The sequence below is a fragment of the Glandiceps talaboti genome, chromosome 14 (genome assembly GCF_964340395.1).
Source record: "Glandiceps talaboti chromosome 14, keGlaTala1.1, whole genome shotgun sequence".
NCBI classification, from domain to species: domain Eukaryota; kingdom Metazoa; phylum Hemichordata; class Enteropneusta; family Spengelidae; genus Glandiceps; species Glandiceps talaboti.
Window position 1 is genome coordinate 15,153,612 of NC_135562.1, and position 126,933 is coordinate 15,280,544.

The 126,933-nt window shown below is 36.7% G+C and overlaps 1 protein-coding gene across 2 annotated transcripts; it reads left to right on the top strand.

Annotated features, from left to right (window-relative positions):
• Window positions 1-11,272: 11,272 nt before the first annotated feature.
• On the top strand, window positions 11,273-97,950 carry LOC144445440 (transcription factor AP-2-epsilon-like). Of its 2 annotated transcripts, XM_078134985.1 has the most exons (8): window positions 11,273-11,749; window positions 12,487-12,981; window positions 26,326-26,412; window positions 27,460-27,520; window positions 44,859-45,063; window positions 72,099-72,217; window positions 92,972-93,113; window positions 93,989-97,950. In XM_078134985.1, exons 1-8 carry the CDS (start codon window positions 11,741-11,743, stop codon window positions 94,311-94,313), a joined length of 1,443 nt encoding a protein of 480 aa, XP_077991111.1. In that variant the 5' UTR covers window positions 11,273-11,740; the 3' UTR covers window positions 94,314-97,950. The 2 variants fall into 2 exon arrangements, with proteins under 2 accessions (XP_077991111.1, XP_077991112.1); XM_078134986.1 differs by lacking the exon at window positions 26,326-26,412.
• The last annotated feature ends 28,983 nt before the right edge of the window (window positions 97,951-126,933 follow it).

Consider the following 126,933-nt stretch of genomic DNA (forward strand, 5'->3'; position numbering starts at 1 on the left):
TATTATTGTAAATGTTATCAACAGGGTATAGGGGTCAGGCTGAAATGGGGCATTAGTACATAGTAAAACATACATCACTCTGCTGTTGTAGTAATGAACTGTAATATACATAGTATCCATTATGAACAACGATTGTAAATTACGAGCAACAAGTCAGGGGTCAACTGCAATATACATACTGTCTACTATAAGACATTTAAACTACCTATCGAATGATATAAGACCCTTCCTTGATGAAATGTAAACATCGCTTATGTGCTCATAAATATGATATAGTCGTATTAGTTATAATAACGGGTCTTATTCTTCCAACCGTCAAAATGATTTGAGTGCTGGGTACACAGCTTTGAAATCACGTCAACGAAAACGCCGATGTGCGAGAGCTAAGTTCCCCCGTGTGTTCCTACTCCATTTCTGTATCCGAGTACAGTACGTTGCTACTACCACCACGGGATGTGAAATGGCAGGGGTTTAAAAAAAATCACACAATTTTAACGTTTTAATTTGTAGCGGGCACATCACTGAAGTGTTGGATAACAGTTGACAGAAATGTAGGAATGTGGAGAGGGTTGTTTCTTTTCTGTATCAGAGACGTTTGAAGTATTCACTGTGAATAGCTAAATTGGCGATTTACCTTGAATGGAAACCAATACATAACTGTTTCTCTCAGTTTATTCTGAATCAGGCGACTTTGTCATGGAAAAAAAGACAAGCTATTTCGACGAGAGACAATAAAGGTGTGATTACGTCGAGGACAAAAACAACCACAGAGTCGTTAATAGGGGTCTTCGGAGACTACAAGGAATAAATAATGACAACGTAACAATAAGACACGTTTGGTGAATCTTGATCAAGTCTCAACTAAACATGTAGAATTAGGTTAAATTCATGTTTACGCATCATTGTTAGGATACGGTAGTTTGTAACCGAAACATGATAAGGATTCGTGACTACTAGTCTTTTAGATCGATAAGGAAGTTTTAATGTCCAAAAAATTTCATAAAAACTTGACATTTGTTCCAATGCTTTCGGCGGCAAAAAATGTCTTCGGTGCTGACGACAGTTTGTATCCGTCAAAATGAAAAAGACGACAAGTCCGATTATAAAATCTGCTTCAACCCATGCCATACAACCATCCGTACCATGATACAATTTTCAGGTAAAAAAAATTCTCTGGGGTCACCAAACGTAGAATTTGAACGACAAAAGTACTGGATATATCATAATAGAACAACCAAGAATGTTGTCCACAAAAGTATCGAAGCGAGTACTGTGATTTCGGATACCACCTACATTGATGTAGTGAACTTTCAACTCTCATGTTCACACAAGTCTCGTGACCAAGTTCTTGTGTCCAACATTTCGAAAGTATGAGAGGAAAACTGTAGCTAAAAAATTAGGGAGCAGGAGGCAGGATAGGACGAACCCTACACGTGTCTTGACCTGCTAATAAATCCACCGACTAATGCTTGCAGAGGACTTTCAAAGTTTCTCTATCTCTCCCGCTGTTTTTACAAGACAGACTACAGAGTGCAGATTTTATTGGCGTAGTTGTTTACTCTAACCACAAAAAACCATAGTGTTCAGTTGCTGAATCTATTTGTCGTGTTAAATATCCCCTAATTACATTGTAATTTTGTGCTAATTTGAACGCACCGAGGTGTTATTTGTTTTCGGGCAATGAGGAGTGGCCGAGACACACACATAGAGTAATGAATACATACAACGGCGTCTTTTGACCATTTTTCCCTACCAAACTACCAGCGATCGTTGACATAGCGTTCTCCAATGCTAAAAGTCAACAAAAACAACAGGACTGGGTCGTTTTCGCCACTTTTGATGTTTTGTAGAAGTAATTAGAAACTTTGGTCAAAAGTTTGGAGACCCGCGGAAGCTAGTATTACTGTCTCTGTGCTCGCTATTGAATAAGCCTTTGTCACAGTTTTTATTGATTAGCTGTTCTTCCCTTTCACTCGTAAACCGTGGACAACTCTTCAATTAAGTTTCCAAAGTATCTAATGACCAATTCGTCCAATTAAGATCACGTGATTTCGTGTCGCTTTCAAATGGATAAAAAAGAGTTCACTTAGTTAAACAAAAACCGGCTTCAGACACGTATTCACTTGGGTGTAGCACCTTGCAATTGAAGTATTGAAGTTGGGACAACTCGTTAGCACTGTGCAGAACAAACCCATTGCATAAATTTCGCCACTGTCTTTGTTCTCAAGAGTCACTTCCTCAGAAACCGTAAGAAAAGGGGATATTTGCATCATTAAAAAAAACAGTTTTCATGTTTGAAGACATGTAACCAATTAACCGCGTCTAGATCGAGTTCACAAATTTTCAACTGAAATAATCCGAATAAAAAATTGTCGTCTTTTTAGTAATTTTTTGTGCGGATCAACTTTATTTTAGATAAGATTAGGAAACAATATATTAAAAATAATAAATAATGCAAAAACAAATTCAAAATGTGAAGTAGTCATATAACTTCAGGGGGTGGGTGTCAAAATATACTCTAGGGATTACTAATACATAGTGCAAACTCGAATCTAACAGAACACGTTTCCTTTATCATCAACCCTGTGAAGTTTCTCTCCTAATGCATTACTTTCCCTCACAGCCAGAGACAGACATATTTTATGGCTTTTTCGAATGAAATTGTCAGCATTTCAAAACCTAGCGTGTCTTATTTGCGTTGATTCATGACACAATATATAAAGTACAAGGTCAAAGGTCAGCGGGGCACAAACTGCCACATAAGTCATACTAATAAAACGAAAGAATCGGCAAACCAACAACAAACTAAGACAGATCACGTCTGTCTCTTCGATCGCCTGCTAGAAAACTCATCAATTCTGCTTAGACCGAACAATCCATCCTTTTCCTTCGAATTTCCAAACCAATTTTGGCAAACAAAAATGTTATTTACATTCTGTATACCCCCTAGGCAAGTCGGGTTCGCTGTGCGTAGACAGCATTCTCGATTCCCAACAAATCTAGTCAAGTTTATCGTTTATTTTTTAGGAAATTCGCGCGAAATGAAATAATGAGAAATCATCTTGGTATCTGAGACAAGTTATGGTGTCTTAATTCTTTTAACACACAATTTTTGAAAGACGAGTATTTCAAATAAAGAAATCTGAATCGCACAGTTATAAGTTTGCCAAACAAATTTCAATCTTTGAAGTAAAACACATTCCAACAAAATCAAATTATTTTTGAAAAGACCAAAATTAAGATGTATGTCTAAATTTATCAAAGAATATGAAGATAACAGTACAAATCATATATATATATATATATATATATATATATATATATATATATATATATATATATATATATATATATATATATATATATATATATATGACTTTTAAAAAAACGAGCACCCAAACACAAATATATGCATACATACACACACACATATATATATGTATATATATATATATACACTCATATTAGTGTCTCACTGGAGAGAACAATGCTCGATGCATCAAACAGAACTGTATAGATTATTATATTATATATATATATATTATACATGTATATATATTTGTGTTTTGGTGCTCGTATTTTTTTAAAAATAAAAATCATATTTTTTCGCTTCTTGTGGCATGTTACGAATTTGTATCAAGTTGTACAATTGTTTGATCTCTCCATTCAGAATAATAGACCTTAATTTGCATATATATTGAAAAGGAATTTAATTTTTAAAAACCAAGATAATTAAATCTTGACAGAATCACATTTATTATATATGACAGAGAAAAGTTGTTGTTGTTGAGTGTGTTTTTTTTTGTACCTGATAACGTCCAAGTACTTCACAGCTTAATGTCGCGTATCACGGTCTGTGTGAAGTGTTCTTGATTAAGAGCTATGTCTTTTATGTTTTAATCAAGAACGGCTGCGAGGTTTACAGGGAATTATGATAACAGGGGGAAGATCGTAACCACTTTGAAAGTTGGCGGCAAATATAAAAATTGTTCACATTGTTTTCGGTAATCATCAAAAGACTCTAAGCCGCTGTTCTTTTTCCCCGATTTACCGGTTCATGAAGTTCCACCGTTCGTCCAATACCTCGCAGGAAAACTGAAATACGATCATAATTCAAAATTAATGATGGTGGTGTGACGGTATGTTATTCAGCTATGGATAGTCATTCATTCTCCTACCCTGACTCACTCCCCGCCGTGACTTTTGACCCACATAATACCAAGCTGCATTTTCCCTCCAAAATCGTCGAAGCAAAAATTGTTATTTTGTCAAATTTTGGCATAAATGAATTTCAATTTAGACTGCAATGACAAACAAAGCACTTCCCTCCAAATATGTTCGAGTAAAATAGTTGTTTTTTCTGTGATTTTTTAGCAAATCTCAGTTTCATTTTAACATGATTAGAGATCAATCATGATATTCCCTCCAAACTTTACGAGCAAAATTGCAAAATTTTCTGTGATTTCTTGGCAACTCACAGTCTCATTTTAGACTAACATTACAGATCTAGACCAACTAACTAATTTCCCTCTAAATTTGAGCAAAGTTCTTGTTTTATTGTAAAATGTTGGCAAATCGTAACCTTATTTTAGACGGACTGTACAGATATAAGCTTTTCTAATGGCTGGCCTAAACATTTCAACGTTTAAACTTTCTATCCGAACTAATTTTATCAAAATCGTTGTTTCCTGCATACTTTTGGGTTATTTTAGCTTCACTTTAAGATGGTATCATAGAAACAGGCCTTAGTAATGAACGTGTGTCAAAATTGGCCTGTAAATTGACCGCAAGTATCAAAAATATTTTCAAAATTGAGGTCTGACATAGTTTACATCTCTGGTAGGGATATATGCAAAGTTCTACAAATGATTCGATTATCGTCTTTCATTGTATATATGGAGGCGAGATCACCGACTGTAAAAACCAAAACTAAATGTTGAAATAATCTGGGATAGGTTGAAATAATCTGGGATAGGTTTTGTTTTCCCAGTGGTTTGTAGTCGCTCCTCTGTCTTTCTCGACATGAGCTCGTTTTCCACATGCGTGTGGTCTGCTCAGAACGCTTTTCGGCAACCTTTGAAATCCATCCTGCATCTCGTCCAACATCATACAGCTAGATTCATCTCACATCAACATGATATAGTTCTCTTCCAAGTCTTCGTTTCTTTATACGATTACACCCCCACACCTCCCCCTCCTACTTCTTCTAACACAACATAACTCTATAGTATTACACCCCCCCCCCCAAACAAAAAAAAGTCGTCATGTTCACTGGCTCCGCAGCTTAATGTTCTTAAATTCGTAATTCAATCCAGCCGCTTGGATTTTTCAATGTTTAATTTCAATTACCATAATTCCTGGCCTATAATGAATTGCCATTGTCTTGACCATAATCTCTACCATGGTACAAACTAAGCTGCATGGTGTTCGTTTAAACATGTCCAGTTATCCCCCCCCCCTCCACCTTCCACAACATTCCTTATCAACCAAACAGCTGTGACAATGTTACGTACACGTTCAAAAAATATTACACGAACCCCCAGCCTTGAATCAGAACACTAAACAATCGATTTATACAATTTGACCATAATTCGACCAAAAACTCACTCCGTTCAATCAACATTGAACAACATCGGTGCTATACACATCTGATATAAATATGGCGGATTCCATTAGAAAAATATTTTGTTTATTTCATATTTTTTTCTCAAATTTAGTCACAATTAAACCGAAATTTTGATACAAATATGTAACTAAGGAAAGTATATTTGATTCCAATCTAAAATGGAGTTATGGTTTTCCAAACATTTACATAAAATATTTTTTTTTATCAAAACAGAAATTTTAGGTGATGGTGTCCAGGAGTGTACATGATTACCGTGTTGCCAAGTTATAATGACACTAGTGAAACCATAAATGTGAAATTTAAAAATGTTAAAACTAACTTTAATAAAGAATAAATTGTAAGACATTAAGTTAATTTTCAAAACTGTTGTGTGTGTTTATACATTTTGTACATCCGACTCGTGTTTAGTTTTGTCAGAGTTTTCCACTTGAGCATCATTTTGGTTGATTCTCTGAGCTTAACTTCTCGCCTTGTCTTCTACTATATAGAGTGTCCCTCACACCAACAACAATGCAAAAAAAAAAGTTGTCCTTTCATGAGAGATTTGAAAGGGGTCTGAAGATTTCTACACTGTCCAGTTTAGCGGTTCTGACAGCACCGCTGTAGAGATTCAATGACTAAGGTCACTTCGAATAATCCGTTAAAAGCCTCCCAGTTGTACACTCTCCTGTTCTATGGTAGCGCTAGTGATACTATTCTGTGTGCAGCATTACACCCATACACCACAATCCTTCAAACAAAGCCGCTCTAAATGATACGACTTTCTCTGTGACGATATCAATTTTAACTCCCCTCTCGTTATGGTCTCGAAAACAAATAAATCATAAACTTAAAAAAAGCTGATATTGGGGAAGGAATTGATATTTATAATCTTTCCAATTTATATATGAGAATTGTTTTTATTAACAAACTCATCTTGTCAAATAAGGAGATTTTTTTAGTTTCTTTCTATACACGTGTCCATGTGATATATTTTTCACGTGTGTTCACCAGGTACGCTGTGGGTTTTTTTTCATTCGGAACTTATCAAGAAAAAATGTTAGAACTGATATTATGCGTTTTGGAAGACGGTTTTATCTGTGAAAGTACAAATTTAAAATAGAAATTGTTAACTCTTTCTAGTATTATTGAGCACAATGTACTACTAATGGCAAACTTTAGCTATATACATATGTATGTATGTATATATGTATGTATGTATATATGTATGTATGTATATATGTATGTATGTATGTATGTATGTATGTATGTATGTATGTATGTATGTATGTATGTATGTATGTATGTATGTATGTATGTATGTATGTATGTATGTATGTATGTATGTATGTATGTATGTATGTATGTATGTCTGTGTGTGTATGTATGTATGTATGTATGTATGTATGTATGTATGTATGTATGTATGTATGTATGTATGTATGTATGTATGTATGTATGTATGTATGTATGTATGTATGTATGTATGTCTGTGTGTGTATGTATGTATGTATGTATGTATGTATGTATGTATGTATGTATGTATGTATGTATGTATGTATGTATGTATGTATGTATGTGTATGTATGTATGTGTGTGTATGTATGTATGTATGTATGTATGTATGTATGTATGTATGTATGTATGTATGTATGTGTGTGTATGTATGTATGTATGTATGTATGTATGTATGTATGTATGTATGTATGCATGTATGCATGCATGCATGTATGTATGTATGTATGTATGTATGTATGTATGTATGTATGTATGTATGTATGTATGTATGTATGCATATGTGAGTGTGTATGTGTGTGTGTGTGTTTACATATATATATATATATACTATTGTCTCCTTTATAAAAATTTCAGACAAGTTAAATAATTTTTTTTTCAAGTTTTCGTGACATACTAAACTGATAGTGATACCGTATGAAGAGCACAGTGGATTTATACAATCGAATATTGGACGGGAAATTATTTTTTTAAAAGACTGAAAACAAATTTATGACTTATTTTCGAGTGTTCGTTGTGACGATTCGTTGGATAGTGTGTCTAGACAACTAGGAACGCCTCAAGGTATTCTATTCCGGAAATCAGGCATTTGACCAGACCCTTTGTTTTTATGTTTATGTGGACAACTTATTCACTTTGTGGCAAATGTTTACCACTTTGCATAGAAACTAGAGCGAATCGCTTGATGAGTCTCATCCGGACCTTAGAAATAGTCTTACAAAAGTTTCAGCCACCCTACCGTTTCTTAAGTTTAAGGGAAGACTTTTACAAGTACGCGACCTACACCCACCAAAATCCTCTTTTAAAAATTCAACTTGTAATTAAAAGACGAGTGAAAGGATCTGATTGTCGTGTGTGAAGTAACTGTTAGCCTTGATAATTAGTGGATTACAGTACAGAAACATAGAAACAATGACTGCTTATTTGCGATTGGAGGAGGGCGGGATATAGTTTCTTTACGTGCCCATATGGTTCCTTCGGATTATCCGGAAATACATTGATCACAGTAAGAACAATAGGTAGCAAGTGAAGTGTCGACAAATTTGTTTTTTGTGCTGATGTGTACTGATTCCTTTGTTTGGGATATTAGAAACTTTCGTCCATGGAAAAACTTGTAGAACTGTTTGAGTTTACTTTACGTAATCTCTACAATCAAGCACATGAATTTCAGAGAGAGAGAGAGAGAGAGAGAGAGAGAGAGAGAGAGAGAGAGAGAGAGAGAGAGAGAGAGAGAGAGAGAGAGAGAGAGAGAGAGAGAGAGAGATAGAGAGAGAAGGGGGAGAGGGTGAGTGAGTGAGTGAGTGAGTGAGTGAGTGAGTGGGTGAGTGAGTGAGTGAGTGAGTGAGTGAGTGAGTGAGTGAGTGAGTGAGTGAGTGAGTGAGTGAGTGAGTGAGTGAGTGAGTGAGTGAGTGAGTGAGTGAGTGAGTGAGTGAGTGAGACAGAAAGTTACAGACTACGAGAGAGACTTCCAGAAACACATAGAATGAAAAAGACGGGGGGAGCAACAGACATAAAACAAAAAATATATTGATGAAGAGAGGGGTGTGGGGAGGTGAGAGGGGAGGGGAAGTAGGAAGGGGAATAGGTTAATAAGGATAGAGAGAGGACAGAGATACATAGAGTAGGAATGAGATAAGTAATACTCAACGCTTCGATAAAAATGTTTATTCATATTTTTTTTTTAATTTAAACTTGAGATTCGGATTCAAAATTCCTGCCTAATATAACAGTTAAATGTTTACGATAAAAGAAAGTCGGGTAACTTTGACTTGGTCAACAATTATTGGTTGATGACGTGTGAAGTGGCATACATTATACAGTGTATACAGTGACAGTGGCAACAACTAGAGTCAGAATTTTCAAGCGATACAAAATACTCCAAAATAAACTCTGAACCAAGATTTCATCTCGTACACAAATAATCAATCACCAACCATGAGCTTGTCTGTATACTAACCTCACCCAATACACTTTGTAAAACTGCGTAACTGTTTCTTTTGAATCTGTCTAAAAGCCGACCGCTGTCTCCTCCCCAATAATTTAGCGTCCAAACATTCGACGGGTTAAGTTACAAATATCTACCGTAGTAAGAGGCTCTCAATGGTATAACCTCGGCTGATCAAAGAAACAACTCAGCACTCACTCCCGAAGACTGACGGGACGGGGCGGAGAAACGCGATGATGCGAAAACTATTAACGGAGACGGTATTCGAAGAAAGCGCACTCACTGATGGCTAGGCGCTTTCGCTTCGGTACCCTGTTAAAGGTAGATGACACGACTTTAATATGTTGCCCCCACAGTCTCTACCACTTAGCATTCGGTTGGGTTTTTTTAATATTGAAGGCAGTACAGGTACACGTGAAAACGGTTCACTCTTCACATCTTATAGTATATGTACACACAGTACACCAGTAATCCGTTTCTTAGACTTAGTAGATACACATACTTATCGCATATGAGATTAGTTAACTGGGTATCTATTACACACACACACATATACACACAGACAGACAGACAGACAGACACACACACACACACACTGTTTTAAAATTCCGACTTCGCTAATTATCAGTAAATTGTAAAATGATTAGCAACAAAAAATCAATATTTGAGGATAGAACAATGATTCCATCCCAGAGTCGTTTCCATGGCAACTAATAAGTCCAATCGTATCTAGAAGCATAGAAAATAACCATCTATTCAGATCGAGCAGTTTGTAACAATAGTAACAGTCCAGCATTTACGCAATAGGTTTACTACAATACTCAAGATGTTCACGCCGACTTAACTTGGAAAAAAAAAAGATGCGCAGCTAAGTCTTGCGCATTGTAGGGGATCTGAGTTTTCTTAATCAAAACTAAAAGCCACCAAAAAGCGATTACACGGCATACAAGCACACTGCGTTGTGATTTTCATCGCCGGGTGTTACAGGCGGAGAGTTTTGTGTCGCGTTTACTGCTCAAAACCTACATGTGAGTGTGTATACATCTATAAACTCTTCATCCTCCACAGATATATGATAGTGCTTCGGTTTCGACTCGACACCGCGTCTTGATGCAAGCAAAATTAGTTACGGCAAATACAGTAATAGGAGAATGCGGATAATTATTTAAAACAGACATAGCTACTGTATCGCAATTAGTCGACCTGTAATTGCAGCAACGCTGACAATTTATACGTATTTTTCTGGTAAAGAAAATCCGCAATATGAGACGCCATCGGTCTCTCTGTCGATCGAGAGGCCGAAACCACCGCCGCGCCCTGTACACGTGTCTGTATGCAAACGTCCGGTAGTTTGACTACACTGGAGAAGTTGAGAAGCCCCAGACCCCGGAAGTTGTTCATTTCATCAAAGTAAATCCATAAGTCACCCTAAGTGGACAGTATGGTTTACTCCTCACTACTTCACACCTTGTTGTCAAACATCAGCAGTCAACAAAACTCGTTTAGTTTGTAATTTGGCCCGACGCTACGGGTATTAATGTGGCCAGCAACACCTAATTATCGCCTGTGTCTTTAACAATCGGATTTGATCTCGGAACTAGAGATATCCCGACCCTCGGAGAGTGTTACAAACATATAGATTGTTACTCGCGGCTCGGTCAAGCCATACGTGTTGTTCAAGTGACCCCTTCGGAAGTCCCAGACACTTTAAAGCTTAAGCGAGTCACCGCCACAAAAAAGGCGCTGTGCTGTTGAGGTACAAGAAGTCGCGGTTGATAGCCAAGGGGTGCAAGTACTGTCGATATGTAGTGTTCAGCTTCCATCCACAGACAACGAGTTTGACTTTCTACACGTCGGCTTACGGCACGCCCTCTCGGATAATAACACTTGGCCGCGACAAGACTACCGCATTCATCTTTCTATCAAGTGCCCCACCCCACTATTTATTGAAAGCAAGCTATTGGTGTAGAATGGGCAAATGGAAGAGGATTTGTTAAGTGGTTGGTGTCAATCAAAGTAAATGCATCTAATTTATTTACACTTTGTTTGTTTGTTAAATACTCTACTGTTGATGACAACCAATGGGAGACCGTGCCTAATTGCGGAATGATTTAGTACGCGCGACACTTAGTTAATTAAAATATGTCTCGGCTTGCATTCACGACATAGTCGCGTAGTAAAAGGCCTCCGCAGAAGGGGGCTGGGCTATCGGCATCACAAACATAGAGTATATCGCTAGAGGACTTTCACTCTTAGCAATACGTTGCATGCATAAGCTAAGTGGTAACATCGTAGTGGTGTGTGTGTGTGAGTTACCCTGTGGCACAAAGCAAGCGAGCTCTGAACCCGGCGTCTCCTTTCTAGTGCTATTATATCTGTTCTTCGCCTTAAGGCACTATACTGATTCCGATAGGACCCGATTCGTTGCCGTCTCTTCATTTTCAATCAATCGACTCCAACGAACAAGATTTGACCTCCAGTGTGCCAGTTCATTCTCCACTGTGCGTTGTGTTTATGTTCAGTAGCGTGACTCCTATCAACTACCAGCCTGGTCCAGTGGACGGAATCTTACCTCACCCATGTACCACCTTAAATGACCAAAATCGGGTTTGCTAGAACCCGTCAAGCGGCATCTCCAGCAGACGACTGAGGGGTGCAAAGAACCGGCATATATTATGGCCCAGGTAGGCCTATTAGAGAGAGCTCCCTCCATCAACGTCTATAGCCAATAAGCAAGCATATAAACCTATGCGAGTCGGCGGCGCTCAACCACAGACGTACAGTCAACCAAACTATACACTACTATCCAACTCTCCCGGCGGCATGCCCTCGGTGCACGGTTTGATTGACTCAAGCTACGGCTCGGAGGTGCTTCGAATTTTGCAACAATAATCCTCTAGTTCTATTTATCAGCTCTCGCCATTCTATGGCATTCATTTAGCAGTGTGTAGGGAAAAAAGGAGCGCTGGTTTGGGGGTAGTTGGATGTTGACAAACTGTTATGGTCCTCACAGCCTTGTAAATGTATAGTTGTGCTATAAGTACGCCTGTGCAACGTAATAGTATAAATATACTGTGGTATTTTTGTACTCTTGTGTTGTTCGGAGTTCTGAAGACACGCAAATGTATGCATGGAGGGATTTTACGGTCTTTTTTAGTCAGCGAGTGCACAAATAGATATTCCATTGTTTTGTTTATGTAGTCTTGTACAGGAAGAAAAAAAAACATCTTTAATTTGATATCATTCATTTGATTCAGAAAATATGATTACTAAAGTATATCATGTTAGCATCAACTTTAAAACGGTTTTTGTTGTCACCAAAACACTGGGCTTGCTAGTGCTGATTTTGATACCATACAGTCGAAGAGTTTGCTAACATGTACAATGCTATAATACATGCTTTCTATCTTTCTGTTTTCAGGAGCGGACGGATCTTGTAACGGGCCATCGCTCTGGTTTCACTGCAGGAAGCGTCGGAAATTCTTCTTCTTCGTTTAGCTCGGCTCCCAGGCTGTCTCACACCCCCACCACGGATTTCCAACCTCCATACTTCCCGCCGCCCTACAATATCCCACAGCAACCATCTCAATTGGACTTTCACCATCATGTCAACACAGATCCTTATTCCCACCTTAATACCCTACACCAACCACAGCAACATTATCACCAACTACAGGCACAACATCGACCCCAACATGTGCTTCGGCATAGGGATGATAGCGATCCTTTGCACCTTCAAACGAATATGCACCCAGGCATGCCACAGCTTTCGGCTTTGGACGGGAGACGTGATTACGGAGGAGTTCGTCGCCCCGACGTTTTAGTACACGGTGGACACCACGGACTAGGCAACCCAGACACCGATCTATTACTCCACAGCTCCGGACTAACTCATGGACTTGACTCCGAAACTCAGGTAGGACGAACATTTTTAGAAGGGGGAGGAGTCGGTTTTATTTGTAGGTCACTATAAGCATTAACGTCTGCCAGTAGCGCAGTTGTTTTTATTTTGTTGCATATAACTTCTCATCTAGGCCGCTGTGTCTGTGTAAAAAAAAAAAATACCTAAGCAACACCAAAAACTGAGATAAACATTCTGGATTCAGTACCCTTTTATATAGAAGATATTTCCTGTTAATCCAGGTGATAGATTTTCGACTGAAACTGCACCAAATGCTTTCCGTGTTACTGTTAGTAAACTTTCATTGGCCCAAACATGTATAGGTTTAATCTAACAACAGCGATAGATCTGGTCGTCCACACACACAAAAAATAGACTCGGAGTGTCAAAAGTGAATGGTATATTTAGTGTGTAATTTGGACAACTACCCGTACCTTTATACCGACTCATTCATCAACAAAACACGATTTGATGAGTAACAAGCTTAGAGAGATGAAATCTTGACGTACTGTTGTCATTTTTGTAATCGCTAGCTATCGACCCTAACCACTGTAGTATCGCGGTTCTATTCAGTTATCGCAACTGTAACCGGACCACTTTTTTCTAAAAACCGATTATAGCTCGAATGTAGAGGTTGGGTATGTATAATAGTTTAAATAAGACCCAGTTTGTTGGTAAATTGTTATCGACCGTGTGCTTAACTTGACAAAACTCTAAAAACAAGTCTCCACTGAAGTGGAAATTGATGATAGATCGAAATAGTGAAGGCATTTACATAGTATACAGTGTCACTGTACACCGGCCATTTTCGTTGTAAGCTGTCGGTGGGTTAATACTCACGTTCAAGTTTATATAATACAGTATACACACACCACCCTGGTAGGAACGATTTAAGTTCAAGAGCTTTTAATTCATAGCATGACGTTAATAAGAGTTCTATGTCTGAAGGGCCAAGTAAAAATACTGTTGTCTGTAAACGTGTCAAGACAAACGACTCAAAATTACATAAATCGGCGATGACGAAATAACAAGTATTAAGACATATTCACCGTCTTCTGTTCGAGGGTCATATGGGACTGTTTGTTAACGTAAGTGTACTACACGATTTTCAGTGAGATTTCTACCGAGATTATCGATAATTCTTTTGGCTTTCCATACTCTGTTCCATCGACCCCAAAGTTCTTTAGGTTGACTGGGAGTAGGGATAATTTGATTTCGACTAGTGCCCTTGTATTTTTCAAGAGTATCTCCCCGTAATCAGAGACTTGCTTTCCTACCAACGATAGTGTTCCCTGGCGGTATGATACACTCTGGCCGCAGTAGGTTACCACATCAACGTCGACATACTACGGGGTGATATTATTGATCGCAGCCTGATACGTGAATTACTTCGCCACAACCGGGCGACGACTGGGCTGCAGTGAAATGCCACCTCACATCTTTCAAAATTTGACAACATTCATCGGAAACTGCGCAGTCGACAAAAACAACTTTAATCCACATTAACCGGTGTTACCACTTCCAAGTCTACAGTTGATGAGTGACCGCTGGGGAGTGATTTGAGACCGTGTGTATGTACCAAACAACTTATAAAACATAGACAAACATACCGTTTTACACCTAGTAAAATATCTTACACACCTACCATCTTAATAATGTATCATTAAATTTTACCATTGAGGGAAAGTACTGATACTCTTCGCGCAGATGTTTGCCCGAGTAACCACCTTCCAAAGTATCAAATAGAAACAGACTCTGGTAACACCAGTTTTGTACATAGAACCGAATGCATCTTGTATCAATTATCAAAATACATCTTGTAATATCGACTCATTTTCCTAAATTTCACTTCGTTCTGACGTCCACGTTTATGTATGATTATTCACCTTTAATAAATACCTGGCAATAGTAATCGGCGAAATTCTATCTTATTAATAGATACACACACACTTAGTGGGTATATTCGTATTTTTAAATTTTACATTCCAGGCTTTCAAGTCTCCATGTAAACCGACAGCCGTCGAAATGTTCATTGTTTATTTTCTTTTTTATCGGAGAGTGAATTTCAACATGTCGTCAGACGTATGTTTAGGTTAAAAGAAACTTTGGGGTTTTTATTCACTCGCACTATCGTTTTAGTCCAAGTATGCTCCCATAGTGCGTCTGAGTAAACATTATAGAATTACCAGACAAAGTATCCCTTATGAAGTTGTATTTGCGGTGTCGTGAATTAGGTAGATAACGAGAGAAACTGTTCTATGGAGTACATTGGATCTATCAGACATTGGTGTTGGCTGGGTTAGGGGTACAGTCATGGAGTAAAACGCAGATTGAATATGCATGGTCATTGAGAACAGTTATCACTTCTAAAAAGCGATCTCTCCTTTTCAAATCCGACCACTACCGACTCTAAAGAGAATATAGGAAAAAACAATGGTGTTTGTCTTGTTAGCCTGTTCAATTCTCCTCGAACAAAGTACCAAATGAGAATGGCAATTGGAGTGAAAAACTCGAACATGTCCATTCACAATGTCTATGCATTTACCCCACACTTTATTTAAGTATTCCATAATCAACACAGCTACGTCACTGCGTTTTGACAACTTCCACTGATGGCCCAATTTTTGGGCATTTCTACCCGTAGTAGACCCTATTACCTGACTCTGTGGTTAAAGTCTGTCCAAAACAGCACCAAATAGTCTATTCTCTCAATTTTTTCTTCACATTTTCATAAATTTCTGTAACTGCAGTGACCGCCATTTTTTTTTTCAAATTGTTTCCGGGTGACTGTTATGACCGAGATTTTCGATGTTATACTTGCAGTATTATACTCGAACACTAAGAAATAAGTCTAACTGTTTCTAAATTTCGTATTATTTCGATTGGTGACAATATGATTTAGAAACTGAAAGCAAACTTTTAAATGGTGGAACTTGACTTAGAATGACAAGGCGAACTTAAAATAAACAGAAATCAGTGTCCGGTAGAAACTTAAATTCACAACGCTTTTTGAGGAGAAAGGGGTTTTATCGTTGGTTCAACTTCCGTTTAGTTTTGGACGGTCTCTGTATAGCAAACTATCTTTGCAAATTATTTTGTATCTATTCAAGTCTTTAGGGTTTCTTTGAAGCAGTAAGTATACAAGAAACCCTCTTAGTTCGTTTGTTCAACACAATGCAAAACAGTAAAACAACATACAAATACAGAACGCTCTCTGAGGTGTGTGTGTGTGAAAAGATAGGTCTGAACAAAAACACGGTCCCAGGCAGCTTCAAACTAATCTCCGGGGTTTTTTTTTCAGTCTTAAAGTTTGTCGAAAGGAACGATAAAAGTGGCAAACACGCATACTGTACGGACAATGAAACTAAAGGGGTGTCGACCCAATGAATCTGTAGACAGGTAATTAGGAGAAAAACGTCGACAAGTTAAAGAGAAAGTTTAGGATGATGTTTTGATTCGTAGTGATGTCCATGTTTTAGTTGAAGGTAGCGATAAACCGAGTGTTGTGTAGTTTTGGCATTTGGTCAAAAATAACAATTACGTGAGCACCTTCATGAGAATACCTTTACTTAAAAAGTAATTGAACTTGAAGTTAAACTAATTCACAGGTCCTTGAATAGAGAATAAACACAGGCGTTAAATTCATCAGCTTTTTTGCTTGTAAGTTAATCAAAATGCATAAGAAAACAGGCCCATTTCACATGCTTAATTTGCTGGTTTGTCAACGCTAACAGAACCAACCCTCGACTTCCAACCCAGACCAAAACACCCGTATTCTTCCATAGCAAACCGGACGAGGTCAGCTCCTCCCTCCGGGGAGAAGAAGGCGCTGAGGGAGGGGTTCCCCTTTGTCCCCGGAAGTGATGCTGGTTGTTAGAAAACGGTCAATGAATGGGGTGGTCAGACAAAAGAGTTCTGAGTTATGGGGGGTTGGTGAAAGCCAGCAGTCTGGCCACTGCATTCAGTTTAAGTATGCTTGGTTGATCGTAGTGAACAGTACGGGGTGACACCGAATCACAGACTACTCTCTGATTGATACAAACATACTCAATACCGACTATTAAATGTTTTTTATAGTGAATTTACACCTCGTTTCAACCTCAAGTTGATGAATTCTTTGTAAACTATTACATTGTGGAGAGCATCACATAACTAACATTTTAGTCTCATAGCAATACCAAGGGAACGTATACACCACAAAACAACAGTGCGTCGACGACCCCATGCTCCCAAACTCCCTCTCAACACCATCATTGTATATATCGACGCACTTTAAACACACTTAACGGGAATTGTAAAAACCATGAACTATATTTCTATATTTTACTATCTGCTAATGGAGTAAAATTCGTTCAGTCCGATTGGTTGTCGAGCGCCGACTCCGATACATGTTTATCATGCATATACGTCATACCTAAGCCTCTCTGATTAATAATAATATTAATATTAATTCCGCATCTAAAAGTCCCAGACTTTGTAACAACCATCTTATAATAGGGGTCAATTAATTGAACGTTTACTGGGCACCTTTGTGGGTTTTTTTATTTTCAGACCAAAAGAAAAAACAACAACCATTTACGCTTCAATAAAAAGAGACCAGAACATTTTGTTTTGACTCTGTTTGTATCGTGCTGTACATGGCGACCCGACGGCCTTCAACTGCGTTTGTTTGTTTGTTCGTTTGTTTACAACTCTTAGACAAGATAGGAAACCCATTGCGTGGAAAATTGTAATGGCGGACTACAGGTAGCGATAGTCTCGACACAGAGACATAGAGACACTTCTTTTTCAAACTAGTAACTTTTTGACATTGCTCAAAAAATTTTTGTGCCATTTGATTCAGAAGGAGTCATTAGTGTATATAGTATCAATATTTTGGCATTATTTTGGCAAAAATTCTGATTTTCTCCTAAAATGTTTCACTTCTGAGTTGAAAGACATTTTACTGATCAGACTATTTTGTTTGATGGTTGGCAACTGTTTTGGGTACTGACATCGAAACCAATTATAAGTTATGGTACTAGCGATTTTAATCGGCAATGTATTAACAGAAATAAAATCATTTTTGAGTATCCCCCTAAAACATCAAACTTTAATCCACGAAAATTACATACATCTGCAATCTCACTAAATGTTAGGCCAATGTTTATAAAATGCTTGTAATGTTTTTTTTTAAAGTTTGGTCATACAGTTGGTAACCACGAAGTTCTAATTGTATTGTCTGCTTCAAACGTGGACGTCGTTTTCGGCTGCTTAGATTACAATAGCGATATTCTCCTTTAAAAAGATGGCTTTCAAAATGCATTGCTCTTTTATTAATATCAATACTATTTGTAATCATCACCTCAAAGCCAAGGGATAATCTATACACTAGTAGTCACGTGGTCACCATCAAAAACTCTCTATTGATACCGAGATCGAGAAACTAACTTTTATTTTGATTTTTCTCCCCATAAATCCCAGATTTATTTTTTGACCGCTTTGAAGAAAAAGAAAAAAGAAACGCTTCGTTTACAAGGATAGTCGTGTGACTATATCAAATTGTCATTTTATGTTTATTGCACTTTACATGTTGTTATTAGTAATAAGATTTTTTTTTATGTTATTTATCAATTTTACAGAACTCGCCAGATTTTTTTTTAGATTTGCTAGTTTGTCAATGCATATGGAGTTCAGAATTACAATATACATGGCCAGTTGTGGGGCAATCGGCCAACCGACGAGCAAGTTGGGTACATCTAAGACTCCGTGTCAATGTCGTTTGATGGAACTCATAAAAAAATCCCACTTTCGAGACAGAATCGTAACAGCTGTGCATTCATCATGTCGTTCAAAATATGAGAACTTAGACAGCGCTTTTAACATTCACCAGAATTAGCCAATATTAGCCCCAATTCTTAGCGAGTGAGTGCGAAGCCATGAGGAGTAGAAAAGGTTACACGAGGTGAACCGCTCGATTTTACCTCACAGCTCGCTGGGGAACGTTATAGCGACGTTACGTTAAAACCCCCAACAAGCAGTCGTTTTGTTAATTGACGAAGATAATAAAATCAGCGACAAAATAACATTTTGCGACAGTCCGTTGAGCATATCCCCAAAAAAACGCGCGACGTTTGTGGAGCTCGAAACACTCCTCGGAGCCGTTAGCGACGACAACAAACAAGACTAGTCGTGTTACTGTCAGATTGTTACCTCCTTCCAGATTTTTTTTCTCGCTATCCATTGAAATGGTATATAGCGTCGGTAATGGCTATAAAGATATTTGATTATATCTAATATACTAGAAATCTAAAATTGGCATAATTTGGTAGATATTCCACTTTTTTCAAGGATTGATGATCAAAGGCAGCCAGACACGATGACTTACCAAGCGTAGCCGCTTCAAGCATTCATTTCGAGACTCTCAACCCAAATCAAACAGACGACACTGACATAACTGTCAATATAGAAATTACACCCGCCAAAATATTTGCAGACGACATGTGTGAATAGTAGGATAATTTTTTTCTGAATAGATCAAAGCCTTTTTGTCCCTTTGACAGTAAAGCCATGACATATTTTCACACATTTTTTGAAAAATATGTGAATGCATTTTTCTTCCCTGATTTGCTATGCAACGATTATAGTGTTAGGCAAGCTTTCTACTCCATAAAGGGTCTATTGAACGTAGGAATTATAAGCACACAGCAATTATAACGCTAAGAGGTGTTGCCAATATTGACACATCTTCGCTTTCCGAGTTTCCAGCATATTGCGCAGATTTTTCGACAATTTTCGCTGGCGTTCACTTCCGTGGAAATATTATACCAGTGCTGTCATGCCCGTATAGAAGGTTGCCATGAACAACGAAAGGTCACTGCAAAAACCTACACAATCTATAGTAACGTTGATCCGTAATCGCCCTTTACAAGGAGGTCGTACAAAGATACATATATAAATTATTGTGTTGAATTTTATTTACCCACAAAAGGTTTAGGCATTACTGAGTCTTAATAGCGAGTACACGATTCTTATGCCAACTTTATTTAAAGGTTTTTTTTTTTGAAACACGAATGTGCGAACTGTGAAAACAGTGATGTCATCCTGACATGCACCGCCATTGAAAATGTTCACTGAAACAACAGACTTAAAAATAACAAAATAATACCCCTTGTGTTTTTTTCTTTTCTTTTTGTTGTTGTTTAATTTCGTGGGTGGTAAGGCAAGACAAGATAGAACTCGTCGAATCCTATTGTTATGTATGTATGTATGTATGTATGTATGTATGTATGTATGTATGTATGTATGTATGTATGTATGTATGTATGTACATGTATGTGTGTGTATGTATGTATGTATGTATGTATGTATGTATGTATGTATGTATGTATGTATGTATGTATGTATGTATGTATGTACATGTATGTATGTGTGTATGTATGTATGTATGTATGTATGTATGTATGTATGTATGTATGTGTGTATGTATGTATGTATGTATGTATGTATGTATGTATGTATGTATGTATGTATGTATGTATGTATGTATGTGTGTGTATGTATGTATGTATGTATGTATGTATGTATGTATGTATGTATGTGTGTGTGTGTGTGTGTGTGTTTATGTATGTATGTATTTATTTATTTATTTATTACCCATAACAAGCTGAGACGCTGAAAAAACAATTTGATACCGGTGAAGCGATTCCAAACGCATTTTCAATCTCGTCTGTATCAGTATTATTAGATTTTCAAAATCTGAACGCTAAATCGTCGGTGAGTAAAGGTCATGTCAGCCTTCTCACATAGTTGGGGTAATTTCCTTGCTGCATGGATTACAAACTAACGTCTGACGAGTTCTGAGTGCTGGGGAATAAAAGGCGACGTTTACAGCTGCCTTCATCCTTTAAACGCATCAATGTCAACCCCAAAAAACGTTATAGCCCAACACACTTAACTACTTCTCACATCCCCCCTCACCTTATAGTCCTTCTATACGCATTTGAGATTTGTTTTTTAAAAAACGCCGAGAATCTCTCCGAAAGTAGAACGTTCGATAGTGTAATGTAAAAAAATGGCTGCTACAAAAGATTGTATGAATGGAAAGGTTCGAAGTACAAATGACCTAAGCTTGTGAAAGAATATCGCAGCCTTTTATAGGTAATTGTATGAATTTGAAATATGTGTATGTTCATTTCACCACCGATATCAGTTATGTAGATTTCAAAGCTTTTGTTAGGGTCAATTTCTAGTTCGAAGCCTGGAATACATATATGTGTCAGCGATATTTTTTTTTAAAGAGCGGACCATATACCAATGATTTTTATTTTGTCTGCAGTATGTTGATATCTGAGAGAGAAAAATCTAAGTAATCATTAGTGGATATCGACGGATGTTACTTTTTATATGTGTGATTTAAGGGTTTAGAGTAGACTCCTCTGTGTAAGCAAATTCTTTAGTAATATTTATCAAATTGTCGACCTGATAAAGCCTTCAATTCGAATGTGGACGATGTGTAGGGATTATCCCTCGTTTTGTTATTAATCGTTAAGATTAACAAACCACACGACACTACTGTAAATCCATAACTAAATATTCCTCTAATACAAAAGGCGATTTCTTAAATAGAAAACACACAAAAACGAGAAAACCCTGAAATCTATAATATTGTCTGTTTCAATGAAATGTACACATGGCATGGATACTTAGTACTGTGCTTTCATACTGAATGCGTTTTTTTTTTCATGCTGTTAAGAAACAAAATCAGTTATTTAGCAATTCAAAGTGGAGTAACGTGGTTCCAACTGGGTAGATTGCAGAGAACGCTTGTTAGCTCAATCGTAGTGCTGGGAAGTTGATTTCTCGGATAAATAGAATCCTATTCCAGAAACAAAAATATTCCGTAAATAATTTGGTTTAGGTTCTCAAAGACACGGACAAGAAACCGCCAATTTTGGTATCATTCTAAACGGTTCGTTTAAAATTCTAGATTGAAAGTTGGTACGCTTGATTGATGCACAGATTTAGAATTAGAATTTATATTTTAAGTTCTTGCCAAGGTCTGGTGTTAATTTTTATATTTTCCTAATCTCAATAGACTCCGAAGGTTGGAAGCGCCCATTTCTGAATTATACATTTTTTAGTATATTTCCGTAGTAATTATGTTAGTACAATTGTGTTAGAACGCGGGGGAAAACTCTAATTCTATCTCGTTGTCACTGCTTTGCCGTCGACGATAAACACTAGCAATTTCAGCGGGGAAAATAAGCTTGGGTAATTTTACACGCTTGGCAGTGAATGAGTTTAAATGATTTTTGCACGTAGTTCAAACTAACTGTCATTTTTGAGTGAAGTACTTACGGATGAAATTGCGTTGTCTTTAACGGTAGTTTTGTCGGGCAGTCCTCGGGGAGGACTGACTTGTCCCACTGTAAAAATACCTTAATCCAAACTCGTCTTAAAAACGGCGGATTACCTTCGTAATTTAACAGATTAATAATGCATTTTTCTCCTCATCTGAGCTACTTAAGTGTTAACTCGGTGAAGTGGAGTGAAGACTTCTCTCACTACATTCGCATTCACATTTTATCATCTCAACGCTGTCAGTCTTCATAAAGAGCATAACAAGCTGCCACGTGCGTCTAAAAATACCGTTCCTGGTTTTTGGTTCGACTACTTTTCAATTGCCCAAGCCAACACTAAAAAAAAGACGCTGGTCTGTAAGAGCATTTGCTAGCTGTGATTGGGGCAGATAATGCTGGTAGCAACGTCCAGGAAAAACGAAACACATAGAGAACCTGGCTGTGCTATACCGTATCATGACTAACGAGTACTAACAGAGGGAGTGCCTCTTAGGGCCCAGCCACGATTTTAATTGTATCCCCCATTGGTTTTTTTGTATGGAGACGGGATAAGTGACCAATGTCCCCGTCCCCAGCAGTGCCCAATAAGACGTGTGATATCTATCACAGTCTTGCACTTAGCGTGTCTGTCCAGCAGCGCCAGTTGGTTCGAACCTGCTGTGGAACAAAAATTCCGCTGTCCAAAATTGTATATCACTGCAGTCTCATTTACGTTCATATTTTCTGCTTCAAATTATATAGCCATTGGTTTTATGCTATGTGTAGAACGCCTTGGACCGGTCTGATCGTTAGAGAAACTCTATAGGCGCAGATTCTGTACATTTCATGCATTGTTCAAACGTTGTCGTATTGTGGCTGCAAATTCATTTCGACCATTCAGTTCCCTTCGAAATAACACTGTTGTAATTTCATGAAATCCGAAATTAAATTTAGCGTAAGTGGCCATGCTTATTAAGATAAGTTAAGTAGCACATGGGGATGTCTTGTAAAACGTCCATTTGGTTGTTTTCACGCAGTTCGTCATGTCCCCTGCTTTTCACATCCAGCACGTGTTCTCCATGACTGTCTTAACATATACCAAGGCTATTTTCAAGAACATTTTTCTCTCAAAACAACGAATTTTCATACATTTATTTTTGACATGTGAAATTTACTTCACTCGAGCACAAAAAGAATTTTGAGGAATTTTTGAAATGAAATGTACATCACTTATGCATGGAATCCTACGGTGTTTGACACTAACCAGACATCTGAAATCGATCGTTGATATCGACATTGGGAAAATTGCCGTTTGGTTTCAAAACGGAAGTTTTGTGGCAAAGAGCTGTCTAACCACTGTTGAGGCTTTTTTGTTTTCTCTACCTACCTACCTCCATCCAGATTTTCACAATACACCGTGATATAGTAACTGTAAACAAGCCAATCTTGTGGCGCGCAGTGTCCCTAATAAACTCATATTTCTTGTCGTTAATGGAAAGCGATATTGTAGTTATATTGTTGCCCGATTAAAAAGACGGTTTTTAGTTTCACTCAATGTTTTAATTTCTAGCGGGGTGGTACCTGTGCGTCTTGTCAAAACAATTTGAATCGGTGTATGGAAAAGCTGTATCTGGACTCGACAATGTCACTTAGGATTTCTGTCAGGTATTATATATATATATATATCAGTGCTACAAAAACGAAGAACGGAGCAATCACCAATTGAAGACAAACCATTTTATACATTAGTTGAAAGAGCTTAAAGTAGAATCCTCATTTTCAAAATATATAGAGAGAAAAAAAACCGACAGATTAGCTTTCTTGTATAGAAATGTCTTCTTATCCCTCCACCAGCTTAGGTTATTAGCTAACCAATACATGATAGAAAGGCTGGCCTGGAATAGTATGTAGTATATACACAATCGAGAGTAATTGACGGTTGACGGCTACTGAGCAAAATATTTTGTCTTACAGAATAGGCACAATCACGACACAGTGATGAATGAATGATGTATTGACCGAAAAACGTAAGGGTAGCTCACCAAATTAACACCTATGCCATAAATCAAAAAAATAACTCGTGTATTTGAAGAGAAAAAAAACACGAAAACAAATATGAAATTGGCTTTTATTTATAGACACGAAAGTGATTCCAATATATTTATATTGCATGGGATATGTATTTGATGAACAGTGTTGGGCAAGGGTGCCTGTGAGTCATGCATTTATTTTTAGAATTTGACAAAAACAGCAATGATTGTTACAATACTGAACACTTTATTCATCGATTTGTGTTAGTAGTTTTGCTGCAGCAAAATTATTTTGAATTTGAGATGGCTCTAGGAAATCTGACAGTGATCTCTCCTCCCTCCTCCCCCCTCCCCCTTTCTTTTGCTCTTTTAAAGTCACTTCATTGCATTACTCTAACAGCTACCCTGTCTGTTACAATTTAAACATAAAGGCTATTTCTTATATCCAATCACACAGATAAAAATCGTCCATGTTGAGCGTACTCTTCGATTGTCAGAGTGTTCCCGAGTCCATAATTACATACTATGATACTAGGCAAAAACCTCTTTGTCAAGTCTTGTTTAGAATGAGGCCTCTTTTGAATCGCTCCTTTGCTTCCAAATTTCTGATAATTGTGGCTTACTTATCACTCGTTTGGAGTAATTGCTTCAAAGTCAACTGCCCTGTGTCAACGTTCTTTTTGTTGGAGTTTTATTTTCTCCAATATTTCTCCGATTTACAATGTGTTGAAGGGAAACAAAAACAGACCTTTTTTTAGGAGGGTGTATACAATCTTTTGGATTTCTCTCTCCCTCTCTCTCTCTCTTTTTGAAATCTATCGTTCTGTCAATACCTGTCTTTTTGAAAAACGTCAACGGGTTTAGTAGTATTTTATGCAGCATTCACAATATAACTTCCTGTCAGTAATCTTGTAGGTCTTGTGAAGGCTGTACACATGGTATAGCATTCCCTCACAAAACAACGATGAATAGACTAGGTCCTCTTTGTTGTTGCGCAGACGATCTGTTGTTCGACTGCTTCTATACGCTGCTGCCTATCTAGTTCGGACGTTTGATTTCTTAAGTAAACAATTAAACTGTTCTTTACATCGTCAAATGGAGAGTGAGATAGCACTTAACGCTACTTGAGGCGACTTTCGAGGGTGGATTTTTTCTTCTTTAAGTGTAGTTCCACCAATAGTAACTTATTCTTTCTGTAAGGGGAAATTGTCGTTGGGTCTCCTCGTGTTCAGAACGCAAGTTATGTTCACCAATATGATGCTTGTTGTCCAGACATTACACCTTCTGTATTCAATAAGAGACTTTCCTTTGAGGTGACCAGTACAAAACTGTCGAGTCGATGTCAGTGGGGGTTTTCTTTAATTTTGTAGCTTCTAAATATAGTCACGGGAATAAAGCCAGTCCTTAGACTTTTTTTGTTTGCTCCATCATAAAAGAGAATTAACCGAGTTAAGATATTAATTCACCACGCTGTTATATTCGAACAAACGAACAATATACATATTTGTTTAATATTTTATAATATCTGGTAATACTGATTTACTTCAAACTATGTTATTCAATGGGTAGTGCTCGCGATGAAAACCGTTGACGCGTCAAAACAAAGACGAAGCCAGTTTCGAAGGTTGAATTTGCATAAACAACAAAACAGAACTTTTTTAAATTTTTTCACTTTTTACCATTTTTTTCTCGGAATCATAGCGGTGCACTTTCAGCTCGAGATACAATCGAAGGTCCAATATGATTTTTATCGTCAAAAGTTTTCGAACAATTTCGGAAATTGAATATACAACACAGTCGATATGAGATCCTACGAAAATTTGCATATTCCTCAAAAGAGACTAAAATGTTATATATTTTTTTCAAAATCTTTTCGGAATAGCTGGTGCACTTTCAGATCGAGATAAAAACCAACAATTCAATTTTGTCCAAATTTTGTTGTGAAAGTTTTAGAATAGTCAGCAAAAGCCATTAAACTGACAAAGTTTTACCTAACATTGTTTACACAGACGAGCAACGACAGTTGGCTGAAATGGAAAGGACAGTACAGCTATTACGATGCAGCCGTCCAGTGGATGCGCTACGGAGACCATAATGTTAGTACTGTAAGACTCAATTAACCCGTTTACCACCACACATTTAAGAAAAAACTATCAAAAAGTCCATTTTCCTTGAAAATGTGACCCCTTTTACACAAAATGTTGACAATTATGATGAATAAAAGATTAATTGTATCGTTTCAGTCGAAAATGTAGGTATTTTTTACAAAAAGGTACAGAAAGACAAGAATTTTTATTCAAAAAAGATTTGGCGGGAAATAGCTTTGTATTGAAAAGGTTAAGTACCCCCTGCTTCCGAGGATTATTTGACATCATTTTAGGTAGACTGTGATTTCTGACGACAGTCTTTTCACATATTTGATATAGATAAGTCAGTGTGATGCGTTCTCGTCTGCCCACTATCTTTTTTCCCCATAACTTGCACATAGTAGAACTTTTCTAGAACAGTTGAACCATATTTTGGCTACAAAATTTCGTTGTTTTTTCTGCTAATTTTTGGTGATATTTAGTTGAATGTCCAATTCGTTCTCCGCCATGGGCCAGCAAAGAAACGTTAATGTGTTCCCCGGTGCATGACGCTTCAATACTTAAATCATTATGTTATTCATATAACTGTATTTACATGTAACATAAAAATTACTTGTAATTACGGTCGAAAATTAAGTCAAAATCGGTCAGTTTTATTGGCTTTGTGCGCTTTTCTGTGTGATTTTTTTCTAAGGCTGTATTTCATATAAGCTGTGATTGCCTGTTCTAATCGTGAACTGAGATACTCTCTATGAAAAAAATGTTGTTTTGGTTGATTGTGGTTGAAAAATAAACGGCTCTAACGCGGGCCAATGAAAGCAGACGACAATAAGTGTAGTAAAGGTACTTAGTAATAAACGTATAAAATCAATATGAAAACACAGACACAGCGGAAACTCTCCCATTCTTTTGTTGCTTTCCTACCTCTCTCTCTTATTAACCTCCCAGCCTGCGCACTAGTAATTCTCAAAATTGTCACCGCCTTTGGCTGTTTCCTTGAAACTTGAGTCCAGTCATATCTGACAAACGCTATCTTTCTGTTTTCATTTTCTGCAGCAAGCGGGTGACGAAACAGGTACTTTTATTCCTGGCGAGCACAACTCAGTTATCCGAAAAGGTAAGTTCGATTTTTTGTGGGAATAAATTTTTCAGTTATGTTGTATCCTTAACTTATTAGCCTGTTATGATCTTAACTGATTTTTTTTTTCGCAATCTGTTTTTCTCAATCCGTCCATGGTGTAGGATTTCGCGTGTTATGTGCATATTGAAACCAATCCCTGGTTACCCACCCTAAGCGCTTGTAATGTTGCTTTTTCATGTATTCCTAGTACAAATAATTCATGTTTGTGAACGTTTGTGAGCAATCCCAATGGTGTCTCAAATTCGTGTGATACATAGAACTCCTCACGCGTGTTACATGAGGGTTTAGTGCGAGTTACAGTCAGGCTGTTACCATATATTGTTAGTTTTGCTTAATCCCTAAAATATATACAGGGGCATACTCATAGTTCACGTTCTGCACTAACAGGACATCCCAACACATTGCAACCTGTTAACCTGGTCTGTAAGCTTATCGTCTGCTAGTCTCAAACGGTCAAATTTCACAACTCCTCTGAAACATTGTCGTCAAAATTTTAGACAGAAATTATTTTTGAAGATTTTAATTCCTTAATCGGTCTAAAATTGAAAAAAAATCTTCAAAAAAGTTTATTACAAAACAAGATTTTCATGACATCTTACACATTGTTGTCAAAATTTATTCTCCTACTACTACTGGACTTCCACATTGATCTAAAATCGATGAGATGTCCAAAAATTCGCGAGCAGAAATTTTTGTGACAAAATTTCGGGCGCGAAAATGAATCATGGGTCCTAACAAGAACGCATTTCATTCAAATGACAGGACTGTTATCAGTGTGCGTTCGGTAAAAGTTTAATACATAGCAAAAAGGCTTTCATTAGATACTCGGTAATCTGATATGGCAGTCATTTGCACGAACCAACGTCTTCCCATAACAACGCAATCTCCCCTCCTTAGATCAGCCGACGAATAATTCGCTATGGATTTTTACATTATAGCGTAAGCATATGCAATTATCGCCAACTATAGCCAACTATATATGCATTAAATATAAACGGTCTAGAATTGGAAATGGGTTTTGATTTCAGAAACAATTTAGATCCGTTGACTTGCCTGTAAGTTTGACGGTGTTTCTTGAGAAGGGTCGGTGAGTGATTTACTACGGTAACCGAATTTTTTTTCGGCCTTACACGTTTTGTCTGAAGATTTGTTTCCACCTTCTTCTATTCTCCACGGGGGAGAAGAGACATGTATGAATGCAAATTGCAGGAGAGTGGAGGGGTGTCTGCCAAGGTGCAGTAGTTCGGCGCTATGAATGAAACAGGGTTCCTCCACTACTGTGATCCGGAGCATTTTGCAAAAAGACAGAAGTATAGTATACATGGCAGGGTCGTTGCATTTACCTCCTGTTTATACTCGCCAACAATGGAAGAAAGGTATACAAAATAAAAATGAGACCAGTTAATGAATAAACGAGCAACTGCTCACTCTTGTATTTGGGAGAAAAACGTTAAGAAATGGCTCATTGACAATCCAACAATACGGGCTTTGTAATATCCTATGTGGCCTTATGAATTACTGTGTACACGAACACGCTGTGAAGGACTTTACCACGTATAAATGGAAAAGGAGAAAAAAAATCTGGATGAAATGTTGGAACTTTGATGATGCAGTGAGTCGGCGAGGGGAGGGTTCGTAGAGATTTACCTTTTCATAATTGGTAAAAGAGGAGTAGAAAGGTGTCCATGGCAACCGGATCAAGAATGGGGAGAATGACATGTTGTTTTTTCTAGAAATCACTGAAACTACTTTTTGTGCTTGTGATGGTGCTGTTTTATAACTCTATCTAGCGAGTCAGCCGTGCGAATTCCTATTCGCAAAGTGATAGCGAAAACAAGCAAATCAACAAATTCTTCAGACGGGAACGAAATTTCAACTCCACTGCGCAAGCAAAATAATACGGGGAAACTTTTGTGTGTCGTCTCTGCTCTGTTGTTAAACAAATTCGAGTTGACATGGGGACTTGATTGTGTAAAGGAAAGTATATATGTGTTGTCGATAGGCAGCAATAAAAAGCAGTGGCAAAGCACTTCTGACGAAAAGATGTCTAAAAAAGCCGCCAAACAAAATATCACATAAGAAATTCATATAGCACATTTAATATTCATAGCACTCTTGAAGACTACCCGAAACATACTCGACAGAGCTTAACTGCTTTAATTTTCCAGGTCAGGCTCGTTCTCAGTCAGATTCCCTGATTCCCTGTCAATACTTATTAAGCAAGACAATACAACGACAAGATTTTTCCTTGCCAAAAAGAATTATGTACACTCTGTTATCAATAGTCAGGGACAAACAAAAATACTAATTTTCCATTTTCGAATGTTCTTTTGCTGATTCTTAAGAGGGGTCAACTCCAGGAGATGTCAATATCTTTGCAAATTATATATGAGGGGTAACAAACCGGTAGTCCACGGGGACCTGGCAACCCATTCGACGAATTTAAATTTTCAAAAAAATATGATCAAGCGGAGAGAGCAAAAAAGTTGATCCGGAAAACTTAATTTGTTTGATGTGTGATCCATGTTGAAATGCGTTTGTTGGTTGCGCACATCAAGCCACTGAGCAGCATTTAATGATTTAGTTTTGGTCACGATTTTAAGAGAATTTTCTTTTTTAAAAAGTGGAATTTTAAGAAGAAGAAAAATGTGCTCACGCTGACGACAGTAGTTTGATATCTCGTTAATGTATTAACCAGGGAGGACCTAGATTTGGAATTGTGGTTAAAAAGGGTCATATTTGGTGAGAATTGTACCACTACTTTAGCTTGATCTCAGACTACAAAGTGCCTCCTTATCTGTTATTACTTTTTATCGACTGCATATTGTGATCTAAATTTGTTTTCAAGTCAATGTTTAAAAGGGGCCGGGGAATAAAAAAAGTTCTGCATCTCCAAAACTTTGAATTACGTTTATAGAACATAGTATCTCAAAATCTGACACCAATTTATACGGACTGGATTAATACACATTATAACAAATCTGTGGTTGACGTCGGAAGTAAAAGTTGTCATTCGAGGTCAGAGGTCATATTTTAGAGATAATATACTGTAATGAAGATTTGGAAACGTTGTTTCTTTTAATGGTTGATTTTATTGGGGGAATATGAGACGAATAATTTTATTGTTTTGAAATGTTTTATGCCACGACTTAACAGAGATTCATAAAAAAAAGAATAGTTTATGTGATTTTGGTCCGGAAATAATCTGATCTTTGCATATCACGATATTACACGAATTAGCAACAAAGTGCCGCGTGGTATGTTTGCTGTGGAAATATCGAATATTAGCTATGGTAGCATACAGGCCCAGACCGCGGCCAAATGGAAAGTACGCAGACAGACAGACAGACAATTAGGTTAAGACGGAGAGTGGGGAAAGGAGTGTGAGATAAACACAGAGACGCGCAGAGACAGACAGACAGACAGACAGACAGACAGACAGGCAAGCAGGCAGGCAGGCAGACAGACAGACAGACAGACAGACAGACAGACAGACAGACAGACAGACAGACAGACAGACAGACAGACAGACAGACAGACAGACAGACAGACATGGAATCGAGGCTTGAAGGCAGACTGGTAGACAGGTGGAGAGAGGGGTGGACAGACAGACAGACAGACAGACAGACAGACAGACAGACAGAGAGAGAGAGAGGGAGGGAGGGAGGGAGGGAGGGAGAGACAGAGAGAGAGTCGAGGCTGGAAAGCAGACAGAGGCAGACAAAGATAGTATACAACACGTGCAAACAGATTTCATTTACGACGACAGACTGCATAAAGATCTGCAGACGAAAGGAAAATGAAATGATGAATTAGCTAATCTAAGATCCGCTTTGATTGTTTGCGATTAAAAATGTTAGCAAAGCGTTCGTGATAATAAATCGCGTCTGTTTGCGTAAGATAATAAATAATAGATTTACTTATACCCTGTCCTTGTCACACACACACACTATAAAACTGTTCTCTCAACAAAGTTACCATGTATGACATCACAAAAACTTCAACATCAATTTGTCCAAATAGATAAGTGGTCGCCAAATGAATCAAGGTAGAAGATATTAGACCATTCGTACTCATAAAAACACACACACATGATTTGACAATCTCAAAAATACGAATTTATTCTGACCATACGTATGTAGTAAATGTATTTGCTCAAATAGAATAGAAATACAAATTAGTACGTTCAATTTACTAGAAGCTGGTCAACACGTAATCGCTGAGGTTAAAAAACGGGAGAAATTTCATACGTTTCCCTAATACAAAATGCAAACTTAATGCAAATTTTGACGATATTTCATTTTACAATGTCTATACCATTTTCCAGAAATTAGGCACAAAATATGGTGAGCCAACTGTTTTGAATAAATTTGCATAATGATGATGGAACGGAAATTGAATTTGGGTGAATTAGGAAGCGTGCAAAATTTCTGAAAATTGCACCGAATGAAATTTGGACTCCGTAGATGTCGTTTTGCAGAAGGTTAAATAAGGATGAGACACTTGTAAATATATGTTAAGACTCAACACTTTAGGGCTCTATTACAGATAAATGAGGGAATACATTAAATACCAGAGTTCTATGAATTATCTGCTGACTCGCTTTTTGAAGAACTTTTTGTAACTGTCATCACGTTTGAACCAGAAATTCTCACAAAAACAAATTATTCAATATTATTTTTCACACTTTTGTCTAAAATTGTGTTGATATTTGACTGAAATTTATAGGCGCGCGACAATTTTGTTACAATAATTTTGATCTATCATCTCTGTTCGACCAGGAATTCTTACAAGTATAAGGTACTCAAGATTATTTTTTTTTTTAGTTTCGTCTAAATTTGAGTTGATATCTGAAAGAAAGTTATTGACGAACGGCAATTTTGTTCCAGTAATTTTCATATAATTGTAATCACTTTTCATCCAAAAAAAAATTACATGGAAGAAATAATTTGTCGGCCTTACTTTTCTCAACGTAGTCTAAAATTGTGCTGATATTTGCTAAAATTTATAGAAAAAATGACATTTTTCCAATAATTTTGACATGCTTGCCGTCCTGTCATTTCTTTTCAACCAGGAATTCTTACAAGAACAAATTACTCAACGTTATTTTTTTTTACTTTAGTCTAAAATTGTGTTGATATTCGGCAAAACATTATGTACAAACGACAATTTTTGTTCCAATAATTTGTTTGCCTCTCATTACCTTTCAATCAGAAAGTTTTTTGAAGAATGAATTGGTCAACCTCATTTTTTCTGACGTTACTCTAAAATTGCGTTGATATTTGACAAAAAGCCATATACTGAGACCAACGACAATTTTATTCCAATATTTTTTTTATGTATACTGTCACCATTTTCAACCTAGAATTCTTATAAGAATTGATTGCTTAGCCTTATTATCCTGAATTTAGTCCAAAACTATGTTGATATTTGCCAATAATTTATCGACAGACGATAATTTTGAACCAATAAATTTCATGACAAAATGAAGACGTATTGAAGAATGTTATTATGAAGACTCGCGTTTTTAGTTTGTGAACTATTTTGAACTACTGTAACAATTGTAACATACATGGATAAGACTTCGTTACCTCGATTTTGCAGTTAAAAATAGCTTGGTTTATTTTTTTTCGAAATTGAAGATTAAATTTTAATCCAAGATAATTGGGTTGTTTTTTTCATTAGTTACTTGTGATCGTTACTTTAATTCTAGTTAACAACCATGCTTAAATTTCCCATATTTTGAATTTGTTGCAATAATTTTGGCGGGAAACACCAGCAGAAAGAAATCTAAACTGAACCGTTCTGCTATCTTTATTGATAATGACAAGTGGTGTCAACGTCACTTTAGTTTTTGAATTATGATCCAATTCGTATCTCAACTGCGCTTTTCAAATTTAATGGCACTTTTCCAGCCTTTCTCTTCTTTTTTTTCTATTTTCTATTTTTTTATGCTTCAAAGTCTAAATTCTTAGCTTATAGTTGTCTTTGACAGTTAACGAGTTTGTATGCGTTTAGTGTGTGTGTGTGTTTGTTATTTGTGTCCAATGCTTGAATTTCACATTGTGCAAGTTGCCGTCGTGTGGTACTCACGTTAATCATACTTGCAGAAAAAAAGTCAACTCGAAACGTCGGTAATTTTAATTATTTTTAGGGGTAATATTTTACTATGTATAACTTTTACACCTCTGAGTATGTGTTTAATGTGTCTAAATTTCGTCAGGTAGTTGAACTGTCATTATTTCAAGGTCCTTCACATTTGATGCGCATGCCCAGAAACAAAAACTAACAAGTTAAAGTCCAGAGAAAAGAAACTTGTCACTTTTTAATGTTTTGGGCGGTTTTTGTTATTGTTGTAAATTCCTCCTTTTTTTCAAAGCACATCATGAATACGTTTGTATTCAATTAACAAGCGCGGTATCTTCAACTTCAAAAAAGAAACTGCACTTGTTTTTCGAAAGGAAGAAAGAAACGGAAGCAAAGATGTTCCCATGGTTACATTAGTACAGATTTGAGGTTTAATTTGCAACATTTAAGGATGTATGTCACTTTTAATGACACCGGTTCCTCTTCACGGAACAGAAAACATCACTTTATTCCAAGCTTCGTCTTCGTCGCCACGGTTCTTTTTTTTTCGCTTCCTGTAATCACTAGGGGAGTTTCCATATGGATTATATTCAGCTTTGGAGCTAGACTCGTTTCGGTAATATGCTTACACGAGTTTTTAAGTCTTTAATAAGTTTTAGGAAGATGTGAGCTATCAATAGGCATCACTCAATACGACTTACACGACCAAATCCACTTTTTGTATTGACCGAGATTGATACAAGAAAACCAAACTTACACGGCGTGTACCTGAGCAGTTTATTGTAGCAACTATTGGTCTTATTGCTGTAATTAAGCTTCTTTTTTATCAATTTCTGAACGCCTCTATACCAACCTAATGGTTGTCGTCTGCTTCGTTAAGTCCATCGTCGCCTAGCAACGTTTAATTTCATGCATAAGCACAATTTTGTGTGTTTTTGGTTCTTATTTGAAAGTGGAATCATTTTGGCGATGATTTTAGGCTGTGATTTTTTTTTCTCTTTAAGCAACAGGTGATATGTGATAATCGTCTTCTACTTTCCCGCGCTTCATGAATGATACTTTTTTCGTTCTTTTACTTTTTTTAATGGCCCTATTGACCAATGAGATAGCGTTATAACGGATTTCTGGGTGAAGTTGAAATCCAAAAGGGTAGTGTTCGAAATAATTATAGTATATCGAGTGTCTAATTCAAACTACTGAGCGGACGCAGAATGTGGCGTGGACTCTCATTGTTCGCGCTGCCAACACGTATATCCCACAGACCGCTACACCCCAAAGCAACGAGCACTGAAAAATGCCGCCCGTGCGATGGGCTACACTTGGTGTACTTCACACGAGGGGCCGCTGTCGGATTAAGCAACGGTTCTCGCTTTAAGTTTTGCCGCCTTTTCATGCTAATTCTAGAATTCAGCTTGCTGAGGCGCACACATTGTTACCGAGGTATTAAGCAAAGCTCGACTAACGAACGCGAAGCAAGACTGGGGGAAGATAAAAGGCCCAGTATTATCCCCATTCACAACAAATCTAATGTGCCTTTTTAACACGCTAGGTTCCGAACACGGCTTTGGGGGCATCCACTTCTATTACGGGATTGCAACTTTTTATTAATTACTTATTAATAAAAAACTATGTCTCAAAGAAGCCACGCCGCTCCATTCACGATGTAAAGACTTCTTTTCATGCACTTAATGTTACCAATTTAACTCGGGCAGCGACGCGGTAAATGCGAAGTGCTGGCCGACTAAGATCTCGCCCGATAGTTGTTTACATGTTTTGTTGTACTTTATACACCAACTATTTGGATCAATATCACGTGGCCTTGAAGCTCTTCTTTCATAGATAAATTCCCGCCAAAAAAAGTTCCAACAGACGACAGTGGACGGACAATGTTGTCCTGTTTGAATTTTCAGTCAGATTTCAATTAAAAATACATTAATTAACGAGATGATTTCTACATTGTCAAGTTTTAATTAAATTAAACGAATCCAAATTAGAAATTAAAACATTTTAGTTGTATGTACACATTAAAAAGTGTTGTAGGTCGTAGGTCAATATGAACCAATCAACGCTTTGCTGAGAGAAGGAGTGAATTTGGTAGAGACACATGTCACGAAATGGTGTCATATCATATCATTTATAAATAATATAGAATCTATTGAATGCTTTTCTCCACGTATCTATTGAAGAGTTATTCATTTGAGTTTGGGACAGGACGTTGAGCAGTTTTCAATTAATTGTCAACAGATGATAGACTAGTACCTGCATATCACCCATGTTGGAACAATTACCTATACACCACTCTTCAATTATTTACCCAAATAGAGAAAAAAATACCTTTCTATTCATAGACCAAATAAGAAAAATGTGCGGGATAATTTACCGTGTACACCAAAACACGGAAGTCATAGTTTTTACATATTATTTACGCTACATGTAGAAATTACTACACTACACCTACGTTCCCCCCCCCCCCAAAAAAAGAGATACATTTTACTTCTTTATTCCAAATTTAGAAATAATGCCAGTTGTTCAACCATGTTTGCCCAAATAAGGGAATCCTGTCCATATAAGGAAACGTTGCTCATATAAGGAAACGCTGCCCTTATCTAGTCGTACCAAATATTTTAAAAATTGCTATTATTTACCCCTGGGCCATATTTGCCCAAATGTGGAAGAAAATAAATTTTCTTTCTTGGCACAAGTATAAAAAGTCCCCCAAAAAATCAACGATTCATCCTCAAATGTATCTTTTTAAATCGTAATGAAAACAGAAGGAGGGTATACATGCTCCATATGTTTCTATCAAAATTTACCACGCCAAAATTCTAGCCAAAAATTTCCCGCCTTTTTAAAAAAAGTAATGGTTTGTACATGATGTGTTGAAGTAGGCAAGTTTACATCCTAAATGACAAGGAACTGGGACAATTGAGACGTATTATTAGTGCTTTAACTCCTTGTGGAGCAGTTTATATTTTTGACGCCTTAACAAGAATACAAATATTCCATAATTCATCAATTATGAACGCCATAAGTCAGAGATATATTTTAGACATGTCATCAAGCGATTCATTTAATTTAAAAACGAGAATCGTGAGCAAATCTCAATTTATCTTGATTAGTTTCTCTCGTTCTGTCTTTCTTCTGATGAAAATTCCTTCTTCTTCTTTTTTAGAACATTTTGTCATGGAACTAACTTTTTTAATGAAATTCGAATGCTTCACAGAGCTCTGTCAGCATTGGTTCATTAAAACAGTGCCAACACATGTTCAAATATCTAGATCATTCTAAATAACTGAATATTCTTGAATTCAGAGCTATTTATTTTTCGGTTTTTGTGTCTTCGCATATAAAACCAAAAACGATTTTATTTTCGCACTTTTGATGTGAAATATTGTAAATCAATTTTATATTGTAGCACATTCAAAGGACTTGTGTGTTTAATCCAATTTTTTACGTATATTTTTTATGAATGAAAGAATTAAATTAAGATAAATATTGGATGTTCGTGCACTTTTGTGGGAGCTATACTTTTTACATTCATTCAAGTAAGCATATGCGTCAATATTGTATTGATAGCTACATCCAGTGAGCAAAAAAAATGACATTTTGGAGAAATAATCATGATAAAAACATAAAATGTTATTATTGCACTACTCAATTTGTTTGGAATGTAATGAGTGTGACATTTACGATGTGTTAAGTTTTGTATTTCATTTTGTCACCGTCTATTCTTGAACGATGAAAATCCAGTAAAACCAAAGGATAATACCTAGCCAGATTTCGACGCTATCAGTTACTTTCCTAAAGTTGACTAGTTTTTTTTTTGAGGGAACCATAAATTCATGCCCTTAGGATTCGTAGATATAACAATCATTTTTATGCTCTCCTTCTGTCGCCTGTTATAAGCCGAGTTTACTGTGCTCGTACACGGTGGACGTTTGTGTAATGAAGAACCCAACAATCAAACCATACATCAATTAAAATTGATAGATATAGCTTAACAACACAGGCTCTAATTTCTAACCGTAACTGCAGCACAAGTGCTAAAATAATAATTTGTGTTTGTCCCAAGACAGCCATGACCAAGAGATAGTAAAACCCAACGTGATAAATTACTGTTTATACTCTCCCAGGTCCACACGATCGTGTCGCTCTAATTTTTATAAATCCAGTCATCAAACATGACAACTTTCATTAAGATCGCGATGTGCAATTAATATCATCAGAGTATCTGAATAAAAAGACTGATAAAATAACACAGGGGGACTATAGTGTGGTTTTTATCTTTACTGTTTTTGCGATAACCCGGACAGTTTTACTACTTTCCAAAAGTTCAGTATCTCTATATCCATGTTAATATATCACAGTGACATATCGTATCACGATTTTTGTTGGAAAGTCTAACCCGGTATATATTTACTGTATCGTTGTGTGTGTGAAAATACAGCTGGGGGTCAAATGGACACCCACTCGAAGACAGACCTCTGTGTTATTGATTGGTTTGGGAAGTTATTGTCGCAGAAGTCGGGTCTTTTAATGCCTTTTTTCTTTGTTTGTGACTTGAGCCTCCGGGGTATAGTCGTACGACTTCTCGGTCTTTTTCGTTCCCACCTCTCGCATTGTGCCTTTTCAGTCTCACCGGACTGCAAATGTCTTTAGTTGTTCATAGTCTCGTGCGAGCCTCGTCCTGTCAGGACAATCTTAAAGTTATCCTTGGAAACATCATATTGTTGTTGTTTGTTTGTTTCATTTTCAAAACACTTTCCTCAAAAGTGTGATTTGTTTGCGGACAGCACCGTCGAAGGTATAGGTAACACTATTTAGGCAGTAATAGTGTGCTTAACATAATGGCTTTTCGATAGAGTAACCCATCGAGATTCACGTCTTGAGCCATTATCCCATAAAGTATCGAATGGTTCACAAAACAAATGCAGAGCTCGGCCACTAACAGGTGTGATGGGAGATGTAAGGGCTCTTTATTCTCGACAATTGTGATGGGCCTAGATGATTTGTGGGTCGTTTCTACACGTGACAATTTCAACTACCCTTGCTTTCATTTAATTATGCAATTTGTCCCGGGTCTCAGTTCGCCATCATAAGCGCCGAAGATTACCATTGGTTTTGGGTATCCGTTTAGTTTGTTGATGTGTTGGACTACTATACACGCATCGATGCACTGAAACCAATGTCAATAAGTATTTGGTAGCGATAGTCCTATTCGCTTTAAGGCATATTGAGATTACGACACAAACTCTGATCACCAGTGGGGTCTCCCAGGACAACGATCGTACACCAATATATCGTCGTTCTCGTTCAATCGCGGTTACTCAGGGACGATCAGAAGCTGTGAGGGTGACGATATGATGTGAGACCACACCAGTGAATGAAATAAACCCGATCCGACTTTCCTGCATGCTTAAATCAACAGCGTTTAAAACGTTTAAAGCCAAGATATTCCAACGTCTCTGTGTTCTGTTTTTACTCGTGACTTCTCTCGGAGTGCCACAAATAGCCAGAAGCAATGCGACAATTTGCTAAATTGTATTTATTTGTTTTTGGCGGAAACATGAGTTCAGCAATTCCAGTTACGTATCAACACTTAATTAATTCTATCAAAGTTTTTTTTATTTCCAAAAGAACTCTCGGATCAAACCCATTCACTTCGTATTTTGTAAACTTATGCAGCGGTGGAATTTCTTTTGTTCTCATTTGAAAAAAAAATTTCATACAAACTTTTTAGGGTCTCTTAAACGATTTCATAATCATTGTGGTTATTTGATATTTTGATAAAAATATAGCAGTTATATTGATATTGATATATGGTTATTATTTTTTTTTTAAATCAATCAAAATGATAAGTTTCATTCTCGTTCTTTTTTTTTCCTGTATGCAACGAATATCTGACCCAAAACGTGTACTGTATTCGCGCATGCGCGTCTGTGTTTTTTTTTTTCGGGCGCAAAGTAATATACTCCGAGTACCTGACGAACGAAATTAGAGAAAGAACTATTACCATCGTAGCGCAATGTTGCTACATTATACCTAATGGGTGAAACCTTAGATAGTGTTACCTCACCAAAATTACCTGTACTTTCAACGCAAAGAAATAGTTTGCCGACTGTTTGTTACTTCCACTTAACTTGAATCGATTTCTAGTTTTGTTTTATGTATAATCAAAGTAACTGCAATCACGTGATGTTTGATTCAGCCATCGTACGTCAGTGTGAAATCACTTGTAAACGTCAACACCATTCCTTTCCGATGTCGGAGATCGTCTAGAGACACAGTTCGATGTACTTTTTTTCCCTCTCGGTCTTCCTATTAATGACACAATATGAGCAGACGACAAAATGTGTTGGTTTTTTTTCTTTACATGTCCTCCAAGAACACTAATTGTCTTTTGAAATTCTCAAGTTTTGGCATTGCCGAGAGTTTTTTTTTTAAACGTAGAATATGGATACGAACAAGGTAAATATTTGGTGAAAGATGTGTGTTTTGTTTACGTAGTTAAAGGAAACCAGGATTCCCATCACAATGAAATTAATAGCATATTGAAAAAGAAGAACCCGTTTCCCTGGCAACCGTTTGTCAAATGTTTACTTTTAAGTGTTCAAAATAGATGAGTCCACTTTGTTGGAATTCCCGCCGTTATTACTGAAAAGTTGCAATTTTGACGACAAATAGAATATATGAAATGTGTCGTCTGGTGTATATTTCCCGCCAAGTTTGACATAAGCTTCCATTTTAAAAGGTGAGCTATACCCACATATTGTGAAATTATTAATAGGGTATCGCATGCTGTATTTATACGCCCAAAATAGACTATATTAGCAGGTTTTGACAAAATTAGTCGTTTATTTGAACACTTGTCTAGATAAGTGTCATATAAAGACGGGTTTTTCTTTTGCCACACAAAAGTAATCCCCAATTTTCGATAGCATTTATTTAATCATTTAGTTTCATTTTCACCTGCTAGAATTCTTTCGGGGGGCCTTATCTTCAAATAGACGCTCGTCGGCTCTTTTTGAAGCCGAGAGATTTGCAGACCTCATCCACACAATCTCGGCATTTTGCGCCAATGTAATCCCATACGCTCTGAGAAAACTTTTTCTTAAGTGGGGGAAACTGTTAAAAACTGCCGTAGGACAAAAGTACGGGAAAGATAGCTTGATGTAATCTGTATCTTGATATGCGCAGAGGTAAATAAATTGAAAACATGTGAGACACTCCTTATGGAACGAATAATTTTTTTTTTCATTTATTGTTTCTCCTCTCAGGTGGGTGAAAATTTACCCAGATTTTTGTTTACACCTTAACTACAAGGGTTTGTTCGATTATTTTAAGTTTCACAGTAAAAAACCCATGTTGATTTCATCACAATGAAATCAACATAGGACTTATCACTTTCACTCGAGAGAACAACCAGTATCTTGAACGGTTGACAGAGCACAAAAATTTGGTTTACAGCTAATCGGAACAAAAGGCTGCACTGATTTGTTGATTAAAAATTGCTTTTGCACCTGGTTTAACGAGGTCTGCCGACAAGATAGACACACACACACACACACACACATGCACTAGCCATCATCATCTTAATTTCCGAACGTGTTTGGTAACTGATTAGTTTTTGTTCCGACTTTTTTGCAGCTTCGCACACATCGCTATTGGCGATTGAGGAGCTTTGTCACTGAAGCCAGTGAAACAAAACAAATTTTGTCATGACAATTAGAAGTTAAGGCCATCTTGACTTCAGCAAAAAGCTGTGGTCCGTCCACGTTTCCGGGGTACTGTACCCTATTCCGAACAACGTCATTAAAACTCTTAATGTGCCTCCAATTCTATCGGCAGGCCTTTGAAGTTGTGACGTCACACATCACCTCTATGTATGAATCCCCAGTATCTGTCAAGCATCTTCCCACTCTTTATTTATGCCAAAACTTAATGATACTAACCAGACCGCGCTGTTTCACGATATTTCTCCTCTCTTTTCGGTTGGCATTTTTTTCTTTGTCATTATCCACTTCAAAATTGATTTTATTTCCCTTTGCTCGCTACCAGATCAGTTTCCATTATCGGGCCTTATATCTCCCTCTCCGTTGATTTCCGGCGCTGACAAGCAGTGAGCGAGAACCTCCCGTTATGTCGGTATTGGATGTATGTATCACAGTTCTACATCTAAGTTAGCTTTCAAGGCCCATAGAGACACGGCTTCCCTTTTCATTCCATAACTACAACTCATTTGGACTTTCATCAGGGAATCCCTTTCTCAACTGTGATTGGAACGGCATGCTTTTAATAAGGTAGATCGCAGTCAGGGCTCAAATGAAGAAGAACGCACTGATCCTGAGAAGCGAACAGAGATTTTAGAAATCACACCTTTATTCCAATATAACCTCGTCGATTCTTTGCACACATATGATATCACTCAAGCGAGGGGTTTTTTTGTCTCTTTTTTTCTTTTTCAATCACTTGTTTCAACGATATCACATTGAAAGATCAATGCAAGAAATATCGAGAGAAAAAAATTATCAAAAAAGCAAAGATTGTGTACCTCTGAGACAGGGTTTTCATTTATTTTTAACTCTTTGCGGACGACTAAAAAAAGAAAGATTTGCTCTTTTTTCTCTCTCTCTCTAAAAACCACGCTCAGTAGAAAGTTCGGAAGCGAATTAGAAGTCCTCAGCGGAAGATGTTACTGGAGGGCAAAATAGAGTTAAGCCATTGAGCAACCAGACTGTGTGTATTGTATTGACTCAACGCATTCTCTATCACTTTTCCGATCGTGAAGATCCGAACAAAATTTCAATTGTGGATATGTTGTACATTTGATAGACAATACACAGTAAACGCGATGACACTTTGCACGGTATGCTAATCAATTTCCTGCTAGTTCGCCAACCCTTACTGGAGATAAGACCAAAGTTATCGTTTGCAAACAACGCAACGGAAATAGTTGCCTCTTCTTTCGCACAAAAAAATTCCTACGTCTGTTGTTACTCGTACATCTCACATCAATCGTGTCCATTTCCTGCAAACTCAATATAGCGACGTATGTTTTCGTAGCAACGGTTGTCAAGCAGCGGGCTTAGGACGTACATTAGCAAATCTATGCACTCCGTCACCCAACTTTTCCATCATAAAAAAAAGCGATGACTGGATTCCCGATAAAAATAATAGACGTTTGACAGCTATTATAAAATTAGATAGAGACTATGAAAAAGTAACAGCGTCGAGTAAAAATTACAAAGCGAACACAAATAACTGCCGATCAGGTTTTTATGTTTATTACGTTTGATTGATGTTATTGTTCATTTCAATAACGTCATCCCTTATATAGTATGTCAACATTTCGATTTGTGTTTTCTCGCTAAAGTCGAACGCTATATGCCTTGCGTCAGAAGTAGACCTAACAGAGCATATTTGAGGTAATCTAAGACTTCGAGTTGAAAGCCAAGGGATTCGAGTTATTGAAAATTGAAAATTTAATAGCCTGTTTGGAGTGAAATTGAGACGTTTTTGGAGATTTCGTTAATGATAACCTGTAAGAGAAGTCCATAGTCGAAGTTGCGATATAGAAAAACCTCATTTTATGATGAATTTACATAGAACTCAAAAATCCACCAGTCAAGAACTCGGAATATGCTAATATTAGATTTATAAATCAGAATCGTGCAAACATCTGAAAATTGCACCTTTGAATACTCGATACTTAATTCTTTTGTCTTCGAGCTTTGAATCAACTTTATAAACGGGGTATAATATACAAGAAATTTCAGCATATATCTTAAAATTTTGAATTGATTTGCATCAACAATTTTTTCATTCTGAAAAAAAAATGTGAGTTTTTTTTTATCTTCATTTTGTCCATCCGTATTGCTCGGAGCTTAAGATGGTACCGAAAGGTGATCGAATTCACACTGCGCTAGAACAATGAAAATTGGTTTGGTAATAGTCGCGTGTATACTGGTTACATATATGTCGTATTTTCGGCATCTTCCCACGCGAAATGATTAGGGGAGAGCAGAGAGCTTCGCGTGTGTGTTCCAGAGGATAAGCCCCTAGTTCACTCTCACACGATAAGTTAGTCCGCGATTGGAATTTTCGCCGTTTCTGATTTGCTCAGCCCGATAAAGCGCCTCTGGCATGCTTACTACACCAAGCATACACCGCATCACATACGTTCGGATCCCTTTGTGATCGTCTTCGCCGCGAAGTTTAGAATCGCCATTAAAAACGATCCCAGGTTTGGGAGTTTAAAATGCAAGACAGAAAAAAAAGCGGGCTGTATTTTCGTACGTACTATGAGTTTTTGTAATAAAGTCTAATTTTCAAACTCCCTAATAAAGTGTAATAGGATTCTAAGTTCGTATTAACCGCGATTCGAAGCGTGTGAAAAAGTAACTCTCCCTGTGTTGTTTTGAATACTGAAAAACAAAGGAAAGGTTAAATACATGCTAAATCTACATTACACGACGCCGTTTCAATCATTCTCTAATTTTCACCACTTTTCGTCTTAAACCGCCATATTATAGTTACTGTGTACAATATTTTGTCATTTTGAGTCTAATATTCGTGGAGTTTTTACAAAATAAGAAAACAACATGTAATTGTATCTCAACGAGTATTATTCGTGCACCATGACAACAGAGTTCATAATGATTACTCGAAATCTCTTCAAATGTGTATTTATTAAAAAATACGCAAACTCAAAACGATACAAATACATCAGTCGAATACATAGAAATAATGTATTCCTGTATTCTGTAAGTTGAAATACTCTTCGCTTTGTTTTGTTAATTTTTTCGTTTCATTTTCAAAAGCGAGTCATTTTACTTCGTTGTGTGTCAAGTTATATGGAAGTCTAGAGGCCAGATTTGACAATATGGCTTCCCCCTAGTCACACCCAGCTTGTATTACAATCGGTTTCACACAGAACTCAGTATCAATTTCCTTCAAATCATTTTTGAAAGTCGTATAAACTAATAACATTTTGTACCAGTGTTACGTTTAGCAAGGCACTTCGATAGCATGATTTCCATTGCTAGTATCTAATGGACCGCCATTTTTTCTCTGTACTGATTCCATTCAAATATGTTCTTTTTCATCTGATATCGTATGATGAAATTCCAATCGCTCGTAATATGAATCTAATATTGATATCATTTTAATATTCCATGTCTTTTTTTTCGTTTTTATGACGTGTATATTTGTCTGTCTTCTGTTGTAGCTGGAATAAGGCCAAAGAATGACAACAGCAAGGATGGTTTGGTATCGGGTCTAGCGTCCCCCACAGATGTATTCTGTTCGGTACCAGGTCGTCTTTCTCTGCTTAGTTCAACGTCAAAATATAAAGTTACGGTAGCAGAAGTCCAACGCCGCCTATCGCCACCAGAATGTCTGAACGCATCCCTTCTTGGAGGTGTACTCAGAAGGTAAGGCTCTACACCATATGCCTTTTCTTAGCTTCCGAAATTAGGTATTAAAGAGAACAGTTGTGTGTGTGTCCATAGCTGTGTAACATTGGCGAAAATATTTTTATGTATTTTCATACATTCAAACTCTTTGCGATATCAACGTCCATCAATGTCAATCACTGTATAAGAAGCTCAATTGAATCAGAAAAACGGACACGATGAACTGCCAAAAACAATGATACACAAAAAAATCTATGACACTCTGTTTACTAAGATTATAGTTTCGTTTCTTACGTGATAAAAATGCGAATGTTTTTACAAATTTCGTTCAAAATTACCCAAAAGCATGTATCAAAACATTGCAAGAAACGTCTATTTTATCAACAATGTAAAATTGTTTAAATGTAGCAAATTCTGTTGTTCCATTTTGGCGGGATTTTTCCTCTTGTGTGTGTGTGTGTGAGTGTGTCGTCAAAACGAGTGTTGAACATGAACGTATTGTTTTGAGATCTATCACTTTTCAAACCAGTCATCCATCTGGTCTCAAATGTCACATATTCCATGGATTGTATTTTAATATACTTTCCTCTCTTTTGTATAATAATTATTATGAGTTTATACAACTTTCGCTTTGTCCATGTTTTGCTAGTTTCATTGTTTTGTCCCTCCAATAAGTACTGTTCGTGACACTAAAAAACTCGCTCTTCCTAGTATTGTTTGGTTGAATTGCACCCGTATTGTCTTTGAGATAATGTTCTTAGTTGTGTATGTATTCTCGAAGTATCACGTGCTTCATGTGGTATCACTTTAATATCCAAATTAAAACGAACCGGTATCTTGACTAAGAATGGCGAAGACACCATATTGGTATTTTGCTGTCGCACAGTTTATCCCCATGTGCGACGCGTGTTGTCAACTTCCAGTCGTTCTGGCGGTCCCATTTCAAACATTTCAGCAATATTTGGAATTTTAGCGGGTCAAAGTTACAAATATTGCAGTAAAAAAATAAGAATTTAAACAATTTTTTTGTGGGGATTAAGAACTTGTTATGTTCCTTTGTTCTAAAGCGAGAACAGAACGTTTATTAGTGAGCTACGATCGAAGTCGAAGCCGGCGGCGATTTTCTATCTTATGCGCGTCCACCCAAGCTGATATTAAGTCTTCCCTGATCGGGTCATATGCACTGAAAGGTCATGCCCTTTGACCTTTGTGTACTATGTTCCTCTTTTGTAGTGAAATCGAAGTCAATGTTGTAAACTATGGGTAAATAATTCAAATTCTGTATCTGGACCCATCCATGCATGTTACTTGTCTGAATTTTGTTGTTCGGGTTTTTTTTGTTTTGTTTTTAGAGTTCGACGTTCGTCAGCAATGTGCAAAACATTCAATTTTCGTCCATACCCTCAAAAAAAATAAGCTTATTGTTGAATATTTTCTCTCGAGTACTTTTACTCGAAAGTGATATTAGTGGACTTGTTTTATTTTGACAGTTTCATGTTTAGTCGATGTAATGTGACTGTCATTACGCATTGCAACAGGTCAGGCTATTTCATGAGATTCCGGTGTCTCTGTCGTTTTACTTTGAACAATTCGTCTAACACAGACTGTTTTACGTAAATTACATCAATTTCCCGTATTGCATTAACTCAAGAGCGTTCGGGGTCTCAGAACTATCTCGCTGCTTTAACTTCGAGTAGGTAGGCAAGTCCTTTGAACACTTCTCGTTCAGCGTTCTCGAGAAGTTCGAGATTTACCTCAACGATTAATCTTCGCACAATTCTCTAAATTTCAGTTAAATGTGTTAACAGTTATAAATAAAAACCATGTTTACTAATACCTTGTCTTTTAAAACCTTCTAAATTCTAAGCTTGACTTAAGCTGATACAAGTATTATCGTATTTTTAGCACCATAAATTTATTGTAAATAATTGGCAACAATTTTGGCAACAACATTATTTAGAATAAAATGGTTGTTTGGCTGCAACTTTTTAGCTAAATCAAAGATTATTTTAGACAGGAATTACATAAATCGTCTCCCTTTGTAAAATTCTGCTAAAAATATTGGTTTTAAAGTAGCGAGATTCACACGGAATAAACACATAAAGTTTAGATTCCTGGTCTTCGAGATTTCCAAGTTTTTCCCTCCCCTGATACATACAGTGATGTTTGTGATCTGATAGATAGGGTGAATCGGCTGCGGCTAAAGATGAAAGTGGTCCTTTCATTGTTTCGCTCTTTTTACTACACCGTAAGTAACTCTTGCAGTTTATTTTATTGAATTTCTGTGGGACTGTACAAAAAGTTATGCTCAATTTGACAGCAATGGCGCTCGTGTTACTGATTGCATGTAAGGACAATGGAATACCGAGCGTTGCCAAGCCACCTCTATCTCATCGCAACCAGACCAAAGTAACGTAGTTCTCAGTCTGAGCCCACTACATTTCTTCCGGACCACTAAGTCCTATGAAGTTGAAAGAAAAGACCTCCAAATTTCACTACAACATCTGCATAGGTCGGTATAGAAATGTTTAGTGGGAGCGAACAATCCCACCCTCCACGGACCACTGCCCTCCTATAAAAGCAACAGTGACAAAGTTGGCATAGTTTGACCAAAGTCTTTGTGCGGTACATTTTAACCGACTGAAAGACCAAGCCCGCGTCAGTTTATTATGAAATAGACCAACGATAATGGAGGCTTTTATTTTCAAATTATAAATACCCACTTTCATGGAACTTAGTTTTAGGCACAGCCATTATACTGAGAATGGTGCTACAGAGTTCAAAAGCAGAGGTAGTTATTGATATAATTCCTCTACAAGGTTTTGCGGTCCGAGGTGTTTTTCCTCTTTCAATGTCGACTAATCTTTCACCTTGGATGTAGACGACGCTAAGACTGGAGGTCTTAAAATATAAAGCGCGGTTCATCTGGGTCGTGCAGACAGACAGACAGGATAGAAAGACAAAAAATAAACCAATTCTGAAACCAGTACCGTGACGTTGCAAAGAAAATGGCGTAATAACTAGAGATACAAACTGAGACTACACTAGAAAGGGTGTTTATGTTGATTTCTTTACAAAACAATGTCCCGCCATTATGTTTTCAACACAATTTGTTGTTTGCAGTAAATTCTTGGCGGATGTTGTTTTTATTTTGGACCAGAACTAAAGATAGTATACCCCTACTTTTAGATTTGATACTAGTACCAAAATTTTGGTTTGGAAGTAATAAGTAGCAAACAAACAAATAAAACATTATGAACGCTATGAATTTTGTGCCTATTTAATGCTTATTTTAGACTGGAATCGTAATAATTAGCCATATTTGTGGGTTTATGTCAAAATTTTAGTTCAAAAGTGGCCATATCGACAAAAAGGGGAGAAATAGACTTGTGGTACTTTCTCTCGTGTCTGATTGTAGTCTGAGGGGTAAGGAGGGCTAAACAACTTGAATTGAACAACAACGATGTTGTTGTTGTTGTTGTTGTTGTTGTTGTTGTTGTTGTTGTTGTTTTATAGTCAGGGCGATAGATTAAACCAAACTCCAGTCTCGCTATAAATAGTATAATGAAATGAGACGTCATTCATGTAAATAACTATACAAACATTGGTAATAAGTCCGAATTTTGCTAATGTAATCATAGTACGTTGACCGCCATTTTTGTGTCAAAACTTCTTGCATTTATAGGCAGTCACACAGTACAATATACCCAACCAAAGAGAATTTATCGCTATGTCATCCACGCTGTCAAAAATCGTTTAAACAGATTACAGGCATTGAAACTCCTAATCCAATTTTATTTCGACAAATATCAAGGCATCAGAAGTCCTTAAATGATTTGGTTATTGTCAAGTACTTGACAATACGATTGCAATTGCTGCTGTTGTTGTTCCTGTTGTTACCGTTGTTATTTTTATTATTGCTATTTTGTCAATGATAACATTTTTCAAAAGTCAAACAGCTGACTTCTTCAAAATACCACTTTTAAGTCTACTCTGGTATGATAACTTCAATAGTCGTGTTCGTTAGCTTTTTAATAACGTTATTTTCATTAAGCATAAAATAAAAAACCACCTTTTCAAAGTTGGTTGGATCATTTTTTTTAAAACAAAGACATGGTAATTTATTCCTTTTGGGACATGTTTATTTCATGAATGATCACAGGTTGGAATTGGTACATGTTTGTATTATTGGGGTAGGGGTGACGGAAGGGAGTATTTCAAGTAAATTTCGATAAATTTGTTCGGCGAATGTTCCATCACATCGCACTTTACATAACTCCTGACACATCTGTGTTGAGAGTACGATTCTCCCATCAACAACGTCTTTGTGCCTCCACGTAGTACGGTCGTATGCAAATGTTGTATGCGACACTATGTTTTGAATTCAATCGTATTAAACACGTAGCAAATCGCTATATAAGATCGCTGGTATTCATATTATTTCAATAGTGTTGCCATTCATCTGAATATTATGTTTTGTTTATACGTCTTTTTGGATGCTTTAAAGCCAATTTTAGCACCAGACTAAATGGGGATCCAGCATACGGTAATCCTGATGCCATATGTCGTAGACTATGTCCGTGCAAACAATACGATACGGTCCATAAGCTGCCTAAACATTCAGAGACGTCAGCGTCCGTTCCAAACTCATCCGGTGCTGTTCAATACACATACACCAAACACGACAAATCACAACAGTTTAGCCGTTTGCAAATATGGCCTCCATTTATGAATACAATTAATTTATGATCACATAAAGTCGCCTTGCCAGATTTCCTCCAAAATCGGTTTAGCTAAATTCTAAGAACCCCCACATCTTTCCTCTAAATCAACTCCTCACACAACATGTCTCCCACCTATCCCTAAAGTTTTAAACTTACCCCCACCCCTCCCAAAAAAACAAACAAAAAACACCAAAAAACACACCAAATAAAACCATATTAATCTATACAAAGTCGTCAAATTTGAATATCATGGCATGTCTTAAATGTTGTGGGGGGTTTTTTGTGTTTGATATTAAAGTTTTTTGTAATAATAATAATAATAATAACATATATATATATATATATATATATATATATATATATATATATATATATATATATATATATATATATATATATATATATATATATATATATATATATGAAATTGATGCAAATCAATACATCTATCAATGAAATCAATTATTGGTCTTAAAGGAATGTATACCCGATATTGGTATGGACATACCATGATATAGCTAGAGATGTTTTGTGAAAAGATCAGAGAACAAAGATGGCTTAGTTCACAGGATGACAAAAGTAGTCCAAAAGATTCAAGATATCAGATTTATAGAACATGCATGGTTATATATGTATATATATATATATATATATATATATATATATATATATATATATATATATATATATATATATATATATATATATATATATATATATATATATATATATATATATATAACCTAGTGTATAGGTTTAGAAGTCTTTTGGTAATGCGATTATTTTGATTTTTTTGTGTAAATGGGGGCACGTAAAATACTTGAAGTTACTTTTTCATTCGTTTATTCGTTTTATCCCGGATGTTATCTAGCTGTTATCGAATTTGGGGGATTTCCGGTTAGCAGGATATAGAATTTATGTAAAGACTTAAATCCCCCCCCCCCTCAGTCCTCCTCCGATCCAACTACAAGTTATACACGTTAAAATAAATAACATTTACATCACATTAGCAAATGGAACAGTTTATTGGTTTTGAAGTGTAAACAAGTTAGTACTATCAAACACACAAACATTACCTATGTATGCTCGGAACTCAATACTCAGAAATTTGATTAGGTATCTAAAAAAATAAATGAATGAATAACTAACCAAAAGTAACTAAAACAGGACAAAAGTAACTTGAGATAGTCTAAGATTTCATTAGTTTTATCACGTGGTTTGTTTTTACATACGTTAACCTCTCTCCATTGTTGTGGTTTTTTGGGGGGAAAGTCACTGAAAACAAAACTGGTTTTAAATGTGAATTTCAGGGGTTTATTTTAGCTATGGTTCATTTCAGAGAGTCGCTGAAATCAACATCTGATGCGAATGTTTATGAAATGGACATAAAGTGTAGGAAATAAGAGGGGGGGTGTATATGTTGCTGATTTTATAATACGAGGACATGATGGATTAAAGTTGTCGCGGCGATGCATTCATTCTTACAATAGACCAACGGTTTGTTTTACTTCTCTATTTTGCCCCTATTGAAAACGAGAATCTGGAAATTCTCTGCACCTGTCGAGGTCGACAGAATTACCAGCCTCGTTTTCTTGCCAACCCCCTGTTACATTCTCGTCATTGAGAAACTGGGCGAGTACACGTCAATTGATGCATATCGGCTTGGTGATTTTTGTCCCGCTTGTCTTTGTCCACTGGCCACGGTAGAAGCGCTACCCCAATACCGGGCTGTCACAACCCAATGGTATAATTAAAATTCGAAGTCGAATGACAGATTAGGCATACGACACCGTGCAAAATCGTTGAACCAATGACGGTTTTTTTCTCTTTCGTACCGCGCCACAACTCTGTTTGTCATCTTATTTGTTATAGCGAAGGTGTCTGCACAAACGTAGACTTGTCACATATCAACACCCGTATTTAAATAAACTCTCTCTAAATTTTTTATGGCTCTGTTGATTTCAGATGAAGTAACTGCTTTAGTCCTGTCACTGACGCTTTGCTATAATTACACCAACAAACAACTCCAAACTGTTGATCAGCTCAGACGGAAACGTCGTCTGATGCAGTTTCTATAGCTATCCGTATTGCCGTTCCACGTTTTGGTTTTAAAATAACAGTGAAAAAAAACACACACACAAGATGAATGTCTTGTGTGGTTGCGTAAAAAGCACAAACACTTTTCTGGAATTGAATAATTGAAAGTTTTTTAGAATTTCATCACGAGACAATTTGGGTCAATATGCGCTGTGCCCAGTCATGCGACTTTTTGGCTTTGTCACACTGTATGTCTCGAGTCTCTCATTTGAATGTTTCTTCGACGGTGTAAAAAAAGACAGATACAAAGGAAGCATTTGTTTAACCATAAATTTCAACGATTCAAAACCACATGAGAGAATTTCTCATCATGGAGTCGACTCACTTTGACATGTTCAATCATTCAATGAAAGAAACCTTCCTGGGTCGTAATCAGTACAAAAATGGTTTTTGTTTGGAACAAAATTTTGACATTAGACATCTAGAGAATCGCATACGCAGTTGTCTGGTGCATATGTAAGGCGGTGTACTATTTTCAAAACCATGAACCACGAATGAACCCCCTCCCCTTCCAAGTCGTTTGTTTTTTTGTAAACGGGAGCAGTGGGGATGTCCTAACCACCTTACGAGTAAAACCACTGAATAGACAGCAACCGTCTCTTAAGCCGAAAGCTTTGAATATGTGCAATCATTAAAAAAGTAGCCATTTAGCCGAACTATTCTATACCATATATGCTGACCAGGTATACTCTTCCAACTGAGTGAGTCACTAAGAACGCCGAACCAAAAACCTTCTTTTTAACGGCTTTGTAAGGAGGACATTCGAATTCAACCCCCCGCTTTTTGGCATGTGCAACCACCGGAATAATAAACCAGTATGTGCCTTAATATTCTTGTAAGAGGAAAGTATGCCTACAAACGGGCTCTATGCACATCATGAATATAAAGGTCAGCAGACCCGATAGTATGTATTCGAGTTTAACAATTCTAACGCGACCCGTTGTCAACTGGGGCAGATTTTTTAGCTTTGCCGTTTCCCTTTACGTCGCACCGCACTCCTTTGATTCCATTAAGTTTTGACATGTTCTCATCTTACGTTTGCACAGACACACAGAGTCGGCCACTTGGAATATTATTGCCGGCAATTCTTTTATGAAAATCAGAAAGAAAATTTACAAGCGCAATATAATGGATTTTATAATATTTCTCTCTTCCCCAAACCCCCACCCCCTTCCCTCCCTCCCTCCCTCCCTCCCTGCATGTATAGACAAGCTTACAATTCTCAACTGCAAGTATGCCAGCTTACGTGCGAGGGCGAGTTTGCACCTGTCTATGAAACATAAATCATTGGCGGCTTATCCTTGTTTTAGTTGACAGCTCAAATACCAGGTAGAAGGCTTGAGGTGTCATCACATCGACCCGGTCCAGGGTTACCTGGGGTTGGCTTCCGTACCTTACAGGCGTCTTTCTTTGTTAATATATCTGCCCTCGTCAGTACACTCGTATGTGTATTGTTGTCTTCCATAACCCTATCGTGTGTAAGTTGTTTAGTATGTTCTATCTTAATAAAAGAATTGTATCGAAATATATTTTTTAAACAAATACGTGTACCCGTAAGCTTGAAATACGGCTCTGTAAACTTTTTTTTTCCGGATTAACAGCGCGTAAAAATGTCTATAGAAATAGTCTTCTCCTTGAAATTAATACCTGTGTAAATACTTTTAAATGAAGGTGATTGTGTACTTGAACTTACGGTCACGTGGTACTCTCACGTGGATGTGGAAACGATCGCTGTCAATTTGTCCGTTAATCAAGTGAAATCATACATGATGTCTGTGTATATATATATAGATAAATGACTTTATTCCCAGATATCATAAAATATTACAAGTCCGTAAAGAGAGTATGCATACATAAATATAGGGGAAGAGAATCGAAAAATAGTTGTCTGCCAACTTATATAGTCCAACCTCGCCGATACATGTAATAATAATCAGAATACAAATATTATCTGGGCATTTTCACCGTTCCTTTGGATTTCTTCCTTATTCAAAACGTCTACAAATAAAGAAAGGGGAAAAAACAAACCAAACTGTATACATAAAGATTTCGACTATGTGTCACATTTGGGGATGAGGGTCAAAAGGACAAAATTGGGAGGGTGTGAGATACACAGACATGAGATCCATACAGAGACGACTTGAGGGGGGGGGGTATGCGGCGAGCAGTGAAGGAATACGCACTTTAAAGTTTACGTAGTTACAGGAAGTGTATCAATGGTTCGTTAAAGAGATTGGTAAATAAACGGGAGGAGTTAGGGTAGGGACAGAGAGGGAAAGGGGAGGTGGGGGAGGAAGAGATGAAGAGGAGAGATAAAGATGGAAGGTAAATGAGACATGAGACCGAGAGACGGTGAATTTAAAAGAGGAGGTGTGGCGAGGAAAGGATGAGAGAGGGGGAGAGGTAAACGAAACAAGAAACTGACATACGTTGAACTTAAAAATGAGACATGGGAACGAGGACGTTACTGGTAACATCACACGTGTCTCTAACTTAGAAGTATGTTTATACAGGGAAAGGGAAACAGATAAAAGGTATACGCATTGTCAGTATCAATATAGTAATGCAATAACCTTGTAAACAAGTCGTACTTTGTCGTTCAGTAGTCAGGGGAATAAGAGATATTTTGAAATCGTTCCGTTCAGCCAACAAGTAAAAACCATTCATCGTTTATTTACGATCTTCAAGTAGGCAAGTGGTTCAGTGTTCTTACCGGCCCACCTGTTCGATTGTCTGTGCAACACTCCTCGATCAAATTTCAACATCTCCACATCTCAAAGCCGCCGAAGTATGCTAAGCTATTCATCAAATGGAGTAGATATTAAGTATATGCTGAGGTTACATTTCGTACAATTAATAGTAAGAAAAGGTGTTCTTTTACTGACGTGCAAAGAGATCGTTCACCCGCCAAAACATTTCAACAAAATATTCGCTTTTTTTACAGATTTTCGGCAAATTTTGTTTTTATTTTGGATAGAAATGACGGGTATGGTCTTTATGGATGTATGTATGTCAAAGAAAAGTTAGAAAAATTTCACTTTTTCACAAAATTCCATACATTGCAAGCCTTTTTGAAATAGTGAAAAAAATGTCGAAAAGTGACACTTCTTACAAAATCATTAAAATTCTTGTATTTTGATACGATATACTTGACAAGTAAGATACAATAGATCTTCATTAATACTGTACCAAAAGTGGTGTCGCCAGAATCACCAAAATCGACCCCAAATGTTCTTCTGGTCATACACATATAAATCACAGATGATTTTCGATATTTGTTCTTTACATGCAATAAAGTACTGAACGAGTTGCGGAACGTTGCCAATCCGCCCTGGGGTCTAGATACAAAAAAAACGCAACCGGCAGCGACTGAACTATCAGTTTTATAAGATTAAACATTTGATTAAAGGAGAGAAAAAAAAAGATTAATGGTTTTCTTTGAACCCGTCAGTCTTTAGCGTTTCACTCATTTTCTATTGGTTTTTGTCAGATACCAGGCTCTTTGTCATTAATAAATATACACTCCAGCTGAAACCGACAACATTTAACAGTTTCCTGGTTATATAGACAACCATGTGTACACCCCTGACACTACGGGCAATACACAGAGATCAAACCCATTTGTTCATAACTTAGCAACAAAATGATGTAACGTTTAACTTGGGGGTAGTTCTTTGAAAGGTCGTGGCACCTTGCGATATGGTGAGAGATTTATAGTTTTCGGTGCACCCCACGAGGAACACGGACGTATGAAGGATATTCCCAGTCTAGGCATAAGCTACAACACTTGTCGTGTTTCCCGGGAGTTCCGTGGCAAAATATACATTATTCTGTCAAGCCCGTATTGTAGGTTTAAGTTTCATTCATAAAATCGCAATAAACCCTTATTTCAATATATAATCAAATTGTCTTTGCCGTCGGGGATGTAGGAGTCGTAAGTTAGTCTGTGTCATGTTGTTCCCGTGGTTTCAGTACCATGACACCGGATAGCTATTAACGTGGACTGGATAGGTAGCATGGCAACACGACATTTATGAATCGATCATTTTACCGTTTGACATCCCCCATTCATTCAACAAACATACAGTAGCGTATGCCGATGAGAGCCACATTGGTTGCAAAGACAGTCGGCTAAAAATCAACCCGTTCATTCTATCAATACTGTCACGCGAGCTTTAATCATGAATATTCAACAAAAAAACTGGCTTTTTATTCCAAGCCAGAACTAGCAAAGCAAGCAGTCAAAAACAATCGTATATTTAACGCAAGCACTAAATATTTACCATTTGTTAAGCAGTATTCTAATACTGAACAGCATTCTGGGAAGATCACAAAAAAATCTGTGTTTGGTTCGAGTCGTGACTGCTACCATTATTTTTAGATAATTACATCCATTCGTCTTCACTGAAAACATACACCGCTCACCGAGTCATTTCTGTTGCATTTTTATTGTTACTTATCGTCTTCGATGTGATTGCTTACTTTCTCCAGCGTCTCAATTTCCTAAATTTCTCTAGCTGTACATCGTGACCTCTGTCAGATCTAAGCAAACCAGCCCGGGGCGAAAAAAAAGTCGTAATGGTCTAACTTGAGCTACAATAAACGTAGATATATGAACCTCATAAAGAATCCGTCGATATATAGTTCAACTGAGAAGAAAAAAAAGTACCGTCTCACGTATGAAACAAATCTCGTCGTTTGACATCACTTGTGTAAGATCAAAAAACCTGCACCCCTCGCTCCATCATCATCACACAGTCCTATCGGATTGGGAGATATATTTACATACACACAAAAATCACTTTAACACCGAGGGCTTGTAAAGCAACGCATATTACCAGTGCCTTTTAATTGGTTAAATCAATCACGGTTGTTAGCGTGATTTCTGGTCTGACGTCTGACAAAATTAGCCCAATATCAAATTGCTATTTGGCCAAGCAATTTCCAGAATCGTTTAAGAAAGCACAGAGTAATTAGTTATCACGGCTACCTTGTATATGCTATATGATTGCTAAACCGTCAAAATATCGCCTACTTCGCACGGGGATGATTGTGACCATACATCATCGTGATGTATCTATGCAAATTTGAAATGTTACCATGTCTTGCGGCCATTGATCAATCTTAGCGCGAGCCTGAGCTTCTCTTTAGCGCCAAAAAAATACTATTTCCATAAATTTTGTGACGTCACGGAACTTTGATCAAGATTTATCACCGTTCTTGTGAACGACAGAAAAGCGCTTCTCCAATTGGTCAAAGTTTTTTAGTCGCAACCGGCCCCCGGATGTGACTGACAAAAGGAAAGGTTCCCGGATGTCGGTGTTATCGTTCATCTAAATGTGAGACTGCGCAGTGAAAGGGTGAATGTGATGAACGAGTGTGATTAAGATAGCCATTTCATTTTTGCACGTTTTCAACACTTCACGTAATAACCATAGGGGGAATGTTGAATTTAAACAAACATAACTGACCCCTCGTGTAAAGATACAAAAAATGGAACACGGGAGTTCGAAAATTATTCGGGTTACACTTGTACAGCTTTAGGAAATGAACGGTTGAAATACTAGAATTTCTTACTTTCGAATAAAGGTAATTTTTTATATATTTTATCGGGCTTCATATATATCTTTTTTTCGCGGACTTGCCAATCTGATACGTAATTGCTTTGTAGCTATGGTTACAAAGATTTTTATGATCATTGTAATTTCATTTTTTTATATATATAAATAAATCCAGTCGTCGAGTGAAAGAAAACGCTAAAAGCGATCTCAGCTAGCTTCTGCGTTATCATCAATCTCTGACCCTCGTGAAATTTAGCTTGCCACTATTACAAATGGCCGATCATTTTGGATGATTTATAAGTTGAAATTTACTCTGTACAATCACCCCTACTGTGTGTACCGAGACATCGAGAAATCGGTGAGAGTCTGCAACGTGTAGTCAGCTGGGTGAGGGCTGACTAAGTCTCCATTATTCTCAGATGATTTTCGGAAAAAAAAGTGTCAGTTTGTAAAATGTCGTCTGGTGACCAAAGGATGCCTTTAGCGCCAAAATGTTAAAAATAGGATTTCTATTTTTTTTAGTAGTTTAGTTTTGTCCGGTCTCTTTAATTTTGAATGGAGGAGGGGAAGTTCAAGTAGAAAAGAGGGGAAGGGGGAGGAGGAAATCAAAATTTTATATTCCGGGACTTAAATAGTATCAAATTCGGTTTAATTAATAACCTAACCCATCGGCCTCGACATTCTCTGCCATCTTGATTGATTGATCAATTTTTGTCCAAATTTTCCCCCAAATTGATAAAACATAGATTTTACGCACTATTGCTGACAAAAAATACACTCAATCTGATGCGTTCAAATTTTGCACCCAGGCAGGCTTGCCCCCGGCGGAGTGATACACGCTGGACACCTGCGGCGAATCGACTCCTCGACAGTTTTTTTAGTTGTGCACGTATGATGAATGTTATAATAAAGGAGATATCTAGAGGAGTGATTTGTCAAGGAGAACTAACAGAGGAACTGCTCTATCACCGCTCACTCTCATCGTTTCTATTGTGCCTCAGCATACAGATATTTGGTTTATGTAAATAGATGCTAAACGTAACAATTACAAGTGTTCTGTCCTATTTGTCAACGTCACCCAAATCGATCATTTTTCTCTGTCTAAATATCCCAGTCTGTATCCTCTTCGACAACTTCCTACCATTTAAATACTGTCTCAGCGTTCAGTGTTTCAAACCCCGGCCATTTTTACTCCATGACAAGGTGCGTACCCTGAACTGCGATTTAACCCAAACTTGTACACCTGACTCGGCAGTTACACCCTCATCAACTTTACAATACAACGCTTAAAAGGTCTCTACTTTGTGAAGAAGAAGAAGATGAAGATGACAAAAAAAGAACTCAAATGTTACCAACTAGAGCAGTATATACGGACCGGCCAAGTAAATTACGTTGCCTGCCAGTTTGTTGAAATAATATGGGCCATTTTCCGATATTACATTTCTTCGCCTTGGGCGAGGTATTCGTCTTAGTTGGAGGTGACGCAACAATAGAGAAGTCGCTCCTTGGGGAACAGGGTAGCAAATCTCACCTAACGTTATGAGCAGGCAAATGAAACGAAACCAATCTTAGAAATCTATCACTTTTAGGGCAATTAAATCAACGATGTGTGAGAAAAGTATCCCTTTGTATGGTCTGTCAGTTATCCATTCTTTGTTGTTAATTTCGATTTGTAATTGGAAAATCTGGGGAATAAATTGATACTACGAACAATAGATTTCAAATCATATCAAACCCACGACAAGTGTGGTATTGTGTTTGTCTATTTGTCGAAACTGTTGCGTTTTTTTTGTTCCCTAAATGTTCGTTTACTCAGGTTGAACCATCAATGCGACCTACTTGCAGTGGTAATGGTGTTTTCTTATCAAAACAACGTTCCAAGGATGTTGTAAATTGAAGAAGAAAAATGGAAAAACCAGTGTTGAATTTTATATGTATGATCTATATAAAACGTTCGTAAATTAATATAAATATTTACAAATCAATACATATTGGCACTTCGTTGATATACGTCCGTATACCTTTGAAAAAATTTACAAATATATTTGTTTCAAATCTTTCCCAAGTTCATACTAATTATACGGCGTGTTTCATGCCATAATGCTGTATTTACTTCGCGTGTACTGTTTGTCGTGTATTTTCTTCGTTTGCATCCTATGTCAAGGACAAGACAATCCTAAAAACGAATAATGACAGTACTTATGGTAAATTGAAGTATTTTAGGTTTTGATATTGACAGGACAATTGGCTTGCTGTATTTATACCAAGCTGATGTGTTTTTACACTGCTAATTGGATGTTTTCAACTTTGACGTAGACTGCTCCTCGGAAATACATTATTTAAACTTTGTAGTTACTTTCAATTGATAAAGAAAACCCCAATCTATTCTCAGTTAAAATCAATTAAAAAAATGCGGGGTCGCAGTACAATAATTTCGAAATAGAGGTCAGAAGGATATCAACATTTAGTCATTTGAAAATCCAATATGGCCGCCGAATACTGTGTTAAGTCTATAGGAAAATAAAGAGTGGCAATTTCCTTGAAAACGAGATGGTGAAACCCCAAATTTCTTTTATTATTTCAAAAGACCCAGGCACAAGCTTTCATATGGAAAAGTTTGGAGAGAATTGAAGAACTTTGATTTTCTGGGAGATCTGTCCCCGAGGAACGTTCTACCTTAAAGTCACGTGACATACTCTGTAACCGAGGAGTCATTTTGACGACAGTCAAAAAATTGCAATTTGTTACAAAACACATTAAAACTTATTCAGAAATAAATCCTAGTTGACACAATTGAGTTAACGGTAGTTTAGTGAGCACAAAAAGGTTGTGAAACCTAACATGTCGCGTTTGTAGAGTTTATTGGCATCCCCTAAAATTTGTCATAATGCTATTTATAGGACAAAATTCTTTGTGGCCACTAAGGTGCGAAACTGATCAATGACTCAATCTGTTTTGTATTGATTTACTTATTAACGACTGATCTATAGAATATATGAACTTCTGTGAGATGCTATACCAGCTTTTAGACTTGATCAACATCTTTTAGCTATTGGAATATTATAAAGACCGTAAAGCTGCAGATTTTATTAATTTAAAGTAACCACCAAAATCTGTAAAAGTTACCAACTCTACCCTTTAAAGCAGCCACCACAGACTGCACAGTTACCGACTGTGTCCCTTTAAAGTAACCACCACAGATTGTCAGGTTACCGACTGTGTCCCTTTAAAGTAACCACTACAGACTCCCTTTAACAGAAATTTTAATGAGTGACAATCTTTAACCAGTGATGAGACTCCGCAAAAAAAAAAGTTTCAAAACAGGGTCAGAAATTTGAGTGATAAACAGCGAATTCGGAAATGACGCTCTCGCGCGAACATTTTTTATCGCCTATTAGTCACCAAGTTTACTATTGATGTGTTGCTTGTGGAGACATTTTTGAAGGACTGACATTTTCGTGTGAAAATTTGTGAACATGTCTAAACAAAATGATATGTGGGCCCTGTGACTGTCCCTTCAATTTATGTGGTAAGGGTTTTCTTTTCAAGCCGATAGTGCCCTAATGTATAGGTGTATAAGAAGTACTAACTCGAAAAAAAGAGCATTTTATGATGCCCGGATATATAAATCAGACAAAGGTGAGACGAAACAGTAGAAGAAGCAACGTTGTGTTGTTGTTTTTCAGAGTAAAGTGTTAATACTTTTTTTAGGCGGGAAGCATACACGCAGACGATCACGATCACTAGCGTTACGTCAGACAGACATGTAGCCGGGGGAAATAACCAATGGTTTTGATTCATCACTTCTGTTTAGCATTATTATGGGTTCGAAGACAAATAGCCAATTATCATTTTGAGCATACCGATCTAAAAATAAGCGAGACGAGATAGAAAATTTCTAGACATTGGCAATTATTTTGGTGGACCAAAGATTCCGAAACTATCTCTTACAAAATGCTGAATTATCCTTAAACAATATGTCTAGAAGTGTTGGTATTTCATCACTTTTGTTTACACCATGAGTGACAAGACAATTGTTTCTATCGCAAACAGTACCAAACACCTTGCAACCCGATCCTTCACCCCCCCCCCCCCTCCCCTCAATTCCCCATCTAACATCTCCACTAGAGTAATTTCAATATACAGTTGTATTGATTTATAACAGTTTCACTCCAGATGAAATAGAACGCATGCAAAGTTGATATAACAAATATATTCAAAAAAATCAAATTAAAAGAGAACACATAATTCAGAGCAGATATGAAAATGATAATTCCATTGTCCCAGATCAAAACAGAACGCCAAGTAATTACAAATTCGTATCCCAAAAATATTTTGACTTTTATTAAGATATGCATTTAACACGAAATCTTTGTTGCGGTACATAAGGAAATGATATTACCATATTGTTCGAAAGTTTGACTGGGAAAGGTTTGGGTGTTTTGTTTTGTTGGGGTTTGCTTTTGTTTTGTTTTTGGGGTTTTTTTTGTTATCTTTTTTTGGGGGGAGGGGGTGAAATTGATCTCCGACCACTATAATAGTGGTCTAAGAATTGATGGAACGGATGAGCTTCTTTGTTGGAAAGATGAGACGAGATAATATTTTAACTAAACTGAAAGGAACGAAAAGTGTTCGTAATTGTAGCGATATTGGAATTTTGACGAAATATTCATGGAAAACTTATCCAAATATTTAAATATAGTAAAAAAATTCAGTTGAGAAATATTTAACGGGACTAAGATGTTTAAGTGAAATGTTGAGACTAAGTCGATTGTAAGTTTAAGAAAACTGTTGTTTAATGCAAACCGCTTCTCCTTTGAAAACTTTCCTCATCGCTGTACAACTTCCGCCTTGTACACTTCAATTAAACTTGTCAGTCCCACGTGGATGTTAATGTCGTAGAAATTTGCACAAAATGCAATCATAAATATCGTTTTCGCTTTAGTATGCGTCGGACATGTTTGTTCTAATGGCAAGTAATGTACAACTCCGCCAGCCTTCTCAATATAGCCTGATATCCGAAACTCTGACGTGATGGCTTTGTTGAACATGCGATGACGGTCGAAACCCACTAAATCACTTCCAAGCGTCGCGTACTGTCTGACTTTTTACATGTGTCTGCGCACGTCCCTGACTCGACAGACAACAAGAGCAGTAAACCTTCTTCTCCAGCTCTCTCAGACCACAACTTACGAAAAGTTTTCCCCTCGCACGATTCTGAACGGAACAATTTAATTATGATTCTGATGAGGCATGGTGATTAATCTGGTATCTCGCAAGTGAGCTCATCTTTAGGCCCGAAAAGTGTTAGTCATAATACACTCACACAGCCTACTCCAATATTGCTTATAATTGGCTTGTACATGTCGTTAAGTTGTCTGTCCAGTCATCTGTAAAGAAGCTAAGGCCGTAAATTTTTTACTGTCAATGTCGCTCGTACAGTAAAGAGATCTCAAATCTCAGATTTGAACGAGTGCTTTAAGTAAAGATATTGAAGAAGAATGAGCAGATTAATAAATATAGGTAACAGGGAATTTGAAGTTCGAGTTTTTTTGTTTTTAAAATTGTGGCTAGAATGAAATATGATTCATGTAGCCATTATTCGTCATCCTCAAACTATCAGAGTCTCAATTTATTTACTTTAGTGCGTCGTCGTCGTCGTCGTCGTCGTCGTCGTCGTCGTTGTTGTTGTTGTTGTTGTTGTTGTTGTTGTTGTTGTTTGATGTTGTTGCTGCTGCTGTTGCTGCTGCTGGTGGTGGTGGTGGTGGTGGTGGTGGTGGTGATGATGATGATGATGATGATGATGGTGATTTGTTGCATATCTTTATCTTGTCACGTTATTCAATATCGTTGCTATGGTGATAACTTTCTACAGTTCAAAAATTCCAAATTCAATGTAACAATCTATACTTCAACGATTTTTTCGAATTGGGTCTCTATCCTTCGAAACCCGGAAGTAAATGTCACCCAATCATAAAACACTAAACAGACACATCGTGTGACAACTTACATCAACATGAAACGAAACACGGTATGTTTACACTTTAAACTTTGCAATCTCCGAACAGTGGATGTATTTTGAAGTAGCGATGCATTTTCCAGCCATTATTCATCAAGCGACTGCCCCACCTAGTCCGACAAGCCTTGCTAATAGTGTACTTGTTTTCTTAAGAAACTGTATCCAACCCCTAAATGGCCTTCAGAACCCATAATGTACACGGCGTGTTGAAATATACAACAAGTGAAATGGACAAGCAATGATTTTTATCTAGAGTGAGACACGTCTCTCGGTCAATGCCACTGTTTGTTTCCGGGACGTTATCAACGTCTGTTCATTTGTATTTCGGAAATCCGACAAATTGAAAAAAACCCGAATAAGACTGTGGTGATTGTTCAGTAACAACTGCATTTAAAGTTTTTTAAAACGTTATCGCAAGTTATCTCTTCAGATTTGAACTTAATGTAAGATGACTGAATTGTTAAAGTTTGCGTTAAAGGGGCATAAACGGACTTTGTCAGCATATAGCTCAAATATATTGTTAATGTTGATGCATGCATTTCTATAACATTGCAGTTGTCTTTTGGCAATGTTATAACAGTTAATTGCCATAGTTAGGATTTCCTGAACATTTTTTGATACGTATGAGAAATTACGTCATCGGTTCGTTCATAAATTTTATATTGATACCAAGTTTGAATTCAGTCAAATAGCGAGTAGTGGTTAAATGTGCTTCAGTAAGTACAATACTGCGAGTACCTTTTTAAATATGCAGCAAAACCTACGCCCAAATATGCATGAACTCGGCTTGTGGCAATTTACACTTGAACTTCTTCAGATTGTAACGAAGAATTCAATATCTAAGTTCAGATCACGAGAAGCCTTATATAGTGCTAAATGAAACGGAAGTTTACGAGTATTTTCCCCTTGATGTTGTGTGAAATGAAAGGTATTAGATCGGCGTCTAGGGCCTCAATAATGAGTTTGACTTCGGGCTAAAGACGATTTCACCGACAGTGTCATCAACGCACCAATGTCCTCTCTGAGTTTGTTGGTCGGGGTGAAAGTATGACGCGATCATCGTTTATTGTTTTGCAGCAGTCAGTGATGAGCGAGAGAGCCAGAGGAGCTAGCTATGTGTATGTGTGAATCTGGAGACGCCTCTTGGGCAACTCGAGTGTCGAATTGTAAAAATATACAAACATTGAAATGCCTCAACTCCGTTCCTGACGACTGAAATAACATAGTATATAAACCAGATTTCAATTTGAAGGCACGTCGTTCAATTTTCCCACCGACTGGCACTACTTAAAACAACACACAGGCTTAAAGCCTGATATAACACGTGGTATGTGTAAATGCTACGATAAGCAGAGTTACGACATGTGCTGACCGTCATGTGTTGACAGGTCAATGTAATGAATGATGGGTAACACAATCAAACGAGCTGGTCTACATTGGTCTACAGAATGAGTTCAGACTAACCGCAGAACAATGAACACAAACAGAAACGTAACAGACAGACAGACAGACAGACAGACAGACAGACAGACAGACAGACAGACAGACAGACAGATAGCTAGACAGACAGACAGACAGACAGACAGACAGACAGACAGACAGACAGACAGACACAGACAGGCAGGCAGACAGACAGACAGACAGACAGACAGACAGACAGACAGACAGACAGACAGACAGACAGACAGACAGACAGACAGACAGACAGACAGACAGACTAAACTGTCACCATCACATGGTGTATTACCTTCAGACCAAGCTGAAAACCATTGTCTCACCAAGTATTCTAAGAGTTCAAAACGTTGACTTTTTTCAATGCGAATTGATACGTCAGCGTTCAGCAGCATTGTCAACTATAGTTTTCCTCAGAGGGTCTTTGACTTTGAAATGGATTTGATATATATGAACAATAATATCTGGAAATTCAACCTTTTTTGTGGTAAATGTAATATTTAACCCGATAATCAATAACTTGTCCTGCGTAATAGGGGACTCCTCATCAATAGCATAGATAACTTCTGCTGGGAAAATATTTTTTTGTTACAGTGCAAAAAATGTGTCATTTTATTTGGTAATAGTGTCTCTCTTTTGAGTAAAAATGTGTGTTTTCAAGTAGATATATCCCTGTGTTTGTGGCTTATTCGATTTAGAAGTGGGAGACACGATACAGATTTCCCCGAGTGATAACACGAAAGACAGAACGAAAACCCGTAGGTTACCACGCACTACATTGTATGCTGAGATACACATCTTCATGCATATTCAGTTTAGAAAATCCATTTTTAAGTCATAGAACTCGGAAAAAAAAGTACAGTATCGGCGTCGAAGTGAGTGGGTGTCCAGAACGTCTTAATTATGGGAGAACTCGTAACCGTAGGCGTGTGTTTATACAAACCAATCCCGTGGAAAGTCACATCTTCGTAAGGGGGTATTGATCATTGGCATTGTAACAGAGAAGCGGCGAGTGTGGTGTTTAAAAGGAATATATGAATTGCACATGTTACAGAGCTCTTTCGGCATCGTGTGTTGAGGGAGAACGATACCTCTCACATCGCTCTCAGAGCATCTTATAAGCACCATCTAATTTACAGACAGAAACCCAATTACAGGGGGAAAATTGGCGGTAACGGAATCGATCGAATGTGCGGGTTTCACCAACGCTGTTTCCGTCGGAAGATGAAACCGAACGAAAAAACTCACACGTGACTCAGGGTGATTGTTGCTAATTGAGAATGAATTAGAGGGTTTTTCACATGTTTCCCGCCATATCATAAATGTCGTCAACGTGATCAAGTAATAGCCGCTCAACTGTGTGTATACAGAGCGACTTGGGCATAACGCACAGATCAATATGCTTGGTTTGAAACCGTGTATGTAATGGGTACACGACAACGTAATTGCGCCTGGGCTTGCCTTTCCTTTTCTCACGGACATGGACTCTAGTCTCTCAGACCGCCGACACCGATAACTCATTTTGACTGCATGATCAAAATTGCAAGCAATTTAAAGCGAAAACTGGTCACCTTTTGTGGGTCTGGATGTCTTTAATAGCACTTTCTCCTTGTTTGTTGATCGCTGTCAGGTGTGTTTTCAAAAGTGTTAATTTATTAGAGTTGAGTTTGACGATTAAGTTTAAGATGGGTGTTGAAAGCAGAAATTACCAGTATATTAGACCACACATTGGAAGTAATTGAAGTGCAAGCCACTGTTCTCCATGTCTCGCCAATTAGTGTGAAAGAAAGCAAGAAAGAGCGACAAATGCATGCAAAACAGTGGGAGTTAATATCGAGAATGTTTAGTCAGATCAGGTGTGAAATGATCAACGAACGGAACACGGGGAAATGAATAAGAAGACGGGTATATCTCTAATATCAATGTTGGTGTCGGTTGCACGCAAAGGATGTTCAAAAGTGACGTCATCACGCCAAATTCCTGACAAATCACACCTAGAAGTCTTTGATCCACTGTGTTGTTCTAGATCATCCGACATCTCTCTCCTACTACGGCAGTGTTTTTAACCATGCCGCAATATCCAAAACACATTTTAATTATGGTAAGATCTGGTGAATTTCCACCATATTAAGCGTATTAGGCGGTCGTCCATAGCGGTGAGTCTTCCTCCACAAAGGAGTTGACGATCGGGGGCCCGACCTCTGCCTCCCTGGGAGGCCAACGAAAAATGCCGAAACCAATGTAGCGTAAGAGATACTTTCCTCGATTTTTGATGAAGCACGGGCCCGTGAGGGATGCGATGTGGCCCGGAAAAATCGAAACGAACCTGTTGAAAAGGCGTTGGTGTTGTTATCGCGACCTTTGACTTGTGATCACTTTCCCCACGCTATTTAAGCCTCGAAGTGATGATCTTCAAAGGGAATATAGAATCACCGCTATGGCCACGTGCATCGCTCTATCAGCTCTATCATAGTTTTCGTCATCAGTTTCCGTTATCATCATCGTCAGTTAACAACACTTCGGCCAACTTCGTGCTTAATACCAGAGTGTCATTACTTTCCTCTATTGTCAGAGAGTCTTTACATGTTTCTTTATACGTTTGCTTTTCGTGTATCCTTTTGTAGTCCGGACGTGATGCCACCATTTCCGCACCATAAGAAATTAAGTGCATCGCTTGTTATATCCCCCAGTAGACGAACGTGTATTTACCACCCTCCGTACGTACTCTTCCAACCGTTCAACACACACAATGTCTGCAAGGGGAAGTACATCGAGATAGCTTCTCTACCGTATCATTAAGCATCTTCATTTTGAAAAGAAAACGCATTTAGAGGTGTAGTAAAATGTGAATTCTAACCGCTAAGAGTAGTACAAGCGACGAAGAATACTTTTTTAGTGTGATCTGGTTATGAGTGATTCAACACTTCTTCACGAAATGAAGAATACGGAGGCTCTTGTTTGTCAAATTTGATCAAATTATATCAATTTTATACCAAAATATTAACATTTTTCAACTATACACGGCTTTTGTTATGATCGCGGTCTAAAAGTTAAGACATGCCACATGAATTTTACTGAAAAACTATTTTTTATTTTTAAAAATTGACATAATTTTTGGAGGGAAAATGTTTGGTGGACGATAGTGTATATCTATAAAACCGCCATAGTTATTAATTTTAGGTTAGAATCCATTGTTGTTCATAATCAGGTTTTGCTGTAATTTTATGCTTGACAAGGATATTTTGCCCTCTTATTGCAGCGTTGAGACTGCTAAGCCCATTAAGCCATTGGACGATAGGGTTTCTACCTCTTTTTGCGGTGCTACTCGCCGACAATGTCATTTTCTCGCTCAATTTGGTTTTGCTGCTTTGTTCTCGATATTAAACCTAATGCTGTTATCTGAAAGTATATTAAAAATCTTAGTCGCTTCTCGCATAGCTGCGTATATCACCAATCGACTATATTTGGCGGAAATATGAGCTAGATGAAAAAATTTCATATTCCAGAGAAGTTGTGTGTAATTTTGGAAAATATCGTTTACCAAGTGCTGAAAAATGAACAGAAAACAAGAAGTCTTTCAAATAAGCCAAATTTGAGCTTAGTTTGATTTAATAATAGCTGTTTTTGGATTATCGTAGAAATGGCACACTCTGTATGTCGGCAGACGACACTCTCACTCTTCAAAGTTAAGGTTTTTTGTCTCCTGTCACGGTTAAACATCTTTGTCTCGTCCCCACACCATCAGTTATCGCGAAAAGGGCAAAGGTCAGCCTACAGACAAGACCAGAGATATTTTCACCCTTCGAGCGTAGATTGTGCCTACCCCTATCCATCTCAAAAGACAGTCATGTCATATTTGATTTGTGAAATGGTAGTAATACATATTGACAAAGAAAGGGCAATTTTTTATCATATAAATTTGATTTTACGTGGAATTTTTTGGCTGACTGAATATTAACTAGTAAAATCACGATACTCGACTTTTCTCTCGTAAGTCTAAAAATACTCCAGGAACACGATAATTCATACTTCCTCAATTTCGAAGCCCAAAGATAACTTTTTTGGGGGAATAAAAACCAATACTGTACTAAGCTGTGAGTTGCAGATTGATCGAGCACTGTCACGTGAGCAAGCATTATCTTCCAGTTTCAGCGGTTATATTATAAATAAAACCTCCACCGAAAGGAAATATTAAAAAGAAATATCTTTGAAAATAATGCATTTGTTCAACAATACGTTTTCATTTTGCGGATTTTCTCCGCGACATTTCGTCAGAAATTCCATCACGATAGAACCACGGTTGTTATCAACATTTGTTACCAAATGACAAAATAGTTTGTTTTTAAATTAGTTATATCGGTATTTCATAAATTCATTTGTTGTAGTTTAGTAGATCAATGTTTTAGTAGATCAAATATTGTTACCTAACTAAAATATGAACAAAAAATTATAAATATTATCAATATCAATCAAAATTTTGATTTAAATTTGTTCGTGCAGACATTTTATAATGCTTGAAGCCGAAAATATAGGACAAGATAATTTGCATATTATTTTCTTGTACTAAAGATATATTTCAGTGTTAAATTTCTTACGTTTTCCAACCATCCGTTTTTCTGGACCTCTGTCGTCAGAGTTGTGGTTAGATTAAAGTTACACTTGCTGTAATTAGAGTATTATTTATTTCGATCAGACAACCACAACATTTTCCATGAAAATAGTTAAAATACCGATAATTAGGTATTCTGTATGTTAATTAGAAGTAGATTGTGTCCATATATAGTACAGTAATGGGTTGAAATCACGACCACGTTGGGGGCGCTGATTTAAGGGTGCGAACCCAAAAATCAATTTGATTGGAGTTGTTCCATATTGTGCGTACACTGAGCTACACAGATTCGTCCCCCTCACGTGATGAACTATTGTTCAGGGTGGATGATATTACGAGTACCTTATTACATCTAAAAGAAACAGTTTCGAAAAAAAATCCAGTTGCAGCTAGTCCAGCTTGCAGCGAATTAATTTCTGCTTGAGATTTGTGAAAATAGAATGGCGCCTCGGTTTATCAAGTGACATTCTAAAGAAACTTTTTGTTTTAATTTTTCAACATAAAATTCAGAGACTTACAAAAAAAGGTTCAGTTTATTGAAAAATGACATTTTTTATATAAATTTATCATTTTGAACCAAAATTTTGAGATAAGTTCTAAATTTAAGATTTTTGTGGTACTTTCAGTTTAAATATAAACTCGATACTTGCCATAAATTATCGGGGAGACGACAATTTTGTTCATATATTTTGGCGGGAACCTATAATGGGTACTGAAAGGGTAATCAGATCATAAATGAGTTAGAAATGGGAATCCCATAACGGTAACCAAAGCCACGCCATACTTTGTAAAACTATGGTGCATTATTGTTGAGCATATCAACGGTAAATTTACCTTGTCTCCAGTAAATTGTCCGTCTGAATGCTTGGTGGTACATTGTGTGGCTTTCCCGTCATGCCTCACTGACATTGCCGGGGCAACGCCACTACTACGCTGGTAATCGCTCCCATGATTGTTTTGCTAGTAAATGTACTGACTGGTAAAGCATCAGTACTCATCAGTAATCCACACAACAATGTTTTATGGGTGAAAAGAGTTTCCGAGGAGTTCGGATGCAACAATTTTAGAAGTGGGGGATATAGGGGGGCCTTTGTGTAAAGAAGCCGAGTCTGGGGTGTGACCTTTTACCTTTTGTCCATGTAAATTTGACGTTAGGTAAACATAGTAGTCGGCCCCCGTAACCAGAAGGTGAAATAGAACATACTCAATTTCTTTTAATTAAAAACTTTTGCCAAGATTTTAATCGGCAGATGTCGGGGAACCCGATACCCAAAAATCGTGCAAGTTGACCCTTCGATTCGCCGTAAACAAGTAAGACAATAGGATAAGCGAGGAGAAGATTTATAGCAGCTATGTTTGTGAGTCAGATGTTGCTACTGGAATTCATTCATCTGGACGCTTCCGACACTGTGGCGACACTGATGCCGTGTGTCGTCACATTATTGTCATGCAAACACGTGTCAGCCGAACTGCTCCGAAACAGTAACCGATCACTGGGCATATGGTTCGAAGCTAACAGTTGGTAAACGTTTGCAAAGCGACCATATTCATGGTCGTAACACGGAAATACAGAAACCCCCCATAGTCTCTCTTTTCATATAACTACCGTGTATCCCGAATGAGACACGTGTCTTTCAAACGTACAATGAGTATTCAAAACTCGACGACGCAACAGTCGACTCTTAAACGCCAAGAGGTGTACACAGAAAGACGGTGCTGCACGTACACGTGAATGAGATTTTATGTGCTTCACACGTGCTTTCATCTATACTTGCGATAACAAGAAATCACTGTTTTGCTCATTTTCATCTGTCAGACATATTTTCGTCTGTCGGACATATTTGAAAATTAGTGACATTGTAATTTTATGGGTATTTTCTCTAAAATGATATCATTTCAAACCAGTGTCTGGCTGTCACTTTAAAAAATAATATATGGTACAATGATTCCGGTCCAAAATAAAGTTATTCTTCGAAAAAAAAGGTTACTCAAATTTATTCCGGGAATGATTGGTGGGAATATTTTTTACTACAGAATTTACTACAATGTGTGTTTTTGCCAATATTGAAAAGTTCCAGTCTATGGCAAAATAGATAACGGACTAGTCACGAGTTTTCGAGTCTATGGCGCACGCACATTTTTTTTCAAGAATAACATTATTTTTCAAGACGTTGAGTTACTAGCAGTTCTACCTTAACGACAACGTGGTTAGAGGTCATAATTATAATGGAATAAAAGGAACTAAAGGGTGTAGCAATTCATATAAAATTCACTCAAGTCATCCCCCGGCCTAATTTTTCACCTAGTATATAGGGTTTATTTTTTCACCGATCTGTCTGTCTGTCTGTCTGTCTGTCTGTCTGTCTGTCTGTCTGTCTGTCAGTCAGTCAGTCAGTCAGTCAGTCAGTCAGTCAGTCAGTCTGTCTGTCTGTCTGTCTGTCTGTCTGTCTGTCTGTCTGTCTGTATGTCTGTCCATTCATGCATTATATGTTTTACTTGTGCATTTTGATATTATAGTCAGTAGTTGTCATGACGACATGACTAGATGTATCTCGACTGACTTTCCATCCTTTTCCTTTTTGTACCTCCAGGGCAAAGTCCAAGAACGGTGGGCGAATCTTACGAGAAAAATTAGAGAAAATCGGTCTAAGTCTGCCGGCAGGACGTCGAAAGACCGCTACCGTCACACTCTTTACGTCTCTAGTTGAAGGTAAGTGTTTCTTTTTTCTTCTATCGTGTTTTATCCTTGTTGTACTATTTCTACTGAGAAGTGTGGAGTGCAAGGAAATCGAAAACAGCACAGCTTGATTGGAACATGGAATGAGAAGTGATTGAAAATGTACGGGTCATGATGTATTGAGTAGTTTGGTGATCTTAACACGTAAGCCGGTTGTAGAGTTGTCTGTAGGCACTTAGTACTATTCACTAACTTTGTTTGTTTGTTTGTTTGTTTGTTTGTTTGTTTGTTTGTTTGTTTGTTTGTTTGTTTGACAATCCTATTGATGAGTGAGTGGATAGATGGATGGATGGATGGATTGATTGATGAATGAATGAATGAATGAATGAATGAATGAATGAATGAATGAATGAATGAATGAATGAATGAATGAATGGAAGGATGGATGGATGGATGGATGGATGGATGGACGGTGGGTGGGTGGGTGGGTGAGTGAGTGAGTGAGTGAGTGAGTGAGTGAGTGAGTTAGTGAGTGAGTGAGTGAGTAAGAGAGAGAGATAGATAGATAGATAGATAGATAGATAGATAGATAGATAGATAGATAGATAGATAGATAGATAGATAGATAGATAGATAAGTGCACTGATTGATTGATGATGAATTTAAACTATTTTAAACAATGCAATCAGAGAGGAGCAAAAGTGAGATAAATAAAGGATGCTTTGGTATAAGAAAGATGACATACATATAGATGACATTTATACGCCGAGATACAATATCGGTACATTTGTTTAAATGAGAGGGCATACTGTGAAGTCTGAATTTCAAAATCTTATTATTATTGACATGTGTCAGGAAAAGAGCTGGTCGTTTGTAATATTCCAATCGGCAAAGCAGTGAGTATTACTTTAAAAACTAGGTAATTACACGTCCAAATAACAGCGAGGGAGCGCGCTATCCGACATAGCCAATTTTCGTCTCTGTAGTCGGGACAGTAGCACGCCAATTAGTAAGTCACAGCCTGAGAGTGTAACGAAACTGAGTTCCCGCAGTGAAATGAACAACTACTGAAATACACTTGCAAAGCACAAATATCTCTCTCTAACAGAAGCCGTGATTCCTCAGGGGTGTCAACTGGATAAAATGGAAAAAAAATAAAAGTGGAAATGTACGTCTCCTGTTGTATGTAATGTGCTTGTATGGCCAATATATAAAAACGCCATGTGTGTATATTTCCTAAGAAGCTCCTGGCGGGGGTTTACGTCACTTTGCTGTAAGACGTATACATGGAAATGGAATTTGGAAATCATTTTAGCAGGCCGATGAGCTGATTTCACCGTTGGGTCTATTTCACACGGTGGAACGAAATTGAATATGCCAGCGGCTAAGACGATTCCCTGATTGACTCACGCGGTTTACATTATTTATTGTTTTTTATCCTAAATCCTTAGAACCCGAAACTTTCTTGTTAATTCCTTTATCGCTAAGCAATAACGAAAATGATTTTAGTCAATATATAATGTGCTTGATAAATGAGATTTTTTTTTTTTATAAATGCAGATATTAAAGTCGTAAGATGATTATGCTATTCAAAGCCCTTCTTGACTTGCGTTTATCAAAATTGTTTCCGTTATCTCTAAAAGCGAATTATTTAAAGATTACTAAAGAGTTGTGTATCAGTCCTCAAGCTACTCTACATGATGGTATAATTAAAATAACCAAGCAATGGATGGACTTCTTAATTGTCAAATAACAACAGTTCATACTCCTTCTCCCCCCCCCCCTCCCATCTAAAGTCCTCAGGCGTAGACAATTATTCCATCTGGGAGAACCATTGTCCACTTAGCGTTGATTTCAAAAGATAAAAAACGCACATTTTCAATTATAACTTCCATGGGCACTTTTCAGCACAACGTAACGAAACGGCACTCGAGTAACGCGAACTGTTTAAAAATTAATTGAAAACCCTTTACACTCCGCCCAGTGTCCTTGCTGTAGGTTGTGTCTCCGGATAGACAGTAGATGTTGTAGCCATTGGCACTTGTGAATTTCTCCACGATTAATAGGGTATAGAAGAGGGTCTAATTTCGTCTGAAGAGTAGGACATGGTGTCCTAAAAGGCGTGTATCATATCTGTCAATTTCAACTGAAATCAACATGGCATTGTGATCGCTCGGAGTCCCGCCAAGGCCGTTATTACGTACACTGATGTCTGATTGCGAATTCTTTAAATTGGCCTGTAAATAGCGACTGTATTGTACTTTCCCGGGCACACTTGGTGAGAAAATTACTTTTGATGGGGCCAATTTAGACACTCTGTGTAGTCGCAGATATGGCGTTTTCAAGTTTGTTTCTTTCGCTGTCGGATTTCAAGCAATTTCACTGTCGGATTTCAAACAGTTTCACTGTCGATTTCAAACAGTGTGCTTAACTTTCTAAGTGTATATTGATAATTAACTTTGACATCTAGGCTTTAGCTACGACTCTGTAATTCTAATGTTTAGATACTAACATTAGACAATAAGATTTTCAGTATTTATTTAACAGTTCACAGACCCATTAAGTGACTGAATACCCTCATAAGGTTAGCATCCCTGCGTATCAAGATACAAAATAAATAAGTGTTAAAATTTACACTTTTGAACTTGAAGTTTGTTGATTGAAAGTGTCAATATCATTAACACAAACATCAAATACTGTGAGTTTACACAACGCGAAACAGGTGGTTGTTAATAGCCTTAAGTAAAATATGGACGTTTCCTAGGGTTTTACCATACACGTATTAAGGAGGGTCTACGCAAAAAATACAAAACTATGCTGAATTCCAGTAGGAATTAAACATGACGTGTTACCATGGTGACCAGAAGGTAATATGTTAGTATGAATTTGGGTTGGGGTATCAAGAACTGATTAGACACACAATCAGGCTCAGAAAGAGTGAAAATGCTGAATTGGCAGTTAGATCAATGCCGTCGTGTATCTTCAAGAAAGTGTTTTTTTCTTAATTAAGACGCTTGTCACCAGATACAGATGCATTTGTACTTTTATATCCGTTGCTCTTTTAAGTGTACGAATTTCAAGAATTGATAAACGTTGCAGATTATTTGGCCTGTGTATGATATTGGTTTGCAAACTGTTCGCGTAAATATATGTAAGCGTATATTCAGAACAGATAAATAAGTTCTATTTCACCAAGTCAACTGTTATTTCAGTGAAATTTCATAAAATACAAAAAAAGAGTGATAGTGTGATATTACTGGAAATATTATTGGAGGAATGGAGATATATAATGTCGGTCGATCACCGACATACTCTTGTATTTGTTATGAATACCTGGGTTGCTGATTAGTTTGTGCATCTGTTTGTTTATTTGTTTGTTTGTTTGCATGCATACCTGTTTGGTTTGTTTTACTTCTCTTACCACCAAGCGTACATTCTAATATCGATTGGTATGTTTGCTGCCATATCAAAGGAAGTACTGAAGCATAAAACAAAGAACATTTAGCTTGAGGGGTGGTTTTTTTTATCTAGACCAAGGGTCGGGAATATCGTCATTCGCAGACCTGCTAGAACATTTATGGGCCCATAGATGTCAGGAAAAGACATAAACGTGTCAGAGGTCACAATAAATATTTTCTCCTTTGTGAAAAATCGAAGGCGGTTTATCTCGTTCGTGTGTTTCGCCACGTTTTTTTTTCTTCTTCTAAACGCCAGGTATATCATTGACATCGTACACCTGACGGTTAACTCGTAGTCAGTACGTCAATTTAAATCCGTGAATCACAAACATTCCCCCGAGGGCCTAAGCAGTCCGCAAGAAAATTGTCCGCCCCGAGCAGTATGGGCAATATGAGTTGAGTCCATTGTGATATGTAGTTACAATCTCAGAGTTGCCCGGTGACTTGAATTGTGTATGTAAAAAGAAAAGGCGAAGAATCATTTAAAAGTTTCATTCATTTGATAGCGAAATCTATTCACTACGAAGATACTCTGGTGGTGTCGTGCTGTGTGGGCCCGGCCTTCGGGCATTGTGACGGGGGAAAGTTACCAAGAGGCATCGGACCAATTACTTAATAGACGAATCTGTAATTTCTTATACATAGACGAGTCTTTTCATCAAACATGGTGTGCAAAAAACACTCTGTTGCTAATGGTGCGACGATCCTTATCACCCAGAAAGTGTGCATTTTTACACATCGTAAGATTTGTAACTTTTTGATGGCTCTACGCCCCGCGGCCAGCTCCATTGCTCACCCGCCCATCTCACTACAATCGGAAACCAGTATCGGTCTACCCTTCAAGAAAGCAATCACCGCGACACGCGAACGTTGTACTTCAAAAGGCTCGGTCGTTCTCAAAATGGCGATCGTTGAGCGGAAACCGTAGAAGGCTGGAGGGCTTCCAGGTTGGATCGTGTTGATTACACACAGTCACTTCGTGTCAAGAGTCAATACGTTCTATGTTAACACGTCGTATCGATGCGGCATCTTCAGTGGACTTGAAGTAAGAACAAAAAAAGTCGACAATTTCACCATAATTCCGTCTGGTCTAACCCCCGAGTCATTTTAATTCCCAAACGGTACAAATCACAAGAACTACGCCAAGTTCGATTCAAAGTCGTAAGACCTTCGAAGATATCGTCTAGAGACGATCAAAGAAATGGCGATGAACCAAAAAAAATGATAGGTTTCGAACAACGTATTATAAGTCATCTTGAGATCTCTTGCGCATCAACTTGGTAGTCCATAAAGTAGGTAGCGGAGAATCACCTATTAAATGACAGAGTCAAAATGGCGTTACACGGTACGCTAAAATGTTACCTTTGCCTATGATATTTTACTAATATAAAACGTAGTAGCTTTCTTGACCCCGGGGGGAACTTTCTATTGAGATTTCACAGTTTTACTGTCCGATAGTCTAAATTCAACAGGACTTCCATTGTCCCTTTGGTCAGAAAGAACGAGAGAGCTCTTTCGACGGATAGCTTTGACCCTCGATCTTTTTACGATCATTTAGCATTTGATGTGCATTTTAAGGCAAAGCAAAAGAACTGGTCAGGTGCTGGCGATTTCTTTTTTCTTTCGCTATTCATGTGGCAGGGGCTTTTGTTGGTGTAGTCTCCATGTTGGAGGGTCCCTAGAGACTCGGTCCAAACCACGACTTTATGTAGCAGTTGTATTGCCATTCAGTTAGCGTTTACGGACCCGGCATCTGTTTCTTCTCTCGGTTTCAACCTCCGTCACGCTTTTGACTATGAAAAAAAGATTTTTTTTCAAAAACGTCCAGATAAAAATCTTCGTTTTTCGACACCGGTCGTCTTTCATGGCCTTGTCCAGGACCTATTTGCCAACAAATACGCTACACTTTGAATATTAAGTTTTAACAAACCTATCTAAATTTTTTTTGTCGGGAATTTTGGTATTCGGTTAATAGCCATAAACTCTATTCATTCGGAGTGTTTTGTTGAGAATGATATGCTGCTTGCTACAAGATAGATTTGCGCCACTTAGTGTATATAATTTATTATCTCAAGTAGCGCCCGGTGACCTCTGACCTAGCGCCTGTTTTTAACAGCCTTGGTCCATTGTTTGCCAGCGTATTCAGAAATAGTGTAAACAGACGTAAATACTCTCTCCCTTGTTGAAGACGCGATTTGAACGGTGTGAGCTTCATTATAGGTGATTCCAGTCTTTCAGTTCAGTAATCAACTGATATTACAATAAGAGAACTGGCAGCGAAACAAGGAGGATTGGTATATAAAGTAGTTGTAACACGTCACCAGTCATTTGTATGCCTGGGGGGCTATACCTCTAAGCGGGCATTGGTGACTGACTAGCCAACCAATCTCAACACCTATGAAACTAACATTATTAATTCCATGTCAATTTCATCAAAATGAGCGTGAATTTCACTTCCCAGAAATTTGAACTGCGCGAAACAACAGTTGGACTAAAAAAAAAACTCGCTGTAAATTTCAACGGTGTGTGTAAAACAGCTGAAAGCCGTATCCATTGTGAGTGGCTGGTATTGGTGAACGTCAGACTGAGAATAAATTATGACCCCCCTGTGTAACTTTAAGTGAGAAAAAACCAACAGATTGGTTGTATTGCCAGGAGGAGCTCAAAGCCTCGGTACTTGATGTTATGAAAAGTTATTGACAAAAGAGAGTTTTTGTTGACACACTGAAATTGACATGATTCTGAGGGCGTCGAAGACACTTTTGATGTTCATTGCGATGTTCATATCAATCGCGTCGTTACGGCCCAGAAACTTACATATGCGAGAAGGACATATCTAGCCCTAAAGCGGTGACATTAGCACGATTGCTTCACACTACCACGTACACTGATTAAAGGCAAATTCTATCCCCGTACAGCCTACAGTCGTGATCAACTGTCCATCTCTCTCGGGATATACCTGCTCATACTCCGTGGATTGCCAACTTATACCCCGTACTCACAACGCAAATAAGTCGGTCATCGTCACACAGAAAAGTAAAAACAACAACAAAATTAAAGAACTCCATACCCAGCATTTCTATGTCACTGGTTGTTTTCGTTCAAGGTTTTTTTTTTAAGTTAACAAATTCATTACGTTTCTTATATTAACACTATGGTAGTTTGACGAATTTTACATTTCGATGCGTTTTTTTTATTTGTCATTAAGGTCACCTAACCATTGTTGTGGCCTTGCGGCCCAAGCAGGTGTTATCGCCAAGATGGTCGCGTTTTTGCATACACCCAAACAAACTGACCAAATATCGTTTTGACCCAAAACGAGGCTTCCTACGTTAATGTTCTATTTGATTTCATGACAAGAAATACAATTTTTGGGAAAAGCTTACACATTTATCAGGGTTTTTTTTTCTTTCTTTCAAAAACTATCAAACTTGTCGAAGAATTACAACACGTGCCGAAATGTTTAAACAGTGGCGCTGTATATAATATCCGTGCCCTGTCGTCTAGTTGGTTGTTTTCCATGTTTTGATAGCCCGTTACACTTCAATGACGTTCGAAGTTTTTTCTTACATTAACGAGCAGTCTTTAAATGTAATTAACATACAGATGAGACGGGCAAAGAACATAAAGAGATCTTTACTTCATACCATGGGTGTACTGGTGTCTAACCAATATGAAAAATTGCAACGTCACGGAAGATTAACTGACTGGGTGCAGCAAAACACTGAGGAAAAAACAAAAACAAAAAAAGTCGTTTGTAAGAGTATAAAAGGAAACTCTAGACATTACATTTTATGGTTTTTTTAGTTTGAAATATCGCAACGCTCATCCTTACAAATAGCTAGTATGTATACAGTTCGATTCCCCCCCCTCCCCCTCGACCTTAGAGATCACCATTTTTTCAGCGTTCACATCGCGTGAGTATTTTTCTTTACGTGTTTTGTCAGAAATGGTTATTGTGAAGATTTATTTAGCCAGGAGAACTAGGTAAAGTCAAGTCATGGTACAGCTTCCAAACGAGAGAAAGGTACGGTCAAAACATTAGAATGAATGTCCACCAACGACATCGAGAAACAAACACATCGTGGCAGCTCACCGTGACAAAACCCCCTAAGTTACTAAGAAATCGATTCACTCAATGGATATGATTTGATTAGTTGTCAACGGGTATGGTTTTTCTGGTAATTGAGGAAATTAACTCGGACGGTTTGATAGGTGGCCAATTTATTCGTTCTCCTTGTTCTTTTCACGTACAGAGAGATAGCTTTTCGATGCTGAAGTGTCTTGTCACGCAACCTTGTCATCGAGGTTATTTTTTTTTCCTGTAGTGTACGTTGTTGACTATTGCCAATGGGCAGCATTGGTTGGGTAACCCTGTTTATTAGTTATACGGACATATGAACTCTAAAAGCACTCGTTTGAAATCTCTCATTTGTCTTTAAAAGTCAACATTAGTTGCCTTGAAAGAAGATCATGAATCGATTGAATACAATTATAGTGAACTGAACGTTGTAATTACAAGTTTAATTGGAAAGCTATAGAACACAGGATAAAGCGGTCCGTCAAATAGTTTAATCTCCAAAAAAAATAGGTATGGTTCAAACTGAGCTTCGTACCGTAGATTCCCCAAACTCAACAACTACCAAAGTACCAAAAAAATGAACGTGTAGTTCAGTCGTCTCAGTAAGTGGTGGTTTAAGTTAAGTTTAAGTTTAAGATCAAGAAGATAAAAGGGCCTTATTTTGACACTACAACATTCCGAACTGTAAACTCTCTGTACTGACCCATTCCAGCCCAATCGAGTGTAACACTTCATCGGCCCTGTGCTTTCAGCGCTAATACGTCACTCCGGCAGAAAGTGACATCGCAAGACAAGACGGTATGGATTGATTACAGAGATAAAAAACACAGACAACAAAAACAACTGACAGATTGAAAAAAAAGAGAAGAATTGCTATTTGTTTCTCGGGGCCAATGACTGGATGATTTAGATGTCCTTGCTACCGGGACCTGATGATTTGATTACCACCTCTCACATAGAGGTGAACTTACTTCTCCTTTAGGTCATACACGTCAATACAGAGACTCTATTTTACTGCCAACCTTTGTCGTTTGTCTTATTAGAGCTGCAAGGCAAAGCCATCCCTGTCTCGTGTCTGGCACATCAAATGTGTATCAATTCACCTTTGGCGTGTTCTCGACAACTTATAGGATGTATACTGAATAGCATATGTATGTATGTATGTGTATGTATGTATGTATGTATGTATGTATGTATGTATGTATGTATGTATGTATGTATGTGTGTGTGTGTATGTATGTATGTATGTATGTATGTATGTATGTATGTATGTGTGTGTATGTATGTATGTATATATGTATGTGTGTTTGTGTATGTATGTATGTATATATGTATGTGTGTTTGTGTATGTATGTATGTATGTATGTATGTATGTATGTATGTATGTATGTATGTATGTATGTATGTATGTATGTGTATGCTTTATATATATATATATATATATATATATATATATATATATATATATATATATATATATATATATATATATAACTTACACCGAGGTTCTATATATAAATAATATCATAAACCATACAGTTCTAACCCAAATATTTCGAAGAGACTGAGCTCCTCTTCATCGGTGGGTCTCCAGTTCTGTCAAACAAATCAAGTTCTTCTACACTTTAAATACTGAAGACAATAGTTATTGTATTGTCTAGTTATTGTCTTGCATATATATATATATATATATATATATATATATATATATATATATATATATATATATATATATATATATATATATACTGTACTATACTATGCTATGCTATGCTATGCTATGCTATGCTATGCTATGCTATGCTATGCTATGCTATGCTATACTATACTATACTATACTATACTATACTATACTGTACTATACTATACTATACTATACTATACTATACTATACTATACTATAACTATACTATACCATACTATACTATACTATACTATACTATACTATACTATGCTATAACTATAAATGCAAGGACTCTGATAGAGATATCATTATATTTCTAACCGTGACCTCCTATAGTTGCCTAACCCAATTTTAGATTAAAAATATCATTTAATTCTTGTAAATTTAATTCACATTTTTACACATATACATATACACTGTAACTGAAAGTCCAAAGGTGATTCAGTAAAACTGTGTATTTATTTAAGACTTGACTGTATAACACGTTTTATTTACACGTAAATCTCTAAGTATATAAAAATATGATGATATCTGGCAAATGTGCTCGGAGCGTTTACGTCCACACTCCATTCAGGCTATTCTCAGTGACAGTCCCTATTTATAGCTAAACACAATGTCATAACATCAGAGCTTATGGCAATATTTATTCAAGAGACCATAAAATCTGCTGTATAATAAAAGAAACAAATTACCTAGTGAATTTCGATAAATTTTATTGTCCATTTTTAATTTGATACGTTGGCTTTTAATTTTGACATTTGCATAATTGGTAGAAATGGACACATTTGATGTATCGTATGTCAGTTAACGCGGAAAATTTCACGTTTTTAATAGTTGTAGAAATCTATCATTCGGACGTTTTATGTTCGGCTTGCAATATGTATGATTTATTATCGTGCTTGTGTTAACCACTGTGATGGGATGATTTATTCGGATGTGGATATGCGGGTCTGACCGTTGCCAACAGACTGGTCTCGACAAACAGCTGAGCTGTTCCGGGAACCTTTCATACTTCCCGTGTTTGAACAGGAGCACGTTAATTATTAATTGGCTATTCCTGACTGTTCGTACCACTCAATTCGCACCAATTAATTATCCTTGATTAAAACCGAACCTTAAGCTGTATCTGGGTTTTGCGCAACTTTATGTATCACCACGGTCAAGATTGTAAGATTTGTGGTTTTTTGTTGTTGTATAAATATATTAAACTGCAATTTGATAATTAAAAAATATATATATTATCAGGAAAGGTATGCCAAACTTGTTAAATTAAAGTTCGCGTTGCACGTGCATTAATTGGTCTCAAAACACGAGGTACAAATAAATATCCAGTGTGGAATGTGGGTTTTCATACTGATGAAGGTGATGGTAGTTGGATGTCATGATGTGGGATGATTTTGTGGTGGGGGTGATGTTGGGACGATGGTTGTGTTTGTGGCAATATTTGGGGGGGGGGTGGCTGTGTTGTTGGTTGTGGGGTGGTGGCTGTTGGGAGGGGCTGGGGAGGAAGCGCAAGATAAAGTTGTTAATGTTTCCGGTGCCTATTTTGTTGCCAAGATTCCTACTTTTGTCTCCTTTTTCAAATAAAATAAAGTTGCTGAATTGTCTAAGGGGAAGAAAAAACCTCCTGTAATGTCCTCGGTGGTTTGATTAATTAACCCATTTTTATCGTCAAATAAAAGTACAATAATTAGACAAACAAATATGTACTAACGCGATCATTTTATCCGAATTGTTCTACCTGTAACTTGTAATGTAATAGTGAGTTAGGGGGCTTCATTGGAGATGGATGCATACTCAGCGAGGTCGGTAGCGGAAAAACACACGAAGTGGCAGAAGGGTCAGGCAATTTAATGAACACGCTCAACCTTCTTCTGTATTTTGTCGACGAAACGTCGTATTGAGTTACACGTCACCGGAATATTTATTCCCCAATTTCAGCCGTATAGCAGATCATTTTCCCGGTAATTTCGCTGGAGCACCCGCCGAGGAAATCAACCTGTCCCGTTTCATCGCATCACTCATGAGTTGCCTTGTCCGCCTCGTGTGTCGTATTTCACTGTAAATACACAAAACTGTTTTACGTTTACGGTCGTAACATTACAAGACATAAATGGTCACCCAGCGTTCTGAGTTTGTCCTTTATTTTTTTCAATTCAACAACTTACCCCTCATATATTGCCCTTTGGCACAAAATTTGAAGTTAAAAAAACACAAGTTGAACAACTGACAAATAAGACAACATTCATTTTTTTTACATCACAAATGCTCACATTCCAGAGTGTCTTACCTTTAAATTCAATTCTTCTCCCCTCTCCTCTCCGAGTAGATAAAAAGTAAACTGATAAATTTAGTCAAATTCTTGCTTATCTTGAAATTTCAAAATTGATTAAACCAAAAAAAAGATATCAAGTGCGGTCGAAAAAATATTCATTTACCAAACACTACATACTAACTCGACGTTTTGTATTTTTCTGTTTTTTTAGAACCTTCTTTTCTTCTCCTCGATACATGAAAAAACGAAAAACAAAATGCTTAATCAAATATTTCACTCAAATTTCAGAAAATAAGAAAAAAAAAATAACTCCAAACAATTCCTGTCTAACTTCCTGTATATTGTTGTTAACTGAGCGTCAGGTGATCCGTTTTCAGTAAAATATTTGAATTGAACAAAAACAGTTGCAAAAACCAATGTTAGTTTTCTGAAGTGATACCGGAGTTGATATAAGCTGTTTGTAATAATTGCCTTGGTTTTTTTGAACAATTCTATTTAGAAATACTGCAAATTTAGGGCTGTAGTTCTAATTAGAATGGATATCACTCACATGGCCTCAAGCAGGATGAATTCTGAACGCCATATCGTTGCTGTTTCGTTTTGCTGCCATCCATTCAGTCTATTGTTTTTTCTTGATGTCCATACGTATTAGGTTTCACCTCTGTTTGACGTTTCGTTGCATTTGCAAATTTGTTTCGTTTCAGTATTTATTGGAACAAAATCAGCGTTGTTTCGGACATGCTCCCATGTGGCTTCTCCCATTCACTGCGAGTGTCAGCGCGCCAACGAAGACAAATGGACGTATAAAAAAACCCTTACCACTTTTTGTGTGTCTACTAAAACAAAATAGAACAGATCACTTTCCTCGATTCAGTCTCCCAATACAGCTTTGTCTTATCATTTGACACGAGCAATACGCTCAGAGTGACATTTATTTCATCCTTGGCGAGAATTTTGATGTTAAAATACTGCCTGTAACATCAGAGATACAGACAAGCGACGGAGAACAAGGGGAAACACACAGTGATATCACCACAAATACACGTTTTCTCCTTAATAAATCGCTTTTCTTGTTTCTGTGCATTGACTATTAAGTCAATGCTTATTCTTTCCCGTTACATCATTCGGACTCATTATGACGAAACGTTGTTATCGGTTACGCGGCTCAGTTCAACAGAAACCATATTGTCCGGTTTAATGGCACAACTTGTTACGGTAGAGAAACATGCATAATTTTGTTTGGCTGGTGATTTCGGTTTGAAATAGTACATTAACAATGAAAAGACGGGCTACAGTTTCACTAAGGTATGGCTAATTCACTGCAGCTGGCTGGTTCCGTGATCTTCCGTCAAGTACAATGAAAAAAAAAGGCGGGAAGTAAAGTTGCAGACGACCAGTGAAATTTAGGCGGGAAACGAGAGGTGCAAGTTTTTTGACGATATTGTCACCAGGAGGTGTCGGTACAGCAAAACCAACACACCCACGCTACTACCCGTACAACTGCATGAAATTGTCATTAAAATGTGCACGTTTGAATGAACCGCCAATAAATCAGACCCTATATTATGAACACAGGGACTTCCCAATCCGTATGCCCGACATAGACTTTCAAATCTGGGTAGGTCATGCTGATAAATCGACAAACCTACATGTCCTATTTTCAGCTTATGTCGCAACCAAACTCCATTTTTTGGCGGGACTGTTTCTGACGACAGTTCTTTAGAATTAAATTCTCCATCCGAAAACTTGTTAAAAAATGAAACGCTGTGACCCTCGGTTTACGACAACGACGATTCGCGTCTCTGTCACTTTTTTTTGTCGTTTGGAACGCTGATTCTAAACAGCTGACCTGCTGTCCTCGTAACTTTTCCACCATTGTATTTTCAACAGTGTGTGACCGGCCCACTCTGTAGTCAACTAGAACACAGAATGGTTGACCTTTTCAATAGATTTGAATGCATTGACTCAACTTTACACCCATCCGGTTGTCTCTTTCGATTCAACTCTTTATTAAGCAAAACGTTGTGTCTCAGCTGTTCGCACTCGATCATTGACTTCATAGCAAGCTAACAATAATGGCACCCACAACAGAAAAACCATCGTCAACACAAAAACTGACATGTATACTACCATTGAGGGACATTGAGTCCACACCTACCGCAATGTAAAGCCAATTTTCAACTAGAGTCGGTATTGTGTATGTGTGTGGGACGAGGGAGCAATTTTTGATTGTTTTTCAATAGCAAAGGCCGCTACCAGGTTTGGTATTCCTTTTTAACGGCTTTCCAATTCCTCGTACCTAACTATCTGACTATTATCGAAGTTTGTAGACAACGGGTCCCGTTTTGCCTTTGTTCGAGAGACCATCTGCCTAGCTTTCCAATTTTCAATTTTGAACAGGCTTGTCGTGATTCTGTCCTATTCGTGCGTAACTCTACGTAAGCCACGTCATCAGTTTAAGATACCCAAATTGATTAAACATTGTCAAAAGGTGTTTTTTTTCGATATTCAGCAAATTTTGAGTGAATAGTATTTGGTAGTTTTCCCGACTCCGAATTGAGTAATTTTTAGTATATGGCGATCTCTAAGCACCGCACCGGTAATGGCGCTGCTAATTATACCTCGGAGGCTCTGAATGCATCAGCCCTGATGTATCAATCGAACTTTTAGTGCAGCAATTTCAACCGATTACGAGCAAGTACTAGTATTGAGCGTTTAAGTGGACGATATTCGTATCATGGCTTATACCGTCCCCTTTGAGTCGCAACGTTACCATCAATCATCCCTACATACTGAACCCAACCTTACAATTTTTGCATTGGGTTTAGCGTACCAGTCTTCCCCCATGACGAAAAAGTGTTGAAAAATGGCCACCCAACGAACATTAATTTTGATGGCATGAAACAACTAAAGCTCGTATTTTTTTGTTATCGTCAAAAACTGTCAACGGTGAAATCAAACTGAACATAGCGCCCTCAACGGTTAAATATCGCCATGCAATCTGGTGATGTATTATCGTATAGATTTGATAAAACCAACAATGTAATTTAATTGTGGTTGGCAAAAACAAATCTTTCCGTAGACTGGAGAGAAATTTGTCATTATTCCACCTCTTAAAAAATATCTAGACATTGTGGCGACTGGGTAAATAGAATGTCGTCGTTATGTAGGTTGACATACACTACAAAACTTTATGTCCTGTGATAGTAGAAGCTTTTTAGCTTTTTAACTACATTTTTAATAGATATAAAACAGTAGGAGCAAGAATATGAACTTTGCTAAGCTCTATATCTTCATCAATTATTGTGGATAGTAAAGCGCTTATTTATTGGTCGTGTTGAGTCAAACCTTTTCCCCTTTCCAACCAAAGTTATTTCAAAAATTGTCGTTTGTCTGTAAAAGATTTAAGTTCATTTTAGACTAAAATTATTGCAATATCTCTTAATTATTAATTTAAACCAAAATTATAGTGTAAAAGTTATTTAAACATTACCAAAGTATCATTTTTCCGCCAACAATATTTGAACAAAAATTGTCGTTTTCTGTGAAATTTTAACACATTTAAGATCATTTTAGACTGCAATAATTGAAGTATCTCTTAATTATTTATTTAAACCAAAATTATAAGGCTCAGTGTAAAAGTTATCAAATTTTACCAAAATATCATTTTCCCGCCGATAAGTATTTTGTACAAAAATTGTCGTTTCTGTGAAATTTTAATGTTTACCATAAATTGATGCAAGAATACTATTAAAAGATCTTTTAGTTATGAATTGACATCAAATTTATAGTTTAGAAGTTAATCAAATTCACCAAAATGTCATAAAAATTGAACTTAATTTGTTATAACTGTGAAGGAGTAAATTGAAACCGATCGAGATATAGGTTTACAAGGGATGGGAGACTACTTCTAACGATGACAATTCTATACACATGTGTCATCTAAAGCTGCGTGGTATTAACTCGTCAAAAATATAAATTTATATAAGTCTTTACCCTAGCTCTTCAGCTGATCTCCGATTACACAATTTCTGTGTCACACAGTGAACAGATCTTGCCCTTCATTCGCGTAGGGGTAAATTTATAACTTTGCAGGCGAAGAAAGGAAATTGCTATCTATAATAGAAGCGGGGCACTCAAATAGCAGACTACCATTCAATACTACAGTGATAGGTCGATTTGATGAACTATTGCCCGCACCTTTTGCTCTCAAATTGATTCGTACCAGTTCTCTATCTATTTGCGGGACAGCTTTCTCTTCCCACGTTCTAATTAAATCGACTTTTTGTATAGTTTAAGGAGCATAGTCAAGAAAAGAAAAAAAGTGATGCCGCAGATTACAATCGGTCAAATTAAGTATAAGCTTACCTGTGCCACTTTATCGATTGAATGTCGTTTTCTTTGATTCAACGAGGTATTTGTGGTTTACCCGCTTTCTGCCTTTGTACTCACCACCGTAGTTTGAGAGAACCTTAAAAGTAGGTACATGCATTGAAAGTGAAGCGGTTTTCTCAGAACTAAGTGATGCCAGAGATAAAGGGTTGTCGAATATAAATTCCATGATCTACACTTCTTGTTTATGAAATCACAATGTAAAAAAATGATAACTATACTTTTATAGGGAATTCTTTTTTTAAAAAATGAATTTTTGTTCGCTTTAAATAAGGCGGGGAATTCAGCTGACGGCTACACGGAGATGACACGTACCAGATTTTATGAACTAGACTTTATTTGAGAGTGTGTAAATTGTGATGATTTTAAGTTTTCAACCCTACTGGTTAAATCTGTGAAAATTATTATAAGTTTTCGTAAGTAATAATTTGACGGGAAATTTGGCATACCACGGAGGAATCAATTCGTCGTTGAGGTCATGTTTGTCACAAAATCTATAAACGAAACTTGACTTCGAGAGTAATTGGTGAAAATGATGTTAAATGATGTCAGATGACTGATTTTCTTGTTGAAAATATCACAGAATTCTAGATTTTTAACGTGTAGTAGTTTGGCGGGAAAGTTGAGTTGACGACAGTAGTAGGCCCAGTGCGCCTTTGAGGTTAGGTTTATCAGAGTTGTTACTTTCCATGCGTGTCGATTTAATGTATCGTTTGATCAATCGTTTGTTGACAATTTGTAAAGCTTCTGCCCATGATTGACCTTGCTACATAAACTGGTGTTGAACTTGACAGTGGATATTACTTCTAATGTAAACGATAAAGCGACACTGCTATTGTTATAAAAGTAGCTTGATAAATCGGATATACAGTGTGTACAGCTTCATGATGTATGATATGATAAAATGACACCTAAATGATAAACACGTTTTTGAAAATCTACTGACACAATCTTCATTCATTTTATCCACTTGTTTGACTCCCTAGATTACTGAAATTTAACAACCGCCAAAGTTTTGCAGCATGAATATTATCGTTTTAAAATCAATACGCTGTTTGCAGTTGTTGACGATGGGAGTGTTTTTGTCAAATATTTTCACAATTTTCCTGATTTTGTCCATCTGTTACGTTACGTGACAGCTGATGAGGGGAAGTCCTTCCCACAGCATTCACAACAACACCGTCACAATCCTAGGGAGTTTAGATTGTATGCAACTCTTTGACCGGTTTTGACATATCACACAATTTCATAGGCACGTGTAGAGACACTTTAGTTTCATTATCTCGACAATCATATCAAAAATTAACGGCAGAAGTGGAAAGAAAAGTGTCATTTTTTTTCTCTGGAAATCGACCCTATAGATCGTTTTGTTGTACGCAGCAAGCAGCGAGACGCCTTCATTGACAGTAACACGTAATGAAATATTGTCGTCGCCACGCCCCTCCACAGCCTTAATCCATCATGGCCGCCGAGTTGAATCGGGGACTTGCAAGCTGTCGATGAATATTTAATGTTAGTAAATATTGCTCGGTTCCTATGGGCATATTTAGAGCAATTATGGCAACTTTTGTTGGATGTATAAATCACCCACGAACAAATGTGATATCGTCAACCTATTGGCGCGTCGTTCTTACTTGTGTAAAAAAAAAGCGACGTAGGATTACTGAGCGGTAGACAAGCAGAATGTGTGCATGACATGAAAAAAAAGTATGCCGACCAATGATAGCCTAGAAAATTATTGGAATTTTAGAGATGATGTAAAATGACAACACATCAATAGTGTTGAGCAAAGTGCCTCTGATTATGCTATAATTTTCTCAATTCATACAATTTGATTTAGAACTCAACCAAGCGAAAGATATTAGCACCACGTGACACGACTATAAATGTCGTCAACTCCAAGTGATCGAATACTCGCCAGTGACAGACGACTGTCAAGTCAAGCACATCTTTCGTTCGGTCTCGTTCACGCGATTTTTTTTACGACATGGGCTGTACTTTCCTTGTCAAGTTTGCCTTTACAAAAATAACTTGTTTACTTGACGTAGCTGTATTGTAAAAAGTAATAGATTCTGTTTTTTAATTTTCCAGTCAAACACAAATCAAAAAATGCCGGCAGATTTCCTTCAATTACATTCCCTCGAATTATTTTTTTCTTTGACAAAGTAAAATTAAAGTTTGACAACTTCAAAGTCGGCTCGAAAGCAATTTGATAAACTTACCTTCTCCAAATATATGGTGAAATTGAAAAACCCATTTCATGAACATGTTCAGGACGGTCTTGAGGTGAATTGGTTTAACCTTTGACCCATGAACCTCATTTATATGCAAATTAGGCACTACGAAATAAAGATAAAACACTCGAACTGAACAAGCCTGCTGTATCTTATTTGACGTGTTCACAAGAAAAGCCGAAAGACGAGCTTTGATAACAAAATCAATTTTGAGTGATATTGCATGTGAAGCTCGGCGGACGTCTGGAATTAGACGAGTGGAGAGGGTATGTCATTTCCAAACAAATTGGGCGTAGATAATGACAAAGTGTACATAAATGATTACTTGTATTTATACATGGATAGCATCTTGAGAATTGAAAATCAAATCTCTTACGAGGTTTTACTTAGGATATACGTCAGTTCGCATCAATATTTAACAGTTAGCAAAATGCTTTCTTTCTCACTCTCTTCATCTATGTATGTATGTATGTATGTATGTATGTATGTATGTATGTATGTATGTATGTATGTATGTATGTATGTCTGTCTGTCTGTATGTATGTATGTATGTATGTCTGTATGTATGTATGTATGTATGTATGTATGTATGTCTGTCTGTCTGTCTGTCTGTATGTATGTATGTATGTATGTATGTACTTTTTAGTAAATAAGCACAAATTATTGCAGGTTATAAAGAGAGAGAGAGAGAGAGAGAGAGAGAGAGAGAGAGAGAGAGAGAGAGAGAGAGAGAGAGAGAGAGAGAGAGAGAGAGAGAGAGAGAGAGAGAGAGAGAGAGAGAGAGAGCAATTGCTAGAGATATATTTTGTAGTATGGGTAGGAAAGACACTAAGACAACCAGACTCGTAGAATGAGAGAGTCCGATAAATAATATGATCTTGGAATAACGGAGATAAGCACGAAAGAAAAACGATGGGAAAAGGCGATAGACTAACAGACAGACAGACGGATGGGATGGGGAGATACAGAGTGCATCCAATACCCGGAATGGAGGGGGTAGACATTGAATTCGCTTTAGTCAGAGATGCGAGATAAAGACACCGTTTATGACTGACAAGCATTGAGGTACCGCAAGGATTAAAAAGGCGGGAAACCAATGAGGTATTAGATTCATTCCCTAAACAGTATCGACCTACTGAAACGTCTTCTCACGTCAGCTTGCTCTGCGAAAAGAATTAGATTTCCGCTGCATCAAAATTTTCATTTTTGCGCGCAAATTGGTTTCATAAGAATTAGCACTTGTGAGTTAGATAATGATTCTCTCCGTACTTCTGGGTGCCAGTTTATTCATCGAAATTTGATCGAATTAACGCCTCGTGCGACCACAAGGGAGATAAATAAACAGTTTTTGGTATTCATACCACGCCGATCATTTTATCAGGTGCGAATTGTCTTAAATTGTGCGATTCCAAGATTGGTCCCCTAGTATCGCAAAGTTAATTGGCAATTACTGAGCGAAAATGGCGCGAAAGAAAATTTCGATATCAAAGTTGCCACACGAGAAATAGGACTCATTTGAGACAACACGCAAACTTTTCATTAGGGAAGTGAACTTTGTTAAATGAAATAAAATTGGATGATGCATAGAGCATCTTTATGGATGAATAAAACATTCGCTTTTTTTTAGAGTCTGGGTTTAGATTATTATTGAAAGTGCTGTAATTTTTCAAATAGGGTCATTTTATTGATGTGTAGCATTTAAATGAATTTGCGCCAAAATAACGCTGAAAAGTGACAAAATATTTTTGGTCGGAAAAAATATGTTCGACTGAATTTGGCGGGAACATTTTTGATACTGATAAAGGTTAATTGTAGAGTTAACAGTTTTGAGGCAGTGTGACGTCAAATGTCTTTATTAGTCAGACTATAACATGATTCGAGAAGTGTGTCTTCTTTTGCTACGATTGAACTGAAAAATGAATCGGACTGGCGCAAAATTATAAGGATAATCAGACAGGACTTCTTTTAATCTGTATTTTCATTTTGTGTCAATTGTAGACAACGGTGTTCGACATTTTTAGCATTTTATAAACTTTGTGAGTCTGTCTGCGTATGTATGTATGTATGTATGTATGTATGTATGTATGTATGTATGTATGTATGTATGTATGTATGTGTGTGTGTATGTATGTATGTATGTATGTGTGTGTGTATGTATGTATGTATGTATGTATGTATGTATTATGTTTGTATATATGTATGTATGTATGTATGTATGTATGTATGTATGTATGTATGTATGTATGTATGTATGTATGTATGTATGTATGTATGTATGTATGTATGTATGTATACATGTGTGTGGTGTTTGTGGTGACATTTTGGAGAATTAGTTTAGAAATGGAAATGAACGAAGATGGTGGGAACCAAGGCATTGGGTATTAGTTAGACGATTTTCTGTTTGTTTGTGATATGCCGGTGTAATTCACAGGAAACGTTGTGAATACAATGTGTGCCAGGCAACCAATGGTTATTCCACCTCGAATCTCATCACCAGAGGGCGTAAAGTATACAAAGATGTCCTCCATTTTGTATTTCAAATTGGAAAGGATTCATGTCGTCTGACAAACCGTATAAATATGTATATATTTCATGGTATGTAACGAGTCAAAAGTACAGAATTTTTGTTAAATAAACATCTTTCATTCTTTTACTGTCTCCAGGAGAAGCTGTACACTTAGCTCGAGATTTTGGTTATGTTAGTGAAACAGAATTCCCTGCAAGACAGTTAGCAGAATATATCGCCAGACAACATTCGGATCCCACCGAACAACAAACCAGACGAAACATGGTGTTAGCAGCAAAGTGAGTGACCTGTAATTTCTCGAACTTTTGGTCTTTAGTTTCCTTCTCCTTTATATTTTGAGTTCTGTATTTTCTAAGAAATCACACACAAACAGTTTTGCATTTTTTGACATTTTATTATAAATACATTTCTGTAGTAAAATGAGACGATGCTGGCTAAGATCACGCTCCCCATGCATCCAAACAATAACAACAACAACAACAACAACAACAACAACAACAAAGAGTTCAGAAACACTAACATTATAGAAAGACAAAAAAGGTTATACACAAATTTTGATGGAAATATAAGAAGTTAAATTGAGATACAGGAGAAATAAAGTTACCTTGGTGTTTCACTCGTGGTGTGTTTAGTGTACACAGATAGACACTCCAGACTACCAACAACAGAGACAAAACACACACATAGCAGGATCCTTTACCGAATCACAATGACAATTGATAAACTTGCTAATGTAATCGAAACAGGTTTATGCTGAAAAGAATACACACGTACTTGATGATTTTAACAGCTTCAAGTGTTTTACTTTCTAACTGATATAATCAATAAGGTAACTTGTCTACTTCTACATCCACACTGTGTGCGACATCTCTATATTCATTTCTTTTGTTCTCTGTGTTTAAAAAAAACATCCTATCGCAGGAAAACACCAAGGCAACTTCATTTCGCCTGTAATGGTATCGCATGCAAGGAAAATGTAGCGCTGTTAGTAAGATTTTTTGTCGAGTCGAACGATGCTTGGGTGATATGGATTTATAAGACACTTAGTCATGGTCTGCAACACCGTTGATCGAAGAGATTCACCAAACGTGAAACAATCTTTCACTATATTAACCTTGCTAAATCACGTGTATTTTTTTTTAAACATCAACAGACAAGTTTGCAAAGAACTTCAAGATATGCTAAGTCAGGACCGTTCACCGTTGGGTAACACAAGACCACAAGTGATACTAGATCCGGCCATACAACGCTGTCTCACCCATTTTAGTCTAATAACTCACGGTTTCGGGACTCCGGCCATGTGTGCCGCCCTCACAGCCATACAGAATTATTTCACGGAGATGTTGAAGTATCAAGAAAAAGCATTCCCTAGCGTGACTGCACAGCATTCATCCTCTGGTGCTAAGTTAGATTCGAACTCTAATAAAAACAGTGGCGAGAAGACGTCTGAAGAAAATAGAAAACAAGACGTTGTATAAAAATAAAAGAAGAAGAAGTATCTCTGCCGTTTTAGGAACACTGTAGTGTTGTATTCATTCGGAAATCATTCAACACTGTTCGGGTTGGGCAACTATGCACTGTATACATGTACTCGGATGTCATCGAGATGTTTCGTTTGTAGTCCGATGTCTACCGAAGAGTTCCGACTATGATGCCCGAATGTTCGGACTGACTTCAAACTTGCAAGCGCATTGATAGCAAGACCTGGCAAAATTTTTATTTCGTGGATATCTTGACAAGAACGACTTGTTTTCTTTGAATTTTATTTTGACGTACATTTTATAACTGCTTTGACAATCACATTTCTAGCTAAAGCAGCGGCTATATATATAGTAATTTTCTAATTTTAACATTTTGTTTGCATGCATTACTACTGATACAACGTCATAACCTGGTACAATCACCCTTTTTCTTCGTTTAAACCGCTTGGTTTTTTTTTAAACTCACCGGGTGATTGATATTACATTGTATTTTGTTGGTGTGACCATAAATTGCTTAATTTTTTTTATACAACTCAATCGGTAACTCTGGTATGTCACTTGTATCAAAGATTGGGGGCGCTCTATACCCCGATCTCACATCAGTTACAAGATCTGATGGGATTGCTTAAGTGGCATGTAGAAAATTACTCAACATTTCAGAGTTATCTGACTTATATGCTGCACTGAATGCTGGGAAATCAAGAGAGTATATTTCTCTATCCAATCAGCTGCTTGCTAGCAATGACGTAATCCGTCCGTGCTTTGATCAGCATAACAACCGGCAAACATAAACATGATCAATTTTTACCTTAAACATATTTTACTGACTTATTCGTGGTTCTGTATTACAATCATCAGCATATTGTGTGCTCTAGAGGGCGCTCTTCAGTCGCCATTTTGAATTTCGAACATCAATATTAAAGCAAGGAAATCATTGACAAGACAATCGAGAAAGTATTTTTTTTAAATTCCAAGATCGATATCTATGAATTGCTTGTAAATATCTTGAGCAGCTCTCTGCCAATGCACATAAAGAGTTAACTCCGGAAGTTAAAAAAAATGGTGTCTCTTAACAGCGCCCTCTATAATATTGCAGGACAGACAATATTGCGTAGTAGCTACTGCCTTACATCACAGCCGTAAAGCTGCTAATCATTTCAATGCTTATGTGCAGCCGGTGTTCAGCATTTTCAACGTCCTAAGTCGAGTGAACAGGATGTGTATTTTTACAGTGGTGGTGACGGGCTTGGAGGTAAAAGAAAAAAAATATCCCTCATGACTGATATAACCTTCGTTAATCAAAGTTATGGACTTTTTTTGATGTAGTCTGTTCATAGCAAGCGAGCAGAGACTGTTGTGCTTCAGTTTTAGACAATCAACACTACTCGTTGAACATTAAACAAAAAAAAACATTTAATTGTATTCTTAGAAACGTGTTTTGTCTCTAGATTTGTATAGTTTTTCGTTTTGGACTCTCCTATAAGATGTGCAGTGCCCGTTGTTTTTATCTGGAATTGGAGAAGTTGAATTATTGAATTTATTTCATTTTTTTATTTGCTTTTTTTTGTGTGTAACAATCGTTTGAAGAATTTACCATGGAGCGAATATTATCGCAACTGACAAGTTACACTGACAAAAGAGGAATTTTGCCTGTCTTGCTGTCACTGCGCATGTGCATAACTTTTTAGCTCTATATTATTATCATGGTTGCATTCCAGAATGTTATTAACGGTTATCAAATTTTTAAAAAAAACAGAGTCAGTGACTCATTTTTTTCTCTTTTTTTTGTGCAAACATGACGATCATGTTGGCAATAATTTAATATTCATAAAATATAAGTATATATGAAGTCAGTGGTATGATCGCTATATTGCGTTTGAGCAAAAAATGTAGGCTTTTAATTTTCGGTCTCAAATTATGAGTATGGCGGGAGAAATAGTTTTGTTGTATGTAGGGGTATGATTAATACCGTTATTACATTTTTTTTTTAATTCTCCCCTGTGTAATATCCCAGCAATTTGGTTTAATTTGTATTAACTTTGGGGGAACTTGTTGAAATGCAACATTTGAACCAAAAAATGGACAAAAATTCGGTGTTTTGACTGTATGTGGACGAAAAGAGAAAAATGTATAATTTTTTGCAAGTGATATAATGTCTTGAAGTTTGGATGTTGTTCTGAGTGTTTTTGTCGACATATTGTTTGTAAAACTTTAAAAAAAAATACAGTCTGGAACTTGAACGATATGATATTGTTAACTTTGTGATCCATGTTTCTTGTGTAACTTTTATCTGTGCGCATGCGTGCGCATGCGTGCTGGAACAGTATTCTTCGTTAAATCGGGTAGTGTCTTAGAATCATTTTGTACATAATCACGCTGTATCGGTCACCTTGACAACAGGTCACGTGGTCAAGATACTTAACATATTGTATCCATTGAGTATAGGTCAACAACCCTTGGCAGAACAATTAAAAAAAAACCTTGCATCGAGAACAAAATAAGAACGATTTCTGTGAAACAAATCTCTTAAATTTCCACACTTTTTTTTGGAAAGAGAGCAAAAAAAATCAATTCATGTCATGACATCCGGGTTAAAGATCGGATGCTCATTTGTTTCGACTTTTAAGAACAAAATATGTGTTGGTATGATTGTTCCTTTTTCTTTTCTTTTTTTGTATGTGGCCTCTCGTTTTTTGTTTTTTTTCAGTATGCCTATAGGCAGTGACTGTGTAGATTTCGTAGAGTAAAAACAGTGTGTCTTCTATGCGGGGCTTGAAAATTGACAATCGATTCAAATTTCCTGTGGGCATGATAACTCAAGCAGCTTCATGAACAAGCTATTATAACAAGACATATATTTGATATATGAATGTATTATTTAGATCTTAGTATGTAGTGTTAAAACGTAACAAAAAATGTTGAAAAATGCATTGTAACAAATACTAATTTATTGCACTGTGTACTAATAATACACAGTAGGCCTGTTTCCGGTTCCATAATGCACCGCGCGCCATGTGTACGATATACATTTTGTAATAAACTCTATGTAGGTTATGGGATGGGGGGGGGGGGGGGTAGGGAGGGGAGGGATGAGTTTCTGGTTATATTATGGGATATGATAAAGACATCTTTAGACTTTCTGGCTATATTTTTGTCAAAATATTCAGAATTTCTCTCAACACAGCAGAATATCACAAGTGGGTGCCGTTTGACAAATTTGGCTGAAATTCATAACAAGAAAACAAACTATCACCTTGGAAAGAACACTTGATGAGCTATGCATTGTGGAATCAGAAACTGACTGTATTGTTTGGTTGTAATTTTTGTCTCAACTCTGATGTTTTTATTTTGTGGGGTTTTTTTTTTTTGCTCTTACGTGTGAGCCCCGTACGGAAGACGACTGAGTGACTGTGCGCATGTGCAGGACCCACTCTGTGACTGTGCGCATGTGCAGAACATACTTTGTGATTGTGCACATGTGCAGAACCCACTTTGGCAGGGTGTCTGACACAGCTGCCGCCATCCATTGTAGCATGCGATCAAATCGTGCCATACAGACTGGCATCTTTTTCTCTTGACATGATGTGTTAGCTATTAATTAACAATTTGGAGAACAAAGTACAGAGTATATAATAAAACACGAAAATGTTGATTATAAATACATGTGTACTCTTTTAATTTGTTTTGGCCACTGTCCACGCCCTGTGAGATGTATGTATGTATGTATGTATGTATGTATGTATGTATGTATGTATGTATGTATGTATGTATGTATGTGTGTATGTATGTATGTATGTGTATGTATGTATGTCTGTGTGTATGTATGTATGTATGTGTGTGTATGTATGTATGTGTGTATGTATGTATGTGTGTATGTGTGTATGTATGTATGTATGTATGTATATATGTATGTATGTCACATGTATGTATCTATGTGTATGTATGTATGTATGTATGTATGTATGTATGTCACATGTATGTATGTATGTATCTATCTATCTATGTGTATGTATGTATGTATGTATGTATGTATGTATGTATGTATGTATGTGTATGTATGTATGCATGTATGTATGTATGTATCTATCTATCTATCTATGTGTATGTATGTATGTGTATGTGTGTATGTATGTATGTCACATGTATGTATGTATCTATCTATCTATGTGTATGTATGTATGTATGTATGTATGTCTGTGTGTATGTATGTATGTATGTATGTATGTATGTATGTATGTGTGTATGTATGTATGTATGTCACATGTATGTATGTATGTATCTATCTATCTATGTGTATGTATGTATGTATGTATGTATGTATGTGTGTATGTATGTATGTATGTATGTGTATGTATGTATGCATGTATGTATGTATGTATGTATGTATGTATCTATCTATCTATGTGTATGTATGTATGTGTATGTGTGTATGTATGTATGTCACATGTATGTATGTATCTATCTATCTATGTGTATGTATGTATGTATGTATGTATGTATGTATGTATGTGTATGTATGTATGTATGTATGTATGTATGTATGTATGTATGTATGTATGTATGTATGTATGTATGTATGTATATGTGTGTATGTATGTATGTATGTATGTATGTATGTATGTATGTATGTATGTATGTATGTATGTATGTATGTATGTATGTATGTATGTATGTATGTATGTATGTATGTATTATGTATGTGTATGTATGTATGTATGTATGTATGTATGTATGTATTATGTATGTATCTATGTATGCATAAATAACAGCAATAACTGACTAAATGAAAGTTTGAATATTGTATCCCCAACCAACCCCAATTGAGGTGAAGTTCTTACATGTAAAATAAATGTAAAGACATTGCTAATTGATGAAATGACGTTAAAAAGGCATTTGTTTATCATTTCAATCGTGGTTTATAAAATATGCTGACATTAACGTGATCTAGTATAATGTTCATATATCGAATCATGTCTTTGATGGCATTCTGGTGGTCGACCTGGCAAATGGTCTTTTGGTTCTAGATCTAACAAGCTAAGGGGGCTAACGTAAATGCAATCTTTATTCAGTATGGCTACTAAGTTAGATGGCATTTGAAATGGCCACTTAAAGTGAAACAACTGAGTTTAGTGTGTTTAGGTGTAATTTTTACTGCATATTTAAAAGGCACTCGAATTATTGTATATACTGAAGCACACGTAACCACCACTATCAATTGACTGAACTCAAACCTGGTATTAAGATATATAACTTATAAACAATCTGATGACGTCATTTATCATACGTGGCAAAAAATGTACATGTTCTGGAAACCCTTACTGTGAAATCAACTGTTCTAACAATGCCAGAAGACAATTGTAATGCATTGACATTAACATTATACTAGTACCCCAATCACGGTTTTATGTAAGTATTTTTACTTGAGTAAATAGTTTATATACCCAGCTTGTTCCACTTTAACAATCGACTAATAAATAGCTTTATTATATCCAATATTGAAATTTGTAAAGTTGCTGTCGAAGCAAAATGAATGCCAACAGCTAGAAGACGGAATAATTGAGAATTTTCGGTCTATAGTTATTACCACGACGTAATCTTGATTGACTTGCCCTCAAGACTATCTTGACAATTAGACCCAATAGACTAATTCTAGATAACTTGGTGATCATGATCAATAATTTTATTTATCTTTCTTGAAATTGTGATATGAAAACGTGATGGTTTGATTTCGTTTTTACTACTCCCTATTCGATAACGTTTTCTTACGGCAAGCCAGGCAGTATATATCTCAACATTTTATGCATGTTCAATCTCAAGGGTGGATTTTATATTTGCATGACGGTCCAATTGTTTTCGAATGGCTAAAGTCAATTTTGAGAAGATTTGAACCACGACTGTGCCCAAATCATTCCTGATGTATAGTTAGAGACTTGGTAGGAAAGGGTTTAACCATATGCACTTAAAGAAGCTGCAGGGATTGTCATGCTCCCCTAGGGAGTCGGGCAATATGAAAGGGAGTTGTGCCGTTTTAGATCCATGCCTGGAGTAATAATCATGAAGATGAAGTATTGCTGAGCAGTGAACCCACGGAGATCCGTGAAAGTGCTATCCAAAAACCCAGTCTTAAAAAGAAGGCAGAAATGCCAGATTTATAAGCTAAGGAATTCATGTTATGTCAGTGGATACAATGAGCAATATATTTTATAATTATATTGAAAGCCAGTTGACTAGAAGCAAAAGGTCGTCTGATGCAATAAAGTTCTTAGTAACATTTTTTCGTCTGGTTCGACAAATTCGTACTAACTTCAGACACATCATGGATTAAAATGTAACAATTTCACTTCCATTTCTGTCAGACGATAAAATGTAACAATGTCAGAGAATGTTTTGTCGAGACAGTAAAATGTAGCAATGTTATGAGGTTTTTCTCGACACAGAGTAAAATGTAGCAATGTTATGAGTTGTTTGTTGAGACAGAGTAAAATGTAGCAATGTTATGAGGTTTTTTGTCCGCGTCAGACAATAAAATGTAGCAATGTTATTGTGGTAAGATATTTTGTCATAAATATGTCAGAACAAAACTAAGTAGTATCATGGAAAATGGACAGGAATTTAAGTAAAGGAAAGTTTTTAGAAATAGTTGGAAATTTAGAACAAATAAATGGTTAAATACTGAAGAGAGGGTGATCTTGGACGGTGCCGTAAAAGAGACTGTTGTTTTACGACGACATATGTTTACGCGATTTTCTTCAGCATAACGTTCGCTGTCTCTTCGTACAAATAAAATGGTCTGCATTATAACGACTTGCTAATCTACTTGCTCTTCTTAGTTTCTATTATTGACTACAGCATGTAGATACTGTACAAAAATCCTAGAAATTGAGTAAAGTAAACTGATATAAGAGGTCTAATTTGCATACATTCAAAGTCATTCAAAGGTAAATTTAATGATAAGACCGTTAAATTATTCACGCAAATATATATGCGAAATAATTCTGAGTGACTTGGGGCTCCAGTCGCTCGACCTATATTGTAAGATTGTGACGTCATAGAAATGACGTCATTTAAAAAAAATTGCATATGGATGATTGACGAGACGAGATTGGATATTATCGTGACGAGATCTAACGACGCAATGATTCGGAAGAAGAATGATAAAGGCTTGTAGATTAGGATATTTGCTAGATCAATGTCTACATTTACAAGTTCATCCAGAAAAAATTCTGACTCAGAAAGCACTTATTGTTATTAATCAAATGATAAAATAGATTTAATTTGCGAACGTGTCGTGAAACTGAGTCTCCAGAAACCACCATGACTTACCACTTTGGAAACCGAGGTCTCGGCTTACTAAGATTGACTTAAACTAAAACTATATTATTGTTCGATGTGGTAGATTACACTGAGTGGGTGATATAGTGGGGACATTGCTGTTAAGTTATAAATTAATCGCAGTGTAATCAAAGTAGTGTAAACAATGGATGTCCTAAAATTGTACTCTGCAAGATCATGGAAACGTCACCCTACGTTGAGTATAATATTAAACAAACATTCCTTCATTAGCATAATATATCAACATGTCACAACAAAAGTTCTGGTTTGTGTTTATCCATACACCCGCGTGGGTGATACTTTCATAGTCAATCTTAGTATTGATGTATTAGGGGAGAGAGGTTTCCACGGTTGTATGACATACAGCTTCAGGGTGTGTAAATACAGCCGTGTAGGACTATTTGAGGTATGATGCCTATGCGTACACGGGGTACTGACTGAAGTAATGTACGTGTGAAGGAATGGTAACCGGGGGTATACAAGACGTATATGTATATACATAGTGGCATGCTGACACGGGAGAATGACGCCTTGCAAAGTTGAAGATATCATAGACAGGTGGAAGAACAGAATAGGACGGACAGACGACAAACAGTACATACATACATACATACATACATACATACATACATACATACATACATACATACATACATACATACATACATACATACATACATACATACATACATACATACATACATACATACATACATACATACATACATACATACATACATACATACATACATACATACATACATACATACATACATACATACATACATACATACATACATACATACATACATACATACATACATACATACATACATACATACATACATACATACATACATACATACATACATACATACATACATACATACATACATACATACATTGATATGGCAAGCACGGTCAAGGTCTTTCCTTACATTGTCAATAAGTCAATTTTCCTAGGATTATCACCCCCGGGATTTACACCGTTGTTCAGCAATATCGAGATCTTCAGAATAACTATACAGTTTAAGCAGAAACTGAAAATTGGTTTTTAGTAGTTATAGGCCAAAACTTGGCCATCAAATCCCAATAACCATACCCCCCCCCCCCTGTAATTTCTCAATTCGAATGAAAAAATTCCTGAAAAAACGACTAGGGCGCAGCACAAGCCGAGCCATTTTTAAACTCACGTGCTCTCTATATCACTGATTTTAACTGATTTAAGCAAGTGGTCACGTTTGGCAGTATATTTCTACGTAGACCAATGGTGTTGTATTTATGGCGGGAGGGGCTCCACAAAATTTCAGACCGTGGTATGAGGCCAGTGGCCCAAGTTCAAAATATCTTCCCATGTATAACCCGAAAACATGCCCATTGTTTTAAGGAATTTCCAGTCACAATCATAGGGTCATTTATCTTTATTCTGATGCCTTGAAGGTATTTCTAAAGTATGACGTTTACCATGTTATCGATAAAATTTTCATGACGAAATGTCGGCCATGTTTAGGGATTTTTTCGTGATATAAATTTATCCATTTGGGCAGCAGATATCCGTATGACTTTCTACGGAAATACCAACCCCCCACCCCTCCAGGCATTTTGAAATAATTGTGGATGGATCTACTATTGTATAATAATTGATATGATTACATCTTTATTGAAAGGGTAGATCTGCGTATGAATGTACTTTTTACACAAAGACACATTGTAAATCTCGGGATGCGAATTCATGAAAATTAATTAATGTGTATATTACTTCTTATAGTCGAAAAGTGATCGAGTGAAGCGAGTTTCATAACATTGGCGGCTGGCTGTAACGGTAACATATTAAACAGGAGGATCTACGTCCCGTGTATTAAGGGCTACGTAATACCATTGTAAAGATATTTGTCGTTCTGGTTATTCGTCGCCTGCAAAAGCGCCCTCACTTGACCTTTGGAAGCGCTTTCGGTTGATTTGAGTGGAGCGCCCTCTTCGACGACATGTTCCTGAAATCGTCAAACTACTGCATGCAGTACACAGCGTAGTAATAGATGTTTCTGACCATGGAGGCGTGTTTCTACCTCCATGATCAAACTTAGAAATGTTGCAAACTTATCAAAAATTGTGTTTCTTTTCTATGGATCAAAATGATGACTAAAAAAAAGGAACGAGTTCTAGCAGTGATTATTTTGTAGTGATTACAAAGATTTTGTTAGCCTGTTTATTTTTGTGTGATAAATAATCATGAAAGTTTTAGGACATATCGATGAAATAGTTTTAAAAAAAGCTATCCTATCTTGATGACTATGAATATGTGTGTATAGCTGTATATATATATATATATATATATATATATATATATATATATATATATATATATATATATATATATATATATATATATATATATATGTACCTATCTGAGGATTAGGGGGAATATACATGCGGAAAAAATCTACCATAGGGGGAAATCATCTTTAGGGAGAAAATTTTGTTTCCCCTTAACGGTTTGTGACTATGATTCAATACTTTCCGATGTGCCTCTTGAAGTGTTAAAGATTGACACAACAGGGAATGATAATACAATCTCATATATCAGGTTTCAACCACAGGAACTGATTTAAATTGGTGATATCAGGGACTCCAAAATCGACAGTTTATATGTTCGATGCATAAAAAGTCAACCATGGGGGGAAGTGAGGTTTTTTTAAATTTAAATCTTAATTTTCATATAATATCTGTATTATCTCTCCACATACATGTTACCGAGACTCAAACGGACATATTCGCCAAGTCTCGAGGATTATTGTTAATTTTTACGCCCAAAAACCAAAATATATAGTGATTGGGCCCTTCTAAAATTGCTCCTCAGAAGTTATATATTTGACAATGCGCTGAAAACTTCTGTTTGCTACATCGAACGTAAATTGTCACGTGACTTACAGTTGTCGCGTCAGATTCAGTCCGTGGTGGAGTGCAGAGCTCGGCTGACCACAGTGATTGAGTGAAGAACTTTTTCAGTAAGTATCATTCCAAAATTGTAAGTATAATTCCCCTTTTTTGGAGAAATTTGATAGTTTATTATGATAGTTCTAAGCTAAAAAGATTATTCAGTCAGAAGTCAAATCATGTCTGCAGTCGGTCGGACATTGTTGAACACCACTGCCTCATTCTTCGTAATGTAGTATTTTACTGTTTCAAAGCCAATATTTCGTAACCTCTTTTTGAAATACAAACCCCAATACTATCAAAACAAAAGTATATGGTTTGGCTGTGTGACGAAAATATTCTGGCAGAAATGAAGTTATTTAATTCTAGATCGATTGAGAAAATGTCCGTCGCTTCAAAATGAAACTTGTAAACTGGATGCCCCCTTGTACTAGTAGTTGTACAGTATAAAGCATATCTTTGTTTTGAAGCCTTGCATCTTGGACATTTTTTCCTTCAAAGCCCAATGAATATAATTTAATCTTGATTAAAACAATTTAACTTTTATTTCGGTCACATATATTTATGATGCGTCTAAAACCTGAGTTTCGTATCGTATCCAACATGGCGGGCACAGTGCAAGGGGCAGGTGGGCCGGGTGTCCGAAGTTTTAAAATTAAGTTGCGCGGTATACTTACAAAATTGTTGAAAGTATAAAGTTTTTTACATTTTTTCACTGGATTTGTTTATGAGCTGTAAGTCGAAAATACTTTTCACTCAGAAATAAAGTCTTGTTCGATTTGAGAACGATTGAAAAAAGAAATCCCGATCGTCTGGACCCCGGGGCCTGAACAACATTATAATATGTTGTACATTGGCCGCCATCGTATCGTCCGTAAATAAATTTTGGTGTTGAATTTTGCATTTGTTCGAAAATCAATAAATGTGGGGGGGGGGGGGGGAATCTTTGTACTTTTTAAGGTCTAAAGACATCGTTAGAAGAAAGTGATACGGTAATATCGAAATCGTTAAATCTGGTAATCGGTAGTTGTCCCGTTTCTAGACGGTTTTCTTACTACTACTGCTAGTACTGTACTTACGATATGCGTAAGTTCGTTCACCGCTAAATGGTTTTATTCTTGTCTATGACGGTCCTAATACAGAACAATGATGTTATTATAGGGATTGGCGATATTCTTATAAAATCGGTAGCGATGTCATTTCCACAGTCACACACTGTGTTGTGTGTGTGACTGTGGAAATGACATCGCTACCGATTTTATAAGAATATCGCTCGCAGAGTGACCTTTGTTGTTGACTCTGTTAGTTTGTTGGTGATTTGTTTGTGCCATACTGGAGTTCAGAGTCGAGTGACGCTTGAACTTTTGAAGCTTTTCGTCCCTCCTGCTATCAGACATGGTGTCGCGACATGTCGAACGTCGAATGCACAATTTAGATAAAGTTATGGATGTCCCGATATATCTTGGTTATGACAAAGTTGATAGTATCTGTGAGACAATAGACTCGAAGGAAGAGTTGGACAGAATTCTTCGTGAACAGCATAAGTTTGCCAGGTCACAGGGCTCGCCATCAGAAGAACACGTGTTAATATTAAATAACAACAACAACAAAGGTATAACTGGATTGCCAACTCCATGGAGGTAAAAGGAATAGTATGCACAGAGCGTTAAGCCAATATTAACAAGGTACCTCCATGCCAACTCCAACACAAACATCAACTTCTAATGAGTGCCAGCAAAAGAAGTATTGAGACGTACCATATACTGATGTAGATGCTGATGATGGTGGTGGTGGTGGTGGTGGTGGTGGTGGTGGTGATTTAGTTTTGAATGTAATAGAGAACACGGACAGTGAGACTTGTACTGACTTAATTAAGTAGTACCAGTGAGTCAGATGAGTGACACTGATAATGGCAATACTGAAGGTGAAGGTGATGACGATGATGATGATGATGACAATGATATCAGGAACTTTTACAAGTGACCAGATCAGGCAGAGTATGCACAACATGGAAAGCATGTTTTAGATACTAACTAGATTGTGTGTGGTTATAAGAGAAAGGTAACTAGCTAGTCTTTCACTGTTTGTCACTTTACATGTACAAATATTGCTTTCTAATACAGAGTCATAATCCTTTAATTTGTATGAATGAATAAATGTTTTATTCGTATAATATTAGGCCACCGGCCTTTATGTACAAAACTTTATAAACCAAAAGTTGTACAGTTGTTTACCGTCATCCAGATTTTTCAATCATTTCAGCTCTTTTCTGAAAAGCAAAGTGAACATAACATGAGAGTTGTCTAATTAAATGTTCATGTTTTGTTGATAATAGTATTAAGAACTTAAATACATTTTGTAGAGCAGGTGGGTCGAAGAAATAATCTGGAATGTACTTCCTTTGTATGTCATCATATGTAGGACAGACCAGACAAAAATGATATTCATCTTCAATTGTTCCATTTTGACAGAAAGGACACACTCGATCACTTCTAGGGGGTTTTGTTCTTTCCCATCTACAGTTTTCAATTTGTAGCTGATGAGATGACGTACGAAGGCGACAGAGTGCATAGCGGAACACTTTTTTGTCCACTACGTCTAGGTAAATCTCATATGATAGGTCAATAAAGATTTGAAATTACAATACATGTCTAGTTTAGAGGTTTCTAACATTTCACTGTGTATTAGTTGACTATTGATATCCTTGCACCTGTCCTTGAATATATTGATAAAACTATTTTCATTTCCAACACCCTGTGTCTGCCATACTTCACTAAAACCAAAACAACATAACAAGTGTTTGACGTCAAGGGCCCAACAATTTACATCATTTTCAGCCGTTCCGTACTGATACTTATAGCATAGAGACAGGATGCAGTCTGGTTTCAAATTTAACAGCTTAAACCAATACTTGATTATTTTGATTTGTCTGGTAACAATTAATTGTAAACGACCGGTTTCAGGAAGGGAAGCACAGTTTGGCGTATGTCGATTTAAACCCAATATGTAACGTAGAAATTTACTATGGACACGTTCAATGTCAGTTTCTTTATGAAAACCCCAAATCTCTGCTGCATAGTTGAGTATCTGTGATATTTTTCCATCAAAAACTTTAAGCGCGGCATTGACTGGTATGTCTCCAAGTTTAGCCAGTTGGTTTTGAACAGTAAACATAGCTTTGCTGGCTTGAAGTGCAAGGGTTTTCTGAGCTAAATACCATTTGCCGCTACTCGACATAATGATTCCGAGGTATTTATAAAAAGGGACAACGTCAAGTTTGTGCCCATCTAAGAACCATTTCTCAGTTTTCTTAATTATCCCACCTTGTTAAATACAATAATTTTAGTTTTGGCATGATTTACATTTAGGAGCCAACGTTTACAATACATGGACAATTTATTTAATAATCTTTGCAGCCCAACGACGGTATCACTCATTAAGACCAGATCGTCTACAAATAGTAATAGCCACAAATTTAGGCCAGCAATATAGACTCCGGCAGATTTTTCGGTTTGTAGTTCTCTTTCGATGTCATTTACAAAAAAGCAAAATAAAAGTGGGGATATAACAGACCCCTGTTTAAGCCACAATTACAATGAAAGAAGTTAGTCAAACCATGAGGTGTTCGAACACAAGCTTGAACATTGCTATACATTGACATTAAAGTACGAAAGTAATTTCCCTTCATACCAGATTTGAATAACTTATAGAAGAGTAGATAGTGTTGTACCCTATCAAAGGCTTTTTCAAAATCGACTTACGCACAAAACATTCGTCCTTTGGGTTTAGCTAAATAATCTGTAATAATAGTATTAAGAATAAATATATTATCTATTGCACTTCGCTATTTCTTAAAGGCTGATTGTAGTTCGATGATAGGACCGTTTTCATTTAACCATAAATCCTGTCTCTTATATAAAATGGAACAAAATATCTTGCCAATAACGGGAGGTAAATTTACATGTACAAATATTGCTTTCTAATACAGAGTCAAAATCTTTTAATTTGTATGTATACATATAATGGGAAGATTGGTTAACCTTCAGTATATGCAATTGTCATGTTTTACAAAATAGGACAAAGAGGAGGGTTACTTTTTACAAATGGAGAATGGGGGAAGGGTCATGTTAAAATAATTTTTGGTACACAGCAAAGTATTAAGAAAACAAAAATCATGGTGTGCTGACATCAGATAGATCCAGTCAGCAGATAGTCTTGCATTTTCAGCTGGCAGGCTGCAATACTCTTTTGTGAATAATTCCTATGGTTTGTCAGAAGAATTTCTCCCTATGGTCACTTTTGCTATAAGGGGAAATATACATATATCTAGTGACAATATACACATTAAAATTTCTCCCTATGGTCACTTTCACTGTAAGGGGAAATATACATATTATACCTAGTGACAATATACATGTACACATTAAAATTTCTCCCTATGGTCACTTGTACTATAAGGAGAAATATACTCTGGAAATAACAGCGTTGAGGTTGCTTGCTTGTGGCAATGAAGAATGAGACAAGTTTCAAGCAAAGACAAACAATATAATCAGTGTCGGTAACTTTTCAAAGTATAAACACCATGGGATCCAACATCCAACGACTCTGTTTACTGATTAGGACACTGCATGTGATAATGATCAACTGGGGCAGTGTGGCTCATACCAGAGGCTCATACCATTATGAAGTATAATATTAGATACAATTTCGTAAACAACAACAACAACAACAACAACTTCATCTTATTATAATTCAAGCTACATACAACATGTTATTTGTTGATCACTGAAATCAATATTGAAATGGTTTTATTATTGTATCTATTCATGTACTTCGAATGATTTATTTTGTTATCCAACAGGCGCACAAGTAGCACTACTTTTACAAAATGAAGTCATCCCTCGAAAAATAGTTCATGTAAATTTACGCTCAAAAGTTGGGAGAGTTGAAAAAAAATACTCGACATGTGATCGATTTATCATTATTTAAAACTCAACTGTTTGTCTGACATGTAAATAATTGACTTTGGCTTTCCCATCGACTTGCAAGGGTAGACGATGCCTCCTGTAAACATGCTATACCAAATCAAGTACTGTTGTCTTCGCTTGGTACATGTAATTCTGACATCTTTGCTATGATCATACATCCTCTGATTAGCAAGAAGATGACTTCAATTCTGGTCGAAACATTGTGTGACTGTACAAACGTGTGTGGTCAATCTGATTAAAATCCGATGTGGTGAAAGCGGCTAGATGTCCTTATTTACCTCTATTCATCGTGTTGTGACGTTTGTTTTGTTCAATCACTGCGAACAAAACAAAGTCACAACACGATGAATAGAGGTAAATAAGGACATCTAGCCACTTTCACCACATCGGATTTTAATCAGATTGGTCTTTACCTAAATTGTCCTTGCTTGAAGCTCACTTCATGCAAGCAACCGCAACTCTCTACATTCCATAGTTGTACATATACCTAGTGAAAATATATACATATGAATTTCCCCCATGGTCACATTTCCTGACTTGAGTTTGTGCTCATTGATTGCCAAAAATGGATAAAATGTTAGCCTGCTAAAGGAAAAAGAAAGGAAAGATGAAAGAAGTTTCTATAATGCTGCATCAACTAGTAACCACTATGAATTCTAACACAATTTATCTCTGCTACATTAACACAATAAACATATTTATCTTTATTGGTAATACTGCATTCACAAACACCATCTTTTGGGAGGCTACATGGAAAAAAATACAGCTTTCAAAACAGGTATATAGAAAATTAAAGAAACTGATTTTCTTTACATAATACTTCATTAAATTACCTCTGAAACCTCAGGGAAAATACCCCTGGAGCTTCTACTGACATCCTCTCAGGTCGATACTGAAGAGAAGGGGGCACTCCCTCTCTTGCTATCAAAGATGTCTTATTTTTGTAGTCTTTCTTGTGTTTTGTTGTGGTGGATTGGAGATGGTGGTTATTGAACAAATATGGGACATTGCAAATGTTTGGAAATGTAGCTTATTAAGAGTATATGTGTAATGAATAAAAAAAATGCGTAGTCTGATTGCTTTCAATTTGATGCATATGATAATGTATGTCCTGTCATGTTGTAATCAACGTATAAACTTAGAAATGTCACATTTTTGTTGCCATTGTTGTGTCTGGAAAAGTACTGCATCATGCCAAACACGGGTACATAGTGGATGACACATTATTGATTACAGTACAGTTACCATATCACGCTCCCACGTCAAAAAAAACCGCACTGTAAGACATGTTTAGCCATAGTTCTCTTCATCATGAATGAATATATCATGCTATATTAACGTAGTGACGTTGCACCACCTCATTAACATGACAGGTCAACCTGATTCCGCGGTATTTTTCAACTATGAGGGTATTGTTTCGGAAACGCGATCGTAAACGTATTTTAGATCGATGTTGTTGCACATTAGTGATCAGGTTGGTCCAGTGATATGCAAGTGTGGCATGGGTGGTTATGTTTTGGTTACATTTGGTGTTTTGGCAATACTTTTGGATCGATGAAAATCGGATGTCACCGTTTTGGTAATGGCTTGGCCAAGCTTGGTTTCCCAACTTGTGTTGTATTTATGACATCGCTACCAATTTTATAAGAATATCGCCAATCCCTATAATAATGTCATTGTTCTGTATTAGGACCGTCATAGACAAGAATAACACCATTTAGGAAAGGAATAACAGTTTACAAGCGACTGTGCTTCTGACAAGTTCATAGTGATGAGTAGGGAACATTTTAGATTAACTAATAACTTCTTTTATAAACTATCTATGAAGATTATCGGTCATTACGAAACCTTCAAGTTCAATTTGACATGTTCTGTAACTAGTGTGGTAGCTAGGTAATACATGTATATGTATATTTATAGTTATGCTTGAACTAATAATTAATATTAAAGAATTTATGTAAGAAACAGGGAGAAGAACAAATATTTACATGTACCACATTTCAGACAAAGCTATACATGGTACGCCATTGTATAAAAAGTCAAAAACAGGGTGACCGACCCCCCTCCCAATCCACCCCCTCCTCCCCCCCCCCCCCAGGCTGAAGAAACTGACCAGTCCCTTATGACTGCTTTCCATGCTGATGAAGTTCCATTTATGACAACTCGCTGACGATCAGTTAGCCATGCCTTGACCCACTGAAGGACAGGACCAGTTATACCATGGTTTTCCATTTTGTTAATTAATCTGACATGGGATACTTTGTTGAAAGCCTTTGCAAAGTCTAAGTATATAACATCTACATATTGTGTCGTTTCATCCAGAAATTTGAGTAAGTTAGTAAGACATGACTTCCCTTGACAAAAACCATGTTGCAAGATGAGAATCTGATATATGTGTTCTTTTTTACAGTATCGATGCTACAGCTAGAAGAACCAAACTCATGTATGGGGCGTTTGGTAAATCATGGGGTACCAAATTCCAAAATGAAATTACTTAAATTGGATGGATCACCAGTGCTTTGCCTCTTCACAATGAAAGATATTGAAGAAGGAGAAGAAATTCTCTGTGATTATGGTGTGAAGAATTTGCCATGGGAGCAAAAACAGGTTGGTGCAATCTCCTGTATCCTAAATAGCAAAATTAATGGTAGCCGAAAATATCTCACTATCGAGTAATATACTACCTCTGATAGCAGAAAAAGGTTTAAGTTGCCATAAACATATCATTTCTATTCCCAATATAGTGACGAGTGAAAACTTTTGGCAATCAATGAGCACAAACTCAAGTCAGGAAATGTGACCATAGGAGGAAATTTATATGTATATGTTGTCGCTAGGTATATGTATATTTCTCCTTATAGTAAAAGTGACCTTAGGGAGAAATTTTAATGTGTATATTGTCACTAGGTATACATGTATGTATCATTTCCCCTTATGGTGAAAGTGACCATAGAGGGAAATATTAATGTGGATATTGTCACTAGGTATATGTATATTGAACACATATTGCCTGGCCATGAGGGCTATAGCACCTGTTTATTACACCCGGGGGACTGTGAGTTACCAGAATCACATGCTATTTCCCTCGGCCTTCGGCCTCAGGAAATAGCATGTAATTCTGGTAACTCACAGTCACGAGGGGGTAATAAACGGGTGCTATAGGCCAAATATAGGCCAGGCAATATATGTTTTATAATATACCTCATGAAAATCTTGCTCTCTTCTCTTGAGGTTGGCAGACGACATCGTTCGAAGCTGCCATTTTGACCTTGCTGTGAACTTTTAATGTGTATATTTTCACTAGGTACATGTATATGTATATTTCCCCTTATAGTGAAAGTGACCATAGGGAGAAATATTAATGTGTATATTTTCACTAGGTACATGTATATGTATATTTCCCCTTATGGTTTAAATGACCATAGGGAGAAATATTAATGTGTATATTTTCACTAGGTACATGTATATGTATATTTCCTCTTATGGTTTAAATGACCATAGGGAGAACTATTAATGTGTATATTTTCACTAGGTACATGTATATGTATATTTCCCCTTATGGTTTAGATGACATAGGGAGAAATATTAATGTGTATATTTTCACTAGGTACATGTATATTTCCCCTTATAGTGAAAGTGACCATAGGGAGAAATATTAATGTGTATATTCTCACTAGGTACATGTATATGTATATTTCCCCTTATAGTGAAAGTGACCATAGGGAGAAATTTTAATGTGTATATTGTCACTAGGTACATGTATATGTATATTTCCCCTTATGGTTTAAATGACCATAGGGAGAAATATTAATGTGTATATTTTCACTAGGTACATGTATATGTATATTTCCCCTTTTGGTTAAAATGACCATAGGGAGAAATATTAAAATGTGTATATTGTCACTAGGTACATGTATATTTCCCCTTATAGTACAAGTGACCATAGGGAGAAATTTTAATGTGTATATTGTCACTAGGTACATGTATATGTATATTTCCCCTTATAGTGAAAGTGACCATAGGGAGATATTTTAATGTGTATATTCTCACTAGGTACATGTATATGTATATTTCCCCTTATGGTTTAAATGACCATAGGGAGAAATATTAATGTGTATATTGTCACTAGGTACATGTACATGTATATTTCCCCTTATAGTACATGTGCCCATAGGGAGAAATATTAATGTGTATATTTTCACTAGGTACATGTATATGTATATTTCCCCTTTTGGTTAAAATGACCATAGGGAGAAATATTAATGTGTATATTTTCACTAGGTATATGTATATTTCCCCTTATAGTGAAAGTGACCATAGGGAGAAATTTTAATGTGTATATTGTCGCTAGGTACATGTATATGTATATTTCCCCTTATGGTTTAAATGACCATAGGGAGAAATATTAATGTGTATATTTTCACTAGGTACATGTGTATGTATATTTCCCCTTATGGTGAAAGTGACCATAGGGAGAAATATTAATGTGTATATTTTCACTAGGTACATGTGTATGTATATTTCCCCTTATGGTGAAAGTGACCATAGGGAGAAATATTAATGTGGATATTGTCACTAGGTATATGTATATTGAACACATATTGCCTGGCCATGAGGGCTATAGCACCTGTTTATTACACCCGGGGGACTGTGAGTTAATTACCAGAATCACATGCTATTTCCCTCGGCCTTCGGCCTCAGGAAATAGCATGTAATTCTGGTAACTCACAGTCACAAGGGGGTAATAAACGGGTGCTATAGGCCAAATATAGGCCAGGCAATATGTGTTTTATAATATACCTCATGAAAATCTTGCTCTCTTCTCTTGAGGTTGGCAGACGACATCGTTCGAAGCTGCCATTTTGACCTTGCTGTGAACTTTTAATGTGTATATTTTCACTAGGTACATGTATATGTATATTTCCCCTTATAGTGAAAGTGACCATAGGGAGAAATATTAATGTGTATATTTTCACTAGGTACATGTATATGTATATTTCCCCTTATGGTTTAAATGACCATAGGGAGAAATATTAATGTGTATATTTTCACTAGGTACATGTATATGTATATTTCCCCTTATGGTTTAAATGACCATAGGGAGAACTATTAATGTGTATATTTTCACTAGGTACATGTATATGTATATTTCCCCTTATGGTTTAGATGACCATAGGGAGAAATATTAATGTGTATATTTTCACTAGGTACATGTATATGTATATTTCCCCTTATAGTGAAAGTGACCATAGGGAGAAATTTTAATGTGTATATTGTCACTAGGTACATGTATATGTATATTTCCCCTTATGGTTTAAATGACCATAGGGAGAAATATTAATGTGTATATTTTCACTAGGTACATATATATGTATATTTCCCCTTTTGGTTAAAATGACCATAGGGAGAAATATTAAAATGTGTATATTGTCACTAGGTACATGTATATTTCCCCTTATAGTACAAGTGACCATAGGGAGAAATTTTAATGTGTATATTGTCACTAGGTACATGTATATGTATATTTCCCCTTATAGTGAAAGTGACCATAGGGAGATATTTTAATGTGTATATTCTCACTAGGTACATGTATATGTATATTTCCCCTTATGGTTTAAATGACCATAGGGAGAAATATTAATGTGTATATTGTCACTAGGTACATGTACATGTATATTTCCCCTTATAGTACATGTGCCCATAGGGAGAAATATTAATGTGTATATTTTCACTAGGTACATGTATATGTATATTTCCCCTTTTGGTTAAAATGACCATAGGGAGAAATATTAATGTGTATATTTTCACTAGGTATATGTATATTTCCCCTTATAGTGAAAGTGACCATAGGGAGAAATTTTAATGTGTATATTGTCGCTAGGTACATGTATATGTATATTTCCCCTTATGGTTTAAATGACCATAGGGAGAAATATTAATGTGTATATTTTCACTAGGTACATGTGTATGTATATTTCCCCTTATGGTGAAAGTGACCATAGGGAGAAATATTAATGTGTATATTTTCACTAGGTACATGTACATGTATATTTCCCCTTATGGTGAAAGTGACCATAGGGAGAAATTTTAATGTGTATATTGTCACTAGGTACATGTATATGTATATTTCCCCTTATGGTTTAAATGACCATAGGGAGAAATATTAATGTGTATATTTTCACTAGGTACATGTATATGTATATTTCCCCTTATGGTGAAAGTGACCATAGGGAGAAATTTTAATGTGTATATTGTCACTAGGTACACAAGGGAAGGATATTTTACCTCTTTTGATTGTGCCATGTGTGTAACCTGTTGATCTGTGCCATGAGTATAACATTTCATTACATTCTGAATAAATATGATGAACTTCAGTTCAGTGTTATACCGGTATGTATCATAGAAACATCTGTGTGTGTGTGTGTGTGTGTGTGTGTGTGTGTGTGTGTGTGTGTGTGTGAACAATTTCAATTGAGAAATGCCAATGATATTGGGTGAGGACAATTTTCCTTTTTTTGACAGGTTCAATGTGTTTTACAGTATCATGGAAACATGTGTGTGTGTGTGTGTGTGTGTGTGTGTGTGTGTGTGTGTGAACAACTTACACAGATTGCTTTAATATTTGGTAGAGATGTTACTTATGATGTCTCGTGAGAATGTTGCTCAAATAAACATTACACCACAGGTTTGAAATTTGGGTCATAAAATGTGAAAAGTGCACACTTTATGAATAAACAACCATGAATGACATCTCAAAACATTCTAAACCAAACCTTTTCTATGTATCATTTCATTTCAGGAGGGAGCTCCTTCCAAAGTGATCCAGACCACAATTCCTCAGCAGTACCAGGTAGGAACATATATACATGACTCTGGATTTCTGTTATTTTACTTTGCATATATAATCATCACATATCTTACTGTATGTAAGATTTGACCGTTATTCTTGTATATACAAGACTAATATATTCTTGATTCATGGAATCACACAATAACACAGATGTGAACACTAAGGAATAACTTACCTGTAACAGAGGTCGCGTTAACGCGTTATTTGTGCGTATTTGACGCACTATTTGACACTTGGGACGCCTTTTTTTGGATGTATGCGTCACTGGGGACGCGTCATAAACAGGGGACAAATGGGGCTTACTGTTGGCAAACGTACGGTTATCATCTTTGCTTCGAAGTTGTAGAACAGACATCGTGGAATTAGTCAGTTCTGATTGTAACTGTATTTATATGTGCAGTGTGACCTGTGAAATTTGAATATGACCCATCGTATATAAAACGTTCCAACAGTTTCATGTGCCCCATGACCATTTCCTGACGTGCCGAGCACGTCTTGGGTAGTTTAGAAACTACGTGATATTATAATTACTTATCCACGTGATTAGTTACTTATTAACAGACATGGTTTGGCAGAGTTTCCATCGATAGCACGGCCTTACGCTACGGTGAAGCATCTTCCCTCACGGGCGAAGCGATGATTAAATAGACCACATCGGTGGACAGTAATCTATTCTGAAGCCTTCACGTTGATAAATTCATACTGCCAAGTCGCCATTTCATTCTCACTAAAACTGAAACTTATTTTGAGCTTCGTTACGGGATCGAACGCATTACGTGAATTTACAGTGAACATGGCACACGTAAAGGCGTCGTTCAAGAATAAACGATTGCAACGTAGTGACACAAAATTTGTATCGAACTTTTACAACTGTGTTTTTGTCAAATTGAAGTTCACGCTGTCGTTCATACTTCATCATTCATGTCATGGAACTTAGTTTATGCATTGCGGTTTTGTATCATGGAGTAGTTTTATGTACTCCGTACGGTCCGACTCCAAGAACCGCCCTAACATTAGCTATGGATTTATACGCTATGGGGTTTCGACACGTCTTCTCCCACTCCGCTATATATTCACCCGGAGTTCTTTCTCGGAGCACATATTTTTAGAGAGTGATTACCATAGAAAATCGAAAGTCGAGAAAGATGAAGTTAAACCTCTGTATAGCGTATTCTTGCATATAAATGTTTTCTTTTTCTAAGTGCAAACTATGTACTTGTATACGGTGTGCGGGAGAATGACACTGATGTGTTCATGTACATGTATTTACATTTGCAACGCATTTAGTGTACATTTGAAAGACATGTAGTGACTGTGTGCATGCAAATTTGGAAAAAACGCACGTAACAGGATTTTGACGCTAATTTTGGCAGGAACGCGTCCCAGGGACGCATCAGAAAAAAAGCTACCGCGACCTCTGCTGTAACTTAGTTTAACTTGATCATGAAAGCCAGGCTCTATACTATCCATATTGATGCATTGCTTGGTTGTAACAATTCTGTTGTTTGTATATATATGTTGAATGTTGCACATATGTACTGGAGTGTATGTATATGATGTACATTTGTTTGTGTTATTATGACCAATAGAATAATTTACATTGAATTTCGTTTCAGCCACCAGAGTCTCAGCTCAAACTATGTGTGATTCAATAGGCAAAGTTGATGGTAAGTACAGGTACTTCAGCTTTGATAACATCACCACTACATACTTAAGTCCAGTTTACCTGCATCCTTCTCACACACAGATGACACTTATTGTCTACATAGATTTATCAATAACCGCCTATCTTATTTTACCAAATGACTTCAGCATGTGAAATCTAGTGCTAACCACCATCTTATCCATTGTATAACTCCATATATTTGTATTGCATACTCAGTGTTTGGGTTATAGTTTATACACAATATGACAAATTACCTCAATGCACAATTGAATTTACTGATATGTTGCAATATTTCTGAAAATTTAAAGCTTATCCTTAAATTCACAATTTTACAATAATTTCCACATTTAAGGGAACATGGAAAAATTCTGCTCATACATGTCTGTATTATCCATTCTATACTACTACAGCAGTTCTGGAACATATCTTATTTTTTGCAATAATTTATAGTGACATCAATTGTGCACATTGATCCCCATTTTGTTTCTTTACATTTGGTAGCGCCATATCTTATTCACTAAGGAGACACTTCCCGGTGACATATAATGTGAATGTAATGACTTTTAATTTCCCATATCATGTAATGGGGAGATATTGACATAGACATATGATAAGTCTTCATATCCACACCCAAGAGAACAAACCCACCACAGTTTACATTTCAGACTTTAGACAGAAATGCAAATTTTAGACAGAATGTGAATATCACTCATCACAACGTTCACATTCCTAAAACATACCCTCACTGAATTTTAGTTTAATCGGTCTAGTAGTTTTTGAGTTTTGATTTTTAGAAAAATGTATTATGCTAATTTTTATACCAGATAGGCCAGTGTATCACCATTTTTCTTCATATCCAAACCACATGAACATACCTTCAAAATATTTCAGCTTAATATGCCCAGGTAATTTTTATTTGAGACTTCTAACCCCAAAAGCATATTTCAAGACCTAATATATTTTGGTTTTTCACATTCACTAGAAATATCAACAGCAAGTGTAAGCAAGATCAGTTGATCTTTTTGTAACAAAAATCTTATTTTTTAACCCATATCCCATACATGTAATGTGATCAACTAGAAACCATAAGTGATGTCCTCACCAACTATCAAAACAATTGGCCCAATGACTTCTTGACTTTAATAAGTGGTAGTAGAAATATGTACCTTAGCTATAATACTTTGGGGAAGTTTTGAAATTACCACCTGCAGAATACATGTGAAATTCTAGTCAATAATGCAATTATAATTACTTTACCTTTATTGCAGTTGGGGATCTTGGTGCTTCTAATAAAACCAATAATGGACAGCCCAAATATCATACTTTCAAGACAAATGCTGGTAAGGACAATTATTTTTTTTTTCTTTTTGTGTTTACCGGTAATGAGTAATGCATTGCTGCTGACATTAATCGAAACTACTCAGATTTTAACATTTAATTTAGTATGTATTTGCGTACTAAGTAAATATGGGTTCATAACATTAGCAAGTTAACTAGGTATTTGATAAGCAAATATATTCCTTTATGGCAAAAACAAAAATGCTCAACGGGCAACTAAACCCAACATATTGGGCAGGTAGGTCAATTTTAAAAAAAAATAGTAATCATGATATAGGAAAAAAATCCAAGTTGATTTTATTCACTCATTTTAATTTTATCACTTGAAATATCAATAAATTTCCAGTTGTACAGTTTGGAAATGAACGCAAATTTACTGTTAAACTAATTGTGTAGCTCCTCTTGAAATGTTAAGACCCACCAAATGAAACCCTAGAATTATTTTAGCCACCCCTTCTATTAGCTACACTACAGTGGATATGTGCAATTAAGATGTGGTATGCATTAAAAACCGTGATAACCAACTACATTACCAGTCAGAACAAGATTACTTTTCATATGCAAAGGAGATGTTTGTTGAACCGCAGGGAGCCCATGAACCATGTTAGAAACAAACAGCAAATAAACAAGAAAACAGGAAAAATAACATAAATAAACAAAACAAAAACAAAAAAACCTGCTGTCATGCAGTAAACTAAGTTAGAGCCCAGTGTTCTTTCTCTGCAAATTTATAACTCTAATCTTTTGCAAATCATTTTTTTTAGTCAGCATTTGCTTAGTTTTCTCAGGAAAGTTACAATTTTTTTCAAACTATATATAGAAAGACAAGGACAGTTTTAACACAAAAAGAATTTTTTTTTTTGCATCAGAGATCACTACAAAAATCAATCATCAGATCTATAGTAGAGCTCTAAATTTGTTACCTGATTAGTTGAAGTAAGTCCAATAGTGTGTCCTGTCAGTGTTGAAAGATATGTGCGTTGAATGAAGATTTGAATCTACTGCCATTATGTATATGCCAGTATGTTTACAATGGTTTGTTTTGGTACATACCATCAACACAAAATAATACCAAACTGGGGACATTATTTTTTTAATGTGCCACACAGTGTCACTGTTCAATTCATAACTTTGTAGCCAAATTGGGCTACCATTTGCATTATTTAGTGGTTCAAAGTCAAACATTGGTAGTTTTTAGATGTGGGACTACCTAAAGATGCCATAGACATTCCATGCAAATGACCCCCCCTAGGACTTTTTAGGTTGCACACAATTGTACACAATGTTTTGATAGTGATCATTTTACACCAAAACAGGTGGGATATGGTCTCATCTACAAGTATATAATTATGAAATATTGAATTTTAACTTACATGAATGTATGATCAGTAACTTTACCAAGAAATTGGGGAAAATTGGTATGAAACACATTTTTGGTCAAAAAAGCATGTGAAATTTATTTTTTTGATAAATACAAGGATTACATTTACAATTGGAAATTAGCTGTAAAAATTAATAGACAGATAGTATGGGTGTTGGGTAAAATATTTATCATGTTTACAGTAAATACAAACAAATTTGCATACACAAATACTGCATACATGTGAGTCTGGCAGCATAATGATACGTCTCACAGACGACTATATCAAATACTTCGTTTGTTTAAAGAAATCTGATGAAAGACAATGATGTAGATCCTGCCACATTATCCTGCCATAACGTCTTTATCAGTTCATGTAAACCAACACGTAGGAGTGATGGATCATACAGCATTGGCATCTGTGGTTTGTCATCGGCAGGATCGCGCGACCTGCCATTGACGACCTCACGGTGTCACAAGGTTTAATTAATAATGGAATATCCCCAATCAATTTCTTATTCGCACTGGGTTAAAAAGTACATAGCCACCATTTGCAATAACTCTTTTTTTGTTTAGTTTTTCTGTTAAGAGCAGAAGTCCATATATATATCTATCTATATATATATAACACTTAAACAGGATATTGTTTCTTCTCATTATTATTTACAGGAAGAGGACAAGTTCGTGAATGTTTGAATGCGAACACAGACTTTGGGCATGATTTACCAACAACCTCTACCAAGCTGATGAATGAGATAAGAAAAGGAAAAAAATGATGAAAAAAGACTGAAACAAAAAGCAGTGGGACTAACATTGTCTGACCATGGACATAAGTAGACTGAATTCTCTCAAATTTGGATCAAGGAAAATAGCGCCAATGGTGTTGAAGCACAACTGTATTGTTTTTTAAAACATCTATTCATACATGAGCCATGTTAGGTTATATGTTTTCATTTCCTGAATGACTATCGAGTTGCCTATCCAACATAGTTGTAATCTATGCAATTCATTTGACTTTTATTATTGATGTGGTCTTGTATTATGGGTGTGGTCTTGTTGCTTGGCATATATTTTCATCAATGTTTCGAATGTTTATTCATTAGTGTAACAATTTGCGACGTTATCTTTATGAAATATGCTATCATTTCAGAGCTCAAAATTCGTGTTTTTAGTCCCTGCTGGACGCAGTCCGGGACGGGAACTTATGGATTGGGGTCCATCCATCCGTCCGTCCGTCCAGAGCTGTTTCTTCGAGATGCCTGGACTGTTTTTTTTTCAAACTTGGTACAGGGGCAACATACAATGGCATACATATGCATGTTAATTTGTTTCATGCTACAATCCAATATGGCTGCCTAACAGCTATTTTGTTTGCAAATTTTCCATGTCCAAAGCCATAACTCAGACATGCTTGAATAGATCTCATTCAATATTGGTATTAGGACAGTGTTCTATGACATACATGTGCATAATTATTTTCATCATGATACTATCCAATATGGCTGCCTGGCAGCCATATTGTTTGTGATTTTTCCATGTCCAAATCCATAACTCAAGACGTGCTTGCACAGATCTTATTCTAAGTTTGTATTAGGACAGTGTTCTATGACATACATGTGCTTATTCATTGTTGTCATGATACTGCTACTACTGCCACCGAACGAAAAAAAACCTAGTAATAATAGTAGTATTACAGATGTACGGGTTTGTCAATCATTAAAAAGTCACCGTCTGCAACTTACCGCCGCAATTTGTGTACATTATACTCACTACTACTCACTCACATGTTTTACTCTATTGTTATCTGTGATAACTGTTACGTCATTCATAAATGTCGGCATGATGATTTAACTTACGGCCGTAATTCACATAATTTTCTGGAACATTCTTCTCCTCTTTTCAACCAGTTAACAATTCTCGACGTGTTTAAGTTACACAAGTATTTAGTAGGTGTTTTTGTTTACGATTTAATACACAATAATTTACCACACTCTATAACCGATTATTGCTCGCTGTTTAATTATGAATACAATACACGACAGAAGGCTCAGGGCAATTTGTGTATTCCGCCAGTGAAGACATCAGTTGGACAACAATCAATATCATATACAGGTGTTGTGAGTCGTAGAGTTGAACGGTATAAGTATGGATAGTTCTAACGTTGCACTCTAGCACTTACACTCTCATACTCTCGTACGGGATCGTTCAAGTCCAAGTCGGGAATTAGTCACGACTGAGAAGAGATTACCTGTATATTTTGTATTAAACTGATAATAAATAAATCTTTTCCAGTAAAAAAATGACTTCGTGTTTGTGTTTAGTGAGTATAATGTATGCAAATTGCGGCGGTAAGTTGTCGACGGTGACTTTTTAATGAATGACAAACCCGTACATCTGTAATACTAGTTTTTTTTTCGTTCGGGGGCAGTAGTCTGGGGGGCAGTTGTTCTTCAGGGGCAGTTGTCCGGGGGGCAATTGTCCTTCGGGGGCAGTTGTCCGGGGGACAATTGTCCTGTTACCTATTAGCACAGTGTTCTATGACATACATGTGCCTGTTCATTGTTATTGTGATACGATCCAATATGGCTGCCTGGCAGCCATTTTGTTGGGCAAATTTTCCATGTCCAAAGCCATAACTCACACATGCTTTAACAGATCTCATTCAAAGTTGGTACTAGGACAGTGTTCTATGACATATGTGCATATCCATTTTCGTCGTGATACGATCCGATATGGCTTCCTGGCAGCAATTTTGTTGGCACAGTTTTCATGTCCAAAGCCATAACTTAGACATGCTTTAACAGATCTCATTCAAAGTTAGTATCAGGACATTGTTCTATGACATATGTGCATCTCCATTTTCGTCGTGATATGATCCAATATGGCTGTCTGGCAGCCATTTTGTTTGTGAATTTTCCATGTCCAAAGCCATAACTCAGAAATTCTTTAACCGATCTCATTCAAAGTTGGTATTAGGACAGTGTTCTAGGACATATATGTGCATATCCATTTTCGTCGTGATATGATCTGATATGGCTTCCTGGCAGCAATTTTGTTGGCACAGTTTTCATGTCCAAAGCCATAACTCAGCCATGCTTGACCAGGTCCCCACACCCCACCCCCGTAGTTGACCTATCCTTTATTGTTGAATGGTTTATTCCATCATGTCATCTTGAAGAGTAGGCATGTTCGATGTCCAACGAGCAGAACCAACATATCTAAGTCTGTTTGATTTAGGTTCACAAGTGTTGATGCTTGATCAGAGTAGTGATATCAAGAAAATGACAACATAAACTGCCTGTTCATTAAATCCAATCAGAGCTGGGACTATGTCATTGTCAATGATTTGTTTCTTGGTAGCCCAGGTGGGCTACCATCATCTGAGATTGGTAGCCCAAGAGCAATGGTTGGTAGCCCATATGCATGTGTCCCTATAGTGACCCATACATCCAAAAATGTTCATCTCGGTTCCCTTCGTCAAGTATGGCATCAAATAAGATGTTAAGTGTGACCTCTCACAGGTCCTATAGTCAAGTTGTCATAGTTTCATTAAAAACTTTGTTGCCCAATTTGGCTACCACCATAATTTGGTAGCCCAGAGATGCACATTGGTAGTCTGTGGATGTGAGACTACCCGAGTTTTAAGCCCTGCATTTAGCTATTGCTATGGGTGGGGTCATATTTGCATTTATTTTTGAATGTTTACTCAATTACTTACAAGATGATATCATTATTTGACCAAATGTACTCCCATTTTATTGTTTCTAAGGGCGTGGTCATGGTTGCTAGGCATACTTGCATACACTATTTGAACGTTTGTTAACTTGTCTATTTTCATTAATATTTCAAATGTTTGTTCATTGGTGTAAGAATTTGCGATGTTATCTTTATGAAATATGCTACCATTTAGCTGTTGTTATTAATAATAATAATAATCTTTATTCCCAGAAATATATAACAATTCTACAATATATGAAGTATTCAACTTGGGAAAGGGAGACGAAAAATAGTTGTCTTTGCAACTAGTCGAGTCCGTCCCCTTTTACAATCTTAGGGATTAGGAATTACTAATTACTGGGGCTGCTGGTCAAATTGAGTATATTGCAATATTCACAGAATAGAAAACAATCATACATTGTATAAATATAGGTGGACAAAAAAACAACAACAACCAAACAAACAAATATAAAGAAACAACAAATGACCTACTTAAATATACAGACAAACGGTAATCATTCTCTATGAATATGAAGTATAACTAGTTTACAATGATTGGAGATAGTTTTGGAACTCTGTTTGAAAATTACTTCTGCTATTTATGTTGCGAATGTTGTAAGGGACACAATTCCATAGTTTAGCACCTGAATACTTGACAGTGAACTGACCAGTCCTATGGTTTGCTTTTGGGATGGTAAGGTCGTTTCTGGCGCTCTGTTGTGTTGTGAAGGAGTGTTTAATGGGAGTGAAAAAATCCTGAAAGGTATCCGGTAATCTGAGTTGCAAAACGTCATGAATGATAACGACAAGCTGTATTTTGTGCTGTTTGAAAATGTCAAGAATATTCAACCTTTTAAATAATGGCCCCGAGTGAGCACATCAATGACTATCTGTTATGGTGCGCACTATTCTTTTTTGAATTAAAAATATTTCATTCAGGTATGTCGGACACGTGTTACCCCACACTTCGAGACCGTAGGTGATATGGGGCAGAACAAAAGCATTATACAATAGTACAAGTACATATTCTGGAACCGTGTGACATAACTTATAAAACACACATTCATTCTACATGTCATTCTACTAATTTTCTTTTTCACCTCAGCTATATGCTGCTTCCAAGACAGCGTATTGTCAATGTTGACCCCAACAAAAGGTGAACTTTTAACTTCATCTAGTGAGACCCCCTTAAATTCAAGGGAACCAATCAATACTTAAGATTGTATATTTTGTCTTATTTGAATTGATCGTCAATTTATTGGCATCACATCATTTTCTATTGGTGGGTCAAGGTCGATAGGGATATTTGCATGAATTTTTTTATGTTTACTGAATAGCCTACAAGATGATATTGTTATTTGACCAAAATGTACTCCAATGTTTTTGCTATGGGTGTGGTCATTGTTGCTAGGTATATTTGCAAACACATTATTAATCTTTGTTCACTTGTCTATTTTTATCAATGTTTGAAATGTGTATTCATTGGTGTAAGAATTTGCGATGTTATCTTTATGAGATATGGTACCATTTAGCTGTTGCTATTGGCCAAAATGTACTCCCATTTTGTTGTTGCTAAGGCATATTTGCATACACTTTTTGAATGTTTGTTCACTTGTCTATCTTTGTGAAATACAGCTCTGTTTGGATGTTGCTGTGGACGTGGTCATGGTTGCCATGGTATTTGAATATTTTTAATGAATTTGTATTCAATTGCCCACAGAATATCATTATTTGACCAAAGTGTACTCCCATTTAGAAGTTGCCATTGGCATGGTCATGGTTGCCAGTGCCAATTATAAAAAATTTGAACAACATCTGCAAAATAACACTTCTAGAAACATCTCACCAAGTTCCAGTGTCACTACCCAAGCCCTCATTTGCATATCACTGATAGTAAGAGATGTTGACATGTGATATACATTTAAAAATTGCCAATAACAATATCAGAGAGTTAATACATCACCTAGCCCATCGGGCTTATTAGTCACTATAAAATTGAATACCTAGTAGAATCAACAGTGAAATAAAAAGTGGGATTCGTCCTCAATTTTAATCTGTATTACAAAACACACAGCGGCGAGCTTGAAACACCTCACCTCTAAAACGACCTGTTTCGATCCTGAGTGGAGGAATTTGAGTGGATAACTGATAGTTATAGTACACATCAGAGAACATGTACTGTTTTTATTTGGACAGTTTTGGTTAACCTGTCTGTTATTTTGTCCGAGGCACAGCTGAGGACTAAATAACTGATGGGTTAACCAAAACTGTTTGAATAAAAACTGTTAATGTCCGAGGACGTGTACTATAACGACGTTATACTTAGAGTTTGACGAGTTTTTAGGTTTTTCACCAGAAAGTCAACCTAGGTATCTGAGCTCTGTTATGTAACCTCTCACCATTGTTATGTTAATTACAAAATTCGCTATAGA

Bases quoted from the DNA above. Each gene is read 5' to 3' on its own strand.
- LOC144445440 (XM_078134985.1), top strand. The intron at 12,982-26,325 runs GTAGGACGAACA...TTGTTTACACAG, and splicing joins GACTTGACTCCGAAACTCAG to ACGAGCAACGACAGTTGGCT. The intron at 26,413-27,459 runs GTTAGTACTGTA...CATTTTCTGCAG, and splicing joins TGCGCTACGGAGACCATAAT to CAAGCGGGTGACGAAACAGG.